We start from the raw sequence: 137,699 nt of genomic DNA on the forward strand, positions 1-137,699 counted from the left end.
TACAAACAAACAGTCAGCAGAAAAAGTGTGTAGGTACTTATATTTTAGTTGCCACTTTGATGGTGCTGATGGGAACATTCATTCTCCGTAATCGTCACTGTCTCCCGAAAGACACCGAACAAAAACCCTCGAAAAAAAAAAACGATCCAAATTTGAATATTGCTGGACAGTCCGGTCTGGGGTCATTTACACGGAGTGTTTTCCTTTTTTTTTCTCCATCGAATAGGTGTGTCACTAGGAGTTTAGTGATCATCAAAAGAGATTAAAATTCACCTACTTGTAACAGCTGAATATCAATTTATCGGTATAGAATGCCGCTAATGGTCTTAGTTTCGTTTTGCTCTTTCATCTGGAAATGAAATTTTTCATAATACATTATTATTTATAATTTATTTAATTGAGGACATTTTACCAACTTTTGGAATTCGTGTCCGAAACTTTTCATGATACAGAAATACAGTCACTCAACGAAACCGATTAGCAAATCATAGATTGTGGGAATCTTGGGCCACATATTGTTGGGTATCTTAGGCTACCTATATTTTGGTGTTTCTGTTAACATTCATAACTTCAAATACATTTTCCCTATCTCCAGAGGTTTCCTTATTTGAAATTCCGAATTAAGAGTTATGAAAAATATGCTGTTAATTTAATCGAATGGGATAGAGAAGAGCATAGATTTTATATGAGAAATTTTGCCAAAACGTTCGCGAGCCAGATCTTTGGAACGATTCGATCATACACAACTCTCTTTTTGATTTTCTCACCTGAAATTGTTTTTACAAAGAGACAACACGAAATTATTGCGACATTGAAAATGTCATGTCAATTTTCTTATAATGTTTAGAACCAAACTAAATTTTTGGGTAGTTTTATACATATATTTACTTAAAAATCTAAAGAAAAGTTAATCGATGGAGCCTTGAGTGTAAAATTGAACGCATTTTCGCTTGATGATGCCCCCATCAAAGTCTTTACAGTGTTACAGTGGTACCAGTTTCTCAGTTTTCTTTTCCATTTTCCTAACATGACCTTCTCGTCTTTGACTGTCTTCTTGCTCTTCCAAAATTTCCGCTTCATTATTACCCAGTACTGCTCCACCGGACGCAGCTCCGGACACTTTGGCGGGTTCATATCCTTTAGGACAAAATGGACAAAATTGGACTCATGCCACTCCAGGACACTTTTAGAATAGTGGCATGATAGCAAATCTGGCCAAAATAGCGGATCTTCGAGTGCTGCTGCAAGAACGGCATAAGATGCTTCTCGAGGCACCGAGATTTGTAGACATCGCCATTTACTGTCCCTTTTGTCACGAAAGGCTCACTCCTCAGTCCGCAAGAGCAAATGGCCTTCCAAACGAGATATTTGGTGGCGAACTTCGACATTTTATTCTTCATAAATTTGTCGTCCACATCGAACTTGCTCTTGTCGGTGAAATACTCCAACCCCGAAATTTGCTTGAAATCGGCTTTTATATACGTTTCGTCGTCCATCACACAGCAACCAACGTCAACCGCTCCTGGAAACGCTTCAACACTCTGAAGACGGTTGAATGTTCTACATTTTTCCCAACTGCCGGTGGCAGTTGGATTGGAAAATCCAGAATTTGTTCTCTCGACTCGCAATGGTTCACCTCCATTTTCGTTTTATCGAAAAACACAACTTTAAGTTTGACAGCATGTAAACAATTTGGGACAAATACTTTGCTCAAGGCGAGTATTTGTCCCATTTGAGCACTTCTTCCGGTCATGCATCTTTGCCTTCTAGCCCCGCTTCATGCGCATCCGATGTTGCTATTTTTTCGGCTTATTACGTTTACGACAATCGAATTCTCTAGGACGTCAACTCATCGCTTCAACCTGCCACTAGCAACATCTCGGGCAGCGAAACTATTTCGCCATATTCTCAATGGTCACCGGGACGCACCACTCATGCCAATTCGGAAGCTCTCTACTCTGGCCACCAACTGTTCCTGCACCAAGTCGTCCCGTTTATCGATCAGGTGGTCCAGGGGGAGGCTTCCAATTGCGATGTCACGGCAAGTATTTGTGTCATTTAGGCATTTCTCCCGGTGATGTATATATGCCTTCCAGCCCCGATCCATGTACATCGGATATTATTTTTTCTGTCGACGAGGATATCAACTTAACGCTTCAGCCTGCCACTGGTTCACCGGGACGCAACGGATTGAGCACAATGGAGACCCCAGAGCACTTCGTCACAGTCGCGCAGATTCCAGCCAGCGTCAGCAGTCGTCCCGGCCCTGTGTTCGAAGAAGGCAACGGGGATCTCCAGCCTGTGCGTTCAGGCAAGAACCCATTTTTATTTCCCAATGCGTTCAGTGATTGCCCATCGCCTTCCAGCATGCGCCTCATTCATCATCGTAATACTGCGGGAACAACACATCGTACTACTGATCCGCATGGTTTGCGCGTATACTATCAAAATGTTCGTGGGCTGAAATCAAAAATCTCCGAGTGTTTTATCTCAACAGAGCTCGGTTACGATATTTACACCTTTACCGAAACCTGGCTTGACTCTTCTGTACCTTCAAGTCAACTTTTCTGTTTAGACTACATTGTTTTTCGTTGTGACAGAAATATTTCCTACAGTAGGCGTAGTCGTGGTGGAGGAGTCCTTGTGGCTATTTCGAGCAAATATAGCTCATCCATCGTAACAATTCGAAATGCCAGTAGCATTGAAAACTTGTGGGTGAAAGTGTCTTATGCACATAGTTCGTTTTTGATCGGCTTAGCGTATATTCCACCGGAAAAAAGCCAGGACATATCAATTCTAGATCTTCACGTGAATGCTCTTTCAGAAGCTAGATTGCAACATTCTTCATGCGGTATGATTTTTCTAGGCAATTTTAACCAACCTCAATTACTGTGGATCCCTGGTCATGGCAACAGCTTGTCGGTCGATTCCACATCAGTGATGAGTACGGCAAGTGCCTCTTTAGTGGATGGGACTGTCTTGAATGGAATGCATCTAAGAAACGGTATACGGAACCAGTTTAATCGAATGTTGGACTTAGTATTCACTGATGAGTCTATTTTGATAAGCACCATCATCGAGGCCAGCGAAGTTGTTGTTCCAATAGACGTGCATCATCCTCCGCTTGAGTTTGATATTTCTTTCCCGAAACCTGTAGGTTTTGTTGATGAATTCGATGCATCTGCTCGTAATTTCTGTCGTGCTGATTTTGAGTTAATGAACCGAGCGCTATCTGAAATTGACTGGACGATTCTCCAAACATGTACTGATGTAGATATGGCTGTGAGTACATTCTGCTCCATTATTACTGAAGTTTTTGATAATTCTGTACCGCTGGTTCGGCCTCCGTTCCGACCTCCTTGGACAAATATTCGACTAAAAGTGTTAAAACGGCTTCGATTAAAATGGTTACGACAGTTTAGTAGCTGTCCGTTTATCAAAATGAAATCTACAATCGTTTTTGCTACCGTCGCTATTTGGATCGCACGCAATCTAAGCTTCGCCGCAATCCAAAAACGTTCTGGAAGTTTGAAAAGAAAGGAGTCTAGTCTACCTGCGATGCTTCATTTGAAAGACAGAACTGCCAAATCTTTTGCTGAGAAATGTAACCTCTTTGCCAGTCATTTTTCCAGTGTTTTTCCGATGCATTCGTTAAGTACAGATCAAATCAATGCAGCCGTCACTCTGTTACCCAGAGATGTATAAGACCTCGACATCTTCGCGATTACTGAAGAAATGGTTTTTGATGTTATCAACAATTTTTTTTTCTTTATTCAATCTTTTGTAGCTAAGAAGTTTACATAAAACATACATTTGAAGTTTTCTACCTCAGCCGGAAAAGATGGAATATCTTCGTGCGTTTTGAAAAGATGCAGCGCCTCTAACTCACATATTTAATCAGTCCTTCGATCAACAAAAATTTCTTGACATCTGGAAAAGATCATTCATGAGCCCTGTCTTTAAAAAAGATGACAAACAGGATGTGAGTAATTATCGAGGTGTCGCTTGCTGCCTGCTCGAAAGTTTTGGAGAAGATCGTCAATGATGTAATGTTTTCAGCGTGCCGGATTGGATTTCTGAAAATCAGCATAGATTTTTTCCCAAACGATCTGTTTGATAATGAAAATAAGTTTAATTTTTTTTGCGCACCCCTAGTGAAATGTCAAAGCATGAGCGGAGTCACTCACGAACTCACCGCTCACCAATTCATTGTCTCTCGTTATGTTCAGTTTGGGAGAGACGTAAACAAAAAACATAATTGAATACAATCAGTTTACCTACCAACCAACAGCAGTGTCGACGCGTTTCTAATCGATCCGAAACACCAAGTCCGGGCAAAATAAAACCTTCCCCCACGGTCGGAAACGGGAAAAAGTGTAATCGAAGTGAAGTGTGACCGATCCCCTCCTAGTGATAAGTGTTTTTACAGTCCACCAAAGTTGATTCGAGGGTTGATCGAGAACACGATCAGTAACCTCAAACCTGACAGTTTTTACCTCATTATGTTTATCCAATATCGATGGCGGAAAGCAAATTGATGCTATATATACGGATATTACAGCCACGTTTGATTCAGTGAATCACGAAATTTTGCTCAAATAGTTACGTCGTTTAGGATTTTCGGAAAGACTGTGTATATCGATCAGAAGCTACCTAACAAACCGTCGTTTAGCAGTCATAATTAGCTCCACTGAATCAACCGAATTCAATCCGATTGCAGGGGTACCACAAGGCAGTAAATTGGGACCATTATTGTTCACGCTGTTTTGCAATGATATAAACACCCTTCATGTTGGGTGTGGAGTACTCATGTATGCAGATTATCTGAAAATATTTATGATCATAAACAGTCTTGCTGATTGCTACGAATTACAACAATACCTTGATAAAGTAGTGAACTGGTGTGCTGTCAACTTTCTGGTTTTAAGTGTTGCTAAGTGTTGTATCATAACATTTGGACGCAGGAAACAACCTTTCTTGTACAATTTTAATATTGTTGGAAATACGCTATTATACGCTTTTCGACTTCAATGTATGTACTACAACCTTTAAACGACGTATTGAATCTTATCTAAGGGACGAATTGAGAAATAATAGTTGAAAAATCATCGCTCGAGCAATTTATTTATGTAACCTTAAATTAAGTTTTATTATTTAGACAACTACGTCAGATGATTTAGAAGCAACAATAAACAATAAACAATGAAAAAGTGTGCAATATTGTTTGACTTTTACCCAATGGTAAAAAAGTTATACCTTGTTGGACGTGTCGCAATAATTTCGTGTTCGTCCTTTATAACTAAATTGACTATGAAATTACAGTTTCGGGTCAACTCATGAACATTGCATGTAAATTGGTGATTTATCAAAACCCAAAAATAACTTTTTTTTTTAAACAGTCAGAACTCGGAGGAAAATAAAAAATAAAATTTATTGCCTAATTTTCGTTACCTAAAAAAACCATACCACTTATTATTAAATTTTAACTTATAAAATAAAGAAGTTAAAAGAGAGCATAGAAAAAAGAGGACCAAGATACCCCAAGCTCCCCTACAATTATGAACTGGATCAAGGGTACTTAAATTTTTTCCGTGTAAATCCGAGGCGAGAAAATTCAGGCATTAGTGATTTCGAAGTTTTCAGCTTTGAGACAAATTTTGGAAAAACCCAGGAGTTATTCAATAAAAATCACATATTAACACACTGCAACCGTTTTTATTTATCAAAACTCAACTGCAGATTTGGTATCGTACTTTAGACTTCCAAAAAATCATTAAATTCGTATTTTGATCAATTTTGTTCATTCAGTTTCGTTCATGGGCTCAAAAATCGAAAGAAAGATTATAAACTCTCAATTCGATATTTTTGATTGATTTTGCATACAAAGTATAGAAATTCGGGCAAATCCCCGGCAACGAAACCTGGGCAAACTACCCTCAGTGACCTTTCCCAAATTATGTATTACATATCAGGTCAAGCCCGGGTTTAACCGGGTAATCTGACAAGCTTAGACTAGATGGCAAACAGATGGCACCTTTAACATTAAATTTTTAATCATAATTGAATTTAGATATCCTAGCTTAGCGAGAAAGAGAATCCTAAAGATCTAAAGATGTAATCAAGAGTAAACCAATCTAATCGATTTTCTCCTTGCTTAAGAATTCTTGGTCGAGTTTTTCTTAAAAATACAAAAGTGATTACTTCAATTTCCTTCTATTTCTTCTATCTCAAATAATACAATTTTTTTTAGAGTCGATTTTTTTTCAACCAATGACATTACCAGATGTTATATTACAAGATCTTTTTAAAGTAGAGGTGTCTTTGATTTTCAAAATGTCACCGATAACCGAAAGGACATCAGATGACTTGCCACTTCTAGGTCATTTATCACCAAAGAAATTGGATTCCTGTAAATTCTGGGACAAAACATGTCGAAACAGGTGCCAAGCAATTGGAAATCTTATTAGATGAAAGTCGAATTTCAGCAAGATATCTTCAAAATAGTTTTGAAAAGAACGACGATCTTTAGTCTTAAGCATACCATACGTTCGGGCAATTCCGGACGATATTTAAAAAATTTGTTAAAATGGGCAAATCTGTACAAAATCTAGGTCAAAAACATACAAGCGGAAAGATAAAGAAAATAACTTGAAAGTTTTCATTTAGACACAGCATTGTTAAAATCTTATCTATGGACAAAACAAAGATTTATTTTTATTTTAATTTTTTTAAATCGTTTTCGAACACAAAGTCTTAAAATTCTCAATGAGAAATTTGAGTTTTTTATTTGGGAAGAATCCGGGAAGTTCTGAACAATATTTGAGCATTTCGGTCAGATTTGATTTATCTCGAATTCTTTATTGGATTTTTGGATAAGCCTGGATGCATCAAGAAAATTTGTGTAAAGTGAAAGATACACGGTTACACCTAAGATGTTTTACTGACACCTTAAGTGTTTGAAGATTGTGTGGCTTTTTCAACATTACTTTTGAATACATTATAAATTATCCAAAATCATTTGAATAAATTTGAAAATAATGTTATTTAATAAAATTTGAAAATAAATATTTGGCATGTTCTGTCTATCCGGCTAAACACTTAGTTAAACTATTCGGTGAGCCTTATATTCGGTCTAACGGTTTTGGTTATGGAGTGTGATCGAAAAAAATGCAACATTTTGTTTTGTAAATAACTGTTGAATGTATGGATAAAAATTGTTAAAATTTTCAGTGAAGCTACCTAGTAATGTAATGTGTACGTGTACAAAATTTGGTGACAAACTGTCAAGTGGTTTTTGAAGTATCGCCCAATACTTAAGTTCGTTGACAATATTTTTTGCGCAGGATCGGGAAAAATCCAGTAAAGTCCCAGTTGGAGACCCGAAAACAGCTTGACATCCTAAAGGATAAAATAGTGAACTAAAAATCGAATAAAAGTATTTTTTTTCTGACTGGTCCGTCTTGTTAACTAATAAACAGGCCTCGCCTGACTTAATTTCTACAAGGTTGAAAAGCTTCCCACCGATAAAATAAACAAAATGCGGTTGTCAAATCGATTTTATCCAGGTTTGCACGGATATTTAATACAAAATTTGGGAAAAGTCCGACCCGGCCCGGTTTAGCGGATTTAATTAGGAAAGCCCGGATTCTGCCCGGATTTATCCACTTGATTTGGCAAATCAATTGAAAAAAAATTGTGCTGTAAATTTTTTGGTATTTAAACTTCTAAAACGTTTTTTTTTTGGTATCTAGCGCCGATGTGGTCTAGTGGACAGGCTGGCGCAAGTCTGGTTTTGGTATTCCAGGCGTACTGGTTTCGATTCCCGGTATCGGCATGAAAACTTTTGGGTTCGAATCCCATAAGTTGCCGACAGGTAAGATGTGTTTCCTTCTACAACTGACTATTTAATAAGAATGTTAAATCAGTTGCCAGCTGGTCAGGTATATACACGGATGCCGGAATACCTGTAAGTAAACTAGCCCACCTGATTGACTCGTTCTTTCAAAACAAACCTACATCAACACAATACATTCACTACATAACAGTTCATACGAAGCCATGGGGTCCGGGTATGGTTTACGCGTTGCATTGGCGATTTGTTGAACTTAATATTCTAAAGAATGCGTTTGAGCACATACTTAGGCAGAAACTGCGGTGAATCCGTGCACCCATGGTGGATAACCAACATACACACATACAGGAAATTCAATCGTGCGTGTTACAGGAAGGATACTTTCTGGAAAAGGAGTCAACCATGCCTTAAGGGCCAATATCAGGTACATTAAACCTGGCATAGTTCCTGTTTACATTTGGTGGAATAATTTTTCCAGTAAATAAGATTTAATGACAATGACATGATGACCAACACAATCCAGGTGAAATATAAATATTTTTTTTTTTGTCTTTATTTGAGAGCCGCAGGCTGGTTCGCCTCTGATTGACAATCTTATTTAATTCAATGCTTTGCATCTTATTCTGAGCATCATAAATTTCAGCTTTATTCATTGTTGTATTGACGCTATTCATTTTTAGTTTTTTAAAGAAAAAATTTAGAATTATTTTCATGCCTATTGCACACACGATAAAAGCTAATTCGTTGAGTTCTACAAAAGATGGTTTGAAGGAGTCATCCACAATATCTCTTTTTTTTTATTTGGACACAAACTTTGGTATCCCATCACACTGACCCTAAGCACGATCCTGACGTTTCCGAAGATTCGACACCGGGTACCCCAAAACCTTTTTTAAGTTGAGGTCGCTTACCGCAAAATCTTTATCTAGGTAGTCCCCCCACCCATTAAAGGTTGCGGCAAGGCAAGCGTAACAAAACGACCTACCCCTTGGATCTTCTTCTCAAATCAAACCGAGGACGTTTCGGCTACTTGTCTTCCTTCCATTTGGCGCAGGGTTTAGCTGCGGTGCGGCGGGTACTTTACAAAAGCTAGCAATAACTCAGGTTACTGACAAGCTGCCGACCTGCCATCCTCGTCTTTCGGGTGACGACTTTTGTCATTCACAATCTCTCCCCTCTCGAGACTCTTGGAGCTTGGTGCGTCGTCGTCGTTTTTGTTTGTTTGGTTCGCTGGTTTTGGTCCCATCAGACAAGAAACAATGGCAGCCGGCAGTTTTCCTAAGAATCTGAAAACTGAAAATATTCAAATTAGCATTTCTTCAAACGCAAATACCGAACGACGCGAAGTCACTCAAATGATCGTCCCATCTCGAAGCGAATTCGTTTGGTTTGGTAGGACTCTTGACGAGTGACGTTCCGAGTACTTTTTCGATTGTGGGGAAAGAGGAAACGAGGGGCAAATCGTCCATCGTAAAGCGAAGTAATTAAATCCAATTTTATCACCACAACGAAACGAAGACAGTCTTCGACTAGAGCTCTTAGGAGGTGACCACCCAGCAAGAAAGATAGAAACCTATACCTTTGCTTTTGGGGGCGATTATAAGATTAGAAGGATCGACTAGAAGGGGGGTAAAGAAGCCAGAAGTGCGGGGGAAATTGGTTCCGGCAAGTGGCACAAAAACAAAAGACACACGATGGCGACCACAGAAAGTACCATCTCACACGGCTATAATAAAAGTGAAGGCACAACTGTTTGCCCAAAGTAAGTACTGTGGCAATATAATGTCCGTACACGGATTGGGAAATCTCTGCCACACCGCAAGATGGACAACAATTGCACTAGTTGCGCTGAATCGTCGTCTTGGTCGTCGTCGTCGTCATTAGAGAGCCCCCCCTCGTCCTAATCCAGCCATACGGATCTTTTATGGCCGCCGTCGCCGCCTGGCAATGGATCGGTAATCACAAAACGATGGCGGCAGTGGCCAAAATGTCAAAATGCCATCGCGATGATGTCCAGCCAGCGGATCGGATCGGATTTTGTGTGATTCCGACGACGACGACGAAGACGGAGGGCCATAAAGTCCGGCCATTCGTTGGTCCTCGCCTAGAGGGACCCGCTCGATCCGGTTGGCAGATTTTGCTTTCTAATCGTGACGCGCGTCCCCCCATTGTATTGTGGATTGCCCGCTTTTATTATTGTCTCTCTATATGAAAATGTTACAATAGGGCATACGACGCGCGTTCACCGATCCACATACGGTACCTACTATTAAAGTGTGTGACGGCGAATTTGGGACCATAAATCAATCTTTGGTTTCGGTTTTGTGTTTTCCACTAAAAGATTGTCTTCAAAGAGGCATAAAGAACGTTCAAGTGTGATGTACACCATCACCAACCTTTTTTTTGAAAAAGGCAACGACGTTTCATAATTAGGGGTGTTGTGTAGCTTGACCGCAGTAAACAAGTTCATCCACATTCCCTTGACCGGGGTTTAGTTGGGAAAAATTCCCGCGGGATGGATAATTTTTTGCTTCCAGTTCGACACATCATATGGATGCAAAGAACGATTCACTCCCCCACGCTGAGCCAACGAGAAGGACAATATCTCGTGCATCCGTTGAGTGTCTACGCAGATAACGGGTGATTGGCAACAGTTTTGCGCCGAGAATGAAAAACATGGCCAAGTTAACCCTTTAAGAACTGTAGGCTTCCTGGAACACAACTTTTGAGAGACTATAAGAATTCAGAGTACAAGCCAAGCAATCAAACATATCGAATGAATTTAAATGCCAAAAGTAGTGATGGTAACGAGCTCTCAATTAATCCAAAATTAATAAATCCAGAATTTAGCTTCGAAATTTAGATTCAAAAATAAGATTTTAAATTTGCAATTTGGATATACGATTCAGATTCAGATCTGAACTCTTCAAAATTCGGAATCGAGAATCGATATTCCTAATTAAGAAACAGAACTAGTTTCCGAATAAGAATCTAGATTCAAAATGAAATATTTTTTATTGATATTCCAATCATGGAATCATAACTTAGATACAGAATCCAGAAACAGTATTTTCAATCGGTTTTTTTCCATTTCTTCCATTAATGTCATCCCTTTTTATTTTATTTTGGAACATACATTCAGAAACAGAATTCTGAAATAAGGATTTGAAATTAGTATTTCAGATTTATAGTTTAAAATACAAAATTGACTATTCAGAATTCATGAAATCATAATCCAAATTTCCATTATTTGAATTCATGTTCACAGTTTGAATTTAACTTTTTTTATTCACATGATTTTCCGTCTCACGACATAACCTGATGAACACTATTCCTCCAATTCACTCGGTCCTTGGCGACCGTTCTCCAATTTCTCCACTTGGTCTTACCACCTCGTTCGTTGCGCCCCTTCTCGTCTCATTCCTATCGGATTTGCAGCAAACACCTGTATTGCAGGACAGTCGTATGGCCTTCTCGCTACATTTTCCGCCCAGCATATCCGGCCAGTCTTCACCACCTTCTGGATACTGGGTTTTCCGTTGAGTCGCGCAAACCAAGTTTTCCGTTGAGGTTCATCCTTCGCCTCCAAACTCCATTCTCCTGCACGCAGCCAAAGATGGTTTTTAACACTCGCCGCCCGAATACCCCGAGTGTGCGCAGGTCCTCCTCCAGCAATATCCACGTCTCCTGCTTGTAGAGCACAACTGGTCAAATAAGCGTAGTGTACAGGTTGAACTTTGTGCGAGGGATAAGTCTTCTCGACCGCAGTTGCTTGTGGAGACCATACCCAAGTAACCAAAAGTTCCATAATACAGTAGCAAAAAAGCTTACTCAACTCAGTCCTGCTCGAGGGCTGTATACTGTATAGCATTCTATTCTGCTGAAAATTTAAGTTCTTATCCACACTTTTATGTTCTATAATCAAAGCTGAGTAGAAAGCTATGCAGCGTATATTTAAAATTCTCAAATGTCTTTGTAAATGAAGGTTATTTGCTTTGAACAGCATTCGTTAAAAGTGGAATAACAAACATAAATTTATACTTGTTACTGTTTGGCTGGTAAACGGTGGATAATGTGCAACACGAGACCCCATAGTGGTCATATCACCTCTTATTCACAACTCCTATCTCTACCTCCCCGTGGTGCCGGCTGGGGTGCGAGTAACCTAAGCGGAGATCGGGTACCCAACCCCGGTGGATGCTTTGGTCGCATGGAGACTGAGAAGGTGGCCGCACGCGTCTGTTCCCCAGGTCAGGGGCGGCGTGCAACAACAACCGAGCGTCTGTTCTCCAGGTCAGGGGCGGCTCAAGCAGCGTCTGTCTCGCAGCGAGCGGCTGAATTTATGAAATGCGGCTCCCGCCAGCTAAGTCCAAGATGGCAGCCCCATCGCGGGATAGGGACTTTAGGCTAACAACCTACTGCTCCCGATTCAGAAATTGTTACGGAATCCGAAAGAAATGACCGACCTGGAACTTTGGCGACGACTTTTAGCATGAAAACACGGACACGAATTGGAACTTGGAACGTTTTAACCCTTGCCCAACAAGGCAAACTGGAACAACTGGCTAGAGAGGCTAGCCGCCTCAAACTTGAAATTCTGGGACTGAGCGAAGTCCGTTGGCCTAATACTGGAGAACACAAGACACAATCCGGGCAAGTCCTGCTTTACTCTGGCATACGAGGAGAACATGCTACCCGGGAACGAGGAGTTGGTTTCCTGTTAAGCCCGCAAGCCTACGCGGCCCTCATTAGATGGGAACCGATAAACGAAAGAATAATCGTAGCCAGATTTAGAACACGGGTTAGAAACCTTACAATGGTCCAGTGTTATGCGCCAACTGACGTTGCCGACTTGCAGGAGAAAGAGCAGTTTTACAGTCAACTGAACAGCGTGGTAGAGAAAATTCCGAAGGGTGACATTCAAATCCATTTGGGCGACTTCAACGCAAAGATTGGCTCCGACAATCAGGACCTTGAGCGCATCATGGGGCGCCATGGTCTAGGACAGATGAGCGAAAACGGAGAGCTGTTTGTAGAATTTTGTGGCAACAACAACATGGTGATCGGTGGATCGCTCTTCCCCCATCGACCAGCACATAAGGTCACTTGGGTATCCCGAGATGGCCGAACAGAAAATCAAATTGACCACATCTGCATCAGCCGAAAATGGAGAAGGAGCCTTCTTGATGTCCGCAACAAGCGAAGCGCAGACATTGCATCTGACCATCACCTCGTCCTTGGCGAGATACGACTGAGAGTTGCACGTGTCCAACGGCGCGAGGAGAAAGTCGGGTGTCGATACGACGTCCGCCGGTTGGAGAATCCAGAGGTGAAAAGGGCATACGTTGAAGAGCTAGAATCCCGAGCCTCGGAGCTGCTGACAGACGGAACAGTCGAAGAACAGTGGTGTGAAATCAAGAATGCCTTTATCACGACGAGCCATGGTACTCTCGGTAAAGTTTGTGGAAGAAGGAGTGAATGGATGTCAGATGAAACTTGGAGGATGGTCGATGATCGGAGAAAGGCGAAAGTCGGAATTGAGCAGGCATGTACCGGGTCAGCCAAAGCAGCCGCCCGCTTACGATATGCGGAGCTGGAAAAGGCAGTTAAACGAGCTTGTAGACGAGACAAGAGAGCCTGGACAAACTCCCTAGCCGAAGAGGGAGAAAGAGCCGCCGCCAATGGAGATATCCGATTACTTTATGACATTTCTCGCCGCCTCAGTGGTGCAAGGATTAATGCAAGAATGCCGCTGAAAGACCGAGCAGGTCAGTTATTGACCGATCGAACAGATCAGCTCAAACGATGGACTGAGCACTTCGAACAACTCTTCCGAGTCACGAATAGCGATGGCCAACAGAACCCGCAGCTCGAAGCGCCAACAGTGAGTCGCATAAATGGCGTCAACTCGGAAGCGCCCTCGCTGGCTGAAATAGAAGCGGCAATCAAAAACATGAAATCCAACAAAGCACCTGGGATCGATTGCATCCCTGCTGAAATGCTGAAAGCCGACCCTGCCCTATCAGCACAAATGTTGCACCGTCTTTTCGCTGACATCTGGGATACTGCAACATTCCCGGCCGACTGGATGCAGGGTATCCTCGTAAAGGTCCCGAAGAAAGGAGACCTGACAGAGTGCGGTAACTGGCGAGGCATAACGTTGATCTGTACAACCCTCAAAGTACTCTGCAAGGTGATCCTGAACAGGATCCAGGAGAAAATCGACGCTACACTCCGACGGCAACAAGCTGGATTCCGATCCGGACGATCATGTGTGGACCACATCACAACGCTACGAATCATACTGGAACAAATCAACGAATTCCAGGACTCTCTTCTGCTGGTGTTCGTTGATTTCGAAAAAGCATTCGACCGACTTAACCATGAAAACATCTGGGCGGCCCTAAGGCGAAGAGGAGTACCAGAGAAACTAGTCCATCTCATCGAAGCACAATACGAGGCATTTTCGTGCAAGGTCTTGCACGACGGTGTCTTGTCCGTACCAATCCCGGTAACTGCTGGAGTGAGACAAGGATGTATCCTATCACCGCTACTTTTTCTAATCGTAATGGATGAGATTCTGATTGGATCGATTGACTGTGCACCGAACCGAGGATTGCCGTGGAATCCTTCAACAATGGAGCAACTGAACGACCTTGACCTGGCTGACGATATTGTTTTGCTTTTTTGTTTTTGTGCACCGAACCGAGGATTGCCGTGGAATCCTTCAACAATGGAGCAACTGAACGACCTTGACCTGGCTGACGATATTGTTTTGCTCGCCCAAACACAACCAGATATGCAGAGCAAACTCGACGACCTCACCGAAAGTTCCAAGGCAGCAGGTCTCAAAGTCAATGTCGGAAAGACCAAGTCGATGGAGATCAACACAGAAAATCCCTCCAGTTTCATGGTAGCTGGGCAACAAGTTGAGAAAGTGGAGTGCTTCCAGTATCTTGGTAGCCAGATAATGCCTGATGGTGGTACCAGAAAAGACATCGAAACCCGGATCAGAAAGGCCCGATTTGCGTTTGCGAGTCTCCGAAACATCTGGCGGTCACGCCAGATCTCTCTACGAACGAAAATCCGAATCTTCAACTCAAACGTCAAATCCGTATTGCTGTACGGGTGCGAAACTTGGTGCACATATGCGGTAACGACGCGAAAACTGCAAGTATTTGTAAACCGCTGCCTGCGGAATATCATCCGCGCTTGGTGGCCTGGCAACTGGATCTCGAATGAGGAACTACATCGCCGGTGTCATCAAAGGGCGCTAGAAATCGAGATTCGGGAACGTAAGTGGAGATGGATTGGGCACACGCTGCGAAGAGATGAAAACGAGATTTGCAGAGAGGCGCTAGATTGGAATCCAGAAGGTCATCGAAGAAGAGGCAGACCCAGAAACTCGTGGCGGCGAAGCCTAGCCGCTGAAATCCGAACTGTCGACGAGAATCTTGACTGGGACCAAGTGAAGACGCTGGCTCCGGATCGTCAACAGTGGAGGTCTTTTACCACGGCCCTATGCACCGGAGGATCGGCGCGGGATCATTAAGTAAGTAAGTAAGTTACTGAACGGGGCTACTAAACGAGCAGCACTGAACGTTGATGACAGTTTTTGAACAGGGAAAAAGAGCGAGAGAAAAGAAAGCGGTTTATTCGGCGGGAAAGTCGTAGGACGAAAATAAACAACAATAAATTCGCGTTAGGTGCGAAGTTAAGCAGAAGAATCTACTTAGGCTAAAGTTGCGAACTGTATGCAATAGTGCGGAAATTAAGTGAGGTCGCTTGAGCAAAGTGCAATTACGGATACGCGCTGGTTCAGAAGACACCTAATTAGGTACAACCTGTTGAGTGGAGGTGAGAATTTCATTGAGAAATGTTTAAAGAAAAATTTAATTTAGCATAACTTATGTTAAAGGTGGCTAGCAGAAGGCAGCTAATAAGAATCAAGACAGCATGAAGCGAATAGGAGAAGTTACTAAACGTGATATAAAGAAACATCGAATTTTAGTCCTTTTCATCAAAGTTATGTTTCTATCGTAGGTTTTTAAAACGCACCGAATTTTGAACGAATAAAGGAGTGTTACAAACTCAGAAACAACCTTTACCTTTGCTACGCGCCACGCAAGTAACAATAATAATAATACTGCTGGAATACTGCAGATATATCAATGAAATTTGATAAAACAAACAAACAGATATTCGTATTAAAACCATTTTGAAGCCATTACTCTAACGCATCTGAAAATAAGCTTTGCATTTACACTTGCCCCAATATACGGGACAAATGTTAACTTAGAAATTTGTTTTTGCCAACATTTTTAAATATTAGACTTTTAAAGAGAAAATGAAAAAACAAAACGCGGAGAAATTATTAAGTGATGCAACTGATATTTTTTGCTTTAATAAATTTATTATAAAAAAAGAAATTTGCACTGTATGAAATCGATAATGTTCATACTATGATAAGTGTTGTTTGGGAAAACTTCAAACTATAATGTCTCATGTCCACGAGTTTGGCATATGGCGAAACATTTTTTAACATAATTTTGGCGCAAAAAAGATAGATATTCAAACTGCTTCGAAGGGCGAGGGTGGTGAAAAAAGCTGTTTGAAAATGTTTATAAAAAAAAACCTTTGCATCGTTTTTTTTTTCTAAATTTCGATAGCTTATTTTTTAACTCCAAAAAATACATTATCTTAAGCTAATCAGGGGCTGGAACTGCTCATATTACAGGATTTTAGGAATCTATTATATAAAATTCTCTTGTAACGGTGTTTGTAGTACTACTCCTCCGAAATGACTCAAACGACACGAATGAAATTATTTTTAGAATATTCTGTAGCCATGCGAATCGGTTTATATCGAATAAAAAACACAAAAAGTCACATGAATTGGCCGTTATAATTAAATTTGTAATAATTTGAATAAAATAAAAGTCATGGCTTCCATTTTTTCGAGATTTTTTTTTTCCTTTTGGCGGTTTGTTTTTCGTCTCCAAGGTCGAGGCGTCGCGAGCCAAGGTTGGAAGGGGATAGTAACCAAAGCATACTAATCAATGATCGCTGGAAAAATGAAAAATTTTGGCGCCTATTTCTCAACCAAGCATATTTTAATGCACGTGGTGACAATATGCAACCTAGATGTGGCTGTCTAATTCACCATCAAAATTTTCAGAAGAACAAAAAAAAAATAGCAAGAGCCTTTCTTATTTGGTGGAATTGTTGCCTTAAGGTGGTTAGGACGAGTACCTCGATTACCTACATAGGATTCTTTACAGCGACGCTCACCTGTGTGGTGGTTTATAATGCAACTTAGCAACCACAAACAAAGTGAAAATATAAAAAATAAATATTTGATCATAAAGAATTTAACGTCTATGGGGTCCGTCATCCCTGACGTGCAAATAACGGTGTCGTGTGGATCAAATATCAGTTGCGTGGCAGTAAATAGAAAACGACGGGTAAATTTAATCCTCTTTGGTTTGCCATCTGCGTGTACCATCTTATGCAGAAATATACATAGGCAGGTAAGTCGTTTTCATCTAATATTTGATATTCGTTTTAAACTTTTAGGGGATTTCAGACAAACCCTTCCCGTCATTCCGCGGTCAACATATACCGATGAAGTGAACGCTTGCATAAAATCATCGCATTTGTGGAGGTTTGTTAAAAAATTACAATTGAAAATGAACATGTGAGTAGAAACGCTTCAAGATCCATCCGCTGAAGTATTCTCAAAAAAGCTTCTGGAAATCGGCGATGGGAAATTAGCTGAGCATGAAAACACAGGATGTATCAAATTACCGGCAGACTTCTGCTAAATTGTTGAGTCCCAGAATGATCTCATTAACCGCATATTCCCCGAACTTGACAAAAACTTTCTAAGACACGAGTGGTTGGTAGAAAGAGCTATCTTGGCTGCCAAAAATGTTGTAGTAAATAATCTAAATATTAGGATTCTGCATTTAATACCAAGAGATTAAGTGTCATACAAATCTATTGAAACCATTTGCGGTGCCAACGAAACGGTAAACTGCCCCTCCGAGTTTTTAAATTCTTTGGATTGTCCAGGCTTGCCACCACATCATCTCCAACTTAAAGTAGGATCGCCTGTAATTTTGCTACAAAATTTAAACCCTCCACGGCTTTTTTTTAATTAAGAAATAAATGAAAAATGTTATCGGGGTAACCATTTTAAATGAAAAATTTCGAGGAGAAGATGTCCTACTGCCTAGAATACCAATGATCCCAACGGATATGCCCATGGAATTCAAACGGCTTCAATTCTCAATCTGATTGGCTTTTGCGATCACTATAAACAAAGCACAAGACCAAACCATGTCCGTTTGTGGTCTCGATCTGAGCACACCGTGTTTTTCACATGGAAAACTCTACGTGGCGTGTTCTTGCATGGGTAAGCCATCGAATTTGGTCGTGTTAGCGAATCAGGGAATAACTAAAAATATTGTTCACTCTACCGTTCTTCAAAATGAATAATCATTGTTTGTGTTGTTTTCATGTAGTATAGTTTAAGTTAATAAATCAAAAATTATGTTTGAAGCCTTATAAAATAATCTTTTTGATATTCCAATAAGACATCACCATTTACTTCCCTATTATTAAATAATCATATAGCAAAAACAACCATAAGATACACAACGTTTGCCAGTAATCAAATATTTGAGTTTAGATTCAGAATTAAGATTCAGAATTCAGATTAATAATTCAGAATTAAGATTCAGGGATTAGATTAATAATTCAGATTTAAATTTTAGATTCGAAATTCAGATTCAGAATTCAGACTCAGATTTCAGCTTCTGAATCGCATCTGGATGAAAAAAAAATTTGAAAGCTGAAGAAAGCAAATATTACGATAGATCAAATTTAATTTTGAATTATTCAAACTCTTTAAAACATTGAAATTTGAAATTGGTATTATAATTTAGCTTTTCTCTAAATGATTGGATGAGTTAATTAAATTTGAAATTCATGTAGTAATTTTTATCTCGCACAATGTTTTCCGTCAATGTGTTTCGTACTGTCCTAGATGGCAAAACAACGTTTGCCGGGTCAGCTAGTATACTTATAAAACTGTCCCGATTCACGCTATATTGATCGGTTTTCAAAATTCTATTTCCATAAAATACAATGTGTAATAAATTCCAATATACGAATCTTTTTCTTTCAATTAGAAAACTCGAGCCAGGTAAATCAGGCTACCTTCTTCAAGCAGTGGGGGACAAAATTGGAAAAGATGGGGGAACTCCCATGTAAGTTTAAGATAAAGAGCTTTTCAAAGAAGGGACCATATTTTAAAAGAGGGTTTATTTGCGTACGGATATTTGGCATAACTCAAAAAAAGATGTGACAAATGTTTTTATGGAAGTTCGTAACTTCCCGCTTTGGGAAAAAAGGTGGAAAATGCATAAATATTGACATTATTTGAGTGAACTACAGTAAATAATATATACCATCAATGAATTGCAATTTGTGATCTTACACAGAAGCAAGCTCCCGATTTTTTTTTAAATTTTGTTCAATTAGGTTTTTGAGATTTGATTGAATTTTAACAGATTTCAACTTTTGGCATACCTTCTGCCAACACTCTTATCTTTCCATCCACACCAAAATGGAATCAAAATTTATTAAAATAATACCACAAGAATTATTTGCTAAATATATTCTTAATGTTTCAACACAACCGCTTCTTTATAGATAAATGTTCATTATATTTTTTCCTGGCACAGATAATTTGTTATTTGACAAACATTTTCTTTAAAATTTATTATAAAACTAGCTGATCCCATACGAACTACGTTTCGCTTTCAACTTGGAGTATGTCAAGAACAGTTTGTATGAAAGTCAATTGCCAAGCATTCTACAGATGCTTTTCTGAATCCATTGGTAAGTAATAATTGCAATAATATTGGACGATCACTTTGTTTGTCGTCTGCTACAAAATTTGAAATCAGAAATCTTTTGACCGTGCCAAAAAACCAAATGTATAAATTTCAACTAAATCATTGCATAACCCCTTTAGGGGGCTCTTATACAATCTTTGATATCTGAAATCAAATGCCCTTCCTTCAAAACTCCCGTGTGAAAATTTTCAAAGCAATCCATTGTAAAATAACGTCAATATTGCTAAAAACAGTAAAAAAATAATTTATATGGACGACCCCTTTCGTCGACCCCTAACAAAACACTTGACATCTGAAATCGATTGCCCGTACCTGAAAACTACCGTGTGCAAATTTTCATCCCAATCCGATGTATAGTAACGACGATGTTACAAAAATATTGAAAGGTTTATATGGACGACCCCCTATGCCGGCCCCTTACACTGAATTTAATACCCTGAAATCCATTGCTCATCTCTCAAAACTCTCGAGTATCAATTTTCGTCTGAATTCGATGTATAATAACGACAATATCGCATCAACAGTGAATAGTTAATATGGACGACCCCTTTTGTCGACCCCTGATTTTAGTTTGGATAAGTGAAATCAGCTATTTGTCCCTAATAACTCCTATGTGCAAATTTTCATCCCAATCCGATGCATAAAAACGTCAATATCACTAAGTAACTGAAAATTTAATATGGACGACCCCTTTTGCCGGCCCCTTACACTGAATTTGATAACTCAAATCGATTGCACGTCACTCAAAACTATCGTGTACCAATTTTCATCTATATACGATGTATAATACCGTTAATATCGCAAAAACAGTGAACAGTTTATATGGACGACCCCTTTGGCTGACCCTTTACACAAAATTGAACACCTGAAATCGATTGCTCGTCTTTCAAAACACTTATGTGCAAATTTTCAACACGATCCGACGAAAAGTAACGTCAATATCACGAAAACAATATTTGTCTTGTATGGACGACCCCCTTCAGAAGGGGTCATCCGAAAATCTGCAAACATTTTTCATCCTTCCTGGTCCTAATGAGCATCCATGCCAAATTTCAGCTATCTAGCTCTCAAGACGGCTGAGTCTATAGAGGACAAACAAACAAACAAACAAACAAACAAACATACAGAAATTGCTTTTTATATATATAGATTTTCAGAAAACCCGTAAACCTAACCAAATCGTTAAAGAGATGTGAGTAAACTTGAGAAATCTCTGCAAAATATGATTTAATAAAAGTTTTGTTAATTTTTTTTTACATTTTTGTAACTAAGAGAAAATATTTCATTCAAATAGTTTAATTTACTGATCATTCTCCGGGTGAACTAATACAAATTTAATGCGATTTCCATATCTCAAAGTCAATACATCATCGATCCGAATTGAAATTTCCTTAGTTTCCTGATGATAACATTGATTTAATTTTTTTCTAAACAAACAGTGTCAACCTCTTATTGATTATTCAAAACATTACTGTGTATTCTTTAAGCATTGAAGCTCTAAAGACTTCTAAAATATGAAGCAAAGAAGAGGAAAGAATCAAAGAGTTTTCAAAAAGGCATTAAGCATAGGAAACAGCTTGGAAATTTTTTTGTCTTAATATTATAACATAATCCATTTTTAGTTGCTTTCCGTCTTCAACCATTAAAGCCCTTTTGCAAACTCTTTGCTTCAACAGGGATCAAGGTTAGGAAAAGAGCTAGGTTCTCAAGGAAGAAAATTGGGTGGTATTGATTTGCTTCCAATATATTACTCTATCCATTTTTATTGGACGTTTATGAAATGCCTCATAGAAATAGGAGTGTCCTTAGGAAATGTCTAGGAGCGTAGGAGGTGTAGGACAATCATGATCGCACCATTTACCAAAATGGAGCCAGATCTTTACCTTTAACCAACTAACACAACCCCTTCCTTGGATACTTGAATATGGTTTCGCAGACGTATAGACGGTTTCCATAGATTGTGATACCAACCTATCTCTGGTTCTGTGTATTTGATTTTTTTGAGTATGCAGGAGCGAGAGGTTGCCAGTTGAACTTAAAGAGTATCTTACTAACAATCCATCCCTTCCCCCCATTGACTACTAGGACGTGGCCGGCGCCGTTATTAATCATATGAAAAAGGGAGAGCATTAGTTTTGTACAATGAGATCGACTGCTAATCCCAAGCACCATTCTTTTGGACTTTGTGCAAAATTGATGGCCTCGATTAATCACGGAGTAGCAACCATTGGCGACGTGGGACTTGTTCTGTTTAGCCACGCCAGCGATCATAGAATTCAAAATGTATAGTTTGAAAAAAAAAATGTAAAAAAAAGAAGTTCCTCTAGAATCGATTTGAAAAAAAAAAACTTGTAATGAAGCATTTCGAGTTCAATGATTTAAGGTGGATATGAGTAGTCAATCAAGCTAACCTAAGCTAATCCATCGAATCGTCCGACTGGGGTATCAGGGGTCGCGAATTCAATATAGCCTCTATTTGTACTAGCAAGGTGTACATCTCTTCGTAGGAAAGATACGATTCGTTGAGTACCTTACACAAGTGCGATTTCATACTCTTCACTCCGGCCTCCCATAGGCCGCCTTGGTGTGGGGCTACAAAACTCCATCGAATTCCTCGGGACTGGCAGAATTCCTCCAGCTTACATTCGAACATCTGCGATTCGTCTAGTTCTGCCAGTTGCCGCTCGGCACCTTGAAAGTTTGTGCCATGGTCTGAGTACATCTCAGAAACATTCCCACGACGTCCAACGAAGCGATGAAAGGCACCCAAGAACGATTCAGTTGACAGCGATCCAACCAGCTCCAAGTGGATGGCCTTGGTGCTCATGCAGACAAATACACTCACATAGCATTTAATCGGTGACCTCATTCGACCCTTTTTCAGAAGAAATGGACCGGCATAATCCACGCCAGTGCGGGTGAAGGGGTTGGTCTCGGTAACCCGGGACTTCAGCAAGTCTCCCATGAAGTGCTTCATTTCCTTCGGCCTCATACGGAAACACTTGATACACTTTCGAATCACACGATGCATGGTGCGCTTTGCGTTGACCGGTCCAAAAATGTTGCCTGATCTTGGCAAGCAATCCATTCAATCCAACATGCAACTGTTTCTCGATGAATAGATTCGACCAGCATGTCTGTGAAGTGGTTGTTTTCTGGCAATATCATGGGGTGTTTCTGATCACGTGGTAAGTCTGCGTTTCGGATTCTTCCACCAACTCTAAGCACACCTTCTTCTTCGTCGTAAAAGGGGTTCAAGTTTCGTAGCTTCGCTGTCACAAGGCAGTTTCGTCTCCGGGTCTTGATTTCTTCGCGGTAAAAAACATGTTGCGTGATCCTCACCATTGTCAACAGTGAGTCACGATAATCGATGCTGTCTAGCTTACCGCTACGTCGTTCAACCTTTCTCTTCCTGGATCTACAGTTGTAAATAAACCGGGCCACATACCCGAACACACGTTCAAGTCTGCGAAACCTGCTGCAATCGGCTATCTCGTCGTAGAGGATACGCTCACGAACTGCAATTGCGACCATTTTAACTGGATGCTGTCCGAACTCTTCTTCATCATTCAAAACACTCTAGTACACTATATCGGTCGCATGAAGAATGTTCGGACCGTCCCACCACATTGCACTATTCACTAATTCGATCGGGTAAACACCACGCGACACTAAGTCCGCTGGATTGTCTTTAGTTCCAACATGCATCCACTTCATACCCGCGGTGAGTTTTCGAATTGTCTTAACTCGGTTATGCACAAAAGGTGATTGTTCTGGTTTCACTCTATTTAGCCAATCTAACACTATTTTCGAATCGGACCTTAGGATGACATTTTCAATGCCTATCTCTAAGGTTTCGCGCACTTTTTGAACTTGTTCGGACAGCAGCAGCGCTGCACACAGCTCTAATCTTGGTATAGTCATTTCGGTGGTATCCGCATTCTCCTTCTCTTTTCGGTTCAGCTCCTTGAGCGGCGCAACTCTGGATTTGCCGCACAGCAGTCTTACTTCGACCGATCCCGCAGCCGACCCACTTCGCAGATAGACGCAGCAGCCGTAGGCGTACTTCGAGGTATCCGAAAAACCGTGCAAATCTAAGGTTATCGGGTCGTCTATTGTGGTTCGCCTGGGGATTCTCATATTGTTGATTTGGCACAATTCAAGTCGTAGTTTCTTCCACATTTCGTGGTCTTCATCGGGGATGAGGTCGTCCCAACGAATCTGCTTCTGCCACAATCGCTGCATAACTAATTTGGCGAGTACCACAGTTGGACCAAGTAATCCGAGTGGGTCAAACAATCTAGCGATCTCGGAAAGTACTGGTCGTTTGGTCGGCGGGTTTTCGTTTTTCATCGGCTGAACTTGAAACAGGAAATCGTCGTTGACTGGGTCCCAGAGGAGACCAAGTGTCTTAATCACTCCGTTGATGTCGTTGTCTTCGAAGTTCAACTGTTTCTCTTGATCTCCGGGTGGTATGTCTTTCAGCAAGGCAGGATCATTGGCGCAAAACTTGTGGAGCTTGAAGCCATCTTCTCGGAGTAGTGCTGTCAATTCGTTCATCTGCAATTTCGTTTCGGCTAGGGTACCACCACCGGAGAGTACGTCATCTACGTAAAACGCTCTTCGCACGACCTTGCTGGCTGCGGGATATCGGTGTTGTTCGTCGTTCGCTAACTGGATCATCGCTCTTGTTGCCAGGAACCCTGCTGGACCTATGCCATAGGTAACTCGGAATATTTCAAGATCTCGGATCGGCTGCGTCTTATCATCTCTCCACACACATCGCTGGTACTTAGTGTGGGAATCATCAACTATCACCTGTCTATACATGCGTTGCACATCGGCAGTGTAAACGTATTTGTGCGAACGCCACTTCAGAATAATATCAAACAGGGAGCTCTGGATAGTTGGAGGGCTCATCAACACGTCATTCAAGGAATAGCTCGTGGTCGTCTTAGCTGAGGCGTCAAACACCACTCTCAGCTTGGTTGTCGAACTGTCGGGTTTCATCACGCAGTGGTGCGGAAGGTAGTAGGTGTTGTATTCGGTCGCTTCTTCCGCGTTCAGATATCTTGCGTGGCCAAGCTCGATGTATTCATTGATGAAGTCCGAGTACATTTGCTTCGTATTGGGGTATGCCTCCAATCTCTTCTCGAGTGTGTTGAATCGTTTGATCGCTTGGTTCCTAGATTCTCCTAATAGTTCAGCCTCGACACGGAACGGGAGTCGGGAGGAACGAGCACTAGGTACCGTCCGTCCTTTCTGCGAGCATGGGTCGTCTGGTTGCTCGCAATCGTTGTCAACTTTTTCGTCGGGGAACTGTTCTTCAATGCACCAGAAGCGTTTCATCAGCTCGTCAAGACGCTCATCAGCAGGTTCAACTGGCATTACTTGGTGGACACGAACACAGGCGATACCTTCAGAAGAATGAACTGGTCCCGCAACTAGCCAACCAAGTCGGCTTTCTTGTAGTAACGGAAGTTCGGCGGACATTCGGATCTTGCCAGCCTCTATCAAGTCGTAAAACATTTCGGATCCGATGAGCATGTCAATGCGATTGGGTTCGAAGAACTTGGGGTCAGCCAATCGGATATCCTTCGGTAGCGGCTTCGTGTCAGATTTTTTTGAAATTGTAATTTAGTTAATAAGTCAAAATTCTGACCACCTAAATAGTTTGTTAATATTTCGGAATAAGTGCGTTCTTATTCACCAAAGAAAGGTCTGATGGCGATCCTGAACATGAGCTTTAAATAAATAGTTTTAAATCAGAAAAAAATGAATAAAACACTTAAAAAGTCATATGAGCGGAAAGTAACAGTATAGGTACAGTCGTTGCAGTTACCGAGAAATGACATCGACCGAAGAAACATGGTTGCTGCAAGTACGTTCCTGTAAAGAAGTTTGGGTACTGAAGTCGTCTTCGTAGATTCTTTAAAAGGAACCAGGTGTTATTTGTTGGAAACGATTCGAAAAGCTTGTTACAAACAACTAGATAGAACACTGATCGAGTTTGACCTATCGTTATCCAATGAGGACAATACCTGTGGTAACTAGAAGCGAGTGCACGGAAAAATTTATTCCGTTTACATTGTGCTGGCGGTTTTCTAACTTTTTTTATAACTACATATTTTAGCCTAGCTATTTTAGAGGAGTACATTCTTGTTCAGGCAGGACTGCGAGTATTCCGAATATCTCCAACAAACCAGAAAAATCCTATTTTAACATTTCAGTTGAGAATATTGAATCAAAGGTTGAAATCTAAATCAATAAAAGAATTCCTAAATGAGACAATCCGCTTTTTACCGATAAAATATTTCAATTGGAGATGTTTGGAGGGTTGAAATCGCAAAGTACACCTACAAGACGCTTTCTTCACTTAACAACAACGAAACACACCGCGCGGTAATGTTTATAAATATTTTCACCTTTTTATCAATCATCTTAATTATACAGCCATAAATCTCGACAGTTTGTTTCAGTTTTGTGGAACCGCGCACCCAGGCCATCAGGAAGAGCTCTCCATCTAGAACGAAAACGGACCACAATACACCAAATAAGGGCTCTGGCTGGGTGCAGGCAGGGCATCGAGGAAATCATCTAGAGACCTCGGGGTTGTATGAATAGCGAACGACTTGACATCGACGCGCGATGCCACCAGTGCCTCACGTTGATATTCTCCCTGGGTCATTAGGGAAGCAAAAGGGAGAGGAAGACAACTTTGACGCCGACGCTTGTGATGATGATGCTGGATTGACGACGGAATGAACTTTTCTGGTCCCAACATCCATCAGTCAAATCTAGAGGTAAGCACCAAAAGAGGACCCCCGATATGCGGTCCATCAACTCTCGGCGACGAGAAGACCCGTATGGCATGTGTGCGTGACTGATGATGAACAATTGTCTCTTTTTTAGTCTTTTTTTACCCTCTACGAAACATCGGATCACGGATGAGCAGCTCTGCTCGGGAAAAAGGGATCAATTTGACACATGGCCATTTGTCGATCAACCACGGCATGACGGTCATCCTTTTTCTGCTGTGGGTGCTTACTTTTTTTTTTGTTCTGGATAAACGGCATTCAAACCGCACAATGAAATGACATTGCGCTTTTCCTCGGTTTAAAAATGAAAAAAAAAACGATGGGGGATGCATGAAATGGAATTGAAACGCGTGTGTCTGCAACAAAATAAAAACATCCATAAGTCGTTCCTTTCATCGGCAAATCGAATCCACTTCATCACCCTGTCAACCATGGTGAGTTGATGCGGTTTTGCTAACGAGATCGATCCGAGCGCTGCGTGGAGGAGTTTTGTTGCCATGGTAAAAGCAAGGCCTAGAAGATGACACGCTTCCATGAGTTGAGAATAGAGAATATTCTTGAACTTTCTGAGTAATGACATTTACAATACAACAACTAGCTTTATACCAATAAGATTACCATCAAAAAAACTTCCTTCGAAATTTTTACAATTCGTAACAAATCTAAATTTTCGAATTGAGAGAATTTTGACAATTTTGACAATTTTGACAATTTTGACAATTTTGATAATTTTGACAATTTTGACAATTTTGACAATTTTGACAATTTTGACAATTTTGACAATTTTGACAATTTTGACAATTTTGACAATTTTGACAATTTTGACAATTTTGACAATTTTGACAATTTTGACAATTTTGACAATTTTGACAATTTTGACAATTTTGACAATTTTGACAATTTTGACAATTTTGACAATTTTGACAATTTTGACGATTTTGACAATTTTGACAATTTTGACAATTTTGACAATTTTGACAATTTTGACAATTTTGACAATTTTGACAATTTTGACAATTTTGACAATTTTGACAATTTTGACAATTTTGACAATTTTGACAATTTTGACAATTTTGACAATTTTGACAATTTTGACAATTTTGACAATTTTGACAATTTTGACAATTTTGACAATTTTGACAATTTTGACAATTTTGACAATTTTGACAATTTTGACAATTTTGACAATTTTGACAATTTTGACAATTTTGACAATTTTGACAATTTTGACAATTTTGACAATTTTGACAATTTTGACAATTTTGGCAATTTCGCTAGTTTTTTTTTTAGAACTCGAAAAAAATTCCGAGCACTTTGCAAACAATGGAGTCCAGATGCCATTTGCCAAATTGTCTGAATATGACTCTAGGATGGATTGGTAAATCTTAATTGTAGAATCTGCCTTTTCCAAAGTCAAAACAGATGGAAAGTAGATAGGCGGTAAGAAGGAGGTTTTAGATGAGCTTTCCGCGGATTAAGATGGACGGAGATCGATCGGTGGTTGTCTGCCATTTGTTCATTGGCGGAGGGGCTTCCAATGAAGTACATTAACAGAATGGTCAATTCTCGATCGGCAACAGATGGCAAATTTTTCGGGTTCGACATATCTCCCTCTTTTCTTCTTCTGGAGACGATTGAGGTATGTTTGTTTGACGATTTCGATTACTCACGCGAGCTAGTATGGGAAATGGGAAGATCCTCCAAAGTCTCATCTTCAAGAGGAATGCCTGCCTAAAGAAAAACATGAGAAGGGAGTTCGCGGGTACTTCTCTTGAAAGACACATGCATTCTCAATGTGTCCAGCGCTAGAGTACCTCCGGGAGAATGCTCTTCAATTTTTTGTTTTCGGGAACCTCCACTTTTTGGCGGTTCTGTTTTGCTTAATGCTCGGGATGGATGATCTTCAAACTGAGAATTGGGGAAACCAAAACAAAAAACAAATAAGAAGCAACCGAACTTGTGAGTGGGCAATGTCTGGGGTTGGACATCTTTGGACCGCGTATAGCAGGCTATGACTTGGATTTGGTCGTATAGTTCTCACGATTGATCATCATCAGGTAAGCTGATGGTTTTTCGTCTCGGAAAAAAGTGACGCATTTGGACGGAATTTTGCTTTCCTGGGGTCTAGTAGGAAGCGCGGGGGTCTAGCATCTTAGTAGGCTCCGACGAATGAAACTTGACGAATGTCTGTCGGCCGGCTGCTGGTGGAGATGTCTCTGAACTCAAGTTGCCTTTTTTCCTCTTCCTCATTTTGTTATATTCATATAGAGCTGGGTAGGTACCTATAGGAGATCTCACGGATTTCGATCTCAAGAGCCGGCTGTTGCTCGCGGGAATTTGACGGAGTCGCGGTCCCCAGCCATGCATTGCTGGTTATGTCCAGCCCGGCGAGACGACAGATGGCTTATGGACAGCCATCGATTTTGGATGTGTGTTTTTTCTCGGACTTACGCGCTCAATTTTTGCTTAAACGGGCTGTTTTTGTTTTACTTTGAAGAGATCGAAGATATGGCGGATGATCTTCGAGTGTTCGTGGAGCCTAAAATTTGGAACTTTCCCACCAAAACGCTTCAGATTTTGTAGAGCTACTTGAAACTGGCAAAAAAAAAACAAAAAAATGTCAAAATTGTCAAAATTGTCAAAATTGTCAAAATTGTCAAAATTGTCAAAATTGTCAAAATTGTCAAAATTGTCAAAATTGTCAAAATTGTCAAAATTGTCAAAATTGTCAAAATTGTCAAAATTGTCAAAATTGTCAAAATTGTCAAAATTGTCAAAATTGTCAAAATTGTCAAAATTGTCAAAATTGTCAAAATTGTCAAAATTGTCAAAATTGTCAAAATTGTCAAAATTGTCAAAATTGTCAAAATTGTCAAAATTGTCAAAATTGTCAAAATTGTCAAAATTGTCAAAATTGTCAAAATTGTCAAAATTGTCAAAATTGTCAAAATTGTCAAAATTGTCAAAATTGTCAAAATTGTCAAAATTGTCAAAATTGTCAAAATTGTCAAAATTGTCAAAATTGTCAAAATTGTCAAAATTGTCAAAATTGTCAAAATTGTCAAAATTGTCAAAATTGTCAAAATTGTCAAAATTGTCAAAATTGTCAAAATTGTCAAAATTGTCAAAATTGTCAAAATTGTCAAAATTGACAAAATTGTGAAAATTGTCAAAATTGTCAAAATTGTCAAAATTGTCAAAATTGTCAAAATTGTCAAAATTGTCAAAATTGTCAAAATTGTCAAAATTGTCAAAATTGTCAAAATTGTCAAAATTGTCAAAATTGTCAAAATTGTCAAAATTGTCAAAATTGTCAAAATTGTCAAAATTGTCAAAATTGTCAAAATTGTCAAAATTGTCAAAATTGTTAAAATTGTCAAAATTGTCAAAATTGTCAAAATTGTCAAAATTGTCAAAATTGTCAAAATTGTCAAAATTGTCAAAATTGTCAAAATTGTCAAAATTGTCAAAATTGTCAAAATTGTCAAAATTGTCAAAATTGTCAAAATTGTCAAAATTGTCAAAATTGTCAAAATTGTCAAAATTGTCAAAATTGTCAAAATTGTCAAAATTGTCAAAATTGTCAAAATTGTCAAAATTGTCAAAATTGTCAAAATTGTCAAAATTGTCAAAATTGTCAAAATTGTCAAAATTGTCAAAATTGTCAAAATTGTCAAAATTGTCAAAATTTTCGAAATTGTCGAAATTGTCAAAATTGTCAAAATTGTCAAAATTGTCAAAATTGTCAAAATTGTCAAAATTGTCAAAATTGTCAAAATTAGCAAAATTGTCAAAATTGTCAAAATTGTTAAAATTGTCAAAATTGTCAAAATTGTCAAAATTGGCAAAATTGTCAAAATTGTCAAAATTGTCAAAATTGTCAAAATTGTCAAAATTGTCAAAATTGTCAAAATTGTCAAAATTGTCAAAATTGTCAAAATTGTCAAAATTGTCAAAATTGTCAAAATTGTCAAAATTGTCAAAATTGTCAAAATTGTCAAAATGGTCAAAATTTTCGAAATCGTCGAAATTGTCAAAATTGTCAAAATTGTCAAAATTGTCAAAATTGTCAAAATTGTCAAAATTGTCAAAATTGTCAAAATTGTCAAAATTGTCAAAATTGTCAAAATTGTCAAAATTGTCAAAATTGTCAAAATTGTCAAAATTGTCAAAATTGTCAAAATTGTCAAAATTGTCAAAATTGTCAAAATTGTCAAAATTGTCAAAATTGTCAAAATTGTCAAAATTGTCAAAATTGTCAAAATTGTAAAAATTGTAAATATTGTCAAAATTGTCAAAATTGTTAAAAAATTTTCAATATTGTCAATTCGGCGGGAGCAGTTTATGACGGTCGCCATGAAACGATGAGTTTCATGGAAATATTGCCGCTTTTAATAAGACTGAGATCACCGTTGAATAGCAGTTCGCTAAGTCTAAGCAAACTGTTGCAAAAAAAAACATGCTTCAACATCCACAAACACACTCAGCTTTCCCAAGTCTAGAAACCTCGTTAACAGCTTGTCAGAATCTAGTGACCCTGACCGGCTGGGCTAGCCTAGGCTAAGCGTGGCTTGCTGCGATTGAAGATTCCTGTCAAATTTCACCACGTGTCGTTCGCGATAGTTTTGCTCGCGGCCCCCAGTGCAGCTACCTACATATTTGTGTGGAAAATTCGCAGCTCGTACGCACCCTCGCAATTTGTCCGATCACATGGCCAGGGTTCGGCGGCCATGTTTGTGTTGTACCAGCAAGCAATTGATGGGCCAATTTAGCGGCAGCAACAGCGACTCACACCGGATTTATGTGGGCTATTAAAAATTGGTCAGCCCGCTGCTGTTGTTGTTTACAATGTCAATGATGTCTGCCTCACTAAACGCAGCAGTTAAGGTAGGTCCAGTGCAGTTTCGTTAACGGCTACATTTCACAGGTATGAAATAAATGCAACCTCCCCCCGCCTTTTGGGCAGCTTAGCTTAGCTTAGCTTTTCTCCTCCGTCCGATGCAGTTAAAATAAATTAAGCGCGGGGGTAGTGATAATGGAATCCATGCGGCACAAGTCATTCCACACCCCTTGCTCCCTCTTTCTTTCTTCATCGAGAGCCAGAGTCAGGTGTTTGTTGTTATGAAAGTTAAGGTTTAGTAATTTCCATGTAACAAATATTAATAATTCTTTCTGGCACTTGGCCGTCTATTTTCTCTATCTCTCGGCTGCTGCTATCTCTCCCTCCACCCTTCTCTCAAGTGCAATCAAATTGTTTTACTTAGTAGGTTGTATTTTTTCTACTTCTACTTCTTTTTTCTCGCAGCCCCTGTTGTATTAGTTGATATTGCTTTCCGATGCGCACCGCGCTTGTGCGTTTTTGCGATCGCGCGCGCCAACCGTTCGTCACATGCTCAGGCGTCAAGCATCGGCTAATAATGTTAAGGGACCTCGCCCTCCTCCCCCACCTCGGCAATGTACTTAACAGCACAAAAACACAACCTCTCCCTAATGCTAGGTAATAATAACGAGAAGATGACGTTTTGCAAGCCGCCCTCTGCACAAAAAAGAGAGAGCGTCGTGCTTTATGAATTATTTATGGCCACCGGTATCATCAATTAGTGTGTAAGGTAAGTTAAGTATCCATCACGGTGGCAGCTCGAGCATGCGTTAGACAGAGCAGGGCCCCGGGTTGCCTCTGATGTTGATGTTGATGGTTTCCCGTCGTCGTCGGGAGCTTGGACCTTAAAATACCTGTTCAGGTATGCGCTGCGCATGCACTTCTAGAGTAGCTCCCGGAAACAAGCTGGAGATGGATAACAGCAACTTACTGGAGCTCTTCCCCCAGCCGTTGGGGAATATCACTAAGAGAAACAACGAAACAGCGACGTTCAAGGCGCTTTTTTATCAACACGAACACGACATTTGTTCAAGGTTCCGTGGAGCAGAAAGTGGCTAGATAGCGGTTTTGCGGAATCAGGCCGTAAGGGCTGATGTCCTCCGAGCAGTTGTTGGACGTTCTTAACATGAGCTAGCTAGCAATGACTAACTTTGTTGTGATTTATGGTCACTTTGAATGATAGATAACTGTAGCAAAAGACTGAGTCTATTAGGGGTCATATTTGAAGTTCTCAAGCCCTGCGGTCTGTAATTCGTTTTGGTCCAAAACTTATCCAAGATTTATTACAGAATTTTTATGCAACGTTTAGATGAGTATATTTGAATGGGAAAATAGAAAAATTTGTTCGGAAAAATCAACATCATTTTTGTTTCCTAAGTTCGATCCTGCTTATGCTTTAAGTGCCAAATTACAAACTCTCTAAAGGAAATTATCCGCTGAACAACTTTGTTGAAGACAAAAAGTTTGTATCTTACAAGACCAAAAAGTTATAAGCTGTTGAATAGGGGTATGTTTTTTTGGCATTGAAAATCAATCAATTCAACTGACATCACTGCGAATGCCTAGCGAGGTATTGCATGACAAATTTTCAAGCAGGCATCCGCAGTGACGTCAGTTGAATTGATTGATTTTCAATGCCAAATGACATACCCTTTTTAACAGCTTATAACTTTTTGCCAATTAAGATGCGAAGTTACGGTCTTCAACAAAATTGTTCAGCGGTAAATTTGCTTTAAAGAATTTATATCTAAATTGGCACAAAAATCATGAGAAGCTTCCGTTCCCCAGAAGAATCACAAATGATGTTGATTTTCCAGAATAAAGTATTCCATTTTCCTATACATACATTTAAGTTCAAATTCACTTCTCACCGGGAAAGCGTACCACACCGCCGGGATTCTCTCCCACAGCTGCTGCTTGTTTTTTGATTTTTCGGTGTACACCTTACGTTTAACTATTTCCCATAGGTTCTCTATGGGATTGAGATCAGGGGACTGTGCTGGCCACTCCATAACGTCTACCTTATTATCCTGGAACCACTTTTTAACCGTTTTAGCGGTATGTTTGGGGTCGTTGTCCTGCTGGAACTGCCACTTTAGGAGCATCTCCCACTCGGCGTGTGGCAGCATTACTTCCCGAAGTATCTGGGCGTATAGATGCTGATCCATAATCCGGTCGATCCAGTACAAGGGACCCACCCCGTACCAAGAAAAGCACCCCCACACCATGATGCTACCTCCTCCATGTTTGAATGTTTTATTTGTATACTGAGGCATATACGCACAGCCGAGTGGGCGATGGACCCAACTATTTCCGTCTGAGCCGATGAGGTTCACTTTGGTCTCATCCGACCACACGACATTTCTCCTTTTCCGGACCGACCCAATCGAAGTGGTCCTTCGCATACTTCAGCCGCGCCTTCAAGTGCTTCGGCGTCAGCATCGGCACCTTCCGGGGACTTTTTCCTTCTAGTCCCAACCGTCGCCAACCGTCGCTGAACCGTCCGAGAACTCACAGATAAGTTCAGCTCGCCTCTGATCTGCTTGGACGCTTTGAAAGGGTCCTTTTGCGAGGCCCGCTTGATTGCCGAATCGTCCTTCGGCGTCGTTTTGCGGGGGCGGCCGGTCAGTTCCCGTTTGCCGGTGCTGGGAAGCGCGTTGAAAACGAAAGTCGACCTTCCTAAGTAGTCGGCAATCTCGCTTTGGCTTTTGCCAGCCTTGTACAGATTCCGGATGATCGCTCGCTGGACCTCCGTGCAGTGCTGTGCCCGACCCATCGCTTTTTCGCTGAAAACAGAGTAGGAGGAAGGAAATCTTTATTTTTGTTTGTTTTTATGATTTATATGATTAATTTTATGGGAAATACTTACCAGGACACGAAAATGGACAAACAACACCGAAAACAACACCTTTTCTTCAAATCTAGAGCGCTGAAAATGCCGGAACAGCCGAACCGATGAGCTGGTCTTATTTTATGACGCGACTTTTTTTACCCTCTTACAGCTTTCTGGTCGAGTAGCACAAACGGGTTGCTCTGATTGCAACAAACGTGCGGTATACAAAGTTGGCATACTACAATAAGTGCTTGCCGCTACGTGTCGCATATTATTATATTTGAATTGGCAGTTTAAAGGTGATTTGAATATTTTCATAAGAGCGGTCCTATTCTATTGTCCGACACTGTATATTTTTAGCTTTTAGCCATCAGCTCTAAAAATTGAGTTTCTTTTGCTGTCGTTCTCAACAGAACAACGAACTGTCTTCGGCTGAAAAACCTTTGGTCGAATGGCCCATTCGGCCTGATAACGCATTTGGCCTTACGTCCATTCGGCCGAGCATCAATTCGTCCTTTCATCCATATGCCCTTTAGTCCATTTAGCCAAGTGACCGTTTGGCCTAAAATCTTTTCGGCCTTGTGTCATTTCAGCCGAACAATCTACGGCTCCATAATCGTCGGCCGCACAGTGGGCCAGGAACCACACTTTTGCGGTCAAAATTGACTGCAGGCCAGAGGCTTCGTGGTAGCTCATCGGTGTCTTCGACAAAGTTACTCGACTATATTTGCGCTATCTATTGATGGATTTGAATTAGTTCTATTTTTCTCCGCAAGGTGGCGCCAAAATCTAACTTTTTTCAGGAGCAAGATACAGGCATGGTTTCTTCTACAAAGTTGTTTATTATACCTTTAACATCAACTTTGTAGAACATTATTAAGCTCTATGTTTTGTACTTACCTTCCAAAAACAGTAATTTAAGAAAACCTTGCCAAAAAATGGTTTTTTTCACCTATTTTTATTTTTAGCTTTACAATACCTCAAATTTCCACAGTATTTGATTGAAATAGACTCAAATGAGATATTCTAGTGGAAAACTTTTTCGGTTCGCAGACTTTTACTGTCAAAATCGCAAAAACTAGGTTAAAATTAAACATTTTTCAAATTGCAATAACTTGCTTGCGAGCAATTTGACGCACCTCATTTTTTGAGAAGTGACAGTTGTGATTATGATCTAAATGCATGTAAAAAATGTCGGTGGGTTCTAGTGGGTTCCTTGCCAAATGATTTAATAAAGTTGGTTAATTTTCAATACATATTCACACATTTTAAGATCTTTTTAAAAGAAAACATCCTCATTTCTCGTAGAAAAGTCGAATTTTCGTCGTTTAATTATTGCTTTAGTCCATTGCGATGCTTTATTATGCGATAAAGCACATTTGATAAAAATTTTTAGAAAATAAAAAATAATTTAAAACTGTTTTTTTAAATAATTTTTGAAAATTTTGATTTTTTAAAAATTGATTCACAGTGCGAAAAATGTGCTGAACTATTTATTTAAGCATCAACTCAACAAGCAATAGATTCATCCAATAACTGAACAATGAAAATTCGACTTTTTTACGAGAAATGCGGATGTTTTCTTTGAAAAAGGTCTTTTAATATGTGAATTTGCATTGAAAATTAACCAACTTTATTAAATCATTTGGCAAGGAACCCACGAGAACCCACCGACATTTTTTACATGCATTTAGATCATAATCACAACTGTCACTTCTCAAAAAATGAGGTGCGTCAAATTGCTCGCAAGCAAGTTATTGCAATTTGAAAAATGTTTAATTTTAACCTAGTTTTTGCGATTTTGACAGTAAAAGTCTGCGAACCGAAAAAAATTTCCACTAGAATATCTCATTTGAGTCTATTCCAACCAAATACTGTGGAAATTTGAGGTATTGTAAAGCTAAAAATAAAAATAGGTGAAAAAAACCATTTTTTGGCAAGGTTTTCTTAAAATACTGATTTTGGAAGGTAAGTACAAAACATAGAGCTTAATAATGTTCTACAAAGTTGATGTTAAAGGTATAATAAACAACTTTGTAGAAGAAACCATGCCTGTATCTTGCTCCTGAAAAAAGTTAGATTTTGGCGCCACCTTGCGGAGAAAAATAGAACTAATTCAAATCCATCAATAGATAGCGCAAATATAGTCGAGTAACTTTGTCGAAGACACCGATGAGCTACAACGAAGCCTCTGGCCTGCAGTCAATTTTGACCGTAAAAGTGTGGTTCCTGGCCCACTGTGGGCCGTATGACCTATTTGACCGTGTGGCTTATTTGGCCTGATAACCCATTTGGCCTTATGACTTTCAGCCAAGTGACCGATCCTCTCACCTATTGACTTGGATTAGCTATTGTACCTATTGAAACCGCAGTACTGCAGTGCTGAACTTATTTTAATCGTCATTAAAATATTCCGATTTTCTTTCGCATGCTAGAATTTTCACACAAAAACTATGTCAATCTCTTATTTCAGAACGTACGGTAGGGCATTTCGGGGTAGTAAGCCCCTGCTAAGCATTATCAACTAGTTTTGTTGAACTACTATGTATGTATGTTGGTTACTCACCATGGGTGCACGGATTCACCGCCGTTTCTGCCTAAGTATGTGCTCACATGTCTTCCTAGATTATTAAGTTCAAAAAATCTCCAAAGCACCTTACCCGGACCCCATGGCTTCGTATGAACTGTTGTGAATGAGTGTATTGTGTAGATGAAGGTTTACTTTTGGAAGAACGAGTCAATCAGGTAGGCTGTAAGGCCAGGTATACAGGCCAGCTGGCAACTGATTGAACATTCTTATTTTACTAGCTGACCCGGTAAACTTCGTTTTACCGTTGATTTGTTGATGGGAGTTGAATTTCACTTCATTCCGACCGTCCGTTTATACGTGATGGTGTTACAAATAAAACGCTTCCATTTTTATATACAAGATAGACAACTGCCGGTTCTGCACACGCCGAAAATATTCTAAGTCCTTTTCAAAGTCCTTATTTTAATTTTTTTTTATTTTAATTTTAATTTTCTTAGCGATAAATTTAATTTAAATTATGGAGTTCTAGTCGTACTCTTAGTTACTCTTTATATTAATAATTCTTTAAAATCTTAGTTTTTTTCATTAAATAAATAATGGATCTCTTAAAAGGAATTTCTTCCACTGTGATTCGTTTTAACAAATATTGTTATATTCCCTCATTACATTAAATAATCACTTTGAAAGTTCTCAGCATTATTTAAACTTTGCTCGCGTTTTCAAGTACATATTAAGTTTTTTCTTGTTTTGCCGTCAGACATTCTGAGAACAGTTAGCGTCCATTACCAGGGGTCTCAAATCGAGCTTTTTGGTGTGGGGGAGTGTGGTGGGCCGCTAAGAAAAAAAAGAAAAAGGAATACACTTAGAATCTTTTTGAAGTTGGGAATATCTTAGCTCTGAGACTAAGAACATGATAAATGAGACCTGAGACCTGGGACCTGAGACCTGAAACCTGAAACCTGAGACTTGAGACCTGAGACCTGAGACCTGAGACTTGAGACCTGAGACATGAGACATGAGACATGAGACCCGAGACAAGAGACATGAAACATTAGAAATTAGACATGAGACCTGAGACCTAAGACCTAAGACCTAAGACTTGAGACCTGGAACCTGAGACCTGGAACCTGAGACAAAGGATATTAGACATGAGATTTAGGACATAAGACCTGAGGCATGATACAAGAACCATGAAACATGGGACTTTAGACCTGAGACATGAGACATGAGACATAAGACATGAGACCTGAGGCATAAAACAAGAACCATGAAACATGAGACCTGAGACCTGAGACATGAGACTTTGGACCTGAGACCGGAGACAAGCTACTAGTATTAGCACCGCGAGAAATCAGTTAAGCTCCGATTTCAAATTGCGACCCCTCTAGTGAAAGAGTTTGACTTGTAGGTGACGAAAAATAGTGTCGCGATTTCGCTAGTACAAGCTACTAGGGTTAGTACCGCGAGAAATTAGTTTAGATCCGATTTCAACTTTCGATCCCTCTAGTGAAGGGTTTGACTTGTAGGTGACGAAAAATAGTGTCGCGAGTTCACTAGTACAAGCTTCTAGGGTTAGTACCGCGAGAATTAAGTTAAGCTTCGATTTCAACTTTTGACTAGTCAAGTGAAAGGGTTTGACTAACAGGTGACGAAAACAAGTCTCGCGAGTTCGCTAGTACAAGCTATTAGTGTTAGCACCGCGAGAAATTAGTTTAGCTCCGATCTCAACTTGCGATTCCTCTCGTGAAAGGGTTTGACTTGTAGGTGTTGAAATCGGAGCTAAACTAATTTCTTGCGGTACTAACACTTGTAGCTTGTATTAGCGATCTCGCGAGGCTATTTTTCATCATCTACAAGTCAAACCCTTTCACTAGAGGGGTCGAAAGTTGAAATCGGAGCTAAACTAATTTCTCGCGGTACTTACACTAGTAGCTTGTACTAGCGAACTCGCGACACTATTTTTCGTCACCTACAAGTCAAATCCTTTCACTTGACCGGTCGAAAGTTGTAATCGGAGCTAAACTAATGCGACACTATTTTTCGTCACCTACAAGTCAAACCCTTTCACTAGAGGGGTCGCAAGTCTAAATCGGAGCTAACCTGATTTCTCTCGGTACTAACACTAGTAGCTTGTACTAGCGGACTCGCGACACTATTTTTCGTCACATACAAGTCAATCCCTTTCATTAGAGGGGTCGCAAGTTGAAATCGGAGCTAAACTAATTTTTCGCCGTAATAACACAAGTAGCTTGTCTCAGTTCTAAAGTCTCATGTCTTAGGTCTAATCTTTCATGGCTCTTGTCTCATGCCTCAGGTCTCATGTCTTTTGTCTCATGTCTCAGGTCTCAAGTCTCAGGTCTCTGGTCTAATTTCTAATGTTTCATGTCTCTTGTCTCAGGTCTCATATCTCATGTCTCATGTCTCATGCCTCATGCCTCATGCCTCATATCTCATGTCTCATGTCTCAGGTCTCAGGTCTTAGGTCTCAGGTGTCATGTCTTAAGTCTCATGTCTCATGTCTCAGGTCTCATGTCTCATTTCTCAGGTCTCAGGTCTCAGGTCTCAGGTGTCATGTCTTAAGTCTCAAGTCTAATGTCTCAGGTCTCATGTCTTATGTCTCAGGTCTCAGGTCTCGTGTTTTATGTCTTAGGTTTCTAGTCTCAGGTCTCAGGGCTCAGGTCTCAGGTCTAATGTCCCATGTCTTTGGTCTCATTCTTCAGGTCTCAGATTTCAGGTCCCTGGATTCAGGTCTCAGATGTCATGGCTAAAGCCTCAGGTCTCAGATCTCAGGTCTCATGTCTCTAGTCTACATTCTTAAGTCTCGGGTCTCAAGTCTCAAGTCTCAGGTCTCAGGTCTCAGGTCTCAGGTCTTAAGTGTCAGAACTTCAGAGCTGCAGAATTTGAATGGTCTTTTTTTATACGGTTTTCGGGAATTAGCACGGTTTTTTTTTACACGGTTTTCGGGAATTAACACGGTTTTTTTGCACGGTATTTTTTACGCGGTACGTATATCAGTGTAAAAAAAACCTTGCTGTACAACTATTCAGTGTAAATATTGCTAAGAGTAGCCAAATTCTGTATGGGAAAATTTAATTTGATAAATCCTATGCGCTTTAGGCAAAAGTTGCTCGTTGGTCTACCAGAGGTTCACGTTCTTAATTTTGAACCCTATCGGGTCGCGCATTTGTGTTGTACATTTTTCATCAGTAGGCTTAACACATCGTTCGGGAACTTGAAGCTTGAATATAAAAAAATCCAACATTTTTTTAAGTTTTTTGTTGTTTTTGTGACTAATTATAGACTGATCATTGTACCACCAGCCATAGGAGGCCATGAACCGCCACGTGTCCCAAAACAAGTGCAACTCAAAACCGAAGTCATGTTGACCGCGTTGACTATGTGTAATCATAGTGGTGCGTGCGCGTGTACCGAGAACCATGGCTTGCTGCACTTGTTCCGCAACATGATCCTCTAGACTCTAGACTCAATCACAAGAGAAGAAGAAACTTCACCGGGCCGCAAAAATCGTTCAATACCACACATCGACTGCACTGCACAGACTTGTCGATACATTTAATTGGTGCAATAAAATTCTAAAAACAGAACGAAACCCTCATCCGTAACTACTGACAACTAAACTGGCGATGGGGTTTAGCAGTAGGTGCAAGTGAAACAAGAGCAACTCTAGAAAACGAAAACTTTGAACGAAGAAAAAAAACTCGGCAACAACTAAAAATCATTAACGCGTATCGGAGGCGTGTTTGCCGATTTGAGCTGACAAGTTTGGTTCTATTCATGAGGAGGTGACCGCGCGCGCGTCCGTCGTGCGTCGGGAAATTGAGCCTAGAAACTCTCATCCAATGCAAAAGCTGGCGCAGGTGCGTCCAAGACAGTGGCGTCGATTTGTCTGACAAAATATTACCGAAAATCTGGAATAATGAGAAGACTAACTCAAATATGTAGGTGAAGGTGAATCTTCAAGCTTCGTGATTATAAAACAATTATAAATCATTTTTTTTACTGTTTTTTTTGCAGGTATTGCACTTTGACAAGACGCCACTGACCTAGCCACCTCACTGCAGTTTCTCAACTCACACACAACCACTGATCGCAATGATCGGAGTGGTCTAATATTGCACGCACAGACGCATTCTGATTTCTCGACAACAAGCACGTTCTAGGCTGCTTGACGTTGCGGCGTCGATGCGGCAAAATTGAAATGCAATCCTATCTAAAACATTGCCGAGTCGAGATGTCGAAGTGGCCAACCGAACGATGGACGACTGCTGCCCAGAATGGCGTAAATACGCATGTTATTGGCGGAACACGCAGAGGCGACCATGAACAAGAAGCGGGGCTCAGCAAGAAACGATCCCTCCCGCAATCCGGAACAAGGCGAAGGAGGGAGGCCAGCTAGGTTTCGGTGCGCTGGACACGACACCGATGATGATGGTTCAATGAACTTGCTGAAACATCCGAAGCAAAGGGGGAAGGAGCACGTGATCTACTTGTCGATGATCGTCATCAAATCGAGGCGGCAGTATTTGCTTTATTTAGCTTCTTCAAAATCATTCTTCTCGCTACCCCAACTAGGTACCTTTATTGAGCAAATAATTTCTTGCATCGACGATCGGTCCCGCTTTCGGTCCCGGATGGTTGAATTAGTTTTCTGTGTGGCCGCAAATGCTTTGCAACTTGAGAAGGCTCTCGGAAGCTACAACAATGTTGGGAAGAGGATCTTCCTTCGGAATGGGCCGATGACTTTGCTACTAAGAATTTTAATTAAATTTTCCACGGTTTGTGACGATCGGTTGTCCGATTATTTTCTTGAAGACTTTTTTCAATTATAATATCCAAGCTTTGAAAATATCATCGTTTTGATGAAAATAAATTTGAAAAAAAATCCAAAAATAGATATCCAATGACCGTTAAGATTAGTTAAATTGAACAGTCTCTATGCATAATCTCTCTTCAAATCGTAGTTTCAGAACGGCAGGCTTGCAATTTCTCTAACGAGAATCACCGACGTGCTCGGTTTTCGATTCTCGGTAGAGATTCTCTGAAACGCACCGCAGAGATTTTTAGCCGAACCTCTGTAGAGAATCTGTAAATCAACACGACAGAGCGAACACACACTACAGTGAAAAAATGTTTTCCCCACAGAGAACGACAGCGACGGCAGCTGGCTTGGCTTGTTGCGTTTACCAACACATACGAAGCTGAACGACTCACCCGAAACATTCATCGTTTGTTGATGCTATTATTGTGCACACCATAGTGTTTGTTTTTGTCTTTGCTTTTTCGTGGCTTAAACCATTAGATGCTGTGTTTTCACCGGGGTGCTCTACGGTGACAATTTATCGCACGCTAGAGCTATTGGAATTAGGTGTGTTTGGCTTTCGAAACCGGGGTGCGAATAAACTGTGGAGAGGAACAAAAAAACTCACCCGGGTGATTTGCAGCTATCGCACGGGGGTGATTTTTTCTCCGTTCTCCGTCTTTCTCGGTAGAGAATGGCATCTCTGCAGAACGGTTTCTTGTTTTATTTGTATAACCTTTAAAATAATATTATTCTTAGTAGAAATATTGTCGAGCTGTTTTTGTTTTATTTGACATTTTCATCATCACTCTTAAAGTGATGACGATTTTACCAATAATCCTCATGTTACGGTCTAACAAAAGCTGGGGTGGAAGCATGCTTGATATATGTATCTACCTACAACTTCAGAATATTGTTTATCACTATCTTTATCATTCCTTTTTTCTAGCTACCACGATATTCAATTGCGGTTCCCGTTCTCCTTCGCTTGTCTGTGGCCGTGTGGCCTAATGGAGAAGGCGTCGGACTTCGGATCCGAAGATTGCAGGTTCGAGTCCTGTCACGGTCGCTCGGAAGTTTTTTTTCTTAGTTAAACTGATTGGACTACAAAATTGTTCAACTGGATTTTTAATTTTCAATTTGATTCTTTTCTTTACTAACGATTTTTTTTTAATTTCAAATTAATGTTTTTCCAAATTAGTGTAATCAAACTAAGAATAATAAATTGCAAAACGAAACCATCCCAACGGCAAAGCATCATTCCCATATTTCTTTAGATTCGACGCCGGGAACCAAAGCAGAATGACAAACATGAAAATGAGATAAACAAAAAAAAAAATACCCGGGCGAAAAAGACCAACGGAAAATTAGGAAACGCCCCCCAGACTGTCAACTTCGCGCGGTTTGCATTATCTCGTTAATATGATAAATGCGTTTTGACGCGCCTTATTTTGGCGGTCCAGACTAAGCGATGCCAAAATACGATACCGTCAAACGATGCAAAATTTGTATACCGCAACACATATTCAATTTTTATTTTTGTATAGTAAATTAAAGTAAAAATTTAACGTTAACAAAATAATGATGAAATAGTTTCTCACATCGTGAGATGGTTTTTTGAAGTTTTTGATTCCCTAAGAAATTTGAAAAAAATCAAGCAGATCGAAGTAGGCGATTGTTGAGGCGAGGGAGCGTAAAATAAGAAGACCGTTTCGAAAGCGAATCCAATTTTATTGAATTGAGCTTCAAAACTGTAAAAGGACAATTATTAGCTTTTGTTTAATGATTAATTACACTAGTTTACAAAATTTAAAAAAAATCGTGAACTTGATTAACTGACCAACATTTTTAATGTAAAATTGGGCGCTGAATCCGAAAATGAAATTCAAAAAAATCTCAGTAGAACCGTTTTTGAGTTATGCTCCAATTATGAAATTTTGGAAAAATTAAAAAAGTTTTTGTACTTAGATTAAAATATCTCGGACGGCATAACAGTAATTTGATATCCCTCTTTTGCATATTGAAGGTGAATAAATTTTCTATCGATCATCTGAACACTGTTTTTGAGTTTGACCAACAGTATTGTTGATATTAGTGACTTTATGAGAGAAAAAATTATAAAAAACTCATTTTTTAAGAGAAAATTTTGTTTCAACGAAAGTTTTAGACTCAATGGTAGCATTTAAAAAATCTGATTTTCTTTTGCGCTTAAAAATTTATTCAAAACAAAGATTTCAAGTGGTTATAAATCGAAATCGGTTAAAAATTGAAGAAGTTATGGCTACTTTACTATAACTGTAATTTTTGCAGTTTTTAATAATTTAACGAACCACAGTACACTTATTATAGTATAGGAAGAATAACACATGGTAAATCTCACTCGCTCCAAGTCAAAATTATTTATAAGCTTACCAGAAGGTCACATGCCAAGTTTCAGGAAGATCTGACCATAGGGAGGGGTTGCTTGAGTCTCAGACGTGAATAAATTTTTAATGTTTTCTGCCCGGGAGGAACAAAAAGTACTGGTTTTTCATCAATAACTTTTTTTCATCACTAGCCGATTGTTTTTTATGGTTGATTTTCTTAAAGCCTAAGTTAAGACAAATATTTCACCCGAAGACTGCAACACGATTGGACTTGAACTAAAAAAGTTATTGCAGTTCAAAGGCCGTAAATTTTGTCCAACACGCAATGAGTACTTTTTACTCATTGCGTTTTATACGAGAATTTTCGACCAAAATACAATCTTTGAACCGCAATAACTTTTCTGTTTCAAATCCAATCGAGTTACAGTCTTCGGGTGAAATATTTGTATCAACTTAGGCTTTAATAAAATCAATCATAAAAAACAATCTGCTAGTGATGAGAGAAGTTATTGATGAAAAACCAGTATTTTTCGTTCCTTCCGGGCAAAATACCTCAAAATTTTATTCACGTCTGAGACTCAAGCAACCCCTCCCTATGGTCAGATCTTCCTGAAACTTGGCATGTGACCTTCTGGTAAGCTAATAAATAATTTTGACTTGGAGCGAGTGAGATTTATCATGTTTCATTCTTCCTATACTATGAAGAGTGTACTGCGGTTCGTTAAATTATGAAAAACTACAAAAAATACTATTATGGTAAAGTAGCCATAACTTCTTCAATTTTCAACCGATTCCGATTTATAACCACTTGAAATCTTTGTTTTGAATAAATTTTCAAGCGTAAAAGAAAATCAGATTTTTTAAATGCTACCATTGAGTCTAAAACTTTCGTTGAAACAAAATTTTCTCTTAAAAAATGCGTTTTTCATAATTTTTTCTCTCATAAAGTCACTAATATCAACAATACTGTTGGTCAAACTCAAAAACAGTGTTCAGATGATCGATAGAAAATTTATTCACCTTCAATATGCAAAAGAGGGATTTCAAATTACTGTTATGCCGTCCGAGATATTTTAATCTAAGTACAAGAACTTTTTTAATTTTTTCGAAATTTCATATTTGGAGCATAACTCAAAAACGGTTCTACTGAGATTTTTTTGAATATCATTTTCAGATTCAGCGCCCGATTTCACATTAGAAATGACCTTCAGTTTACTGAGTTCAAAAATGCTGTAAACTAGTGTTATCTATAATCTTACTTATCAGTTTCCTTTTACGTTCGAACGCTCATCCTGCTTTAAGTTGGACTTTGTTTTCTGCCAGCTACGGGCTATTGCGACCAAAGTAATTAATTTCGTTTAACTATTGTTTAAATTATTAACTGTTTTAATATTAACCTTTTCTTTCTTTTCAGGTTTCAACTATTTCCGGTGTTTTCTAACCTTACTTTTCTTTTCAGGTGTTACGAGGATTTCTCCAGGCGGCCTATCCAAATAAATATTTTAATAAATTTACCTTCTTTTAGGTTATAAGACAACTTACTTCAGCTTAACGCACTTATTTAAAATAACTTTCGAGAAAACCGAATACAATTTGTCTTTGCAATAATTTAAGTAAAAAGCGGTCGGGTGCATTTTTTTAACGCGTGGGTTTTTTATGCTTCTTCCTACGAACAGGGTTGGTCAAAGTGGGGCACTTTTAGATATTCTGACACATGTCATCAGTTTCTGACCGGGGTGCCAACTTGCTAGAAATAACAGCGATCGTTTGTTGGTATCGCACGTTTTTTTTTTCGTACCGTCGCGGTGGTAATTTATTTTTTGAAGCTTATTTAGGTAGTTTGTTTTTGGAAAATTGTGATTTTTTCTTGAACTAGTGTAAAATGCATAGGGATCATAAAAATGAATGTTTCATTGTTTGTGCCCGACCAGATTCTCCGTTGATTTCATCCATGTCCAGCAGCCAGAATCAAGGATGGTGATTGGCGAATAAATCGACGAACATAAAATGATTCCCTCACTCTCTGAGGTAACCCATTCCCCGAACGCATTCGAAAAAAATTACACACGATGGCACTCAGTGAGCGAACCAATCGGACTTTCCGGCTAACCTCTTTAGTTCGTTCAGGAGACGAATGGGTTGCCTGTCTGCCATCCTATGATCCAATCATCAAGCGATTGCTTTGGAAGATGATTCTGCACAGAAGAATCGCAGACGAATATCATCAGCGAGCGATTGATGATTGCAATTCTTTCGACCGCATCCGATCATTCGTTCTGCTCGCAAAGTTGGTTTTGCTACAGTTTGGTTGCCTGCGTTCGGGCGCTTCTGAAAGTAGCTCGAGCGTCAGCATTAGGTGATCCTTTTTTATGATGAGTAGTATCATTAATCATTTTGATTTGTTGTTTGGATTATGAAATTGATAATTCAGAAACTACTTTTATCAAAAACCGTTTTTAAAGCAAAATATTACCCATTTTCGATTTTAAGAAATGTGTATACATCAGCTTAAGAGATGATGGGTATAAATATAATGAAAAAAGAAATGTACAGGTCGGACTCGATTATCCGGAGTATCAATTTTTTTTCACTCCGGATAATCGAATCAAAAAAAAATTTTTTTTCCAGTCTGAGGACGTTAAATTGTAATTTTTTTGTGCATTATTTTTGTAAAATGCAGTGGCGTAGCCAGAAATCATTTTTATAGGAAAATGGGGTAAAGTCGTGATAAGAAAAAACAAATATGTCATATTAAACAATTACTGGTTTCACCTTACCTTGACCTGACACATCTCGGAAGTGATTAAAAATCAGAAGTGTTGAGTACAAAACCACGACCGCAGGGTTGACGTTGAACTAAAACTGTTTATTACATGTTTCTCAGATCTGATTGGTCAAGTTTTGTGTTTCAACAAGGCTTGACATTTGATATTATAACGTAAGTAAGCAGAACATGGGCCGACCTGTATCCATTTTCATTATCGGTGAAAAGAGATTATAAAACTTGTTCATCTTATTATTAAAATAATATCTCCAATTATTAACTTTAAATACTTTGTAACTTTTTGTGTATTCTTCCGTTTTTCGACTGTTTTTGTTAACATGTATTGAAAAATCCATGAATAATTATTATAAAAAATGTTTCAATTCTTTAAGCAAGGTCAAAGCTCCATCAAGAATTATTTAAGACAAGAAACAATTGATTATTCAAGCCCAAGGTTTCCAAAAAAAATAAATGTGTTTTTGATAAAAAAAAATCTCGAATTCTGTGATTTGAACCAAAACTTCTGTGATGGTTTTCTGTTGCGCTATTTCTATGAAATTCATTGAAAAAATCAAGTGAAGCATCTACAAATTGGAAACTACTCATAGTTTTAATAGAATTTTCAATATTTTTTTTATTTTTTTTTTTTTGTAAATTTTTTGTCTAAACTTTGCAATGGTTTAATCATAAGTTTATAATTTTTTCATCATAAATCATTCATATATTTACCACATTTGCCAATTTTTTTCATAGTATTGTTATTTTTCAATCAAAATTGAGATGAAAAAAAAACTCATGATTATCAAATTTGAACAAATTTTAATCCAAACTAATCTTCATTTTTATTTCAAAAATATCACAGGGAAACAGCATTTTTGGTACCTTTGTTTCAAAAACGGATTATGGAAAAAAATTGCGTCTTAAAATTCAAAACATTTGCCAAATTTTGTCTCTCACCTCTAGTTTTGGTGAAATGGCGTGTGTAAATTTTAAAATTGGTCAGTTTTGGATAAAATTGATTTTTGATATCTGATAAACAAACAAGCACACATGGAAACACATGGAAAGATTTTTTTGAATCAATTAATTATATCTCATTGCATGTTCTTGTTTCAGATATACAACACTTAAAAAAAATTGAATTATGCAAAAGACCCAAAAGATTAGATAACAACTATTCCTCACATCACTCAAGGAAGTCATTAAATATTTGACGATGAATATTTGAGCTCATTCAAAAACTTTCAATGCCCGGTTTTGCAAATTTGGACAAAATTTTCAAGAAGAAAACTTCAATAACTTTTCTCTCAAAAGTCAAAATTACTAGCGGTCTTTGGGAATGTTGATTATTGACTTAAAACCTTAATTTTCAAAAAAAATTTGATAGTGTTCTCTACCAAAAAAGTACCCAAATTTGATTAATGTGTTTAAACATGCTTCAAATTTTTCTCGAAATTAAGAGCTGATAAACTAAGTTATGTACTATTTTGAATCAGTCCTCCAAAATAAGTCAAAATTAGCTCTCATATTTTTCGCACCTAGGAATACTGTGAATTTTGTAGCCTTGTGTTATGAATTACTTGACTCAAAATAGCATCGAAATAATAGCCAAACTAGACTGGACTTATATTTTTGTGATTACATCAAAGTTTTAACTAATTTTTCACATCCCTTGGCAATAAAATCAGTTTTTTCTTTGAAAATATGAAAGATCATAAAAAAATATGAACATGTTGCTGTAATGTCGGCCACGGAGCTAACGTGCTGACCGTCATCTACTCTCCGTTGTCTAGTAACGAATGGCCTTCTACCCGACTCCTACTTCACATTAGTTTGCATGGCATGCTTGTCTACACACACACTCAGGAATACATAATAAGAAAGGGCAATATAGTATAAAACGCCATATGAACATAATCTTCGATACTACATTTACTTTCTTTTTTTTTCATTTGATTCAAATTATTTAATATATATACTACATGATTATTCACACACATCTTGACGGGTTGTGGGCTCCTCGTAGGTGGTATAATGGTGTAGTGTCAAGGACTGTCGGTTTAAACCATTTAAACACACCGTTCTCGGTTGTTCCCTGCAATACCACTAACCCAACCCAATCTTCATCACATGTATGATTTAGCTTTTACTTTCACATTGATTTGTATTTTCAACATTGCTACAAATCCAATTTTGTAAGTCATTTCAAATTTATTAATAATTCATATAATATCAATACAACCTTGTCCGCTTACTTTAGTTGAATATATTAGAGCCTAATCATTTGGCTAAGCTTGTTCCTTTTATTTCCAACAAAACCTGTTTTTCTAAATATAAGACTGAATGCATTTTCTCCTCCTGACGACATACTGTTCGGAGTGGTTTTCTCTTCGTTATACATCTGTCTTTTCTCCTTTTCTTTTTTTTCATCAGCTAAAATCTTATTTTGGCCAAAATTCCTTCAATTCTCGAGACCATGGGCTCTTTAAGCTGTGATTCCCAGTTTTTCAAGCCGCCTGACTTATGGAGAAAATCTTCCAAACTGAACAATTTGGTCATGTGATTCCTTCATGCTGATGCTTTATAAGGAAATCGTATCGACCAAACCTTTCCCTCACAAACTTTGTATCACCATCCACAGCTGTGAAAATTGACAGCAAAATTTAGAAAAACTTACTTCGACCACTCAATTGTCTCACTTGAGTATTCCTTCTACTACAGTTCAGCGGTTATATTCAACAACTGCAAACAAAGAGTTCCCCGTCATGAGTAATTCAACGTGTAGCCATTGTTTCGAAGAAAGTTCTATACTCTTCAACTATTCCAAGGATTCCGTTCTTGCGACTGACATGAATTCCAGCAACAACACCTTTACACTAAATTGCTGTCCTGGTCGCCATTTCTCGGTTCAACTTAAGTTTAACGTTTGTATCCGGATTTGTATAACGAAACACAACGCGATTCCAACAGTTTAAAAGGAATGAAATCTTCATACCATGAATTGTACTGTAGCACTCTTGTGACAGATAAGATCGGGGTCTATATGATCTATATGAAATCTTTTTTTTCATCTTGTGGAATCTATCGTTGAAGCTGGGACAACATTTTTCATTTTACACATTCTCTCACAGCGGGAAATATTCCGCTCAGTTGAAAATGAATCATCTTCAATAACATTGCGTCTTTCATCTAAAAACCACTTGTCATTCGAGTTCATTCATTTTTACGGTCTCTGTCATTCACCGTGCTCTTCCACATTGTCAGCAACATGCAATTCCACACAATCACCCGCGCATTCCGAAAAGTTCAAGCAAGAGTCAAATTTTCCCGCAGACCTCTTCGTGGTCGCAACCTTTGTAGGTCTTGCACCCTTTTTTCATAAACCAACCATGTTGATCTCCCTCAGTTCCCACTTTGTAGTCTCCTCCGTAATGAATTTATTCATCTTTTAAAAACCTGTATCAACACTTTAACTCAATCAATTTTTCCATTTTGCTACTCCCAAATTACGACCAACTCATCCTTGTACCCAAAAACTGCGCAACGTTGTGTTCAAATAATTGCCCACATGGTTCCTGAAACGTATTTTACATCTTTCGCTACAATTGTGTTTGAAGAACTAAACGAACAATCTTATCGTAACAACGACGCTACCCTTTCGAATCGCTCGTCAGCTGCACTTAGTAAACATCGATCCATGCATACATTATCGTGGAAATTCCGTACTAGCAAATTCTTTCAAGTATCGTCAACAACTCCAATAAGTAACATGAGTCCAAATTTCAATCCAACATTGTCGTTGCTGCTTCTTTCCTTATTGATATATCTTGAAATAATTCCAGCTGAAATTATAATGAGCGCATCTTCTCGGCAGAGACTCAAGCACATTTTTTTACTGCTGGATGAAAACATCAAATTTTCCACATTCTCTCAAAATCTTCCATTGCACTATCTTACTTTTCACAAACATTCTCGACATTATGAAAACGTGTCTGAAAATTCCATATTTCTAGGTCGCCTTTTTTTTCATATATATTAGCCCATACACAATGCAAAACACTTCCCACAAACGTATCGGGTACGCACAAAAACAGTTACAAAATCACTGAAAATTGTTCAAACTGCACCACACACGATGGAACAGGGTTATATACGACACAAATTTCAATCCCGCACAAATCTATTCAAAAGCGTTTCAAGACTATTTCCTCTTGCCACAGACACATTATCACATTATATGTTAACACAGAGCTATTCATCCCAACCATTCAGAACAAATAAACTAAAATCATTTACTAAAGACGCTAGCTTATCCCGCTTTCTCTCACTAATCCCTCGAGGCCACATAGACGTGTAGAGATTGAACCACGAACGTCGCTTCAGTTGTCATTAGTGCATCACATGTTCAACTTCTAACAATTCTCGGTCGATTCACTCATACGCATAACCAATACCACACGTCAAGACGACAGCACACATTTTGACCAAAAACAATTGTCGACCATCACAATCGAAAGATTTAGTTACCTTTGGTCGTCTTGTAAACCTTCAATCGATCCTTAGTCGATTCACCCATCATTCTGCAACCAGTTTCCGAAAAAAAACATAACTTCTCAATCTCTCTCACACCTGAACACCTTAGCTCATCATCGAAAATCTTCAACTACCAGCGCCACTCCCGCAGAGCACAACTCTCCTTCAGCACTTCTCGCTAACACATATAACCAATCCTTTGTCCATCAATCACTAATACTTCAATCTTCCATCTTCGTTTAGCAAGTCATCCGTTTTGCCGTCTCTTCCCTCCCATAGTCAGCCACTGCTATTCCTCCAACTCTCCATCTGAAGTCAATTCATGTTACCTTCATGGCCAACTATACTGTACTCTACTTCAAATCATTCGCTCAGCATTGAAGCTTACAATCCCTGCCATTTTGCAAAATGCAATTACATGAACCACATTTAAGAAATTTCTCCGTAAAAGTGTCAATTCGCATATCCGCCAGCTTTACATCCAGCATCGAAGCTACCGCATCAAAATTATCAGCATTTAAGCTACCAGCATTTAAGCTATCAGCATCTAAGCTCGCAGCATTTAAGCTCTCAGAATCTAAGAAACTGAACAACATCATCCGCATTTAAGCGACAACAATCTATTCCACCTGCATTTAAGCAATCTTTCTTTCCATTCTGTTTCAGTTCACTTACCTAACGCCATTTTGAATCCTCGTCGCCAGTGTAATGTCGGCCACGGAGCTAACGTGCTGACCGTCATCTACTCTCCGTTGTCTAGTAACGAATGGCCTTCTACCCGACTCCTACTTCACATTAGTTTGCATGGCATGCTTGTCTACACACACACTCAGGAATACATAATAAGAAAGGGCAATATAGTATAAAACGCCATATGAACATAATCTTCGATACTACAGTTGCGAAGAAATCAAACGTCTACCGTGTACCGTTTTGCCGCAATGATTTTTTTTGTTAAATACTGTGTGCGGCGATTGAAAGATATCTGAACGAACGGCGGGCCAATCATTCGCCGATCCGATTCCTTTTTTCAGTTGAACCAGTTGAATCGGATCAGCGAACGAATATCTGGAGCCAGGAAAGTCGATGATTGCATCATTGCATGATTCAAACCTGCCCGTACGCAAGCGCCCAACGTTCAAAACCAGCAGCACTCACAAACAGATTCGATCAACGTTACTTTTTTTCCCCTAGCGTTCGGTTCAGACAAAGATTCGCGAGATCCGAAAGAGCGCTTGAGTGAATCGTTGAAGAGTGTATCGCGATTGAGTGAACGAGTGGATTTAGACCATCCTTGGCCAGAATGATTTGCAACGAGATAAAACACACTTGCTAAAGGGTAATACGGTCAAAATTTGGTCAAGGGAAAACGCGTGTAAAGGGTGATAAGGTCAAAATTTTGTCAATATCAACTTGACAAATTTCTTTCAATTTTGCATTAAATAAACCTGAACACCCCTCATTTTGAAGGTGTGTGTGTAGAGAATGTTGCTCCTATTTTGATTTTGGAATTCACTCTTCAGTTGTCAAAATGCCGTCCAAGGAAGAAGAGCAGCGTATCAAAATGTTGTTCACGCATCGCGAAAATCCGAACTACTCGCACGCAAAGCTGGCAATATCGCTAAAAGTTTCCAAATCAACCGTTACAAATGTAATTAAAGTGTTTGGGGAACGTTTGTCGACAGCCAGAATATCTGGATCGGGGGGAAATCGAAAACCGGAAGCCGCTGAGACGACAAAGAGAGTTGCCGGTAGTTCCAAGCGAAACCCTAACCTCTCCGAGATGCCGCAAACAAGCTGGGTGTATCGTCTACAACCGTGCATCGAGCCAAAAAACGAGCCGGACTATCGACTTACAATAAGGGGGGGTAGGGTCTAACGAGTATAAAAAAACACCATTTTCACGATTTTTTTCTAGAGCTATCCTTCAAACAAATGTATTCAAATTTTTTGCATAATACAAAGCATTGTTAAAAGAACATTTAGTAATTTTTTCGTGGAAAAATATTGAAAAATGGGCCGATGACGGAGCACTTTCGAGGATGCCTTTTTGGGAAACAGGATTTGCGGTGGACACTGTATCTCAGCACAGAATCATCTGAAGTCAAAAAATCAGAGCAAAATATTTTTAATAGATGTTTTTCTGGACCCCAACGTTTTTATTTTACTTAAAAAATTATTTATGAAATTTTTGTGGCTGTTTGGAGTAAAAACTACGATTTTTCACGAAAAATTCCGCCTTTTTTTACCTGCAAAATCTCCCCAAAGTAAAAAAAAAACAAAAAAGAAAAACGTTGGGGTCTGGTATTTTATATGAAGAAAATATGCTCCATATTTGAAAAGAATCGGATAAGTAGTTTTCAAATGACGATGTCCACGGACTTTAAAAATGTGCTTTCGAGAAAAACGCGTTTGAAGTTTCTTCTGCTCTTGCTTTCTTGCAGTATTAGATAGGAGGAGATAAAGGCCTATAATTTCAACAATTTTTCTTCTATTGACTTGAAAATTTGACATAACATTTTTGGAATGTTTTACAATAAGAAAATAAAAAAATAAAAAAATCGATTTTTTGAAAGTGTTAGACCCTACCCTGTCTGTACACGACGATGCTGACGACGTTGGACCGCGTGGTAATGGACGACGAAACCTACGTCAAAGCCGACTACAAGCAGCTTCCGGGACAGGAGTTTTATACGGCAAAAGGAAGGAGAAAGGTAGCAGATATTTTAAAGCACATGAAACTGACAAAGTTCGCGATGAAATATCTGGTTTGGCAAGCCATCTGTACCTGTGGCTTGAAAAGCAGCATTTTCATAGCTTCCGGGACTGTCAACCACGAAATTTACGTGAAAGAGTGTTTGAATAAACGTCTGCTGCCTTTCCTGAAGAAACACGGTTGTTCCGTACTGTTTTGGCCGGATATGGCATCTTGCCATTACGGTCAAAAGGCCATGGAGTGGTACGCCGCCAAAAACGTGCAGATGCTTCCCAAAGACAAGAACCCTCCCAACACGCCAGAGCTCTGCCCAATTGAGAAATACTGGGCTATTGTCAAACGGAACCTAAAGAAGACCAAAAAAACTGCTAAGGACGAGCAGCAGTTCAAGGCAAACTGGCTTTCTGTGGCGAAGGAGGTGTAAAAGGTGGCTGTACAAAATCTGATGGCAGGGGTTAAGCTTTAGGCCCGCAATTCGGATTTGGAAAAGCGGGAGCCTAACTGAATATTTTTCCTGAATTTTATACTAATAAAACTTGAAAAAGAAATTTAATTTGATTTTTTAAATAAACGATTTCACCGATTTACACGCGTTTTCCCTTGACCAAATTTTGACCGAATCACCCTTTAAATCGGTGAAATCGTTTATTCAAAAATCAAATTAAATTTCTTTTTCAAGTTTTATTAGAATAAAATTCAGTAAAAATATTCAGTTAGGCTTCCGTTCCAAATCTAGTTGTAGACGATACACCCAGCTTATTTGCGGCATCTCGGAGAGAGAGGTTAGGGTTTCGCTTGAAACTACCGGCAACTCTCTTTGTCGTCTCAGCGGCTTCCGGTTTTCGATTTCCCCCCGATCCAGACTTCCAGGCTGACGACATACGTTCCTCAAACACTTTAATTACATTTGTAACGGTTGATTTGGCAACTTTTAACGATTTTGCTAGCTTTGCGTGCGAGGAGCTCGGATTTTCGCGATGCGCGAGCAAAATTTTGATACGCTGCTCTTCTTCCTTGGACGGCATTTTGACAACTGAAGAGTAAATTCCAAAATCAAAATAGGAGCAACATTCTACACACACACACTTTCAAAATGAGGGGTTTTCCGGTTGTTTAATGCAAAATTGAAAGAAATACGTCAAGTTGATATGACAAAATTTTGACCGTATCACTCATGGTATTTTGGGTGAAATTACCTTATCAACTGTTGGCTTCAACTAGAGTAAATAGAAGACATTTTGGCGCTCTTTGTTCACTGAAGAAAGTCTTTATATGTAAATCATGGAAAAATGACACGTCCCAATATTTGATTTTGGATTCATAAAGCGAAAAAAAAATGACACGTCCATATATTTGATTTTGGATTCATAAAGCGCATGGTTTACTGAGCATTTTTGCTGAAGACATAATTTTTCCATCTCTTGAAGTATGTTCGTAATTAATTTTGTCACGATAACGTTCCGATAACGATAACCACTGCGCAATGGTGATTATAATTTGTTTGCTGTAACGCAACTTTTGACCTGCCGAGCAAAAGCTAGTGAATTTTTTTTTTCATATCTTATTCTATGATTATTCATGCACATTTGGTGTGAAAATAGTGATGATCTAACATGTCCATTTCAAATAAAAGCTGTGCGAAGTTGGTGATCACCAGCGGGGGGAAGAAGAGAGTTAAACCATTAAACGTTTTGTACAATTTATTTCTAGAACAATCCCTATTACTTGATTAAAAAAAATTGGAGGCGTGCTGATCAAACTTCAGAATGCTTTGTATAGATTTATACTACTTAGCACGTTTCTTGTACTTTAAAACATATTATAAATAATGAGATTTACGTTTGATGTACAGGAGAGTCAATCCGCATTTCTGTCAATTGTTGCTTGTCATCTAAGATCGTTTGAAGGTAATCATTCATCTTTCATGGCCACCTTGATTTTTTATGGTAGTTTATTACAATAATAAAAAACGTTTTTTGTAATTTTTGTTTTAAATTTCGAACGAATATCATTTTCACCACTAGCTTCTCCGAAGCTTGGATTATCTTTGGACCATAGAGTTCATTAGCTGGTCCATGTTGAATTACAAAAAGTACAAGAAGAAAACGTGGAAACTGAGAGGAAAAAAGAGGAACAGGGCGGATACCGTGTCTCGGCACTGTCTTGCCAGGGATGGTTGATCCTTTTAATTATTATGTGGTACATCATTATCATTATCGCGCAAACTTAAACTCCGAGGGTCCAACCTAAGAATTGGTTGTTGTGGAAGGTAGTTGGCGCAAAAGGGACTCGCGCATGACAACGTTCAGTGACCATCCAAGCAACCCTTCCTTCATTTTCGGAATGTTTGTGTGGTTTTTGCCTATGCTCTAGGTATTTGCGCATCGAGTGTCTAGTCGCCCCATCATCATAAGCCTCATCATGGCATAGTCAACCGACGAAGAAAGACTGGCGCAGCAACTGATACGCACCGTTGCCTTAGTTATCTGCTGCTGCTCTTGGGACACGAAATGGGATGGAATGGAGCATAATTGCATTTTTTATGCTGCTGCTGATGCTTCTACTTCTTAGTCTCCTTAACACCCGCGCACCGGACAATGTTTGGCCTGCTTGTTAAAATAGACCCTTCTGAAAAATTGTGCGCTATACTGGGTGGCAACTGAATGGTGTAGGGGAAAGGTTTCCTAAATGGGCCTATCGGGTTAAATGACCCTACGGCTGTTTGGCGAAATGGCTGACTAGACAGCTTATCTGACCAATGCATTTTAAGGGTGATACGCTTAGAACATAAGGCAAGAAAGAGTTTTATGAATTTATAAACACAAAAAAAATTAAAAAATCATACAAGGTTTTGATACATTTTGATGTAATATTTCGACTTTTAAAAATTTTACGTAAAGAAGCTTTTGTGGAGGTTTAATAATGATTATATAATGGAATAATAGAGTGTTTTTGTTTGCCCCCATCATGTTTGTAAAATGCCTCCATCCTAAAATAACATGTTAAATAGAATAAATAAATGATTTTTAACATTGAACCTTCAAATCTAAGCTCTGAATAACATCTAAAGAGAGAATTGAAGATCTAAAAACAGATTTGATAAAGTTTTTCTCATGGATGAACTGCCTCCATAGGATGGCAACCCTAACTTTTGTTTTATTCCACAAAATTATAATATACATAGATTTTTATAAAACTCCAGCTTTGTCGTACGGAAATTATTGCTTTATAGCAGTTTCAATGAAATTATACGGAAATACTGCCCAAAAAACAGAAATTTTGTTCAAAACATAAATAGGCGCATTTAGCCCGCACGGTTTGAGGTTCGGCATTTTAGACAACACTTACAATAAAATCGTTTTCTTGGAAACAGAAGAAAATTTCAACATAAAAATTACTGCATTGTATAGAAAATCAGCGGTGTTTAAACTCGCCTCGGAAAGAATCATTCGGCTGATTTTTTCCGAGTTTAACTTGTTATGTGCAGATTGATTTTATCTTCGTTCCAATCATGACGTGATGGCACACAAAACGAAGAGAACAGTTCCGAGTTGATGTTTTCCCCTCCTCGCAGGAACAAAATCACACCAATGAAACAACAGAACGAAGCTTACCGTACACGAATGCTCACGAGCGATCGTTGCCCGACGGACCGAGTTAACATTCCTCGCACCCTTCTCTCGCTCGTTTCCCGTTCCCTTGTATCTATCACTTTTAGCCACGCCCCCATGCGTTGTCCGATTGATGTGTTCGGCTGCCGAACGAAAACGATTTTTTCTTTAATTCGCAGAACTGTTCGTTTGCTTCGCTGATGTTTCCCCCGATTGCTGTTTACTCCTGCCGAGTTTACCCGAAGCTTAATTCCTGATGCTTTCCGAGTTGAACTTTAGATAGCATCATTGCAGATTGAGTTTAACGCAATAAAATCGTTCTGCAAAGAAGGGCAAAGTGCGAGTATGTAGACTCGCGATTTTAACATCTCTGTAGAAAATAGATGCCTGCACACGTGTATATAGTTTTTGTTCACATATTAGGCGTGATATTTGATTAAATCAGTGTTCTGCTTAATAGGCGCATATAGCCCGCTCCTCCCCTATCATAAGTATTTCTGCTGGCTTGCGCTGTTCAGAAGAACTCGCAATAAAGAGGCAAAATCCAGCGACAAGAAAACAGAATTTCCTAGAACATTTCCATTATCGCGGCTGGTGTGTGTTTCGAGGCCTCAGTGTTGCCAGTTTCTTCCTTCAGAAATCATGCCTTCCTCAAGACTACAGCTGAGTATTTGATTAACAATCCTGGCACCCAACTTTATTCCAATATGGCCTTGTTGGATCCACGAGTAACATGTCACGTTTCGATGCACCGCGGGATAATTTCAAAATTATAGTAGGCTTCCTATCCGTTTGTTGAAAAAAAAACTTTTAATGGGAAGCCATTTGTGCAATGCACGGCCTGCTTGGGGAAGTTTGCTAGACACAGATAATAAGCCTCAACCTGCTAATAAACCGGGAGAAACCTCCTTCAAGAAATGTCCCCCAGACTACTTTGAAGGCGATGGGGCGTTTAAATAATTCAAATGCCACTCTCGATCGATTGGAACTGAAGCCTAAAGGACAGACGACGGAACGGGACACATTCTAGAATGAATAAATTGGAGCCGGTTCCAAGGAAAAAAATCACCACCGCCTTCGCCCCAGGGTTGGCATTTTTAAAGTTCTCCAACTAATATTGCTGGATGCCATGGCGTGAGGACTCAACGATGTCGCCAGCAGTCATTGTGTGCGTCCTAGCCGACATTTTTTTCCTTATTTCAAACTCGCACACGAGGACTATTTTTTTTTGCTTTCTGATACCCCGATTCATTCCGCAGGGTGACAGTTCACGGAAGGCAACAACAAAAAAATCCGACACGACATTGACAAACTCGAGTGGCACTTTACTGCCATTTTCGAGTAACGGCAGTCAGGCAGTTGGTTCAGTAAGGTGTCCGATTTTCCCCCGCCCGAAGCTATTTGGGTCTATGACACAGCCAAGCGTAGTGTACCGGTGAAGTGACTGCTGAAATCGGATTTTAATACACGCGACACGAGACAACAACGAAAACAACAACAGTGGCGATGGATACCGGCGATAAAATCTGGATCAACCATTTCAATCACAGACAAAGGTTTGAGTGTTGTTGATGGATATTTTTAACTCAATTGATCGATACCGTCATAGTACAAAATTGTTACAAAGAAAGCTGCAAAACGTATAGCAAACTCATTATAATTTTTTCCATAGAAATTTTACTAAGGGTCTATGTTAGAGTTTTCTGGAGTACTATAAAACAAATTGCAAACCTGTTCAAAACAGATAAGTATCTATCAAAATCTACTGTCGGAACACATTTTCAAACTCTTTTTTTTAAAGGCTTTCAATATTCGTGATACTGAATATTTGGGTGTTCCTGGCACGGATTTCCTCAAAAAAAATATTGACAAGTCAAGATCAGGAACCAAGGCTACTAAATATCAGTCAGTATCGTTCCATCTGACCAACGTCTAGTAGGGTAAGTGAGCCCTATTTTGGCATGGTCCTTTTCTTGGCATGCCAACATGTCTTTTCATGTTTTTCAGGTCCAAATTGAGCTTAAAAAATTTTGAATATATTTTCATTGCGAAGAGAATAATTTGTTTCAAATCTGTGCATACCGAATTTTTTGATTGTTTGTACTTTAATAAAGAAGTAAATTTTTTTCGATCTGCATCCGAGGAAATTATGTTGGAAATCACCGTATTAAAATCAGAAGAACTCACCTTTCTAGTGCAACTGTTAAATTCACATGCGCTTTTAAACGCGGACATTCATTTGAAAAATTTGCTATAAATACTCATGCTTACAGTTAAACTTGGCAAAAAATCAAAAAATACTAGAAAGACAAAAGAATGATTATTTATTTAGGTTTTGAATAAAAATTTAAAACTAATTTTGTTCATTTTCTTGGCATGCAACTTCAATCGAAATACACCACCAGTGTTGGAAGCTGGAAAAAATACATGTTCATTAAAGAGGTATTTTTGGGCTGATGTTTTTCCTAAAAATTCATTTAAAACTACACACAAATGTTTTCATACTAATTGGGTTGTATGATAAGATCGTTTCTATCAACTTAAGCTTCGAAATTAGTTGGAGAACATAAGTGATTCGACTAACTAAAAGTCATCCAAGCATTTTAAATGCAAAAATCGCTATTTGGGAACCATGAATCGAAGGTACATTGGTATGCGTGCGAACACCATTTGCATTGCAGTCTGCCGAGCAAAAGCCACGTGGTCTCCTACAGAACACAGTGGTTCGAAATATTGAAAAAAACTAAGTTAAATTAAGCATCTCACAAGACTTAAGATGTTTTTCTGATCTAAAAATTGTTAGATCGATGGCAATTTATGACTTTAGTATATAAAATACATAATTGATTGAGTTTTGGAATCGTTTTCTATTGCTTGGGAACCATATACCTACTCAGATTTATTTTTTTGGATTTTTGTCCTAATTTTTTTCATGGAAACAGAAGTTGGAAGTTCAGGAAAATATCGTTTGTTTTCCGATTATTCCTTAAAATATTTGATGTGAGTCGAATTAAAAAAACTGTTTTAGCAAGGTTTACATTCTAACATCTATTTTGCGTGTCAAACCACTGTGCAACGCCCCGGGCATTTGAGATGGCTCTTGCTAGAAGCTCATAATCTCAGCTAACAAATTGAAAAGGGCAAAATTTTTAAATACTATTCAAGGAATTTTTCAATTTCTTACTTTATGAAGCCAAACTCCACAATATGAAGACAGTTGTTTGGTAGTGAAAATAACCCTATGTGTCGCAATCGCATTGCGGAATTTCTGGACTTCCGACTTTTTGAAATGAAAGCTTATTTTGTGCTTCCCTTTCAACCAAATTTCATCAATGTTTTCAAAAGCCTTTTTGTTGTATGAGTGGCGCCCGGTGTTCCATCGTCGCATAGAACTTTACGCTCAGCTGACGTCATTCTGTCAGTGGCCTTATATTCAGAATAGCCAACGATTCTGTTAACTGTCAATTGAGCATTGTTTGTAAAGATCTATTGCACTTTGCTGGTGGTCAAGAATCGGATCATCGAAACGGCAAACAATTGGTACGGCGGCCAAGTTATTGGAGCACCGCAGTGAGTACTTTGCATGCATTTTACTCACATTAATGAAAGTTCCATAGAGAAAACATATTTTTGTTGAACTCTAAGCAAGTTAGCAAGTAAATTCTTCAAAGGATGTTCTATGGTGCACTCAACAGGAAGGTAGGAATGTCGAAAAAATGGGTAAACCATGCCTTAGGTGCCAAGGTCGGGTACATTTACCCTAGTCGATGTTGTCAAGAATATCAAAGTCATCTTCCAGTTGAATGACCAAGCTACAATGTCAGTCAGCAATGTCATGACAGTCAGCAATTTTGAATGACATTTTTGCACTCCACTCGACCCACACATACTATTGACCTTCTATTTCATTTTCTGACTGAGTTGGGATGGATTTTACGTTAGAAGTTGCGCAACAATTGAAAAAACGTAGTTTTAGGCTGTTAAAAGAAAAAAGTCACAGCAAGCATGATGTCGTTCATTCAACTTGGTCATGACATTGTAAGCTTATGTCGCTGACCAAAAATCAGTATCGCATGACATAGACATGCTAAGCAGTATCAAAGTCGGCTGATATTGGCTGTCTGACACTGTTAATTTGCAGCTCTGTCAGGAACTGAATCTGGATCAGGAGCAGTATTAGGATTAGAGTTTGGATGAGGATAAAAATCTAAATAAGGATAAAAATCAGTATCCAAACCTTGACCAGGATCATAATTTGGATATGGATCGAAATCAGGATAAATTTGGATCAGGATAAGGCCATCCAGTTCTGGATTGGAATCTGAATCAGGATCAGGATCGGGATCAGAACTAAGATAAAAATCTGGTTGAAATTATCAGGATCTAAATCTGGAACAGGATAAGTATAAAATTAAGGATCATTATCTGAATTTGTTGATACTTACGGTTTCGGATGCATGTAGCAGAACTATATTTCGCAACTGCCGCAATATATATGCCGCAAGAACTATATTGCGGCAATTCGCAATTGATGATTACTGAGAACAAACGGTTGATGATGATGTAGACTACACACTATTAAATTTTTGGTGTAAATTTATGTCAAATTGGATGCACAAAACTGAAGCATCACATTTGACATAAATTTACATCATAGAAATAGCAATCGTGTAAAATATCCAAGACAGAAACGCTTCAAGACCTATTTTTAAATACATACGAATGTAAATTTATGTCAAATTAGATGCACAAAACTGAAGCATTACATTTGACACACCTAAAATTAAATTTGAAATGATGTAATTTTGGGTCATATTGTATGCACAAAACCGGAGCATTCTTTCTGATGTAAAATTATGTCGTTTTAAATTAACTTTCGTAAGCATGCCTCAATCACAAACATGGAGTTCATCTTCCTTGAATTCTCATTTTTAAGGTGAATCAAACTTTTTTTTTCAGAAAAGCCCGTTAAAAATCATCTTCGGTTGTACGAAACAATTCAAAGATATTTTTTCACAAACTATACTAAAAAAAAAGTTTAAATTCACCTTACAAACGGAAATTCAAAGATGAACTCCATATTTGTGATGGATGCATGCTTATGAAAATTCATTAAATGAAATAGGGTTACGATTTTTTTTCTACATTTAATCATTGCTTATGGTTTACACAGGATTTATTGGACTAAGTCCAAATCTTCTTCTATGTTTACATTCCGAAGGAGTTAAAGAAATTGTTTTTTTTCTTAATTATTCAAGCTTTTCTTGGATGAAGCCTTATTTACTATGGCCACCTACGTTTTCATGGTGTAAGTATCATATTGTTATACAGTACATTATTTTACAAAAATATTCTAACAAATCAAACTGATTTTGAATCTTTTTACATTCTCTAGAGTCATCATGTATACATCTATCCTGTAATTTTTAAAACGCCTTTGGATAGACAATGTGTGGTAATTTTCGAAAGAAGAAAAGTAAATAGGAAACTTTTCTTCATAAAAATAAAAGTATACATAAAGGCGCTTAAATTTGCTAATTTTACGTCGAACACATAAGATAGCTTAGTCTATCTAAATACACGATCTAAAATCAAGTTCGTACTTGAAAACGGTTGCTTAAATCTTGGAAATGAATTCTCTATGTAATTTCTTTTACAATGTCATCAGGCCATAAAACCACATGACAACGCCACTGTTACACGGCTTCTTTTAGATGGCTAAATTGAACAATATCCAAATTTTCATCCTTTGAAAACGGATCCTTTTTATCGATTCTTTTAAACAAATCGTGAGTGGCTACTCAGAGGGTTATGCCTACTACAATAGCTCATACGAATGCTGGTGTTCAAAGACGATGACATGATGCGAATGATGGTCCAGTTTGGTTGCTGCAAGCAGTGGTGGGTACCTCATATTGTTCAGCTGTTTAATTTCTTCCTGTAATGAAAAAAAGAATCAGTTTCGGTATCGGAAATTAATTTAAATAAATGTTCCAATTTTTTCTCACGCTACAAATGCTCTTTTTCAAGTCAATGGACGTGTTAGCCAGCCGAAAGTACTTTACCGGATTTAATCTCTTTATTGGCTTCACTACCTTGACGCGAACAGCTAGTTGAAATCTGATTGAAGGTAGCCGTATCAACAGGAATTCTAGATTTTTTGTATATTCTCCTGCAGCAGATTCACCGACACCTTTTTGTCGCAATGCAAAAAATCTGCAACTTCTTGATACCGTATCCCACAGGGACGAGCTTTGCGGAACCCCAAAACAAACCGTCCCTCTCGATGGTTCGAACCGGCTTTTCCATAGCCATCGTCTCGTCGATCAAGAATTTCACGTCATGGATGACCGTGCTCTTAGCGATGAGGGCCGATTTCTTGGACTTCTGAGCATTGTAAGCGGCCACGCCGTGTGTTTTTCACAGGCAATCTGTGGCGAAGCCTGTCCTCCTCAAACTCTGCGCTCCTGGCTGCTGAACGATGCAACGAGTCGTAACAGCGCTGAGCGTGGACGTTGTTTCCAGCCGGAGTTTTACCAAGGGCATTCAACACCGACACCTTTTTGTCGATGACCGCCGGATGCTGTTGCAAGGAAGAACCCGGGAAAAACTGATCAAACAGGAGCCTGGAGCTGGAGGATGTTTGAGCAGCAATTGGTCGGAACGCAATCTTCCTGGCAAAAAAAAGTTGGAACGCAAAGAAAGGTTGCTGGCATCTCAGTAACAGCGATGTCATCCGAACTTTTGGATCATACACTAACCACAGTTGAATCAGCTGTAGGGATATTTTGTAGATAAATATAAAATAACTTTTGGCGATTATGATAGTTTACTTACTTTATGTATTATTGTTTCCCGGATTGATTGATGCATGAATGCTTTCTGCCGCTCCGGCCGATTTCGTTTTGGTCGCTAACAGTTAATCGATGCATCTAGATTTGGAATAGAAAAACATGTTAGAAAAATGGAAAACGAAAGGTTGATAAATTGCTACGACAGTACTCACAAAACTTTTCAAATGATCCAGCAATCATTCCGCGAACCTTCCGAGCCAATTCGGACACATTGAGGGTTGTTTACATTCATAGTACTTTGAAATATACAAGGTAGGCTATTCCGCCCTCTTTAAACGTATTGGTAAGAGGCCCCTGAAAATAGTTATGGAAAAAACTGGCAAATGTATGAAATTTTTCAGAAAATCACATTTATCTACAAATTGATGATCGTCAAAATTAAGAGAAAAATATGTACTGATGCCTTTTAATGTAACAAACAATATTTGACTTTTCGGCATAACTAAAAGTTATATGGAATGGGCTTTTTTGGCGATCCAAAATCAAAATTTTTTGATATTTATGTCTTGTGTGATCTTTTTCTTGTGCAATTTGAATAAAAATTCGTTCAAATTGACTTGTCATCACAAAAATATAAAGTCTTTTATATCATTCATCAAATCTTAAACATAAGTACAAGAAATTATTAAATTGCTTGCTTTCAAAAATGAGGAACGATGATGAAAATTGGTTTTCAATGCATATTATTAATGGTCCGGATCAAAAAAATCAATTCAAGAAATAGTTTCCGATGAACCCAAAGAATCAGTCTTTAATCTTATGCGCTTTCAAAAGAATCAAATAACAAACGTCGGAGCAATAAATAATTTTGATTGCCATTCTTTATAAAACTGCCAAATTTTCATAACTATTTTTGTTGGTATGCAAGCATGCTGTGTACATACACGGAGCTTTGAAGTGAGGTTAAGCGCAATGGCCTACCTGTTATTTTCCATGTACTATGGTTTACATTTTAGTTTCCATGCACGCTCCTCTTTTTTAACTCAAAATTAAGTTGTGTTTCAAAACAGTTCGACTGGGCAATCGCATAACTAAGTTCTGATAGGCATAATCAATACTAAGTTCGGCAGCCGAACTTAAATTTATCCTCGAGGGTTGTTTATTCTCAGGGAATTCAAGGATGGTTAAAATTTATTGTACCCGGACACATTGCATTGCAATTACAGAGCGGTGGAATGTTTTGACACTCTACTTTTTTTACTTCGCACGGGAAGTAAATAACATCCGGAAGTTTCCGGACATTCCAAGCCGCTCACCATATGATGACAATGACGCACAGAATTTTACGCTAACAACTGCGGACATCCCATTATGAAGTCCCTTCATAGTCTTCCGGTAATTGTTTCGGAACGACAAAATTTTGCGACGTGTTCGTTGGATGCTGTTCCGGTTCGAAGTTAATTCGCTAAGTGTTTTCAGTCCAATACAGAGAGTTAAATATTTAGTTCATAAGGGCGAACTCAGCTTTGCTCCCTCGCCGAAGGAAAACAAGGGATAAATTTTGAGTTCGCAGTTTGAACTCCGTTTTGAACCAACGCAAGGAGGAAAAGGATACTTAACTTCAAGTTCATAGAATCGAACTAATTCTGAACCTCGGTCATGCATAATTTTGAGTTTTTAAAAAAGAGCGTGTGGAGTGGCTTGGGTTGTGATGTTCATTATTTTGTGTTCTCGCGTACTCGATTTTACATTCCAAAAGATTTAAATTTCGTATTATTGGGGAAATTTATATCAAGGCTCAACAAGAATCACCGATACATTGAAATATAGATTCGAAGAAATATAAAATTATGTCTTTTGAAATTTGTCTCTCTTAAGATTTTCTTTAGTGAGTGTGAGAGTATTCAGCTTAGGTTATAAATGATGTAAAATTAAATCATTCCTCGATTAGATCAAAATATTAATAAGTCTCGAAGCGTTTCTGGCTCGTTTAATTTTATAAAATTTTTGGTGTGTATGATGTGTCTAGGATGGTGATCTCATATGCCAAATCGCCATTCAGCCATATTGAAAAAAGTTGACAGCTGGCTGTAGAGTTTACGGAAAAAGGGGTCCAGAGATGCCAGGTGTTAGAGATAAAAAATCAGATGGCAAAAAAGTGTGTGTATGTGCACAAGCTAATCGTAAACGAAAGATCAAAAGATTTAAAACCGTACTGGGGTTTAGTTTATTTTATTATATTTAAATTGAGTTTTCGGAAATAAAGCAATGATATGAGTATATTCAATGAATTAATTTGTATTCTAAACACTTTTTTTTAATTAAATTACAATACAGTTCGGTCTTTCCGTATATTCCGAAAAAAAAAAAATTATTGACCGTTATGATAGAAAGGATCTTAAAGGGTGGAACAAACAACCAAAATCCTAAACCGGATGTTGCTTGCCCCTTATTCTTGTTACCTTATCCAAAAAGCTGACCAGATGTACCCATGGATAGAAACAAAAATTTTAGATGTTCAACATGGCTTCCTTGAAAGGCGGTCAACCGTCACGAATTTAACGGAGTTTGTCTCAAGAGTCTCACAATGGATGATGGAAGGTATACAAGTCGATGCTCTATACACCGATGTGTCGAAAGCTTTCGATGTGATCAACATAGACGCACTTCTGTCGGCGCTGTGCAAAAATGGAATAAGCGGCACTTGCCTACAATGGATTCGCTCATACTTAATCGAAAGAACGCAATACGTTAAGCTGGAGAACTTGAGATCCAGGGCTTACTCGGTAAACAGTGGTGTACCACAAGGGAGTCAATTGGGACCCCTTTTTTTCACCACTGTTATGAACGAGTTTCCTGGAGTGCTGTCTGATGTGTTCGTGCTTGTGTATGCCTATGATTTAAAGATTATTTATTTATTTTTTATTTACATAGTATTCCGTCTTACGACATAACTTGACGAACATAATTCCTAAAATTCACTCGGTTCATAGCAACCGTTCTCCAATTTCTCGGGCACCCCACGTTCGCCAGATCACGCTCCACTTGGTCTAACCACCTCGCTCGTTGCGCCCCCGCTCGTCTTGTTCCTACCGGATTCGTAGCGAACACCTGTTTCGCAGGACAGTCGTCCGGCATTCTCGCAACATGTCCCGCCCAGCGTATCCGGCCAGCCTTCACCACCTTCTGGATACTGGGTTCGCCGTAGAGGCGCGCGAGCTCGTGGTTCATCCTTCGCCTCCACACTCCGTTCTCCTGTACGCCGCCAAAGATGGTTCTTAACACTCTTCGCTCGAATACTCCGAGTGTACGCAGGTCCTCCTCGAGCAATATCCATGTCTCGTGCCCGTAGAGAACAACCGGTCTAATGAGCGTCATATACAGGTTACACTTCGTGCGAGGGCTAAGTCTTCTCGACCGCAGTTGCTTGTGGAGTCCATAGTAGGCACGACTTCCGCTGATAATTCGCCTCCGGATCTCACGGCTGGTGTCATTGTCTGCGGTCACCAGTGAGCCGAGATAGACAAAGTCTTCGACTATCTCCAGCTCGTCGCCGTCGATCGTGATTTAAAGATGTTTCTGCCAATTCGTCACCCAAAAGATTGCACGACTCTGCAAAATGCTCTATACAGGTTCACGAAATGCTGCAGCAGATTTGGATTAAAAGTCAACGACTCTAAATGCAATGTGGTTACTTTTTCTCGGAAAATGAGCAACATCATGTACGAATACCACCTGGAAAATGATTTGATTGTTGCACGGCAAGCTTCAATAAAAGATTTGGGCGTTGAGTTGGACTCAGAGCTAAACTTTTCGAAGCACATAGAAAAAGTTGTAACAAAGGCTAATTCAATGTTCGGAATGGTTAGCAGAATTAGTCAAGAGTTGAGTGATCCCTATACGATTGTGTCAATTTACGTCGGAACTTCAGAGGCAGAGAGAAGGCTAATATTATGTGAAAACATCGGTTTGATTAAAAGTTTATAAGTTTTCTGTACACTCTCTCTACTACACTCACATATCCGAGTCAACTCCAATCATGAAAACCTTGACGTGCTTAATAATTGACACAGGATGCTGCAAATAATATGAAAAGTCCGAACGCTATGCGTGTGTTGATAGGCCAGGAGGTTCAAATTCTTGATTGATCGGGGCAGAATGACTGAGAAAATTAACCCTAAGTTTTCCAACTGATCCAGCTAGCACACCGGTAAAGCGGTCCGACTGGCAAGATGCATATAGAAAATTGTTTTGCTTTTCAAGCTCACTTTCTCGTCTTTTTTTTATTTTCTCAATACTGGGATAAATTATTCAATGGGACGAATATCCCTGAAAAAATCATGTTTCTTTTGAGTCTTTGTAGTGGTGATGCATCATTTTGCTCGAGAACCCGAATATTCAATCCAGTAGTCGCAAGGCAGTCATGTCATCTGGCACAATCCTCGTTTCTGTAAAGTTTTGTTATGAAATTGACTCCAATCGGCATTCGAAAAGAGATTGCTCTTGTTTGGGTGTACAAAATAAGTAGCAGCAAGGTGATCCATAATATTAAAGCATTGGCCTAGTATTCTTGATGCCATTCTGTCATTTCCACTAACAGTTTTCAATTTAAGAAAAGATAACTCTATTTAGCATTCAATTTTTATTGTATTTTATTGAACTGCCAGAAAAAAGTATGTTTTTAATTTTTCTCCAGCCTGATGTCGAACGTCTGCATATCTGTGAAAAGGGGGTAACGAGTAACTGGGAAAGTCGATATGGATAGGTTTTGATTCTCTCATGGCCAACTTTGGCTCGCCGCGACCAAGAGTTGTCCACGGACGAAGGAGGAGTGAATGATTCCATACTGCACACCTTTAATTCTTATTTTTTCTGTTCTTGCTGCCGTCGCCTGTTTTGATTGACGTCTGAACCAATTTGTCACGCAAGTGCTTGCCTTTTAAAAAAAATTGCACCTCTCCAATCAACTGTCGTTCGAATGTCAATTCTGAAGGGGGTGATCCATTTTTTTTATAATAGTGGAAAATCAAAAATGAATCAAGTCGAAGGTTTCTGTCATTTTTATTCTTTGAAAGCCCTTTAAAATAGACCTGTGAATAGTTAAATTGTGCTATTCCTCATATTTTTCTGATCGACGCTTAAAATTTTTTTAAGAATCCATTTATCCCCATTTTGTGTATTAAGCTATTAGCATAAATAAGTCGAATAACTCCATTAGAACCACTTTCAGGTGTAACATATTGGTAGCACCAAATCTTGATCAACTGCGCGGCAACATCGTAGTTTGGATTATTCACTGGATTCAAGATTGAGGGACTGCCCAAAGATCTTGGCCATCAAGAAGCGAGTGAACCAAAACTCGATCCCGCCCGCTTTAGACAAGCCGGGGGGTACCAATTTGCTCCGGATTGATGGCAGTAAAGTGCAGTCAGTCACCGTGAAGTTTTTTTTTTCGTTCCCTGCCCACAATGATGACGACGATGGCGAAAATGCCGCAACACTTCAGGAGGCCTCGCGCTAGCTCGGACACGATAATCGCTTTCCTAGGGTCTGTCTCCGGTGTTCTTGATCCATCTCGGTTGCGCACACATGGCACTTGAGAGAACCATAACGATTCGACTCCGTGCCGTACCGTGTTCTGGATGATGGCCATTTACTGCCTACTGCTGCCTGTTTCTGGTTTGGTACTGTTAAACTGAAACCCTCTCAATTAGTCACCATCATTAATCCAGAGAAAATGAGCTTGAAACACTTCTGGTCTCCTCCGGCTTCTTGACCAGTCGGCTAATCTTGGTTGGTCCAATGAATTACGGACAATTTCCACAATATAGGTTGACTGCAGTTTTTGAAACCTTCTTCGGTCCAATGAATTGTTATGACACGATCCACGATGGACGCCAGACGGTGATGATTGAAATAGATTCTCCGGAATTGTGAGGACTCCAGGAGATCGGTGCCTTCATGGTTGCAGGATTGGAGCCTTGAACAGGTTCAGATTCGACCTTTCCCGCTTTGTTCATCCACAGCCGCACACTCTTGACCAGTGTTTGGATTAAGAACAATGAGAGGTGACTTCGAACGACTTGCCTGCGGTTCGATTACAGTATAGGTGGTTCCATGAATGACGCCTCTGAAAAAAAAATTAAAATGGGAATTTGGAACGGGAAACATGATATTATTTTTTTATTTCCACCAAAGTTTAATTGAAAAATTATAACTATAAGAGAGATATATGATCTCGGATATTAGATATGTACCGAATACCGAATATTAACCTTTTCAACTATTCGGCCAAACGAATATTCGGCCGAATATTCGGACGAATGTTCTGTCGAGTTTTTAATAAAAATACACAAGTTTTTATTTCTAGTTCCTTCTATTTCTTTCATCTTAATGCCTCTCATGTTTTTAGTTGATTATTTTTAACCAGATGATTTATTACAAATTCTTTTTCAAGTAGGGATCCCTCTGATTTTCAAAATGTCACCAATAATTGAAAGGACATCAGATGACTTCCAGGGCGTTCATCACCGATTTCCATTGAATCACAGCAGCAGCAATCGTATCTAAGGATTAAACATAAATTGATGTTCATTTTCAATTTTTCAAAATCTAAAAATTTTGAAAAAAAAGTTAGATTTTTCATCGAATAAGCAAATTATTTGAATTAATCCGGCCTAATTCTAAGCAGTTTTGAATCATATTTAGGGATCCCGGCCAGATTTGACTTATCCCGTATACTTTATTGGATTTATGGGCAAATCTGAAATAAACGATAATCAAAGTATAATACTAAGGCTATGATCGTTTAGTATCCGGGCACTTTATTTCGGTGATAGCTGCGTTAATAGAGCTCGGATATGCAAAACTTTAGTAGCGTTGTGTTGGTTATGAAAAGGACTATCTTGCCTATTTTTGATAGATTTTTAAGTTAACGTGTGTTCGAGATATTTACGAAGTAAAAAGACAAAAAATTTGCTCCTTTTACGCATTTTGCGCCTCAAAAATTCTTCATTGTTGACTTGAAAGCTCATGAACTGTTGTTTTTTTCTGATTTTTTTTTCGAACCAAATGGTTAAGAAATGTAAGGAGCCACTCTAGGATCCACATGAAGTTCAAACCAACCATCGGAGTGCAACCCTTGATCTTAAATATATTAAAAAGTCTACGGTTATTGGGGATAACTGAATGCAGACCCCTTAAATAATGCAAAAAATCCATTTCCGACAGGCAAAAATTGTTGCCTGACTAGTAGACACCAAGTAAATAACTAATAATGATCAGTTCCAAAGATCGCAATCTGTGCATCCGGTTTTTACGCAATATAACAGATGTGTTCTGATGGACAACAAAATTTATGTTAAAACCGGATTTAAGAAATCTAATTCTTCGTGATGCCTACTCATGAAAAGGTTCAAACCAGGTTCCAATTGCTTTTTCCAGGTGAGTTTGTGTAAAATATCATGATTTTGCAAAGGTTTTGCTTCTGTGATTAAAAATATAAATCAATACATGACTGAAAAAAGTGTGCAAAGATAAAAAAGAGATTTTATGAAAAAGTTAGAGTATTTCTTGAAATCATTGATAAATATATTTTTTTTATATTTTTACATTAAATGTCATATTAACACCTTCATTTCCTCCATAGAAAGTTTTTCGATCAAATGAATAGTTTTTAAAATACACACGTTTGTAACTGCCCGGATACTAAATGATCATAGCCTTATTTACAGCGAAAGATACATATCTTAGATCTTTTACTGAAACCATAAGTATTTGATGATTGTGTAGCTTTTTCAATATTACTTTTATATATTTGATAAATTATCCAAAATCATTGAAAAAATTTGACAATTAAGTTATTGTATTTATTTTAAAAATAAACATTCGGCCTATTCGGCCGAATACTTACCTTAACTATTCGGTGAGCCGAATATTCGGCCTAACGGTTTTTAGGCGGTTTTCGGCGCCGAATATTCGACAGACCGAATATAAATTCTACCGGATATACAGTTGCGTTCAAAAAAGAATGAAATCGCGTGAAACTGCGCACCCACTTCCAACTTTGACAAGCTGCCATTTCTCTGTCGGTTGATATTTTTTCATGAAAATTTTACACAATCTAGATCAACTATCCAACTAACACTCCACAAAATTTGAAGTCAAGTTTACAATGACGGGAAACAAAGATACAGCTATTCCCGTAAAAAAGGGAAATTTGGAGTTGCTTCACCAAATTTGCTGTATCTTTGACAATATTCATTGAAAAATCTTGAAATTTGGTCCAAAGATGTAAAATCGTTTGATCTAATACCATGCCAAGTTTCGTCAAAATCGATGAACGTGATAAAAAAAGGTGCCGGGTTGAAAAGGAGGTTCATTATCGCCTAGCAGACGATTTCATTCTTTTTTGGAAGGATGTTTATATGGAAAACATCGTAATCCATGAATTGTTGGTATTTTCTTTCACAAAGCCAAAATTTATCACAAAGAATGTTGTAAATTGCTTAAAACTTAATTTGTACTTTGCTTCAAAAGAGAAAATGTTTCAAAAGAGTTCAAAATAAGAAGAACAGAGTTTCAGAAATGACCTGCTAATAATACCTATAAACAAATTTGTTCCACAATTAAAGCGAATATTCTATTCGCTCTTGTGTTTCAATACCAGTTCTGTTGGAACAATTTCTGTTTCTAAACAAAGCAAGAATAAAGTTCCTTTAGAATAAAGTTATATTAACTACATTCTTTGTGATAAATTTTGGTTTTGTGAAAGAAAATACCAAGAATACATGGATAACGATGTTTTCCATATAAACATCCGTCCAAAAAAGAATGAAATCATCTGCTGGTCGATAATGAACTCCTTTTTAAACCCGGCACCATTTAGGATCACGTTCATCGATTTTGACGAAACTTGGCCTGGTATTAGATCAAACATTTTTACATCTTTGGACCAAATTTCAAGATTTTTCAATGAATATTGTCAAAGATACAGCAAATTTAATGAAGCAACTCCAAATTTCCCTTTTTTACGGGAATAGCTGTATCTTTGTTTCCCGCCATTGTAAAGACTTCAAATTTTGTGGAGTGTTAGTTGGATAGTTGATCTAGATTGTGTGAAATTTTCATGAAAAAATATCAACCGAGAGAGAAATGGCAGCTTGTCAAAGTTGGAAGTGGGTGCACAGCTTCACGCGATTTCATTCTTTTTTGAACGCAACTGTAGATTAGAAGCTATTCAATAATATGGTTTTAAAAGTTAAAGGAGACAGATTCAGTGAACTTATAAAAAAATCATGAAAATTCGTTAAATAAAAGATTCATTGATTACATTTTAGACATATTGCTTCTAATAGCACAATTTATAAGTCTAAGAAAAGGGATTATTTTAAAAGTTGGCAAAAATTTCAATTTCATAAACAAAAACAATCAATGAAGATTTTTACCAGGCAATAATTGAATATATATTTATTATTTGATAAGAAAATGAGAAATCATGCTAAACAATGATCACAATGTATTAAAAACTAAAATATGTCTTTTAGAACATATGCAAATATGTCTGAAATATTTGAAAATTAAGAGGAATTGAGGGTGAAAACTCCCAATACACCAGAAGCGAACCGTGGATGAAACAGCTTTCATTCGGTTTCACGGGAAAAATCACTGCAGGTAAGTTAAATTTTTATATCAAAATTTAAAAATTCAAACATGCCTTTTTCTGTATTATTTCGAAATGTTAGGTTAATTGAGGATAAAATTCACCTTAAATTTCAAAATAATACCGAAAAAGACATGTTTGAATTTGAATTTTGATATAAAAAATTAAATTACTTTCTGTGTTTTCCGTGAAATCGAATGAAAGCTGTTTCATCCACGGTTCGCTTCTGGTGTGTTGGGAGTTTTCACCCTTAATTCCTCTTAATTTTCAAACATTTCAGACATATTTGTATATGTTCTCAACCATTTTTCCATTTTCCGATACACGGGCGGAAGCTCAAAAAGCCTTCATTCAATTTCACGGGTAAAAACACCCAAGTTAGGTTTCATTTGGTTCAATATTTTCGAATCCGAACATGTTTTTTTTAGAATTATTTTAACGCTCATCCGATTTTGAGTTTCAATATGACATTATTGAAAGTTTGACGGCTTATAACTTTATTTGGGTGCATTCAAACAAAAAAAATCTTCGGGTTCCTCAAGAAATTCTTGAATTCTTTAATTTTGAGTGGTTTTTTTTTATGGACGCACCCTGAAAGCACAGGAAAAAAACTCCTTAATCAGACTTTGAGAGCCAATTTAACACCTCTCGCTTAAAACCGCTATATCTCTTTTGTTTCTCAACCGAGTTTTACAAAATTAACGGTTTTGTAAACCGAGTAATGTAATTTAAATTTGTCTCTCGGACACAAAATATTCACCAATAACACTTAAATTTTACGTTATTCAAAGTCAAATAAAAATCCGAAAAAACATGCCCCGGAAAAAGATTGTAGATCAACTACGGAATGCTCAAAAATTTTCACTTAATGTCCAAGAAAGCTGAAGTTAGAAGCCATACGTTGCACTTCAGAATTTTTTTTTAAAGCGCAAAATAAAGGTTTGAAAACAGATACCATAAACTGGGGAAACTTTGATCAACATGAAATTTTTGCAGATAATCACCATTAACTAATCAAAACGTTTAAATGTCTGAAAACTGTTTACAGCGCTTTAAAGCCTATAAATTGAGTTACAAATAGGCTAAATTTGGTTCTTATTAGAAGATTTTTGATATTACTGAAAATGTTGTTTTAAAATCTTTAAATATCTTGTTTTTCGAAGGCTCACAAACAAACATCTCTCCTGATCAAATTGAAGCATTTAGCAGCAAATGGGTTGTTTAATGTGAAGGTTCAACATTTTTCTTTTTTTATGTTTAGTTTAAGTGTTATTTTTATGATCATTTGGTGATAGCTTTTGGATATTGGGAAAAAACGGCAATTTTCCATGAGAAAGCGCGTATAGTAAAAATGGCTAAAAACCTATCAAATGGTTCAATTTGAAAAAAAGAACATGGGAACAGTGCATGGACCTAAGGAATTTCATGAAGGCAAAATTTCATTTGTTTTTGAGGCCAAAAAAATTGAGAAATGTTTATAATTTTTACCCCTAGATGTTTGCAGCAACATTGTCCATCTTTTGATTGTAAATGTTTTTGAAAAAAAAAAAAACGTTGATAAAATCAGTACAGTCCTGAAAAATATGACTGTTATTAATGTTATTTTGAAGATGTTGAGGTTCGTAAAAACAATAGCGATCAAACTAACCCCGAAATGCGAAATCTGGTTTTGTTACAAACATTTAATTATAACCACCAATGTCGTTTGAATTTACTGCAGTCAATGATGATGTTTTGAATCCTCACCTTAGTAAGTGTTTTAAAACTTTTGGGTATTACGAAAAACCAATCCCTTCCAAAATATTCAAAAATGAATGAAATAAGTGATCAAAGTTACTCCAGTTTACGGTACCTTTAAAAATTTGTCAAAAATTTGTGTTTCGTTCTTTAAAAAATAAAAAATGCAAAAATGTTCCAAATTACGTCAACTTTTCAAACCATCTTTCTAAATTTATCTGGTGTGACTTAAACAGTTTTGACGATTCTTTGATTGAAAAACATTCACATTTTTACAGTAGGTTTTTACATTTTTTGTGGTCATGATTTTATAAATAATCAACAAAATTTAACCTTTTGCGCAACGTATAGCTCTAACAACAGCTTTCTTGAAAACTAGGCAATTTTTTAAGTATTCAGCTGAGCTTTTACGAAGCAAGTTTTTCGGATTTTTTAAACTTAGACTTTGAATAACGGAAAACTGAAATGTTGTAGCTGAATTGTCTGAAAAACATATTTAAGTTACTTCACGAGGTTCCCTAAACTAAAAATTTTGTAAAAGTCTTATGAGGAACAAGAGATTTATATTGGTTTTAGTCAGGAGTGTCAAATTGACATTCCAGAGACTATATCGTGTAAAATTCCATGGATGGATGAGTGTTAAAAACGAAGGGAAATTGAGGGTAAACACAGCAAAAGCACCCTTCTGCGAATCAAGATAGACAAATGGTAACTTCAACAAAAATGCTCATCAAACCATGCGCTTAAATAATCTTAAATCAAATATAAGGGCGTCTCATTTTTACATGATTTATACTTAAAAACTTTTTTCAGTGAACAGATAGGGCCACAATGTTTTCGACAAAGTTGTAGTCAAATGTTTTTGAGGCAACTTTACCGAAGACACCAAACACGTATGAAGATTCATACAAGAAAAAAGTTTTCTAAGCATTTGTATAAATTAAAATGCGCGAACTTTCCAGTAAGAATACAAACTTGTAACTGGAGGTGTTCATAACTTAGATGGGCTTTTTTGGCAAAAAAAATTGTGCTTTTTAACCAGTCGTATCGGATTGGTGCAAACTAAAAAAAAAAATTTTATGACTGCAATTTTTGGCTCAAATATCAAATATTTGATTGTGGAACTTTGGTAGACTGGTTATTTCTTAAACTCGAGTAAAAATTTCCAAATTTTTCATAAATTGGAACAAACTGTACCAAAGCATGCGTACAACAAATTTTCATACAATCAAAATTTTACAAAATCGAAAAATCGAGTATTTTTATACAATACTTTGATACCATTTTTATCTTCTACAGGTACAATTTGATGTTCACTCTTTCGCTCTAATAAAAATTAACGCGAAAAACAAATAAATTAGAATAAATTGCACGAAAGCTTGAATGCAACATAATTGCATACTATATCATTGCACAGAACCTATAAATAAAGTAATTTTTAACGAAAAATTTAACAAAATCAAGAAAATGAAAGGTTAAATAACTCCCATCTTTCAATATTTGTTTTATGGCCTTGTAATCTTTCGGATATATAAATTTTTGTTTCAAAATTAACATAAAATACTTCAAACTTTTTTTACTCCCCCCTTCAGGTTTTTTGGAAATTTGGAAGGGGGGAAGGGGGTGACAAAAGAAAAATTGAAATTTGTTCCAGCCTAAATCAAGGAGCGTTTCGGTCCTGAAAAGAGAAAAAAATATTGTTTAGAAAGTGTACATAATTCAGCTGAAAATTACAAATTTAAGGTAAAGTTAGAATTGATTTGGTATCTTTTAAAGAAAAGCCAGGTTATTGTTTATTTTTAATCATCGTCAACATTTTAATTGAATGATGTTCAATGAAAAATAGTTTTTGTAATTTGCCTGCAAAACAAATTGTAAGGAATTCCATTTTTTTATATACATTCTTGAACATTGGTAATATTGCAGTTTTTTTCAAAAGCCATATTTCAAACTAAAATCTTGAATTTGAATCAGATTTGAACCGTATTTGAACTGCTATGCTGAAGAATCTAAATTCAGCAGATTTTCAAGAAATTTGGAAAATTTAAAGTTATATATTTTGTTACTAAAGGGATCCTTTTAAAAATATATCTTACCATTTCAAAGATTTTAAGAGACATTTTCAACAGTTTCTATTCACTACGAAAAACTGTTAATGCAAAAGAACTGAAAAATGAAATATGTAAAGAAATTTTTTTTTGAAATTTATATTATTCATGAATTGTTTGAGCTAAAATATCATAGTAAAAAATTGGTGACCAACCACTTCGACCCCCAATCCATAAGGCGGTTCTTCTTACGCATTTAGCAAATGCATATATTATAGCATTTTGGAAAAGCAGTTGTCCTCTTTGGTATCCGCTGGGAAATTTGGCTGTGTGTGATTTTTTCCATGCTTGACATTTTCGGTTATTGAAAAATTAAGTTCAACAGATGCTGAAAAAATGGCTAAGAAATCTTTAATGATTTTAAGACAAGATTTTACGTGAGTCCAAGTGAGATACAGGTTAATTTTCACATAACTTTTAACAAGCTTGCGAATTTTTCTGGAGAAGTGAAAGAAAAACTTTTTGCTGTTTCTTTCCTATCGGCTTAAGGAGACAAGCTTCGCAGATATAATTATTCTTGATACTTTTTGACTGGTGCAGTGTTTTTTCAAACAATGTTTTTTTTCTTTCAAGTGAAAATTATGAAAAATTACACGTCCTAAAATTTGATTTAAAACTATAAAAGCACATGACTTGATGACCATTTTTGCTAAAGGTATCATTTGTCTATTTCTTATATTAAGTATCTTCGTAGTTACATTTGCTACGATAAAGTAACGATTTGGACCACTGTTTGGCTTATATTGTTCTGGAAGACAGCCGGATTTCTTTTTAAAAATATATCTTTATTCGTACCAATTCATCACTACATTTATTTTACATTATTATATTTAATTAGGTGTTCAGTACAATAATGAACTATAAAGCCGTATAGTTTAATAATCACTCAAATTTATTTATTCGACATAAATTCGCAAAGCGCAATCAAGGATTTTGATGTAGGAGAACATCCTGTAATGTCTAACATATTTTATACTTACAACTAAAAACTAAAACAGTCCTAAAATTAAACTAATTAATTATAGACAGAACGAATCTCTGCGATCGAAGTTAGAGATGATTTTAATGGCCATGTTTTCGATAGATTCAATGCCCGCAATCCGAGGAAGATCTTCGGTGGAAGCTGCAAAATCATTTTCAGAACCTTGTTCTGAATCCTCTAGATGGCTTTTTTTCCTCGTCGCGCAGCAGCTAGAACCAATTGGAACTGCATACATTATCGCTGGTCGGAATTCCTGTTGATGAGAGAATGAAGAGATTTAGTGTATTTATTACATTTAGATTGAATATCTTCAATGTGATTTTTAAAAGTAAGATTCCGATCAAGTGTGAGTCCCATGTACTTCACGTGATCAGACCATTCTAACGAAACCCCATTAAAAGTTATGGAATGATTTTCATAAGGTTTTAAAAATTTAGCTCTTAGCTTATGAGGAAATAAATTAGTTGAGTTTCGACCTTTTGTGGAAAGCAAAGTATTATCAACAAATAATCCTCTACTTCTTCCTTCTGGTACATCAGGAAGATCAGAACTAAAAATATTGTATAAAGTTGGTCCAAGTATACTGCCCTGAGGGATACCAGCTCTAATGGGTGTCCTTAAAAGCATGAATTTTGATAGCTTACTTGCAAAGTTCGGCTAGTCAAATTATTTTGAATAATTTGTGAAAGATATAAAGGAAAGTCAAAACGAGCTAATTTAGCTACTAAACCTTTGTGCCAAACACTCTCAAAAGCTTTTTCAATATCTAGAAAAGCAACACCAGTTGAATAACCTTCAGATTCGCTAGCGTTAATCATATAAGTTGCACTCGAAAGTTGATGTGTAGAAGAATGTCCATGACGAAAGCCAAATTGTTCATCAGGGAAAATAGAATTCTGATTAATGTGAATCATCATTCTCTCAAATAGTTTACTTAAATAAGGAAGCAAACTAATTGGTCGATAACTTGAAGGCTCTGAAGCACTTTTTACAGGTTTCAAAATTAGAGTTACTTTGGCATCTTTCCATTTATTGGGAAAATAAGCCTACTGAAAAAAATTATTGAAGATTTTAACTAAAAAGATTAAAGTGCTTTCAGGCAACTTTTTAATTAGAATAACGAAAATCCCATCTTCCCCCGGAGGGAAGACAGTCGGATGCGAATATGTATTCAATGGCCGTTTATGAAAAATGCCTCAAAGAAAAATTTGGTGGTGCTAATATGAAAATCTGTTAGACATTTATTAAAAAATATTATAAGATATTTTTACGTTTATACCAGACGACCCCCTTTTGGGGAGGGTGAAGTCACCGATTGGACAATTGGACAATATGAATCTTCACGGTTTTTTAGCAACAACAAAGTGTATGTCGATTCATACTACACCTAGTACTCCAGGAGCCTACCCGAACCGAAACCGATCCGATCAATCGACCACCGAGCACTCGGCCAAATCCCTCGAGGGTGTCGAAGCATAATTTATGATCCTCTATGTAGCGAAACAATCATCTTGCTGCTCTAGCTGTGCAGCTAGTCGGCCACAGCGTCGCGTCTTCTTTGCCCTCTGTCTGGGTGTCTGTCTGTTTGTCTCTAGACCTTAGGACCCGATGTCGTACCATGGACCTACTATGACGGGTTGCGGTGATCCTCAGTCAGTTTGCCCATCGGTTGATCTCTCCGTCTCAGTCTCTCCCTCGCAGGCGGGCGCGAAGAAATATCATTCAAATCTGCTGGTCTATTATGGGTTCAACTGTTGGCACATGGCCGCTCTCCAAAGCGTCTATGAGTTGTTGTGATCGCCAGGGTTCGATAGTCGCCTTCAATAAGCGGACTCCAATTCTTTCCGGGCAATCAATGGCTGCTTCCCTCCTGCCACGTCGTCGCGAGATATCTCCCTCGATGTGTTTTTTTTTCTTTGCGCATTTGGGGTGGACGCGTGCGCAATCTTTCAGCAATGTGATGTAGGTACCCTGTCTCTTTCTTCACTTCTCCCCGGAGATACCGATTGCTGCACTCGTTCGTTCGTTCGATCGTTGCAGCAGTCACAGATGTTTGGAGGATCGGTTCGGCAGATCTCGCCCTCCTCGTGGTCTCGGCTCCTCGATCGCGATGATGCCATACCTTCTGCAGAGAAAGAGCGCAGCAGAAGTTAGGGCTGGGCCAGAGATATGGATCGGGTGCGGCGATTATGCGAACACAATGATGTCCTGTGGCAATTATGCGCGGCCTTTTGTGGAATGTTTCGGATTGTTACAGTTTTTCGCTGGGAGGTTAATTTATGTGGTCAATCAGCGTTTTGTCGCAATGAGTGCCGATCGATCGATCGCGAATGTATGCAATAGATTGCAAAATAAGACCGATGCACTGCATTTCAACATCGAAAAAGTGTTTTCCATACGAAATCAAGGGTCAACATAAAAACAGTATAACTTCACTTATAAATTCTAAATAACAATATCATGACGTAAAGAAAATACATGAAATTTTGTTTAGTAAACTTAGTATCCAGGAATCATTGCTTCGATCTAGAGCATAGAAGGCGAGTTACCATGACATTGTTTACTCTGAAGAAGGTCCATCCTAGAGGCATTCACCCATCAGAAGACCCAACTATCACACAGCAGGCGTTGAAGCCTGCCAGCCTGAACTTGAAACCGCACAAAGACAGTTTTTATTGCCTCACTGATCTATCATCGTTTATGAGCTGCTAGGGAAAAAAATCATACTTTTTTTTCCTCGCACACTGTTGTGAAAATAAACCCACAAAAGAGCTCCCCGCACTGATATAATTATTCAATCTTTCATTTTTACTGCCCTGCCATCAGCCATGCCATCATAATCAGTCAGCGTGCAAATGAAAAGCGGCTGCTTCGCACTTCCATTAGGTAGGTACCAGTTGGGTTCTTCAAACGATCTCGACGACGTCACCGGGCCGTCGCTAAATTTTGCCCGGAAAAAGGGCGTTACATATGGTGGGTCTTACTCTGCTTGGAAACGGTTACATGAGAACTAATATGGAAAAAATAGTCAACGGACCTTTTATCTTAGGATTTTACTACATTTTTGTCTAGGGTCAATGCACCCTGCATGAAGGATCAAGTCTCCTTTAGTTAAGGATCAAGTCTCCTGTAACTTAAAAAGTATCTTTTTTTCAGTCTCACAAAAATGCTTCTAGTTCCTCTACGAGTTTATGTATCGTTCCAACTATTGAAGAATGCATACTTGAAATTACAAGCTATAAGAAAATGCAAAAGACGACGAGCTGACAAATTTTCCCAAAAAGATACGATTTAAATAAGAAAAGGGGATCAAGTATCCCCATTCTCCCCTATTATTGCAAGGAGACCCCTTTTAGTTTTTATAATTCAAGTTTTCATTCCGATTTTCTAGTTTTGATTTCTTTTCATAGATTTGTAGAAATTGAAGTAGTTTGATTAAAGCATTTGATTAAAGCTTTTTTCCACTCGAGGCGCAATGCCTTCCCCCCCCCCCCAGGTTGCCAGATTTCCTGGTTTTATCCGAGTTTGGCCGGATATTTTAAACCAAAATTTGGGAAAAGTTCAGACTGGCCCGGTTGCCCGAATTTCATTGAAAAAAAGTCCGGATTAATTCACTTTATTTCAACAAAACAAAAAAAAAAACAAATTGTGTTGAAATTTTTTTTATTTATGGGTCCAAAACGATTTTTTGTGCAAGTTTTATACATATAATTATAAAATGTTTTTGGGTCTCTGCTGGTAAGTTTTGATGAATAAATTTGATTAAAAGTTTTTTTTCTCTTCATTTTTGTTGAGTAATTCTTGTAAAAGTAGGCTATGAATGGTTGGTATCGCACGTGTTTTTTTCGCTCCGCCGCGGTGAAAAATTGGTTTTTAAGAAGTTTAAGTATTGTGTTATTGTGAAATTGTTGATTTTTATTGAAACAGTATATTCACCAGTTGACATCGTTGAACGATGCGCTACAAAAGAAACACACTTCCTACTTCTACAACTGGCTGAGTTCGTTCCAAGATATTTCTTATTCATTATTACTGCTTTTATCCCCCGTATTTTGCAGGGCAGGTTTTTTTTTCTATTGCAACCTACTCCCAACAAAAGTACAGTTAGATTTTTTTACACTAATATATGTACGGTCCGCGTAAAAAAAATGTGCAAAAAAACCGCGTTAATTCCTGGAAACCGTGTGAAAAAGCCGTGTTAATTCCCGAAAACCGTGTAAAAAACGTGTTAATTCCCGAAAACCGTGTAAAAAAAATCTTGGTGTACAATGTCGAAATCATTATCAGGTTTCATGTATAAATTTGTGCAGAAATTACTACGTATTTTGATTTAAAACAAGTGACTGGAAGGGAAGTTAGATGCGTATAAGACAAAAATCGTCCAAAAAAATCAGGGAATTCTCCAAATAATCTTGCGCATCGGAATTCGATAGTTTGTACAAGCGCTCATTTCATAAATCATGTGCAAGATTCTGTGAAAGTCATGAATAAATGGCTACAACCACCAAATTTAATTTTAATCTCGATTTTGGAATGAACTCTTCCAAAATCTTTTGGAAGAGTTCATTTCAAAAGATTTTGTGATAGTAGTTTTTTTTTCTCTGTTTTTTTTTAATATTTACTTTCAACAGCGGCGCTATATCCAAGGTCAATGGCCAGAAAGATGGTGCACAAAAATCCAAAACATGAGGTTTGACTAAATAAACGTTCTATACACAATTTGATACATCTTCAATTTGTCAATTGATTCAATTTATACCACAATGTTTTGGATTTCTGTGCAGAAAAAACTCGTTTCCATCCACAGAAGGACGAACTCACAAGGGTCACCATAAAGAAGTAAATTCTAGCAAATGTGGAAACATTTGAGCTCTTTATAATCGAGGAAACGTATTTAACTGTTGTCACGTTTCTTCCTCCCTTGCGTCCAATACTGCACAGTGGGCCCGGCCGAGAAAGGATGAGTACTAAATGTACTTTTACTACTCACCGAGAAGCAGGCCCGTGCGAAGGACTCGTTCATGGGGGGGGGGGGGGTTCCGAAATTCAAATTTCGCTAAAAAAAAAATTCCAAAAGTGCATAAAAAAATATGAAAAAAGATTTTTACAACCATCACCTGGCCATCACACAAATTCAAAACACAAAATAAATCATAAAGTTTCAAATCAATGCTTTTTCCGTCAAGTTATTAATAAATCAATAAAAATTATGTCCCTTATTCTGAACTAAAAAATCGCTTGAAAACAAATTTTAAGCAGTCTAGTATCAATATGAGTCAATGTTTCCGAAACACCAGCAAACGAATGCGATTTAAAATTTCGTATTAAACCAGAATATCTATAAACCTTTGACCTTAAGAATGAGTGCATATATAAAAAAAACATATAAAATATAACACCAGATTAAAAAAAAATCAGAACCTATAACATATCAGGTCAGAAATTACCCATGATTAAAAATTAAAGAGAACACAGAAATCCAAAGTTTATTTTGACTAATTTCGGAGCGTAGTTTTTTTCTACCAGCTTTTGTTTTCGAGATATCTTTTGAAAATAGGTAAAATTCATTAAATAAATTTGTACACTTTTTCGGCAAAACTGTAGCACATTAGAGATATTATGGAAACATAAATTTTTGACCCAATGATAAACTTTCCCGAAGACCGCGAATAATGACATCTGTGAAGTTATGGAAGTTTTCTTTTCGTAAAATTTCCCCAAATCTGCCAAAAAAAACGATTAGGATTAAGATTAATACTTAATTTAAATTTATACTAAAAAATTAATATTTCTTAAAGCATGAGTGAAATTGTTTTACAGTTTTCAAAATAGTTGTATAATGAAGACTTTAGTTTTCATGTAAATTCTTTAGTTTACTGGACACTTTGATAAATTTGACTTAAAACTAATAAGTTTTTAAAGTTCTTATCATCTTAATTTAATTTCTTTTCTAAATTCACAAGTTAAGGGTTGATTTAAAAATTTCGCTTCAAAATCTTTAATTTGATAATATATTTAATCATTACTAGAATACTAGAAATATAAACGATTAGAAATGTCCATTCTGAACATGACAGATTTTTTTTTCAAAATACATTATTGTTAATTAAATTCAATGTTAAAAATAGGGCAAAAATAAATATTAAATAAAATTATCAAGCGCAGGTTTAATAGTTCAAAATTCTACGCTCTGAAGATTTTTTTCGCAGTAAGTTGAGATATTAGTTCCTGGAAAGGACAAAAGGTAGTAACTATGTTTTTCATATAAGAAATTTAGATTTATACGCTGGAAGAAGATTATATTTTAAGAACATAAAAATTTAGAATTGAAAAACATAGACACATTCATCAAAAATATTACAAAAAATCAAAAAGTTTGACTTTAAATTTCGGTTAATTTATTTACAAAATCAAAACAAAATATTGAGATAAAAAAGATAAGTTTAAAAAAAATCAATAAAAGCGTGAAAACAAATTTATTAAATTCACTTAAAGAATTGTAGGAATGTAATTTTCCAAATGCGAGGGTGAAATCTTTATATTGATCCCTTTATAAATAAACGATGAGGGAGCAATATTTTAGGGCTTATTTATTAATGATTGACTAGGGAGATTTTTTTTCTACCAACTCCAGTTTTGCTTAAATACTTTGATAATGATTAAACTACCCATTTTTTCAAAATTTGAAAAGATATCGTTACAAGTACTCCGGATCTTTCTGAAAAAATTAAAAAAAAGTTTAATTTTATTTAACAATTTGGTTGAAACCAGCAAAACGATTTGATTTTTGCTTTAAAAAATTTCATTAATATTCTCGTATGATTCAGAATGGGGTAATCAAACCAAAATAAAACTTCTATAACTTTTGTTTTTGCAAATAACTTGCTGTCTTGGGTGTAGGGAATATAAGTAACACTGGATACAACATTGGGGAAAGATGATAATTAAGTTAAAATTTTAATTTTAAAATTTGATATAATGTTTTAAAGTTTTGTTAAAAAGTCAGAAGTTTCTTAAATGTTTTTGACTTATTTTTAAAAGTTATTTAAAAAACAATAGCTTATAGAAAAAATAATTACGTATTTAGATTCAGGGCATCCACAGTAGTCAAAAGAAGTTCTTTAATTATTTGCACTTCGGAAAATGTGGCTTTGTGTAATTTTTCAAAACTCGTTGGAATGTGGAGTTGAGCATTTAAATAAAAGAACAAAAAACAAAAAAATAAAATTAAATGTTTAACATCAGCATAATATTTGAACTACTAATTTGTTGATAAAAACTTCTTAATAAAAACCCATTCTTAGGACGAGGTAGCGTTTGTGTGTGTCAAGATTTGAGTTTCAAAACAGAACTATTATCAACTAATAAATCTAAAGTTACAATAAAAAATTAGTAATGCAAAAAGTAATCACAGATTAAATTCCGCCGGAGGCGAGCCAACGTTCTGTCACGTTTGTTAACACTTATTTTGTTCTACGGTAAATTCTTTACTTCATCTGAAAATTGTACTTGGAAAAAGCTCCATAGGGGCTCCCGTTCGCACGGCCTTGCCGAGAAGTTGATCTTGGGTTTTGACTAATTTTGCCCGAATATTGCCCGGACTTTTGTCAAAAATATCCAAACGAAATGTTCGGTTTTTGCCAAGTTTTTAAAGATAAAATAGCCCGGATTTGTCATGTTGGGATATGCGCTGAAAAAATTCTAGCAATCTTACACTGGAGTGCCCAAAAAAGAATTCAATTTTCAGTGATTTATAGCATTTTCAAGAAGAGCGGAAGCCAGAATGCGAAATTCGTCTTTTACTCGCTTAGCTCTTTCACCCAATACCCATACTGTGGGAGTTTCATACGATTTTCGGTGGTTTACAGCATTTTGAAGTGCAGTGGAAGCCGCCATCTTGGATTTCAAGATGGCGTCAGATAGTGAATTTCGACTTCTTCTAGTTTATCCCTTTCAACTCATACCCATATTATGGGGGTTTCAAGTGATTATCAACAGTAGGGGAGAGTGGGGATACTTGATCCCCTTTTCTTATTTTCACCATATCTTTTTGGAAAAAAATAGCAACTCGCCGTCTTTGACATTTTCTGATAGCTTGTAACTTCAAGTTTTTATGCTCCAAAAATTAGAACGATACTTGAACCCGTTGATGAACTAGAAGCATTTTCGTGGGAGTAAAAAAATTGCGATTTTTCTGAAGTTAGGGGAGACTTGATCCCCTACTGAAGGAGACTTGATCTTTTATTCAGGAAGCCCTAATCCTTGTTTAAAAATCATACAAAACCCCTAGATAGAATGTTAATTGACTATTTTGGTCATGTTTGTTCTCATTTCACAATTTATAGCAGACATATAAAGAAAATTCTATAACTTTGTCTCAACGCTAATAACATTGCATACTTAAAGGCGCTATTTTTTATAATTAAGAGAAAATTAATTATTTTTGCTCTATTCTTCAGACAATTCTTTGATAAATATTAGTTTTTGGATAAATATTAGTAATTTCGTAATCAGCAATCATAACGATCAATTCAGAAGAAGAATATGCCGTTTGGAAGGGGGATCAATTATACCCAACTCTAGAGGATCAATTGTACCCATAATCAACATTTTAGAAAACTTTTCCTGAAAAAAGTTGAGAGTTATCCATTACTTTGAAAATATGGCATTATGAAGTTCATTTTACGCTCAAACGATTGATCTTTTGGAACAAATATTTTTTTCATAATTTTCCCATGTAAGGAACATTTTAAAGTGATGAAAAAAGATCTTCAAGTTACATTTTGTGAAATTTTTCAAACAAAGTTTAATAACTCAAACAATTATTTTGTTAAAATTTTTTAAACTGCAAGCATTGTTATTTTGCTCATTTTGGCACATTTTCCTAGAACATTTGATATTTGTAAGACATTCCAGTTTCGAGATATAGCTAAGGAATCAAGTATCCCCAGGGATCAAGTATCCTCATTCTCCCCTATACAGGTTTGGAAAAAAAGTCGTAGCCGCCATCTTGGATTTCAAGAAGGCGTAAGAATAAAAAAAAAAATGACTTTCTTGTATAAAATTTATACCCAAAACTTTTTTTTGGTGAGGCTTTCATTTGATTTTCAGTCATTAACAGCATTTTAAACTTAAGCGGAACTGCCAATTCGCCTTCTGCCCTTTCACTACATAACCATATTATGAGGGTTTAATGTAAGGTTGCCAGATTGCCCGGTTTTATCTGGGTTTGCCCGGATATTTAATACAGGATTTGAGAACAGTCCAGCCTGTCCCGGTTACCCGGATTCCATTGAATAATGCATGGATTTTTCCCGGATTTATCTCTTTATTTGGCAAATTAAACGAAAAAAAAACAACAAACGCCTCCAAAACAAAATTTTTGAAGCAAGTTTTTTTTTCAAATAATCATGAAAGGTTTTTTGGAAGCCAAAAATATAATCCAAAATCTGTCGATAAGTTTTGATGAAAAAAATATGTTTCATTTTTTTCTCGTGATTATTGTTGAGGAATTTCTGGGTTTTGAGAAAATTTGTCCGGATATTGCCGGATTTATGGTCGTTACTTTAGAAATCAAATGCCCGGATTTTGGCAGGTTTCTTAATAAAATTGCCCGGTTTGTCCGGCCCGGATACGTGCTGAAAAAATTTGGGCAACGTTAGTTGAAAGCTATTATCGGTAATAAAAATAAAGGTTTGAAACGAAAGCATTGAGCCTTTTCAACTAATACCCATATTCCGGGGCGACGAACAGCGAAACTCGTTTTCTAGTTTTTTAGCTCTTTCACCAAATACGCATACATATTGTGAATGTTCCATTAGATTGTCAGTCATTTACAGCTTTGAAAAGAAAAATGGATTTCGCCATATAGTATTTATGGTGAAGTCAAGCAAAAAATTTTTTCTCCTACTAGTTGGGCCCTTTCACTCAATACTCATATTTTAGAGATATTAAAACCACTTCCGGTAAGTTGAAGTATTTCAAAGATTTTTATGTTTTTTTATTTAACTCAAAAACAATACACATGACTTATCAAAAATGTGTAAAAACAGGAGTTCTAATGCAAATATGTGCAGTCTAGCCTGAGCGTGTCCTGTTTTGACATCTTGATCGAGAACTGACATTTAATTGCATTACGGTTTTAAAATCATGCACTAAGTGCTGTTAACAGGCAAAAAACTTGGGTTTATGTTTTATTGGAGTTTTATCAAAGCATTCAGAACTCTTCCTAACCAAATTATACAGTATGTATATAGGCAAAGCATTATTAGTGTTTTCAAATCTATCTGGAAACAAATGCTTGAACCAAGAACCTAATCTTGTTTCATTACCATAATAAAACATTTATAAAACTAGCTGAATATAAAGGGCAATAATAAAACCACACTAAAACTTTCAAATGCTAATTGGCCTAATCTGTGTCACTTGGGTAGAATGACAAACAAATGGAAATTTTTATTTTGTCTTATATTATGTAGAAATTATGGAGCAAATCAAAAAAGGTGGCCCGAAATTCCCCAAACTCCCTTGAAGGGCGTATAAATTTTTATGGGTTAATTTAGCCTGGAGCTTATTTGGTATAGAGCCGTAACCTTTCTGTATTTTGAAACTGATTATCTTGCGATAACTTTTTACAATTTGTAAACCTTCTTTTCTCAATGGCTTCTCTTTCCTGATCCTGAAGTGAAAAGTTTGGAGCAATATTTTGTTTTTTTTTGTTGTAAAATATGTAAAATTTTCTTTTGTGCATAGATTTTTCGCGATAATTGATGCAGCCTACTGAAACTCATATTCACTGTCACTGATGATAATTTTCTAGAAGTTTTGTTAGATCCGAGTAAATCCTCTTTATATGCATAGCTTATACGTAATACAAGAACAAATCATAACTGTTATTCCAACACCACTATGTTAGCATTCCGTGATCCATCTCACACATAGGGTTGTACTAATTTGCCTACAGAACGGTGTGGTTCCATCCATACTTTGTCATAATCAGCTCGGTCTTTCGTCACGGACCAGGGCAGGATCATTATGGTGATGGTTATGAGACGCTGGCTGAAATGGCAATGCTACTAGGCAATTAATGTTGATGTGCTCTATGGGGGGCGTGTTGATCAACTAGCATAGGCCATAAATAGACAACAGTAGGAAGTCTGGGGAGCAAAAAATGGCAAACCTTAGGGTACCGTTTTTCCTTTCTTATGGTTAGAACTAGATGGCTTTCTTTGTTTGATAAAATCATTACATAACGCCACATCGTTATTCGAATGATTTTTTCAATTTTTAAGCTATTTTTTTAATTCATTATGAATTTTATCCTTCAAGAGTGTCAAACCATCTAACCTTTATTTTTCCAAATGTAAAAAACTTCAATAAAAATTCAAATCTAGGTTGACCATAAGGTCTCCACTTCATGATAGACAAAACCCAATAAAATTGGACCCCTCTGCCCATCCCGAGGCAGGGGTAATTGCACTACGGTCAATTTGGATAGCGAAAAACAACGTTCGCAAAAAAGGTCTCGACAAAGTCAACAAAACCTTCAGCTGAACACCTTGCAGATCAACAACTAACTACAACATTATCAGTTGAAGTGTGGTCGCCTTGAATTAACCCAACCGTCAGTTGGTGGCACACCGGATTCGTCACTTTTTGCTAAGTAGAAACAGCTCTTCTTTTTGGATGTGTGCAACTGACCTTTTTAGGGGAACGCCCATAAACAACGAAACGCTACTAATAGAAGTAGGCTTTGAAATAAGGCAAATATACTGGTTTCGATGATCTGATATTTGAATCTTTTAATCTAATGATATAAAAAATTTCGATTTAAGGTCTCAAAACTAAATGACGATATTTGTGACTGATACTCGCAACAAAACAGACCCAAATCATCACGTCGCGACATCCAGCAATTTCTCGCAGGAGTCCCGCCGACTTTCCGTTGGAAATTTAAAGTGCCCAAGTACGTACTTTTCCGGCGGACAGACACCTGTTGTTTGGGGAATGAAACAGCAGAAAGAAAGAAAGAAAAAAACCAACAAAATTGAACCACATTCTCCGTGAAGCTTACTCTCTTTCTGTTTCGTCCCCTAGAGTTGCGTGTTTTCTGATTCTGTTTCAAGTTCGGACCCCTTTCCTCGATCGGTGGCGATTCAAAGTGTTCTCCTCATTTAATCAGCTCATTAGCTATGTGCGGAATCAGTGACGCTCATAATACCGCTCATTATAAATACCTGCATCGTCACTTGCTCGGGCTCGAGATGGCTTCTGGAGAGAAATAACCAAACCGAAACGTCAAACGACCGAGCACTTTTTCCTCCCGGGGAGAGACACTTTTTTTCTGCGGTCACATTCGGGTAGAGTAAAGCACCGTATAAAAACCCTCCGGAAGGGAACTGAAGCGTGGAGCATTTCTTAAGACGTTGACGACCGACGACGACGACCAGCTATAGGAATTTTGTCTTTGGTTCTTCCGGTCCCCAAGAGCAGTTCGTTTTGACTAAGAGACACACTGCGGCTACGGTTCCATTCCGTTTGGCACTGGACATTTCCAAGTGATTATTTTTAACGAGCTCTGATAGGTGGAATTAATTATTTTCCATCAACAGCAAGTGCATATATGAATCTACTGGTTTCTGGATCCGGCTTTGATGAGGTTAAGAGAATTCAAGATTTTATCAGAAACTTGAGATCCTCCGGCAGAAATAAACACATATGTATCAAGGTTTAAAAAATCAGTTTTGGAATTCAGAGTTCAGTTGAGAACATTTAAGTAAAAAATCCAAAGAATCCAGAATAATTTCAACATTAGTACGTCGTAAGAGAACTTCAAAAGCAATATGGAAAATCAAAAATATAGGAGGAAAACATTCATCCTAACAGTTTCTTAAAAAAAGTAAGAACACAAATATCCTTATCTAAGATTTTTTCTTTTAAAAACTAATTGAACACCGACTAAAGCCTCAGTTGGCATGACAGTTGCCTTCTAAGCCTGATTCCCACGAGTTCGAGCCCAAGAATAATCATCGAACACAGTTATATCGGATGAATTTTTCAATGATTGTCCGCCAACTGCATCGTTGATATTAAGTCGCCAATGACACAAAGCTGTTAAAACAACTGTATTCGAAACAAAAAAAATCGACAGCAGCTAGAAGATCCGTTTTGTTTTATTCAAAATGGTAGTAATAATTCTTTTTTTAAATTTTGAATGGTTTAAGATTTTTTTAGAACTTTGATTTATTTAACGAATTCTTAATTAAAAATCAGGGTTCAACTTCAGAATTAAATTTCAGTATTGTGTTTCAAGATTCTGTTATCCTCTTTTTTCGCAAACTGATCATACATATTTTGTAGATTGGCCCCAAAAAACTGACCTGCGCAAAACTTCAGCTCAATTGAACTTAATTAAGAGGTACCTCAAAGTTTTTTGTTGACCATCAAAAGTCACCAAAGTGAGGCTCAAAAGAAAACCAGTAAATCGAGAATTTAATTTTGATGCCAAATGACTTAGAAATACATAAATCGTCGAGATCTGGCTAGATACCCGTATTTGATTTGAAATGAAGCATGGAAGAACGCGAATTTTTTTTTCTGAGAATGTCACTCTTTGGGTTTTCTTGAATATATTCCAATACATGGAGCTTACTGGAAAATTCTCTGTCTACATCTTTACCGGAGACGGCAAAGCGGTACTGTAGAATCCACCAGGTCACCAGGGGAAGGGAGAACTGCGTTTTCTTCTAAATAAATGCACACTCGCGACTTCTCTATACAAACTATTTATTTTCGCTTCTTAACACACAAGGGTTCCGATCTACATAAGAGTTCGTCACTAACTGCCGCTTAAGAGCCGAGTCCCCAAGTTGCTCGACGATTGGTTTCATTTGATTTTCTCTCGGATGTTCTCTCTCTGGACATTATGTGGTAAAGGATTTTGGGGCTAAAGGGATACGTGAATCATAACTCTACAGGTACGAGTAGCGAGAAAATAGTTGTAACGCCGAAGGCAGAACATTCTTTTTTCATGAAAAGAAACTAGCAACTCGAAATATTTCCGTAAAGTTTTCAGAAATATTATTTTACAAGAAAGCTATTGATTTGAGACCGTTGAAATGTTCTGATGAAATGATCTTCATTAGACTCTTTATCACTTTCCAAAAAAAGTTGGGTATTCCAGACATTTAGATTTTAGTTTGATTATTACCGGCTTTTCAGTCGATTAGGCAGTGGAAACGGTTGTAACTTTTAATTCTGACATTTCGGTGATTCATTCCACCATTATCAAGGATTTTGTAAAGGTTTTTAGGTTGTTTAATGTGTGATACAATGTTTAAAAACATATGGAAATTGAAATTACTTTCAAAAACGGTGTTTTCATGTCGGTTTTGAGTTTTCCAAAACAGTGAAACTGTCATTTTGAGTGAAGAACATCTGTTTTGTGTAGTCGGAAGTATTTTTTTTTGTAGCGGCCTTTTTTGTTTTCAGCACGTCTGGCAGCAAAACAGAAGAACTTAAACGCGAGCAAACTTTAATCATGCTGAGAACACAAAGATTTATTATGTAGTGCGAGGACTTTATGGGATACTTGCGATTAGTTAATTTGTACTTACACTGCCGGCCATAAGTTTGGGATCACCCCCTTTAAAACATGCAAATTTAGATCTAAGCCATCTTATGACATATTGCAATGCACATCCGAGGAAGGTTTGGCTCACGATCTTTCGAATGAGATCAAAAGATATACAATTCCTATTTGGAAAAATGTATATGTTTACTTCGTATGACATAAACTAAGCTTAAAGTTGGAAAATTAAAGAAAAAAAAACTACACTTAAAATTTAAACCCGATCAGGGTGGGGTGGACCAAATTTCAAAATTTATTCAAGTTACATTCGAACCCTTATTCCATACTTATATAAAAACATTTGTTGAATTTTGTGCGAAAAATAAATCAAATATCTACTTAAGTTATCGTTCGAAAATTTGGGATCACCCCGCAGTATGGTGTATCGGCCTAAAATTTGGGATCAGTCTTCTCAAACATGCAATTTTGTTGGTATTGTTAGTTATTACTAAGTCTAAAGTTAAAATATTTCAAAACTTTTTTCTACGTTTAAAAACCTATAAGTTGAGTTTCAAATTGGGAAAAATATGGTTTGTTTTTGAAAATTTCTTTCTAAGTAAAACTGTAATTTCAAAATCTTGAAATATAAATTTTTTTGAAGACTCACAAACAAACACCCCTCCTGATGAATTCAAGCGTTAAGAAGCAGCAGGTTGATTTATGTGAGAGCTCCCTTTTTTTGCAAATAATAAATAATCTTATGAAGATCATTTCATTAGAACATTTGAATGTTCAAAAATCAATAACTGTCTTGTTAAAATAGTATTTCTGAAAATTAAACGGATAATCTGTCAGCGATGCTAGTTTCTTTTCATGAAAAAAAGAAAGTTCTGTTTGGGGGGATATAACTATTTTTCTCGTTACTCCTAACTCTTGGGCAAATTTGTAGGCACCGAATTTTCCAGTTAGCTCCGGGTATTGGAATTTCATTGTGTGAAAACAATATGTTCAAGAAAATCCAAAAAACGTTAACTTTTTGTTAGCGAATCAGTTTTCTTTGCAAATTTTTTTGTGAGCAAGCTTATAAGAAAGTTCAGCTATTCATCACTTCCAACAACTGAAGCCAGTTGCTTGTGAGTATTTATATTGCAGACAGTAGAATCGTTATGCCATCATTACGGTTTTTTTTTGTAAACAGAAGATTGATTAAAGAGATACTAGATCTAGAAGTTTTTACAGTGTTGATTTTTTGGATTGTTTTTATGCATTTATGCATCACATTTAAGCATTCCTCGGGCGTAGAAGTGAATAGTAATTTTTTCATTCGAGATGCGGTCTGCGGTTGAAATATTTCTCTTGGTGTAGGCTATAAGAAAATTTATCATTTAAAGCAGTTGGATTTTGAAAACAAAAGTTTATCATATTTTTTATCCGATATTTTTTCCTCTTTACGAGAAAAATATTTCAAGTCCCATTCACAATAAAAACTCAAAGCAACATTTTTCTGTAGTGACATGTGTTCTACTGGAAAGCTGATGATCAGTTTTAGCCCAGAGCACTTAAGATTTATGATTTGTTATTCGTCTCATAAAAGATTATTTACTTTGCTGCCAAATTCCAAAATTTCACTGCTTCTACCCCCCTAAAATGATACTTTTATCATAATAACAAGCTGCACAAAATTTCACTTTGATTATAAAACTCTCCGGCGACCCTCAAACACCCTCAAGTTGAAAAATTCAGTAACACATGGTAAAAGTTTCCATAGAAAAAATCATAATCAATTCTTGAACACTGAAAAAATCTTAAAACTCGATTGAAGAGAAGTTTTTAAGTCTAGAATCAACTTTTTACAAGACAACAAGAAATTTTGGCCAAATCAAATAAGTTTTAGACCTTTTTGTTAATATTTTCCCATACATTTTTATGAGGATTTATGAGAAATAAAAAATTAAACAAAAGTATCTGCAATTGTAAAAGAAGAGTCAAGAGCCAAATACCAGTTCTGGTATGAAAATTCTCCAAGAGCAGCTATGTTGGTTTTTTGGGTGTACCCTAGTAAGTTTCTGATATCGGAAGCCAAGTCTTGCCGAAGTTGCCAGTTTTCAATTAATTTAAAGTGGTTCGAACTACCATATATTATGGGTACAAACGTTATGACCAACACTGTAAAAAAAATGTTTAAAAGAAATTAAATCTTTACTTCCAAAACGTTACTTAAACAGAAATATTTAATTTTCTGGCAGCTCTGGAGGTCTGTATTTTTTTTTATTTTATAAGCTTTTTCAAGATTATGAAATGAAAAAAATATTGAAGCTATCAAAAAATTTAAAAACAAAGTGGTTAAATAGTTCTCGGAGCTTTGATGTTGCTGTTATCATTCCATTGGTTTTGTATGAAAATATATAAAAAAGTTAAACCAAACTTGAAATCGCTGGACTATTTTCACGTTCGTCGAAAGGCTTTAAAAAGTTCTACAAAGTTTTTTCAACTTTAAACACAAAAACACAAAAGTTTTTGTTATTTTACAGTGTTGCCAGATTTATTAAGTTTCATCGAAAATTTTCAAAAATTTGAAGGATTTTCAGATTCTGCGATTGATTTGACATTACAATGATCTTCAGTTTTCTCAATTCAAAAATGCTGTAAACTAGTTGATCATATTCTTCAACAGTAACTGAAACATGTTTGGTACATTTCCAAGTGAATATTTTGCAACGCTTCGCTTTCAACATTGTCGTTGAATTAAAGGTTTTTTTTCGGTCGCCGCATCCAACGAGAAGCCTTCCGAACGAAAGCCATCGATGTGATGGTGATACGGAGCTGCATTCAATTTGCATCGGTAATTTCACGCAATTTTAGAATGCATGCGTTGATATTGTTTGCAATTTGTACGGGGTTTTATCCACTTACTTGGGGTACAGTCTCTGTTTCTCTTCGTCTTCGTCTTCGTCACAGCACAAGAGCTTGGCGGTGGATTTAGTGGATGTTTTTTTCTTTAGTTTAGTCACCTGCAGCTTAGGCTGCGAATCTTCCTCGTGGGGACGCTCGAACTCCAACAAGCATTTGGAGGAGGTGTGGTTGTTGGTTGGACTCTCTTCGTCGTTGTTGTTATTGTTGTTGCTTGTTGGTCGTTAACAATGCGCTGCAGTTTGGTTTTATGTGATCAAGATGATGTTGTTTTGTTCTTTTTTTTTCTTGTTGCTGCTTTGCTCGGGTGTTGTTATAGGGGGAAAGTTCATATAACGCCCCATGTGGCTAATACGCGCCACTCTTGTTTTGAAGAATCTGAAACATTTTAAGCCTGCAAAATATTACCAATTTGTTTTAAATGCTGTGATTGGTCATGGCAAGTATGAGTTTTTCGTTAAAATGCCCCTGTGTCGTGATAATTTCACAATTTAGGTTTTTCTTCATTTCGATCTAAATTTTAAAACACTTTTAATAAGGTGTCACCAAGCAGAGAAAAACGAATAAGACAATATTTTCTGACACATCGATAGAGGAGAATCTAAATTATGATTTTATGCTAAAAAATCATACTGAACTCGTAAAGGTATGCTTTTTATAGGTATGTTCTATCACGGCCCATGCGCTCGTTATAACGCGCCAATCGTAGTAGGCTGAAAATAGCATTAATTTTTCAAAAAGTCCAATTTTCATTGAAAATGAACAAAAAGTCTAAAACCATATTTTGAGCTTTAATTCAGCCCAAAAAATCTATTTTTCATTTTTGTTAAATTTCTTTTAGTCCATTTTGATTTTTCTTTTCAGTCAAAGTGTCTGTAAGTATTGGTGTGTTTTCGGTCTTCGGCTGCTCTCGGGTGTGTTCGGCTGCTAGGCGCGTATTGAATACACAGCGGCGCGTATTCGCAACACAGTTTTGTTCTGTGGCTTTGAATATGGTTTTTAAAAATCGAGTTTTTGAAGAAACTATAGCAATTTGAGTAATGAAAAATCATAGGCATTTGTAGAAAACACTTTTTTTCAACGATTACTCCCATTTTTAACACAATTTGAACGTGGAATACATAGAAAATCAGCGATTCGCTTAGGTGGCGCATAATAGAGCATGTTCCCCTATTGTTGTGGCAGGTCGTGTTCCCCAAGCCAATCTTCTCTTATGTCTTACCAGCCAAATGGCGGTCGGGGGAGGAAAACTGATTTGAACAAATCATCACTCGGGTCGACAGAAGATGAGCAAACCTTAGCAAAATCAACCATGAAAACGATCAGCTACTCTGCCGATGATGGGGTTGAGCTACCTAAGGTTAACTTTTTTTTCGATGAGGGTGGGGAAAATACACCCATGTTTTTTTTTGGCATTTATGAATTTCTCAATTCCCTTCTTAAACAGGTGGAACCTTGAAAAAAAAGCCTCAAATTATTCGAAACGTCGAAAATAATTTTTCATCATAGCGAAAATGTTTGATTAAAAGGCAATTCATTTCTCTTTATAAGAATGCATAAACTTTTGAGTGCATCACAAGCTCATGGGCGCCGATTAGCGTACCTTGGCTGTCATGTCTTCTACCTTAGCTTAGCTGGCTCGCTGGATTCAACTAACAAGTGACTATCATCAATCCATCATCGTTATTATCTTACAATGTAAAACTCAATTCACTTATCCAGTCTCCTTTTACCTCACGTCTCATCACTCAGCGTGGTCACTTGATGGGGTCTGAATTGAAGATGGAGACGAATGGCGGCAATGAGAGCATAGCATAGATGCATACACTAGTCTGCGGTTGGAACGTTTTAATTGTTTGTTTAAGAGTTCGCAGATTTTATGATCAGCTTTCACGCTCACTTTTTTTTTTATTGTTGATAATCGGTTTGGATAGCCGTGGCAGAAAAGTGCGTTCATTGTATAGTAGTTACATTTTTGCTCTACGAGTTGAAGAAAACAAAAAAAAACTAAAATAAACCTAGTTTTGACAAATTGAAAAACTGCCTCAATACATTTAATATGGCCAATGTGCATAACCCAAGAACACCAAGGTTGTTTTTTACACGGTATGAAATCCACCTGTCATACATGGGACGAAATCTCTTAGAACAAGAATAACTTATAGAAAATGCAAACTTTTGTTCGAAGAGTCTTGAGATATTTTGATAAAAAATGATCATAATTTCAAGATCAGTTTCAATTAAAACTTTTCAAAGAAGAATTTTAGTTTTTTCATTTTTTGTAACAAATACTTAACACTGACCGGGCATCTACTGTGCGCATACGCAGGTAAATGTGGTAATTGACATTTATTTTATCTTTGACAACGTCTTTCAGTTTAGGGAACACAGATTTATTATAATAATAATGCAATAATCAATTTTAAGTTAATATAGAAATTGTCTTTATAAATGCAATATGAAAAATCCTAAACTTAAGTTATAATTGCAATGGGCACCAGAAGCAAATTAATAGTCTTCTATCAAACATAACAAATACAATGATAACAATCTAATAACATTTTTCATATAAATGCCAACAGACAAGAACACCATCTACTGACAGAAAAGGTTAACACTTATCGATAATTGAATTTTTTTTAAAGAATATACTCCTTGTTACGGGGGTTAAAATGACGTATAAGATGCAGTCCTACCTTCTTATACCCAATTTCAAAGGAAACCTGTGTCATTGGTTCAATAAAATTGAGTAACTCGTCTTTTGCGCATTCAGAAAACAGTTTATAACGTTTTTTTGTAAGATGTCGACTGTATATTTTAATGATAGTTTTTTCCGGAAAAACAGTCATGTTTTTTAAGAAACGAACAATATTCATTTCTACTCCGACGTTTCGGTGTCGTTTAACACCATCCTCAGGGATTAAAATGGTTGTTGTTTCTGTGCTTTAAGTGAAAGCGTACTAACCTAAAGCGTTTAGGTTATGTTTCAACATAATTTAAATTTGAGTTTTCACTTTTTTCAAATCAATTTTCAGGCGGTATTTGTATTGATTATATAGATAAATCGATTCTATACGAATACCGGCTGAAAGTTGATTTTTGAAATAGTGAGAACTAAAATTTAAACTTTGTTGAATAGTACGCTTTCACAAAAAGCACAAAAACAACGACCATTTAAATCCCTGAGGATGGTGTTAGACGACACCGACACGTCGTAGTAGATTTTAATATCGTTGGTTTCTAAAAAAAGTGCTTGGTTTGCGGGAAAAATTATCAGTTTATAACTTACACTCTCTTATGTGAAAAAGACCCGTTTTGCTAACGGCAACGATTTGTCAAATAATGGGTTATTTGGTCGGGTCAATAATAAACATATTTTAGAAAACGCCGAGTACGCTTCAGTAAGTGCAGTTTAGAATATTGTCAAAGTTTTGCTATTCAAAGGCACACAACGAATTGTGTTTTCATTTCAATAATTTTTAAAGTTAGAACTTTAATTTATTGATTTGGATTATGTATATTGTTATTTGTATACTTATGATTCTCGGAACGGAAAAAACCGGACCGGATAAAGATGGAAACGGCCCCAATGTCCTAGCGGTAAATTGAGATGAAATTTTTAGAATTATTCATAAAAACAATAGATTTCTAATCGAAATTTTAAAATGTTTTCAGATGTCTACATCCCGATGGCCAATGGCATCAAGTTCTGCAGAGAAATTTCAATGGCTGTGCATAAGACTGTGTCGATTAGGGGAAGTTTTTGAATTTCTCAAACCCTGGGGTCTTAAATTCTTCTTTTTGGTTCAAAACTCATTCATGATTTTTTGCAGAATTTTCAAGTAACATTTATATGCGTAAACTAGCTGACCCGGTGTGCTTTGCTACACCTTTCAGAATCAAATGATATTTTCAGAAATCATTCTAATTTTTATTGTTTCTGGTATTATTTTAAATCAAATTATGACAAAATTAATAAGCAACCACTATAAAATGAGAGCTTCAGCTGGAGTTTCAAGTTGCAACACAAACCGTAACTTATATTCTGAATCTTGATTTATAAATTTGTTTTAAAGATCTGATAATTTTTATCTGTTTCCTTAAGTTTCGCCCTAAAAAAGAAGGGTCCCAAATTAATCGTTCGTAAATAATCTAACTTATAAAGTATGGTTGTTTTTGCTTGATATGTTCTGGATTTATGCTAAAAAACTGATTAGAGAGCCCCCCCCCCCTGTCCTTCCCTTCACCCCCTGCTGAATGGAGATTGTAATCTTTAATAAATATTTTTTCCTTTCCCAAAAATCCTCTTATATCAAATATAGTTCCATTGGTTGATATGTATTTAAGCTTTACAACCAAAATTGTATGGAGCCCATTTCTTTCTTTCCCTCTCTACACTGTAAAGCATAAGAGTCTATAACAATCGTAGAAACATATCTCGTAACCAAGTACCTTTCCATGCCATATTTGTTTCCATTTGTTGGCTTCGTAAGCATAAATTGAGAACATATGCTAACAAAATTGTATTGGGCTCACCTCCCTTCTCCCATGTACCTTCTCACTGAAAGGAGGATGATGTGTCAAATAATCATAGAGTCATACCAAAATGATTTTCCATGTTAAGTATTGTCCATTTCTCGGATTTTGTAAAATAATAGTTAAATGTAAGCTTCCCTCTTCCTTTCCTTAATTCCATGCCATGCCAAATTTGGTTTTATTTACGTAGTAAATTTTTGAGTTTTGTATAAACTTGAAAGGGAGTACCATCCCCCTTTCCGTTCTCTTCTTTCAATAGAGGGGTGTTAACTTAATATTCATAAAAGTATTTTTCGTACTCAAAAACTTTTTGATGCCAAATTTGGTTTCATTTGCTCGAATAATTCTCGAGTTATGGAAAAAAAATGGAAACCCCCCCTTCTTCCTTTATATCTTACCGCTTAAAAGGTACGGCTTCAATTTATAATAGAAACATTTCTCGTATCCAAATACACTCACATGTCAAATATGGTTCAATTTGCTTGATCAGCTCTCCAGTTATACTGAAAATTGTAAGGGAGACCTCGCCTCCCCCTTTTCATCCACCTCTTCGAAAGAGTGAGGGATACCAAATATTCATAGAAGCATTTCTCGTACCCAAATATCGTTCCATGCCAAATTTGGTTCCATTTGCTGTTTTAGTTCTTGAGTTATGCAGTAAAAATTGTATGAAACTCCCCTCCCTCTTTCCTTCCTCCCCGCTGTAAGAAGGAAGGGGTCTCAAACAATCATTAGAACATGTCACGTTCCCAAATACCCGCCCATGCCAAGTTTGGTTCCATTTGCTTAACTACTTTCTTAGTTATGTTGAAAACTATAAAAGAGGCCCCTTCCCCTTCATATCTCCCTACTGGAAAGAGGGAGGGGTCTCAAATTACCATAGAAATATTTTTCGTATCCAAATACCCTCCCATGCCGAATTTGGTTCGAATTGCTTTATTAGTTTTTGAACTTTATAAAAAAATATGAAAGAGGCCCCTCCCTCTTCAACTGGAAAGAGGGAGGGGTCTCAAATAATCATTGAAATATTTTTCGTATCCAAATACCTTCACATGCCAAATTTGGATCCAATATCTTGATTAGCTCTCGAGTTATATGAAAAATTGTAAGGTAGCCCCCCTCCCCCCTTCCTATCACGCCACTGAAAAGAGGGCGGGGTACCAAATATTCATAGAAATATTCCTCGTTCCCAAATACCACCCCATGCCAAATATGATACCATTTGCTTGATGGGTTCTCGAGTTATGCAAAAAATTGTCTTTTGTTTGGGAGGCCCCTCCCCCCCTTCATGAGAGAGGGAGGGGTCTCAAACCACAATAGGAACCTTCCCCTGCCTCCAATACCCCCACCTGCCAAGTTTCACGCAAATCGGTTCAGTAGTTTCTGAGTCTATAGGGAACAGACAGACAGACAGACAGACAGACAGACAGACAGAAATTCATTTTTATATATATAGATTTGAATTTTTATGTTTGTATGGGAAAATCGAATATTTTGTACTGAAAATTCATTATCATTTTTATTTTTTTGTGGAATTGAGCCTGCTAATGATTTTTGTGCCAATTTATAATTTTTCTAAAGAAAATTTTCCGCTGAACAGCTTTGTCGAGAACTGTAACTTCGTATCTTATCAGATAAAAAATGTTATTGGCTGTTTAATAGGGGTATGTGTTTTAGCATTGATAAACAAGAAATTCAAGTGACATCACTGCTTGTGCCTCGCAAAGCATTGCATGAAAAGAAGTTATGCAATACCTCGCTAGGAACCCAGCAGTGATGTCAATTAAATTTATTGTTTATCAATGCCAAAAGAAATACCCCTGTTATACAGCTATAAACTTTTTTGTCTTATAAGAAATTTCTTTAGAGAATTTATAAATTGGCACAATTGGCGCTCGGTTCCACAGAAGAAACATAAATGATCTGAAACCTGAACCTGAACACCCTTCATTTTGAAGGTGTGTGTGTGTGTGTGTAGAATGTTGCTCTTATTTTGATTTTGGAATTCACTTTTCAGTTGTCAAAATGTCTTCCAAGGAAGAAGAGCAGCGTTTCAAAATTTTGCTCGCGCATCGCGAAAATCCGAGCTACTCGCACGCAAAGCTGGCAAAATCGCTTAAAGTTGCCAAATCAACCGTTACAAATTTAAGTAAAGAGAGTTGCCGGTAGTTTGAAGCGAAACCCTAACATCTCTCTCTGAGATGCCGCAAATAAGCTGGGTGTATCGTCTACACCTTACACTTACAAGAAGGCAGTGACTCCAAATCGCGATGATAAACAAAATACGACGGCCAAAGCGCGATCCCGGAGGCTGTACACGACGATGCTGACAAAGTTTGACTGCGTGATAATGGATGACGAAACCTACGTCAAAGCCGACTACAAGCAGCTTCCGGAAAAGGAGTTTTATACGGCAAAAGGAAGGAGGATGGTAGCAGATATTTTCAGGCACATGAAACTGTCAAAGTTCGCGAAGAAATATCTGGTTTGGCAAGCCATCTGTACCTGTGGCTTGAAAAGCAGCATTTTCATAGCTTCCGGGTTTGTCAACCCAGAAATTTACGTGAAAGAGTGTTTGAATAAACGTCTGCTGCCTTTCCTGGAAAAACACGGTTGTTCTGTACTGTTTTGGCCGGATTTGGCTTCTTGCCATTGCGGTAAAAAGGCCATGGAGTGGTACGCCGCCAACAACGTGCAGGTGGTTCCCAAGGACAAGAACCCTCTCAACACGCCAGAGCTCCGCCCAATTGAGAAATACTGGGCTATTGTCGAGCGGAACCTAAGAAGACCAAAAAAACTGCTAAGGACGAGCAGCAGTTCAAGACAAACTGGCTTTCTGCGGAGAAGAAGGTGGACAAGGTGGCTGTACAAAATCCGATGGCATGAGTCAAGCGTTGGGCCCGGCAATTTGGATTTGGAAAAGCGGAAGCTTAACTGAAGATTTTTCCTGAATTTTAAACTAATTTAACTTGAAAAAGAAATTTAATTTGATTTTTTAAATAAACGATTTCACCGATTTACACGCGTTTTCCCTTGACCAAATTTTAACCGTATTACCCTTGAATATAGGATTTAAATAGAAAAAAGAAAGCGAAGTGTTTCTCTTGAACAACATTACCCAATAAACGAGGTAATCTTTCCGGCTCATAAAAACCGTAGCGAAATAATAAATTCATAGCTTCTCAAAAATTGAACACAAATCTAAGTGAGTACTCTTTTGAGTTCTAGTTTGTGTAAAAAAAATGACTATTCAAAAAAATCTGCGATTGTTATACTCATTAAAATTATGTTTTGATTTCGAATTTTTGTAACAAACTGAATAAAGACAAGAATTTGAATAGATCATCTATCAAAACTCTAGATGATAAAATACCACAAATATCACAAATATTCATCAATATTTTTCAAAATGACAACATCGTTTTATTGTACTAAATTTTCAACAATTTATAAGTAGGTAGGTATAAAATAACGAAAACACTTAGCTTGAATATCTCCTAGGGACCAAAGCACATGAAAGGTTCACTCCGAACGTTTCTTCTCCGCTTAGTCTGAACGGCCAACATCAATAAAGAAGTTTGGAGATTTGATATCGAGTAATACCATCTGGATCACGCTCCGGTTGAATTTCATAACTAATTGGCACAAACTAATTTTTTTATTTTGTTGTTCGACAGTCTTGAAAATTTTCCTGTCGGTAATTACAGGGCTGGTAGCGGTTTGACAATGAAAAAGTAGGGACTTTAGTGACCAAAATTTAAAAAAAAGTGACCAAATAGTGACTTTGAGGACCGAAAAAAGTGACCAAATAGTGACCATGTGACCAAAACAGGCCCGTGCGAAGGACCCGTCCAGGGGGGACTGATAAACTAAATTTTGGAAACATATTACAACAAATGTTTCAAATTTTCGATAAGTCAAGAAAGTAAGAAATAAATTAGTTTCAAAAGAATTTCTTAGCAAATTTAAAATTAAAAAAAACTGAATTCTAACATAAATGTCCAATCTTGTACAAAACTTACCATGAATAGATGTTAGGAAAATGATAATAATTGTTAATTTTTATTCATCTAAATTTGGAATTCTTTTCCTCATTTTCAACTGGAAGTTTAGTGAGAAATTCCGTTGTAATTTTTTAATTTGAACAAAAAATATTTAATCACGATTTAAAATGTGAATTACCGATTACTGAATAAGAAATGAATTTTGAACAGAATTTATTCAATGTTCGATGGTTTAATTTAATTTGATAAAAAGAAGAATATATTTATGATTATTTTAAAAGTGCCAGTTATATAAGCCAGACATAAAACCTTTAATGAAGTAAAATCCTCCAGTTATCAAAATGTCATTTTTGAAGCTTAAATAATAACTTCATGTTCAACTACACTGACACAGAAATGTTAGAAAATGAGTAATTACGTGAATGATTAAAACAGATGAAAAATTCAAAAATATGAGTTCAAAACTTTTGTTATTAATATTGAAAGCACAAATCAAGTACAAATTTAGTTAACATTGCGTATTAAAATTTATTTTTAAAGTTGCTACTTAGAACAATTTTTCAAACTTTTTAGAATAATTTAAAAAATCATGATCGATCCAAAAAAACATGATTTCATATAAAAAATATTAATAAAAAGTTTTTAAATTTTCAATCGCAGGGTTTTAAGCTTTAAATTATAAGCTCTGAGTATTTTGTCTCTTTTGATTAAAATATTGGGTCCTATTGAAATTATGTTTTATTATTAAAAATTTGGAGTTAAAGGCTTATGGTTGAAGAACACGAAAATTCAGAATTTATAAACAAGGAAACAATATTTAAAAATATGTCTTTAAAATTTAAAAAGTTTGATTAAAAAAAATTCGGCAAGTTGATTAGAAAATTAAAAAAAAACTGTACAGTAAAATTCGGTAAATTTATTTGAAGATTGAAAAAACAATGTGGAAATAAAAAAGATTAGTTTTTAAAAACATTTCAGGAAGAGTTTTTTCAATAAACATGTTTCACTATAACCATTTTGGTGCTTATTTTTCAAATTATTGATTTGGTAAATAGTGTCCTAAACTAGAAATTTTGTCAAATTCGGCCGAACACATTTAGTTTTGGTGATAAAGAGTTTATTACTAGTAAAATCAAACATTGATAGATAACTGATTATGGAAGAGTACTCTGAGTTTCTGAGTACTCCCATATGAAGAACATGTTTCTTCTGCGATCGCTTTAGAACGTACGTTTTTCGCCCGCAACTTTTGCACAATTTATGTTGCGCGAGCGCGAGATTTTAGCCGCATCATTGCATCAGCGGGCTATGAAATTGTTCGGACTGGCGAGCCGCATAAAGTAGCCATATCTTCGAAAAGTTGCAATTCGTTTCACATGAAACAATAATAAATGGAGACGAACATCAGACACATCTGCGTCATACAGTACATCTAACAACTCCACCACGAACACCACCAGTAAAAGTTTGAGTGAGAAGTAAAAGCTTAGGCCCAACAACACACTACAAATGTAAACAAACACGGAATAAATAGAATGTTTTCGCACAAATGTAAGTCGGCTATGATAAGTCTCGAAGTAAACGAGAATCTGAAAATGCACAATTAATTAAGGTATTGGGAAAAGGGAGTTGCAAGTTGTTCCTTTTTTGTTCGCGATTTCCCATTTAGATTTTTTTTACTGCGGAGACTGGCCGCGAATCCAGTCACGATCATTCTTTCACTAAACCGGGGTAGAGGGCGGAGTCTTGTACGACGGCTTAAACCCTGGTAGTTTATCTTTGGGCCGAACAACAGCTAACTCCCCTTTCCACGAATTTCTGCAGGGTTTCGTCTCGTCTTCGGGGCGGCCTCAAAAGGGCCGAAGTACGAATCCCTTTTTGGAGACCCTTCCGCTTTTTTCCCAAAATAGGGAATCAACAGGAACTCGCGACCGAGTCTCATCAGCTGGGCAAACTAGGACAGGGTAGGTGGTCTTCCATCCGGAAGTGGCGCTTAAGCCACCCACTTAAAAACGGAAGTGTGTCGGGCCTCTCGTTATATTTGCAACGCAGAAACTTCTCTAAAGATTTTTAATTATTTTCAAAAGTCTTTTTTTTATGGCGTTTGAATAATTATTTTCAAAAGTCATTTCAATAACAAAAGCTGATAGAAATATTGCATACATATTTAGATTCGGGGAACCCAAATTAGTTGATATTACCGTTTAAATTCATTGCACCTAAGAAAAATGTAAATTTTGTGGCCTTGTGTAAATTTTTAAAACCCTTTTTTTAGTATTTACAAGAACAAAAAACACGAAATAAAAATGAGTATGAAATTGTTTTTTTAAAGAATATTTCATATCAACATAACAATTGTTATGACATTAAAAGATTTTTTTAATAAAAAAAAATTGTTCGTTTCAATCTCAATCTTAGTTACACTTCTTAATAAAAACCTATTCTAAAGACGAGATAGGGTTTTTGTATATCAAGTTTTGAGTTCCAATACAAAAAATTGATTGAACTAAAATTTAAAATCTACAATCAAAGTTAGTTTCAATTCATGAACGTCAAATAATGTCGTAGATCGAAATGTCTCAAGCCAAGGGTGATTTATGCCGAAATTCCGCCGGAGGCGAAAAAAATTTCTGACTGACTGATCAAGTAATTTACCGTTACTACCGTCAATATTAACACGCGCAATTCAAATTACTCTTTCATTGTTATATTCTCGGTGAAAAAAGTGACTTTTGGTGATAAAAGTGACCATTTTTCGGAAAATAGTGACTTTAGTGACCAAATGACGGAAAAAGTGACTTTTTAGTGACTGACCCAAAAAAAGTGACCAAGTCACTAAAAAGTGACTCAACTACCAGCCATGGCCGTAGGAACGGGGGGGGTTTTGGGGGTTAAACCCCCCCATGAGGGTCCAAAAATGTCAAGCAATATGTTCTTCTCTATACTCAAAATTACGAATTCCCAATAAAATTTTGATGATCGACCAAAATTATACAAGAGTAACAATATCTGTTCAGAAATAAAGACAAAACCTAAAAGTCTTATCCCAGGTCAATCATTCTACTTCAGTTTTTCTAAAAATTTCTAACTTGTTGATAGAAATTTCATCCCGAATATCCTATTCAAATGGGATAAGACTAAACTTGCCAAATCACTCAGATTTCGCCGGATTTTTTACACTTGATTTGCAAAATAAAACAAAAAATTAAAATTAAGTCAGGAAAATTATGTATTTTGCATCTTGAGTTTTTGAGTAAATATTAACAAAATTATATGAACGTTTTTTGAAAGCTCAATATGTGATTCGAAATAAACTGATGTATTTCGATAAACAAAAGTTAAGTGTTATTCTTCATGATCTTTGATTGAAAATTTTGATATTGGCGGATATTGGCAAAAATATTCTGGATTTGCACGACCCGGATACTAGCGGAAAAATAATTTAAATTAAAACTCAATGTATGTGATGAGAGTTCGGATTCTGTATCCGGTTTATTATTACTGAACTTCAGTTTGGATCATCATTGCGCAAAAATCTTGATTCGAATCTCGATTTTGGATTTCATATTTCTATATTCGAAACTCATCATTTCGGAATATTAAGAGAAAGTATTTAAAATCACAAATCATTTTTGAGATTTGAAATTTTAACTTTATTTCTTATGCAGAATTCCAACTAAAGAAAGTTTCATAATGATGATCCATAATTGAAAAATCTTAAACAGTTTCATCATTCGCAATTTTCATTCAGATTCACAAGTGCAATTTCGAATAAATAACTGAAGAAAGAATTCTCATTTAAAGTCAAAAAATTAGAATTCAAAAAAAAATCTGGTTGAAAATTCTGAACAAAATTTTCGCTTTTTGGCTCATAATTGGAGACAATTATTATTTAGAGTTTAAATTTCAAAAACCTTTTTCAAATTTGCAATCTAGATTTCGAACTCATGTTTAAAAGGCAGTACTCAGATTCGTAATCAAAATTAAAAAGTCAGCATTTCATTGAGGATTCAAATTACAGGCGATCGCCGTTTCAAAATTTTGATTATGGATTCTTTTTTTTTTTTGTAAATTATTTTTCGGCATATCGGTGAAATGTATATTCTTGGAGAAAGAATATCAGAAATGAAATTGATGAAGATGGATGAAGATGGATTCAAAATAAAAAAAATTATCTTAAATCAGAGTCAATTTTGAAAACAAACCAGAAGATATCATAAATTAAAAATACAATTTTTGGATTTTTTATTTCACAGGATTATAATCACGAAATAAATTATCAATGGTTATTTTATGAGGCCAAAGAACTTGTATTGTAACATATTTGCAGATTTTTCTTAAAAAAGGTTCAAACTAAAATCTTTTATTTTAATCAAGAAGAAAATAAATCTGATTCGAACGGCAAACTTAATCTCTTACTTTTATTTCTAAATATTTGATAATTTTTTACCAATGCCTCAAATGATCATACTCGAAAAGAATTAGCTTACTACTTTCTAATTTAAGTAAATATAAAATTTTTTTCTTGAAATGAATCTTCAAATCCCTAATTTTAACTTCGTGGCAAATCAGCAACTTATAGAACTTGTTTTCGAAAATATGAATCAATTCCTTACTTTGAATGTAAAAAACTCAAACCTAAAAAAAAAATTATAATTTTTTTAAACTATTCCTTATGTGTGCATTGTTCAAGCAAAAATTTTTTAGGAACAATTTTGTCACCAAAACCCCCCCCCATGAGCCAGTTCTTCCTACGGCCCTGCTACCAGCCCTGTAATAAACACGACCGTCATCGACGGCCACAGCCTACTCCTGAAAAAAAGATGTCCCTCAGAATAAACTTAAAACTTCAATTCAAATGGATGCAAGTGGACGAAGTATATTCGAAAATTTGACTTTAAAGCCACTGACCCTGACTTAGTGGAAAGCATTCAAGTCTTCTAGCCAGAGACCATGAGATCGAATCTCGGTCACGGCATACGTAGTAGTCTTTTTTTTGCTGGCGATTTCAGCACTTGTAAGACGCTAGCCTTCATATCCTTGAAAAATGTTGTAAATCAGATCGCTCCAAAGATTCATGAAGTTTCACCGAGATCCTATACAGTGTGTTCGTTTAAGTTAACATTAGGGTTCAAGAAATGTTCGCCATAATTAACTTCAAATAAAAATTTTCCAATGAGGGCTAGGTTTTGAGGACGTCAGATATCAGCTAATTTAAAAATTTTAGGGCACAATCCAAAAGCCAATCCATTCAAAATAGAATTGAACACAACCAATATCAATGATAGATGAGGCCCTCAGAGCCAAATAATCGATTTTGAAAAAGTGCAAAATAATCGATTTTGAGTTTACACTTTTTTAGTAATATTTTTAAGATTTTTAAAATGTTATTGGTTTATTTTTAAGTGAATGAACCTGTTGTCTTTTCTGAAGCCTCTTCCTTTGTTTACCCTCAGTTTTCAAAACGTTGAACTCACTCGAGTTTTTTTTTCTTCCATTGGTATCGTTGTTGTTCTCAACAATGTCAAATTGCCAAGACTCGTGTTTTCATGTGAAAAATGTCTATTGAATAACCGCCAACTCCAGAGAAGCTTCCTGTTATCACACACACGGTTGGGTTGGATTGATAAACACATACCTTCAGAAGATGCATTGCCCCTTTGCGTGTGCCCCGTCAACTTAGCGACGTATTATCATCAACCGTCGTCATCCTACCTATATGGATGGGATTTGATATCTACCTTTCGCTTTCCGTCGAAATGTGTAACGGAGATGTGCTGGGTTTATTAATATTTTTCCTCGTTTTTTTTTTTTCAAAAGACGCCATCTGAAGGCTGTTTTCCCTTCATCCGCTCGAGTCGCAACCAATTATCAATTCAATTGTTTCTGCGTGTTACCGAAAAAAAAACAGCGCATCGCACCAAGCATTCAGTGAACAGTCGCTTGGCTTTTCGGTACCAATGAATTACAGCATACCCACCCACACATCCCCCCCCCCCCTTTCTTCTGGGAGCCCTTTTTCCGCGGTGATTTTCCTTCGAAATCGTCATGCAAACTTGTGTACAAGTGTGTGGGCTCTTGGAACGTTCGAAGAAAATGAGGAGACCCCTCCCTTATGATTGCCGCACGAGAATTGAACACACGCACCTCCCTCCTTTTCCTCATCTGGCCACCCTTAATCACTCACAGACAGGGGCTCAAGCACTTTCATTTTTCGCCAATTATTCAAATTACCAGCGCCGCAGCATCCGACGACGAAGAAGAAGGCATGTGCAATTCGTGAGAAGAAAATCACATGCAATGAAATGGAAAATTAGACGCCATCTGAGGTGGGAAAAGAAAGGGGGGAGGGGGCTCCCCTTCACATATGATGGGAACAAACGAAGCCGCTGGGCAGGTGACTTTTTTTCTTCAGTTGAAAATGTGTAACCCCACCCACCCAATACAGACTTAAGCACATCTTCTCGTGAATGAGCAACACAGACAAATGGCTGACGCAAAAATGTCGAGGAAAATAGTATAATCACACATGAACGATGGCGATGACTCAATAGCAATTTGTTCTTCTTGGGTTTCTGTGTGCGCGTCTTCATCTCATTTTGGAGCCAACTCGAGAGAAGACCTTCGAGGGCCTAAAACCGAAGTCAATGAAAATGCGCAACAACTAGCAGCCACAATCACGGGGTAATGTGAAAATTACGCTTTTCCGTTTAACCTGGCGCCCTGCGTCTAGAGTGTCCTACCCGGGATTTCCCGGTCGAGAATTCCCGGGAATTAGAAAAAATCGGGAATTCCCGAATCCCGGGAAACGCTTAAAAAATCCCGGGAATTCCCGAAGTCAGTTAAATGTTCTAAATTACTACAAATTTTCACGATCTAAATTGAAAAAATAAATCCTATTGAGCAAGGGAAATGATAGTTCTAGCACCATACTGACTGGACACTCGATTTCGTTTGCTGGATGGTTGAATTTGTGTTCTAAGCGTCATGTCAGTGTGATCAGTGGGTCAACCTTGATGGCTTAGTCTTGAATATTTTTTTCTTAAATCTTTTTAACACAACGAATTTAAAAAAACATGTTTTTCCAATCGAAAACTTAGTGTAATACTGAAACACGTTTCGGATACTGTTTACAGTAGCAAATTCATCAGCAAAGAAATGACATATTGTTAAACAAATGGATAGTTATCTAAAAATTTACGATGTTCGATGAATAACAGTCTAGATAACTAACTTCTATCGATAGTGAGAAATCTTTCTCAATTATTTCAAATTTTTGCTCTAGCTGCAGACCAGTTTTTCGGTTAAAGTACTTTGTTTTTAGGTCCTTGGTTTATTTATTGAATTTTCGACTCATAATAAATTTTTGAAATGTTTTGCAATACTAGGTACTACCTTGAATTTAACAATACCGTATTGATAAGAATTCTTACACAGTAAAGGATTAAGATCTTCAAGTTGAAATCTTCATTTTCAATTTTTCCCGGGATCCCGGGAATTCCCGGGAAAAGGATCGTCAGATTTCCCGATTCCCGGGAACGCTAAAATGGCCGGGAAATGGACACTATACCTGCGTCGTAGAGCATCAACCCTCTGCGTTATGTTTTTTTTTTGTGGAGGGTGGCGTAAAGGGATGAAAAATTTCAGCCCCCCCTGAGGGTGGTTTGGCTGCCAATTGCACTATGGGGTTTGAGGCGGCAAAAAGTCAAAAACTGAACTTTATCGGATCGCTTTTTTATTTTTACTTGTTAATAACTTTATATTTAACTAAGATATTCCCAGTTTTTCAACTCATTATCTTGAAAACTGAACGCACCACAGACATCAGACTTTGAAAAATTGAAAAATTTATATGATGAAGAAAAAAATTTAAATCACATATATATCTATGGAAAACATTTTTTTCTCAAATTTAAAGTACACCGTATGAAAGCTTATATTAAAAGCTATCATTTGAACCATTCAAAATTTTTACACACTAAATTGATCTATGATAAAAATGAGTAAATAATAATTTTTTCCAAAAGTCAAAAACTTTAAAGCTTTGCCAAAAAAAATCCCCGCATTTCCCCGTACTCTTTTCACTATCAAGATCTAGTTTAAAGTCCTAAAAATACAATGAAAGAGATTCCAGGCACCTTAAATCACCGTTTTTTGAGTTATAGTAAAATAAAGCAGAAAATAGCATGCCAATGGGTAATTTTTACCCATTTATGAGTATAAATTCATCAAAGCTGATGTTGGTTTGCCAAAAAAAATGTTACCCATGATTGATCAATCATTGCACACATGTTTCTCTTCAGTTTCATGAAATGTCTTGATATTATTTATCATTTAATGATCAATTAGTCCAAAACCCGGTTTTCAAAAGAAATAAAAAGTAGGGTCAAAAATAACACCAAGCATCGTACTTTAAAAGTTATTTATACGAAATTATTGTTAGAATTTATTTAAAGTTAGTTAAAATAGTAATTTTAAAACAAAATTTTCAAAAATAACAAAATAGTCTAAAACACCTAATCATACTTTTTGCCGCCTCATTGTATGGAACTGCCCCATAGTGAATTGGAGAGCTCTAACATCACAAAAAAAACAAAAATTTTGCAGTGGAAAATTGAGTGGAAAAGCTTCTGCTTCCGTCGAGTGAAAACCGAATGGAGAAAAATCTAAACAAAGACCATATCCAATGATAGAAGTTTTGATTTTTTTGCAAAAATTCACAGGAAACATACACAAGTACGAAAAAAAATCAATTTACATCCTATCACCTGCAGATAAACTGAAATAGGATGTATAAAATGAAAAAATGATTGACATTGTCCCCGAGAGCAAACGTGGATTTTACGATTAGCTTGGAAACGGACAATTCAGCGAAAGAAATTGATTTAAACTTTGTAAAAAATCAAAATAACTTGCATCTTGGAGAAACAAACAAAAAAAAACAATTGACAACGTGTATGACAAGTTTCTAAAAAAACTCTCAAAATGACAAAAATGACAAAAATGACAAAAATGACAAAAATGACAAAAATGACAAAAATGACAAAAATGACAAAAATGACAAAAATGACAAAAATGACAAAAATGACAAAAATGACAAAAATGACAAAAATGACAAAAATGACAAAAATGACAAAAATGACAAAAATGACAAAAATGACAAAAATGACAAAAATGACAAAAATGACAAAAATGACAAAAATGACAAAAATGACAAAAATGACAAAAATGACAAAAATGACAAAAATGACAAAAATGACAAAAATGACAAAAATGACAAAAATGACAAAAATGACAAAAATGACAAAAATGACAAAAATGACAAAAATGACAAAAATGACAAAAATGACAAAAATGACAAAAATGACAAAAATGACAAAAATGACAAAAATGACAAAAATGACAAAAATGACAAAAATGACAAAAATGACAAAAATGACAAAAATGACAAAAATGACAAAAATGACAAAAATGACAAAAATGACAAAAATGACAAAAATGACAAAAATGACAAAAATGACAAAAATGACAAAAATGACAAAAATGACAAAAATGACAAAAATGACAAAAATGACAAAAATGGCAAAAATGGCAAAAATGAAAAAAATGACAAAAATTACAAAAATAACAAAGATGACAAAAATGACAAAAATGACAAAAATGACAAAAATGACAAAAATGACAAAAATGACAAAAATGACAAAAATGACAAAAATGACAAAAATGACAAAAATGTCAAAAATGACAAAAATGACAAAATTGTCAAAGTTTTCAAAATTGTCAAAGTTTTCAAAATTGTCAAAATTGTCAAAATTGTCAAAATTGTCAAAGTTTTCAAAATTGTCAAAGTTTTCAAAATTGTCAAAATTGTCAAAATTGTCAAAATTGTCAAAATTGTCAAAATTGTCAAAATTGTCAAAATTGTCAAAATTGTCAAAATTGTCAAAATTGTCAAAATTGTCAAAATTGTCAAAATTGTCAAAATTGTCAAAATTGTCAAAATTGTCAAAATTGTCAAAATTGTCAAAATTGTCAAAATTGTCAAAATTGTCAAATTTGTCAAAATTGTCAAAATTGTCAAAATTGTCAAAATTGTCAAAATTGTCAAAATTGTCAAAATTGTCAAAATTGTCAAAATTGTCAAAATTGTCAAAATTGTCAAAATTGTCAAAATTGTCAAAATTGTCAAAATTGTCAAAATTGTCAAAATTGTCAAAATTATCAAAATTGTCAAAATTGTCAAAATTGTCAAAATTGTCAAAATTGTCAAAATTGTCAAAATTGTCAAATTGTCAAAATTGTAGAAATTGTTAAAATTGTCAAAATTGTCAAAATTGTCAAAATTGTCAAAATTGTCAAAATTGTCAAAATTGTCAAAATTGTCAAAATTGTCAAAATTGTCAAAATTGTCAAAATTGTCAAAATTGTCAAAATTGTCAAAATTGTCAAAATTGTCAAAATTGTCAAAATTGTCAAAATTGTCAAAATTGTCAAAATTGTCAAAATTGTCAAAATTGTCAAAATTGTCAAAATTGTCAAAATTGTCAAAATTGTCAAAATTGTCAAAATTGTCAAAATTGTCAAAATTGTCAAAATTGTCAAAATTATCAAAATTGTCAAAATTGTCTAAATTGTAAAATTGTCAAATTGCCAAAATTGTCTAAATTGTCAAATTTTGACAATATTGACAATTTTGACCATATTGACAATTTTGACAATTTTGACAATTTTGACAATTTTGACAATTTTGACAATTTTGACAATTTTGACAATTTTGACAATTTTGACAATTTTGACAATTTTGACAATTTTGACAATTTTGACAATTTTGACAATTTTGACAATTTTGACAATTTTGACAATTTTGACAATTTTGACAATTTTGACAATTTTGACAATTTTGACAATTTTGACAATTTTGCCAATATTGACAATATTGACAATTTTGACAATTTTGACAATTTTGACAATTTTGACAATTTTGACAATTTTGACAATTTTGACAATTTTGACAATTTTGACAATTTTGACAATTTTGACAATTTTGACAATTTTGACAATTTTGACAATTTTGACAATTTTGACAATTTTGACAATTTTGACAATTTTGACAATTTTGACAATTTTGACAATTTTGACAATTTTGACAATTTTGACAATTTTGACAATTTTGACAATTTTGACAATTTTGACAATTTTGACAATTTTGACAATTTTGACAATTTTGACAATTTTGACAATTTTGACAATTTTGACAATTTCGACAATTTTGACGATATTGACAATTTTGACAATTTGACAATTTTGACAATTTTGACAATTTTGACAATTTTGACAATTTTGACAATTTTGACAATTTTGAAAATTTTGACAATTTTGACAATTTTGACAATTTTGACAATTTTGAAAATTTTGACAATTTTGACAATTTTGACAATTTTGACAATTTTGACAATTTTGACAATTTTGACAATTTTGACAATTTTGACAATTTTGACAATTTTGACAATTTTGACAATTTTGACAATTTTGACAATTTTGACAATTTTGACAATTTTGACAATTTTGACAATTTTGACAATTTTGACAATTTTGACAATTTTGACAATTTTGACAATTTTGACAATTTTGACAATTTTGACAATTTTGACAATTTTGACAATTTTGACAATTTTGACAATTTTGACAATTTTGACAATTTTGACAATTTTGACAATTTTGACAATTTTGACAATTTTGACAATTTTGACAATTTTGACAATTTTGACAATTTTGACAATTTTGACAATTTTGACAATTTTGACAATTTTGACAATTTTGACAATTTTGACAATTTTGACAAGTTTGACAATTTTGACAATTTTGACAATTTGGACAATTTTGACAATTTTGACAATTTTGACAATTTTGACAATTTTGACAATTTTGACAATTTTGACAATTTTGACAATTTTGACAATTTTGACAATTTTGACAATTTCGACAATTTTGACGATTTTGACAATTTTGACAATTTGACAATTTTGACAATTTTGACAATTTTGACAATTTTGACAATTTTGAAAATTTTGACAATTTTGACAATTTTGACAATTTTGACAATTTTGACAATTTTGACAATTTTGACAATTTTGACAATTTTGACAATTTTGACAATTTTGACAATTTTGACAATTTTGACAATTTTGACAATTTTGACAATTTTGACAATTTTGACAATTTTGACAATTTTGACAATTTTGACAATTTTGACAATTTTGACAATTTTGACAATTTTGACACTTTTGACAATTTTGACAATTTTGACAATTTTGACAATTTTGACAATTTTGACAATTTTGACAATTTTGACAATTTTGACAATTTTGACAATTTTGAAAATATTGACAATTTTGAAAATATTGACAATTTCGAAGATTTGGAAAATTTGGAAAATTTTGACAATTTTGACAATTTTGACAATTTTGACAATTTTGACAATTTTGACAATTTTGACAATTTTGACAATTTTGACAATTTTGACAATTTTGACAATTTTGACAATTTTGACAATTTTGACAATTTTGACAATTTTGACAATTTTGACAATTTTGACAATTTAGACAATTTTGACAATTTTGACAATTTTGACAATTTTGACAATTTTGACAATTTTGACAATTTTGACAATTTTGACAATTTTGACAATTTTGACAATTTTGACAATTTTGACAATTTTGACAATTTTGACAATTTTGACAATTTTGACAATTTTGACAATTTTGACAATTTTGACAATTTTGACAATTTTGACAATTTTGACAATTTTGACAATTTTGACAATTTTGACAATTTTGACAATTTTGACAATTTTGACAATTTTGACAATTTTGACAATTTTGACAATTTTGACAATTTTGACAATTTTGACAATTTTGACAATTTTGACAATTTTGACAATTTTGACAATTTTGACAATTTTGACAATTTTGACAATTTTGACAATTTTGACAATTTTGACAATTTTGACAATTTTGACAATTTTGACAATTTTGACAATTTTGACAATTTTGACAATTTTGACAATTTTGACAATTTTGACAATTTTGACAATTTTGACAATTTTGACAATTTTGATAATTTTGATAATTTTGACAATTTTGACAATTTTGACAATTTTGACAATTTTGACAATTTTGACAATTTTGACAATTTTGACAATTTTGACAATTTTGACAATTTTGACAATTTTGACAATTTTGACAATTTGACAATTTTGACAATTTTGACATATTTGACAATTTTGACATATTTGACAATTTTGACATATTTGACAATTTTGACAATTTTGACAATTTTGACAATTTTGACAATTTTGACAATTTTGACAATTTTGACAATTTTGACAATTTTGACAATTTTGACAATTTTGACAATTTTGACAATTTTGACAATTTTGACAATTTTGACAATTTTGACAATTTTGACAATTTTGACAATTTTGACAATTTTGACAATTTTGATAATTTTGACAATTTTGACAATTTTGACAATTTTGACAATTTGACAATTTTGAAAATATTGACAATTTCGAAAATTTGGAAAATTTGGAAAATTTTGACAATTTTGACAATTTTGACAATTTTGACAATTTTGACAATTTTGACAATTTTGACAATTTTGACAATTTTGACAATTTTGACAATTTTTACAATTTTTACAATTTTGACAATTTTGACAATTTTGACAATTTTGACAATTTTGACAATTTTGACAATTTTGACAATTTTGACAATTTTGACAATTTTGACAATTTTGACAATTTTGACAATTTTGACAATTTTGACAATTTTGACAATTTTGACAATTTTGACAATTTTGACAATTTTGACAATTTTGACAATTTTGACAATTTTGACAATTTTGACAATTTTGACAATTTTGACAATTTTGACAATTTTGACAATGTTGACAATTTTGACAATTTTGACAATTTTGACAATTTTGACAATTTTGACAATTTTGACAATTTTGACAATTTTGACAATTTTGACAATTTTGAAAATATTGACAGTTTCGAAAATTTGGAAAATTTGGAAAATTTTGACAATTTTGACAATTTTGACAATTTTACAATTTTGACAATTTTGACAATTTTGACAATTTTGACAATTTTGACAATTTTGACAATTTTGACAATTTTGACAATTTTGACAATTTTGACAATTTTGACAATTTTGACAATTTTGACAATTTTGACAATATTGACAATTGTGACAATTTTGGCAATTTTGACAATTTTGACAATTTTATCAATTTTTACAATTTTGTCAATTTTGTCAATTTTGATAATTTTGACAGTTTTGACAATTTTTACTATTTTTACAATTCTGACCATTTTTACAGTTTTGACAACTTTGACAATTTTGACAATTTTGACAATTTTTTCCTCTTTTCTTGAATCAAGCAAATTGAGAAAGCGTGAGAAACAATTTTATTCGTCGCTTTTCACTTATCGATTTCTTGGTACAACCCTAAAATAACCACTTCCAAATGGATCCTTGTAGACCGTAACTTTTAAGGGTAACGAATAGAGTATAGAGTCAATATCCAATACGCCCCGTTTGATTTGTCCGCCCGGTCATCGTCTGAGAAGAGTTCAAGACCAAACCGGGAGTTCTCCGAAATTACAGGCTTCATCTTCCTTCCTTCCATAAACGGCTGATGAGAAACCGAAACAAAACTGGCCGAAAGCATCATTCAGCAACAAATGGAACGTCTCCTCGATTCGGTAGCCACATTAACCCATGAATGTTTTTGCTGATTTTCAGTAGGAAATATAGCCGATCTACGGCGAAAACTCAGACATCGAAGGGTTAAAAATCGGTAAATCACACGCCGAGTGTTTTTGTGTGTGGATTTCAAGATGGGACTCAACTGGGTTCAGCCAGATCGATTGGGCATTGATCGAATCGGATTGGATCGATCGATCGGTCACTGACAGCTTCCACCACTAGATTTCGTGTATCGTCTCATTTTTCGCCTATTTCATCATGATCGTCATTCATCAGTGTGGTTTCCGAAGATGGCCGCTGGATTCTCTGTAAGCGTCTAATTATGGATAGAAAAATTAGCTTTTAATGGATGGCGGATGTGATTTTTCCCCTCCCTCGACTGGTTTTGATTTTTTCCCTAAGCAAATTCGAAGTGCTCTTAGAACAGAAGTAAAGATTGAGTTCTATGATTGGTTCTTAGTTTTTGGCGGTTTTATCTAAATTTATCGTTAAACCAATATGCATTACTATTCTTGAAACAATATTCATACGTTACTATCTTTGGAATTCTTAATCCTTAAAATTTTAAAACTGGAATGAATTTTTAAAAATTGTTCAAACGAAAAAAAAACAAGTAGTAGCATGACGAATATTTATACTTAAACTGTATTTCAGTGATTTTTCATCCACTGGGAAAAAAATTACCCCATCTCACTACACGAACGAACATTGTACAAACATTTGGATTTCCCTAATTGAGCTTGGGTTAATACACGATTATTTTTTCTTCCACAGCAAGAAAAAAACCAACAATGTTAAATTGAAACATAGACTAGGTTGTTACCGAGCAAAAAAAAATTCTATCATTTAACGTTTATACCCAGAACATTATCTGACCAAAACCCTAAGCATATTTAGCCTTCCGTTCCTGCTGCCTATAATGGCAGGATAAAAATTAAAAATTTCGATTCATGTTGATTCAGAAGGAGTGATCCTGGTATACTTCCCCAGGCCACAAAATCGCTGCTGTTGCTGCGGCTGATTAGTACCGGTTCGTTTGATTCGGAATAGGCGGAATTTTTCCGGTGGGATCATCTGGCCGTGATTTGTTTGAATATCATTTCTGGTTTTGTGGTTTTTTTTCTCGAAAGCTTGGATAACCTGGTCAAATGAGACTTAGTCGAGTTTTGTTGAGAGCCACGGAAACAATTTTTCCCTAATTTTTCGATGAATTTGCTGAATTTGGTTTCGAAGCTGCTTATGGCAAAAATAGCTTGATGATTAGGGTGTCCCAAAATTGCATAATTTCTGGGAATCTGGGGGATCACCCTTCAAATTATGGATTAGGATGTGCAGAACAAACTTTTGTATGGGGCCGACTAAACAAATCATGTTTAGAGGTTTCGCAAGCGCGATCTTTAAAAAAAGTCCACTTTCAAAAGATTTGATTTTAAATAAATTCTGGGTCAAAAAATTTTCATAAAATTTATATATTTTATATTTTTTTAAATTTTTTTTGAGTTAAAAACTACACGTAAAAAATACAAAATGAACCAAATTTGTATCAAAATGTAAAACTAGTAAGCTATTTTCAAGGAAAAAAAATTGTTGGTCAAAAAATTTTGAATTCAACTGACCAAAATGTGTACCAAGCGTAGAATATTTTTGATACCGATGCCATCAAAAGATGCGGATTTTTGTGCACTTAAACTATGCTGAACAAAACATGTGGTTTGTATCAACGTGTGAACAGCTATTCACGATTTGATGCTTAACAAAAATCACAATTTAGGATATTTTTTATTTAATTTATCAAATTTGTCTTAATAAATACCTACTTTAAAATCAAAATACTTGCAAAAAAAGACTTTGATGGTTTGAAAAAGTCATCAGAAGGCCATATGCCGAATTTGAGCAGAATCGGACATCAGGAAGGGGTTGCACTGAATCTCAAGTGTGAAAGGCATTCTGAGACATAGTGTTCTAAAGAAGCATAAAAAATTGGTTTTTCATCATTCATTTTTCTCTTTACAGATCGATTGCTTGATTATGAAGGTTTTATTGAAATTTCAATTAAGACTAACATTTCACTTGAAGACTGCAGCTCGATTGGACTTAAAACAAAAAAGTTATGGCTGTTCCAAGATTGTATTTTTGTGGCAAATTTTCGTTTAACACACAATGAGTACTTTTTACTCATTGCGTTTTACTGGACAATTTGTAACCAAAATACAATCTTTGAACAGCCATAACTTTTTTGTTTTAAGTCCAATCGAGTTGCAGTCTTCAGGTGAAATGTTAGTCCTAATTGAAATTTCAATAAAACTTACATAATCAAACAATCGATTGGTAAAGACAAAAATGCATGAAGGAAAACCAGTTTTTTATGCTTCTTTAGAACACTATGTCTCAGAATCCCTTTCACACTTGAGATTCAGTGCAACCCCTTCCTGATGTCCGATTCTGCTCAAATTCGGCATATGGCCTTCTGATGACTTTTTCAACCCATCAAAGTCTTTTTTTGCAAGTATTTTGATTTTAAAGTAGGTATTTATTAAGACAAATTTGATAAATTAAATAAAAAATATCCTAAATTGTGATTTTTGTTAAGCATTAAATCGTGAATAGCTGTTCACACGTTGATACAAACCACAAGTTTTGTTCAGCATAGTTTAAGTGCACAAAAATCCGCATCTTTTGATGGCATTGGTATCAAAAATATTCTACGCTTGGTACACATTTTGGTCAGTTGAATTCAAAATTTTTGGACCAACATTTTTTTTTTTCTTGAAAATAGCTTGCTAGTTTTACACTTTGATACAAATTTGGTTCATTTTGTATTTTTTACGTGTAGTTTTTAACTCAAAAAAAATTTAAAAAATATAAAATATATAAATTTTATGAAAATTTTTGGACCCAGAATTTATTTAAAATCAAATCTTTTGAAAGTGGACTTTTTTTAAAGATCGCGCTTGCGGAACCTCTAAACATGATTTTTTTTAGTCTGCCCCATACAAAAGTTTGTTCTGCACATCTTAATCAACCATTTGAAGCGTGAGCCCCCAGATTCCCAGAAGTTATGCAGTTTTGGGACACCCTATTGATGATATCATGTTGAACAATATGAAGTACCATTTTAAGCATTTTTAAGCATACTTATAAATTTCTTTAAAAGTTAATCCTGATGAAAAGCTTTTGAGGAACACCGAGATGAGGAGGTAAGGTGGATATTAAAAAAAACGTGGCACAATGTTTTTCATACTTTCAATGCAGAATGTAAAATTTACTATCTATGTATACTAAGGTGACAATGAGTTTATGGGGTAAATTTCATGATTGAATTTTTAAAACATTTGTATATTGGCCCAAAAAACTGACCTGTGTTAAATTCTTGCGAAATCCGATTGGATTCAATGCCTCAAAGTGAAACAAATTTTTAATAATAATCTTAGCATAACCTTTCTGCATGAACAGTTCACCGGACCTTAAAAAACTATTCAATCGACAAGGTCGGAAATTACCCTTATTTAAGCGTTCTGAACTTGATCGAAATAAGGGGTCATACTGATCCAACAAAACGATCCTTTATTTGACAGATAGTGGAAGTTCTCAATAAAGGGTCAATTTAACTTCTTTAAGGGATAGCGGAAAGTTAGCGTGTAGCACACAAAGCTGTCAAACCTCATGATCAAAGTAGTTTTTAAAAATATATTAGGGTAAAACTGTACAAAACGCACCAGCTAAGCATAATTGCTATTTATAGCGATACCAATCATTTAAGAACCAAATTGAAAGTTGGCGACGATTCAAGGATGAAATTTACGTATTATCGAAAAGAAAAAATATAATAAAAACTCGATTTTGACTATATTTTTGTAAAAAAACTAAAACAGTCAGAAAACAAACTGCGGGGTAGAATGCCAAAACTAGTGGACAAAACGCACCAAACAGGAAGGGTGGTAAGAAATAGAACAAAGATTATACGGAATGTAATTATTGAAACACTAAATGTTTAATTACATGTACATCGTATTTTTGTAAACTACCATTCTTTGGCTAAAAATCATTTAGTATTGCAAAACTCATCGAAAATTTCGCTTTTCAAAATACACTTTGTATTATCCTTATATATAAAACGCCTTCAAGTAGGCAACGAAATTCAATTTTGTTGACTGATATAGTGATATCGCGGCAAACATGGCGGCCGGTAATTTTTTCGGATCGAATATTGGTGCACCGTTTTAACTCGAACAAGGACGAAATTTGTTATAATTATGCATTGTTATCGTAATTTGGGAGTCAGCAAATAAAAAGAATGGCATTTTGTTTTGATATTAGGGGTTTCTCAAAAGCTAACAGCATTCAAAGTTTGAGCGTAAAACACGTGGTCTTGTGGGCATTCTGCCCCAATTTTCATATGATTGATTTTTGATAAAATTTGTAGGAAGTTAATAAAATACAACAAAATATTAATAGTCTTCCGAAAGTGCACATGAGTGGTAAAACGATAAGCTGTAGTTTGGTCAGATTGCGCAGGCTGTTTTACCATAAAACCTTATATGTTACTTATGAAAAATAACAAGTTTCACGCTGATTTCATTGATTCGTCTGTTTCTAAGAACTAAAGTAGATTTTGTGAATTTTTCATCTATTGAATGATGAAAATGCTTGATTGCTACAATAAAAATGGAGAAAAACATCATTCGAAGCCGTAGGTTAGTGTATATTTGAGAAAGAATGACATGGGCCATCTTACCCCGCTGGTGCGTCTTGTACAGTTTTCCCCTACTAAGTGGCTTCAATGAAAATAGAGCACGATGGAATAAAGCAAATCAGAAAATATTCGAGTTAAAAGTTTTCGTACGATTTTTTAGTCCCGCTGATTTGTTCAAATCTTGAGAAGTTTAGCTGCGATCAAGAGTTTTTGCGCATTTTTGAGAATTGTACTGTTGTTGTTAGTTTTTGAACCTACTCTCTATAAGAGGGTTTCCATAAAAGCGAACTGATCGAATTTTCTGGTCATCCTTTTCTGAAAATAGGCTTCCTCACCGGTAACTGATGTCGATCTTGTTTGACACATATGTTTTTCTAAAAATTGTGCCTGGCCAAAATTGTAAAAGAAATGGAAGAACAATCACTTGAAGATAAAAGTCAGATTTCCACACGATTAAAAATTTTACCCATTTTTTATACAAAGATACACGTAAATTTCAAAATTGTACCATACAAATGTTAACAAATGGTCTTGAGCAACTTATTTCGTTCGTAAAAAAAACAGTCGAGTTCTTAAAAAAAAGAAAATATATTTGGCCGCTTGCTTTTCTGGGTATCTCCCACAGTGCGTTGCTTGGTTACTTGAGGATTTGTTTCATTTTCATAATAAACAAGATCTAGTGCTGAGGGTAGGCGTAAGAGCACCTGTAGCCGTGGTCTATTCTTGGGTCTGATTTATATAGGAATAAGACCAAAGAAACTAGATCCAATCCGAGGAACAAACTGATAACCCACTCGTGTTCCATTAACTGTCAAACGGTTTAGAACTCAGTCCAATTGGGTCCGAATCTAATCAGTTTTGGATCAACCTTATACCAGCTCTAAAAAAAGTTTAGTTGAAACTGAAACTGGCTGTTTGCATCACGGATACAGGTGTTCTAAAGTTAACATGAAAATATAGGCTGGCAGTTTTATGAGGATTTAATTTATATTGAAATTTGTATTTCTTTCTAGAAGTTCTTTTTAAAGTAAGAATGATCGATCTCATCGAAAATGGTACGTCAAGTTAGCCCCTCAATTGTTGTTAAGTTAGTGTTTTGCTGAATGTGGTTTTTATGTAAACTTGTCGTTATCTTTGAGTGGGAAAAGTGTAATGAATGATGTATGTAAAATAAATGATATCTTCTGTTTAGTTCGTCGGCAAATCGAGACATATTTTTCTTCCATCCGAAAAATGGCCTACATCCAACAGAGAACCCAACAAACATTTTTGTAGCTACATATATTCTTATGCTGATTTGATATACGTTTAATGTACATTATAGAATGATCGTATGAAAGTTGAAAAAACAGCATTTACCTACCAAAGTGGAGGCCATATACGTACATAAATTTCATTTCTTTCTAAAACGACGAAAACTGCACCTATTGAGCGTCATCCGACACCCTATTCGTACCTATCTGAAGAATTCAAGAGAGCGCAAGATTTTGTTCTCGTAGCCTTCAAATCGTTGCCGGCGACAATATTTTCCTGTTCTCTCATTGGTCAATATTAATCAATTCCTATATGATTTTGACCCATCTGGATGCACTTCTTCACAGAAATTTTTTGTGACTGTACTATATAACCTGTAATTAACAAAATCTGTAACTTTAAATTGTTTTCCTTAAAAGTTAAAAAAGATTAATTTATTATTACAGCAAATGTCCTGTAAGAAAGTTGTACACTAAAAATTAAATGTCACGTAATTTGTTTTTCGACCTGTAAAATTACGGTAAATGTCCTGCTCCTTTTTATTACAGGACATTTGCGTAACTTTACAGGAAATAATTTTTGCTGTGTTGTTGTAGAGAAGACATGCCGATGATTTTCTCACTTGAAGCCCTCACGGGAGCAAAATCATTTCAAAATCTACAAACATGGCGGACTTTTTATCATATCCGATTAAAACTGACTTCAGGCTACATTTATACGATCTTTTCATTATGCATTTGGAATTGCAATTTGCAACACCATTGTAAACAACTTGAACCATCATTTCTGATACGATTTTATGATTTCTGGGAATAATCATCTGTTCGAGTAGTGTGTATGTGTGTGCGTGTCTGAGTGAAGTAATTGCGAACAGTCTACTGAACGATATGGTTCTACACTAAGGTTGTCAGATTTCCCGGTTTTAACCGGGTTTTTTCGGATATTTATCTAATAGCAAATTTGGGAACAGTCTGGCCCGGCCCAGTTATCCGGAATTTATTGAAAAACGGTCAAGTTCTGCCTGGATCTTGTCGAGATTTATTCACTTCATTCGGCAAATAAAACAAACAAAAATTGCAAGTTCTGTTGTATTTTTTTTTTATTCAGGCCTCCAAAATGAATTTTTTTGAGCAAGTTTTAAAAAAATCTTAAAGTCAGTTAAAAAAAACGGTTTAAAATCTGTCGACGAGTTTTCATGAATTTTTTTTTTATTTTTTTCCTGATTTTTGTTGTGTGATATCTGGGTTTCAACAGAATTTGCCCTCAAATATTTCCCGGATTTCTCGTCAATTTTTGAAATCAAATGTCTGGATTTTGCCAGATTTTAATATAAAATTGCACGGATTTTCCGGAGTCTGAAAAAACAATTCTTTTTTAAAATACTCATAACTTCTGATGGCTTCGCTGTATTTGAGTGTTTAATTGATGTTTCTAATTTTCAATAATATATCTTTCCGACGATGTTTTGACCTCTCTCTCGAATCTTCCAGTATAAAAAAAAAAATGTTACTCAAAGAAATGAATTCCACTTTTGGAGTTGCTTAGTTGTTTTTCATTTCTCAATGAACCGATTTTCTAAACTCAAATTTTAGTGTTCGTCGTAAATTTGATTATTATTTTCATGGAACAAACTTTGCCTTTCAAAAATGATGTTTAAAATGTTTAAAATGTGCGCCTCGGGTCATATTGATCCGAACAGCTTTGGAGGGTTAAATACGTATTTCATGTGTTTTTGTTTTGATTTATCCCACTGTTCGAGCCAAACTAAAAAGAGAACATTTAAGTGCCTCGTTTTTTAAGTAAATTACCTCCAAACACATCCGGTAAATTGTGTCCTCGAGCTTTTCTAACGGTCCCCAAAGTCGAGCAAAAAAACAGTTCACTGCTCTTCCAGCCAGAATCATTCAGATTGGTGAATTTTTTTCCAGACATTGGAACATTCAATGTGTTTTTCTAAAGGGATATGTGCAATATACAGTTGCGTTCAAAAAAGAATGAAATTGCGTGAAGCTGCGCACGCACTTCCAACTTTGACAAGCTGCCATTTCTCTCTCGTTTAATTTTTTTTTTTCATGAAAATTTCAAGTTCAATTATCCAACTAACATTTTACGGAATTTGAAGTCATTACAATGATGGGAAACAAAGATAGAGCTATTTTCGTAAAATGGAAATTTGGTCCAAAGATGTAAACATGTTTGATCTAATTTCAGGCCAAGTTTCGTCAAAACCGATGAACGTGATCAAAAATGGTGCCGGGTAGAAAATCAGGTTAATCATCGCCCATCATACGATTTCATTCTTTTTTGAACGCAACTGTGAATGTCAGCAACGTAATATTTTAAAATAATTTAAAATACCTTCTTCCTAAATTTTCTTGAAGGCTTTTAAATATAAAATCAATAACAAATTGCAAGTCGGTAAAAGCAAATAAAAAAAATCTATTGATAAGCACATAATGATGATTTGTTGAACTTTATTTTTGTCAAAGGTATAGTTGTATGATAAATTAATTCAGAAGATTTTTTTTTAAAATATAAATATTTTATCAAATTGGACAAATATACGAATTTCGTTGATAGTTGAATTACAACTTAGCATTAAAATTGCCGAAAAAAATGTATGTTGTTAAAAAAACCTCAATTGTTACTTTGTATTTGATCCAAAAAATCTGTGAAAATTTTTTCTGATTTTAAGCCAAACGTAGAACAAATTTAGTCTTTCCATTTGCAAAATAACAATTCATATTACCTAACCTTGTTAAGAAATTTTCTTGAACTAATTTTAGAAATCCTACCCCATTAGCACTAACATGTTATTTCTCAAATCTTTTGAAAAATGTTCAAAACAACTATCAACAAACAATGATAAATCTAGCCTAAATTCTTAACTAAAATTTGCTAGGGAATTAATAAAATCACTGTTATATCCAGGATTTCAGCAAATTTGATCAAAATTTTCTCACCAATTCTTCTTCTTCTAATCTTCTTCTAACACCAACATGGCCAAAACTTGTATGCATCCTGGAAAATGAAAAACTTGCGTTTCACATTTTTCTTTTCAACATGGTATCTGATACATAGAACATGCATTGCAGATACCACTACGGCCAGGCCAACCATGTGATGAAAACGCATAAGATACAGGAACAAGGGAGGGATGAAGCGTGGAGATCCCTGCCAAACACTTCTTATGATTATGTAGGGTTAGGTTTATGAAGTGCAATGTTTGATGTGTACAGTTAAAATAAGAAAAATAGGATAGATCTCACCCGAAACTTCCTAAGCTTGGCGCTTGTTCTCTATCAGTTTCTTGATTTGACATTCTACGGTCGTTATGTGCAGACGCTTGATGCTCTGATTACTTAGTTCTTCGTCCTAGAAAGCTGATTTACAGAAATATAAATACCCCGTGAAAATATGTGAAAAGTGTAAATGTCTTCAATAAATAAAAATAACTATTTCTGGAGAAATACCTTACGATTTGAACTGCAAATTTATTAAAATTTGGTACAAACTTAACAAGTTATCACTGTTCATTGAGAAAAAAATGGAAAAAAAACATTAGAAAAGTATGTAAATAACAATTTGGATCTAGATACATCATCGACTTTCACATTAAAGTTCAATGTAATGAAATAAATATATACCTTCTTTTGACATCAGTATTCTTTTTTTTTTTTTTAATCTAAACATAGTTTTGAGCTTTAATCTCGTTAAAGTACCTAGCTACCTACCTAAAAATGATTCAAGATCTCAAAGTTATAACCGAATTAACGCACTCAGTTTGCATTGCAATCCATCGCAAGATATCTTTTTCCATATTATGAAAAATGAGCTATTAATTAAAAATACCTAGCTTCGGTTTTCTGCATACAATTATTTTTTCCCGTGTAGATATTCCAGGAATAAAATCATTGTTGAAAGCCTTTCAAAATTTCTCGAAATTGTCCAGTTGACCAGGGAAAACGCCAAACGAAAACTATTGACCTGCTTCAAACTCACACACATACCCTTCCGGTTGTCCACTTAAAGAACTTTCTCGCACTTGTTTCTTGAATAAAAACTATAAATTTATTGAAATTTACAAATAGAAAATTTTCAGCCCGGAAAAAACGCGTCTGACAGTTTCAACCGACGCCTACTGCAATCCCGATCAAAATTTTCTCACCAATTGTAGAAAAAAAAAAATCAGGGCTTCGAGGAAAAATGTGGGAAGACTTTTGGAAGTACGTACAGAAAACCGAAATTTTAATCGGTGTATATAAACCACAGAAATTAAAAATATTAATTTCGTTTTTAACTTATTGCTGTAATATACATAGCTTCAGAAGACTTTTGAATGGATGTAATGAGTAGGTACCGCCAGTTTAAATAAAAAATATATTTAAATGGAAACTGGAGCACTCAATGTCATAGTCTTAGTCCTTGTCCTAGTCCACAAGGTAAGCCTGAAATATATTTTTTAAATTTCTTTTCTTAAAATTCCAAGAAAAATATGGATAGTTAGTTCCGAAAATTCTGTTTACAGATCATGTTCTTGATTTATGTCTAAAACTCTCCGTCGAAACACCGGCAATTCCTTCCGATTTCTTCCCCTAAGCCATTTTCTCTCATTCACGTCAATTACCGGATAAAAACAAATGCAACACCTCCCGGACACAAATCGACGTGGACAGGGCTACACGGTGTATTTTTCCGGAACGGAACAGAGCGATAAGCATCTAGTTGTTTCTGCCGGGCGATCACCAATTCACCTGGCACTGCACTGGAAGGGAGGGCGACAATATTGTCCAACCAAGCTAAGCCACATGATGGATCAACTCACCTTGGCCACGTGGTGATAAACGAAGGAAACAAAAGGCAGAGGACAAAAGAGACAATTGTTGCCGAACTTTCCGGGAGCGATCCCTTTCGGTCCCGAACCTGTTATTAGGGTTGGGATGGTTTTTATTCCGGCTAGCTAGAACGACACGAATCGAGATCGTATCGGGTCGAACGAATTTTGCTCAGTAGGCCATCGAAGTTGGAAAAGTCGTCGTCGTCGTGGTTTTCCTGTGACGACGCTACGGTAAGAACAAACGCTTACTGCGTTTGGATTTTGGATTGTTGATAACTTTTTCTTATATTCGTTTTTTTTTTCATTCAAAGATACCTGCGTTTATGATACTTTTATTATTTCATCGTCCTACGATATTTTGATATAATTATTCAGATCCAGTAGAGTGAATTAAGCTAATCGGTCTCGGACGACGAAGAAGACGAGAGTCACCGAATAAACGTACGAACAGAGGGAAATTTTACTTGGAAGTGGCCTTACATGTCATGAATTATTAATCCCACTCGGCTAAGGGTCAGTTTTATGATATTTTTAATTTAATTTAGCCTTCAACTACACACTTTGCTTTCTAGAGACAGACTGGGGAGACGACCGTTTTTCTCTCGCAGGAAGCGCTGGGAGAAGAGAGCGATTCGAATCGTTGTCTTTGAGACCGTGAAGGTCTTGCTTGTAAGTCGATGGGGCACCTGCTTGCTTGTTTTCATATGACTTCCCGAAGAAAAGTCAACGGCGACGATTAAGATGACGACAACAACGGCGTGAGGAAGATGGCAATCGAACCAGAACCACTTGTCGTTCGGTTCCCTGCCTAGTATTTAGGCATCTCAAGGATATGGAATGGTAGGAATTTCACCCGATTAGCATAAAGGCTTAACCGAAAGTTGAGCTTCAACGGCTAAACGGTGGGAACTTTTTGAGACTTACAGAGAAAAAAAGAAGCAGAGAAAACCGTTGGTGTGCTCAAACAAGAGAGTGACCAGGAGGGGTCTCAAAAGTAATCCATACGGTACTCTAAACCGGGAGTTCGGGGGCAATCATCGAGTTGGCCATGGATGGGCCAGGCCGCCCCAAACAATGGGATGTCGATTGGTTCGTCATCTTCCATTGGGTTTTGAGAGATTCAACACCTGACGGAAAAATCAGCGCCTACTTTGCTGCGGGTCCGATGATATGGGAAACCCAAAAAAAATGTAAACAATCTGTCGAGGTAGGAAGAGGTAGAAAAAAGGGAAAAAATCAACAACAAAAATCATAAATCCCACATGAATCTTTCAAGTGGAAGCCACACCGATTTTGACCACCAAAGTGCGCGTATAATAGCGCATTATTATTTTCGGGGTGATGATGTGATGGTTTTTTTCCTCACTCTCTTGATGGTACCTACCAAATGTATCCAATGGCATTTTTGCTGTCTTGTTTGGTTGATACGACGAGTGCCTGATGATGATTGTTGAATCTCAAAAACAACAACAGAGAGAAAAAAAGACCCAAAGCCAAGGGGTTTGTAACACATGGAATGACATGAAAGTTGTTGTTTGGCATTTTTTAACAATGATGGGTTGACCATCTGCTTGGATGATGTTTAAAAAATGGGCTTTAGAGAATTGGGAATCTCTGATACAATCAAGAGGAATTGAACTTAGAAATCTTCAAATCCCAGTTACTGTTTTCTTGAACAATTCCCTTAAGGAATCTTTATTCAGCCACACCTTGCAGCTACCGGGAAAATTTAGTGTGAAACCGATCGTAATTTCCTCTCCAGTGTGTGTCTGCAAAGTATCACTCAAATAAAACGTTAAAAAATCTCATTCAACTGTCTACCAGACCTGCCAAAATTTAGTGGCCATACTCTTTCCCCACTTCCAGTTTCCACAGCCTTCAAGGAGAAAAATCAATCCCCGGGAGAAATTTTTGACACTGTTTACTTTTGCATTATGGACCTAATTTCCCACATTTTTCCCCGCAAACAACCGCGCAGCCAAAATGATTTTTTTTCTAGCTTTTTTCTTCTACCAGAGACGACAGAGGCTAATTTCCAAATTACCAGGAACCCTTTCCTTACTCCCCTCGGAATGGGAGGAAAAACAGTTCCAAGATAAAAAGCGAACAAACACGTCGTAAAATAAATTTTCTCGCACTCACTTTTGCCCGGAATGATCATCATCATCGATTTGTGTATGTAAATACGGGGCCCGCCACCACTTTGGTTTCGGAAATGTTACGTAAACAATCGCACTCTGGAGCAGTAAGACGTGTTCAATATAAGATAATGTTAATTTTTTAAGTCTTTTTGTTGTCACTATTTCATCACTTTCGTGGGTATTTAAGTCTATTTTTGTTTCATTTTTGGGTCATTTGGTGTAATTTTTGGGCCAATTTAGTCTGATTTATGTGTCAATTTGAAGTTATTTTCGCGTAATTTTTGTCACTTTTGTGTCATTTTTGTATCATTTTTGTGTCAATTTTTGTATCACGTTTTTGACATTTTTCTGTAACATCTTAAGCAATTTATGTGTCATTAAAGTGTGATTTTTGCATCATTTTTGTGTCACTTTTGTGTATCTTTTGTGTCAATTTAATGTCATTTTTGTCATTTTTGTGCCATTTTTGTGTCATTTTTTGTGTCATTTTTGTGTCGTTTTTGTTTCATTTTTGTGTCAATTTTGTATCACTTTTGTGTCATTTTTATGTCATTTTTGTGTCAATTTTGTATCACTATTGTGAATTTGTGTGTCATTTTTGATTCAATTTTGTGTCATTTTTGAATCAATTTTGTGTCATTTTTGTGTCATTTTTGTGTCATTTTTGTGTCATTTTTGTGTCATCTTTTTGTCATTTTTGTGTAATTTTTGCGAAAGTTTTGTGTCATTTTGGATCATTTTTGTGTCATTTTTGTGTCATTTGTATGTCATTTTTGTGTCATTTTTTTGTCATTATTGTGTCATTTTTGTGTCATTTTTGTCATTTTCTTGTCAATTTTGTGCCATTTTTGTGTCATTTTTGTTTCATTTTTGTATCATTTTTTGTGTTCCGTTTTTGACAATTTTATGTCATTTTTGTGTCATTTATGTGAAATTTTTGTGTCGATTTTGTGTTGATTTTGTGTCATTTTTGTCTTTTTGTTCATAATTGTCATTTTTGTCATTTCTGTCATTTCTGTCATTTTTGTCATTTTTGTCATTTTTGTCATTTTTGTCATTTTTGTCATTTTTGTCATTTTTGTCATTTTTGTCATTTTTGTCATTTTTGTCATTTTTGTCATTTTTGTCATTTTTGTCATTTTTGTCATTTTTGTCATTTTTGTCATTTTTGTCATTTTTGTCATTTTTGTCATTTTTGTCATTTTTGTCATTTTTGTCATTTTTGTCATTTTTGTCATTTTTGTCATTTTTGTCATTTTTGTCATTTTTGTCATTTTTGTCATTTTTGTCATTTTTGTCATTTTTGTCATTTTTGTCATTTTTGTCATTTTTGTCATTTTTGTCATTTTTGTCATTTTTGTCATTTTTGTCATTTTTGTCATTTTTGTCATTTTTGTCATTTTTGTCATTTTTGTCATTTTTGTCATTTTTGTCATTTTTGTCATTTTTGTCATTTTTGTCATTTTTGTCATTTTTGTCATTTTTGTCATTTTTGTCATTTTTGTCATTTTTGTCATTTTTGTCATTTTTGTCATTTTTGTCATTTTTGTCATTTTTGTCATTTTTGTCATTTTTGTCATTTTTGTCATTTTTGTCATTTTTGTCATTTTTGTCATTTTTGTCATTTTTGTCATTTTTGTCATTTTTGTCATTTTTGTCATTTTTGTCATTTTTGTCATTTTTGTCATTTTTGTCATTTTTGTCATTTTTGTCATTTTTGTCATTTTTGTCATTTTTGTCATTTTTGTCATTTTTGTCATTTTTGTCATTTTTGTCATTTTTGTCATTTTTGTCATTTTTGTCATTTTTGTCATTTTTGTCATTTTTGTCATTTTTGTCATTTTTGTCATTTTTGTCATTTTTGTCATTTTTGTCATTTTTGTCATTTTTGTCATGTTTGTCATGTTTGTCATTTTTGTCATTTTTGTCATTTTTGTCATTTTTGTCATTTTTGTCATTTTTGTCATTTTTGTCATTTTTGTCATTTTTGTCATTTTTGTCATTTTTGTCATTTTTGTCATTTTTGTCATTTTTGTCATTTTTGTCATTTTTGTCATTTTTGTCATTTTTGTCATTTTTGTCATTTTTGTCATTTTTGTCATTTTTGTCATTTTTGTCATTTTTGTCATTTTTGTCATTTTTGTCATTTTTGTCATTTTTGTCATTTTTGTCATTTTTGTCATTTTTGTCATTTTTGTCATTTTTGTCATTTTTGTCATTTTTGTCATTTTTGTCATTTTTGTCATTTTTGTCATTTTTGTCATTTTTGTCATTTTTGTCATTTTTGTCATTTTTGTCATTTTTGTCATTTTTGTCATTTTTGTCATTTTTGTCATTTTTGTCATTTTTGTCATTTTTGTCATTTTTGTCATTTTTGTCATTTTTGTCATTTTTGTCATTTTTGTCATTTTTGTCATTTTTGTCATTTTTGTCATTTTTGTCATTTTTGTCATTTTTGTCATTTTTGTCATTTTTGTCATTTTTGTCATTTTTGTCATTTTTGTCATTTTTGTCATTTTTGTCATTTTTGTCATTTTTGTCATTTTGTCATTTTTGTCATTTTTGTCATTTTTGTCATTTTTGTCATTTTTGTCATTTTTGTCATTTTTGTCATTTTTGTCATTTTTGTCATTTTTTGTCATTTTTGTCATTTTTGTCATTTTTGTCATTTTTGTCATTTTTGTCATTTTTGTCATTTTTGTCATTTTTGTCATTTTTGTCATTTTTGTCATTTTTGTCATTTTTGTCATTTTTGTCATTTTTGTCATTTTTGTCATTTTTGTCATTTTTGTCATTTTTGTCATTTTTGTCATTTTTGTCATTTTTGTCATTTTTGTCATTTTTGTCATTTTTGTCATTTTTGTCATTTTTGTCATTTTTGTTATTTTTGTCATTTTTGTCATTTTTGTCATTTTTGTCATTTTTTTTTTGATTTTTTCATTTTTGTTATTTTTGTAATTTTTGATTATTTTGACAATTTTGATAATTTTGCAAATTTTGACAATTTTGATAATTTTGCCAATTTTGACAATTTTGACAATTTTGACAATTTTGACAATTTTGACAATTTTGACAATTTTGACAATTTTGACAATTTTGACAATTTTGACAATTTTGACAATTTTGACAATTTTGACAATTTTGACAATTTTGACAATTTTGACAATTTTGACAATTTTGACAATTTTGACAATTTTGACAATTTTGACAATTTTGACAATTTTGACAATTTTGACAATTTTGACAATTTTGACAATTTTGACAATTTTGACAATTTTGACAATTTTGACAATTTTGACAATTTTGACAATTTTGACAATTTTGACAATTTTGACAATTTTGACAATTTTGACAATTTTGACAATTTTGACAATTTTGACAATTTTGACAGTTTTGACAATTTTGACAATTTTGACAATTTTGACAATTTTGACAATTTTGACAATTTTGACAATTTTGACAATTTTGACAATTTTGACAATTTTGACAATTTTGACAATTTTGACAATTTTGACAATTTTGACAATTTTGACAATTTTGACAATTTTGACAATTTTGACAATTTTGACAATTTTGACAATTTTGACAATTTTGACAATTTTGACAATTTTGACAATTTTGACAATTTTGACAATTTTGACAATTTTGACAATTTTGACAATTTTGACAATTTTGACAATTTTGACAATTTTGACAATTTTGACAATTTTGACAATTTTGACAATTTTGACAATTTTGACAATTTTGACAGTTTTGACAATTTTGACAATTTTGACAATTTTGACAATTTTGACAATTTTGACAATTTTGACAATTTTGACAATTTTGACAATTTTGACAATTTTGACAATTTTGACAATTTTGACTATTTTGACAATTTTGACAATTTTGACAATTTTGACAATTTTGACAATTTTGACAATTTTGACAATTTTGACAATTTTGACAATTTTGACAATTTTGACAATTTTGACAATTTTGACAATTTTGACAATTTTGACAATTTTGACAATTTTGACAATTTTGACTATTTTGACAATTTTGACAATTTTGACAATTTTGACAATTTTGACAATTTTGACAATTTTGACAATTTTGACAATTTTGACAATTTTGACAATTTTGACAATTTTGACAATTTTGACAATTTTGACAATTTTGACAATTTTGACAATTTTGACAATTTTGACAATTTTGACAATTTTGACAATTTTGACAATTTTGACAATTTTGACAATTTTGACAATTTTGACAATTTTGACAATTTTGACAATTTTGATAATTTTGATAATTTTGACAATTTCGACAATTTTGACAATTTTGACAATTTTGACAATTTAGACAATTTTGACAATTTTGACAATTTTGACAATTTTGACAATTTTGACAATTTTGACAATTTTGACAATTTTGACAATTTTGACAATTTTGACAATTTTGACAATTTTGACAATTTTGACAATTTTAACAATTTTGACAATTTTGACAATTTTGACAATTTTGACAATTTTGACAATTTTGACAATTTTGACAATTTTGACAATTTTGACAATTTTGACAATTTTGACAATTTTGACAATTTTGAAAATTTTGACAATTTTGACAATTTTGACAATTTTGTCATTTTCTTGTCAATTTTGTGCCATTTTTGTGTCATTTTTGTTTCATTTTTGTATCATTTTTTGTGTTCCGTTTTTGACAATTTTATGTCATTTTTGTGTCATTTATGTGAAATTTTTGTGTCGATTTTGTGTCGATTTTGTGTCATTTTTGTCTTTTTGTTCATAATTGTCATTTTTGTCATTTCTGTCATTTCTGTCATTTTTGTCATTTTTGTCATTTTTGTCATTTTTGTCATTTTTGTCATTTTTGTCATTTTTGTCATTTTTGTCATTTTTGTCATTTTTGTCATTTTTGTCATTTTTGTCATTTTTGTCATTTTTGTCATTTTTGTCATTTTTGTCATTTTTGTCATTTTTGTCATTTTTGTCATTTTTGTCATTTTTGTCATTTTTGTCATTTTTGTCATTTTTGTCATTTTTGTCATTTTTGTC

General features: G+C 35.8%; 2 protein-coding genes, 1 non-coding gene and 1 pseudogene across 3 annotated transcripts; 1 reads left to right on the forward strand and 3 right to left on the reverse strand.

The window, feature by feature from the left end:
* Positions 1–22,192: 22,192 nt before the first annotated feature.
* On the reverse strand, positions 22,193–22,807 carry LOC129753876 (uncharacterized). The gene has a single exon (XM_055749727.1). The coding sequence runs from the start codon at positions 22,805–22,807 to the stop codon at positions 22,193–22,195; it is 615 nt and encodes a 204-aa protein (XP_055605702.1).
* Positions 22,808–23,355: 548 nt separating this feature from the next.
* LOC129753877 (uncharacterized) lies at positions 23,356–25,323 on the reverse strand. Its single transcript, XM_055749728.1, has one exon. The coding sequence runs from the start codon at positions 25,321–25,323 to the stop codon at positions 23,356–23,358; it is 1,968 nt and encodes a 655-aa protein (XP_055605703.1).
* A 17,328-nt stretch (positions 25,324–42,651) lies between these two features.
* Positions 42,652–42,724, forward strand: Trnar-ucg (transfer RNA arginine (anticodon UCG)). Its single transcript has one exon. It is a non-coding gene; the product is annotated as a tRNA-Arg (tRNA).
* A 21,072-nt stretch (positions 42,725–63,796) lies between these two features.
* LOC129753878 (uncharacterized) lies at positions 63,797–120,794 on the reverse strand (annotated as a pseudogene).
* Between the last annotated feature and the right edge of the window lie 16,905 nt (positions 120,795–137,699).

The sequence above is a fragment of the Uranotaenia lowii genome, chromosome 3, assembly GCF_029784155.1.
Source record: "Uranotaenia lowii strain MFRU-FL chromosome 3, ASM2978415v1, whole genome shotgun sequence".
In the NCBI taxonomy this organism is placed as follows: domain Eukaryota; kingdom Metazoa; phylum Arthropoda; class Insecta; order Diptera; family Culicidae; genus Uranotaenia; species Uranotaenia lowii.

Bases quoted from the DNA above. Each gene is read 5' to 3' on its own strand.
- LOC129753876 (XM_055749727.1), bottom strand. From the start codon at position 22,807: ATGCATCGTGTGATTCGAAAGTGTATCAAGTGTTTCCGTATGAGGCCG.
- LOC129753877 (XM_055749728.1), bottom strand. From the start codon at position 25,323: ATGCTCATCGGATCCGAAATGTTTTACGACTTGATAGAGGCTGGCAAG.